Here is a 144,179-nt window from a genome sequence, read left to right as displayed (position 1 = left end):
TGGCACTCTGCCTTCTTCACAGTCCGACTCTCACATCCATACATGACCACAAGAAAAACCATAGCCTTGACCAGGAGCTGACTGTGGCTCAAATCATGAACTCCTTATTACCAAATTCAGACTCAAATTGAAGAAAGTAGGGAAAACCGCTAGACCATTCAGGTATGACCTAAATCAAATCCCTTATGATTATACAGTGGAAGTGAGAAATAAATTTACGGGCCTAGATCTGATAGATAGAGTGCCTGAAGAACTATGGACAGAGATTCGTGACATTGTACAGGAGACAGGGATCAAGACCATCCCCATGGAAAAGAAATGCAAAAAAGCAAAATGGCTGTCTGGGGAGGCCTTACAAATAGCTGTGAAAAGAAGAGAGGCGAAAAGCAAAGGAGAAAAGGAAAGATATAAGCATCTGAATGCAGAGTTCCAGAGAATAGCAAGAAGAGATAAGAAAGCCTTCTTCAGCAATCAATGCAAAGAAATAGAGGAAAACAACAGAATGGGAAAGACTAGAGATCTCTTCAAGAAAATTAGAGACACCAAGGGAACATTTCAGGCAAAGATGGGCTCGATAAAGGACAGAAATGGTATGGACCTAACAGAAGCAGAAGATATTAAGAACAGGTGGCAAGAATACACAGAAGAACTATACAAAAAAGATCTTCACGACCCAGATAATCATGATAATGTGATCACTAATCTAGAGCCAGACATCTTGGAATGTGAAGTCAAGTGGGCCTTAGAAAGCATCACTGTGAACAAAGCTAGTGGAGGTGATGGAATTCCAGTTGAGCTGTTTCAAATCCTGAAAGATGCTGCTGTGAAAGTGTTGCACTCAATATGCCAGCAAATTTGGAAAACTCAGCAGTGGCCACAGGACTGGAAAAGGTCAGTTTTCACTGCAATCCCAAAGAAAGGCAATGCCAAAGAATGCTCAAACTACCGCACGATTGCACTTATCTCACATGCTACTAAAGTAATGCTCAAAATTCTCCAAGCCAGGGTTCAGCAATACATGAACCATGAACTCCCTGATGTTCAAGCTGGTTTTAGAAAAGGCAGAGGAACCAGAGATCAAATTGCCAACATCCACTGCATCATGGAAAAAGTGAGAGAGTTCCAGAAAAACATCTCTTTCTGCTTTATTGACTATGCCAAAGCTTTTGACTGTGTGGATCACAAGAAACTCTGGAAAATTCTGAAAGAGATAGGAATATCAGACCACCTGACCTGCCTCTTGAGAAACCTATATGCAGGTCAGGAAGCAACAGTTAGAACTGGACATGGAACAACAGATTGGTTCCAAATAGGAAAAGGAGTTTGTCAAGGCTGTATATTGTCACCCTGCTTATTTAACTTCTATGCAGAGTACATCATGAGAAACGCTGGGCTGGAAGAAACACAAGCTGGAATCAAGATTGCCAGGAGAAATATCAATAACCTCAGATATGCAGATGACACCACCTTTATGGCAGAAAGTGAAGAGGAACTAAAAAGCCTCTTGATGAAAGTGAAAGAGGAGAGTGAAAAAGTCGGCTTAAAGCTCAACATTCAGAAAACGAAGATCATGGCATCTGGTCCCATCACTTCATGGGAAATAGATGGGGAAACAGTGGAAACAGTGTCAGACTTTATTTTTTTGGGTTCCAAAATCACTGCAGATGGTGACTGCAGCCATGAAGTTAAAAGACGCTTACTCCTTGGAAGAAAAGTTATGACCAACCTAGATAGTATATTCAAAAGCAAAGACATTAAGTTTATGTATCGTTTAATCTCATATTATGTCTAGATCAATGATCTGTTCAGGGCTGGCTGAGCATCTTTTACAAACAGAAGACAAGGTGAAGAGCAGGTGAAGGGGTCCACTTGATTGAACACTGGATTTTGGCTTTCCCACTTACCGACTATGTGACTGGTACTCCTCTCTGTCTTGGTTTCCTATACCACAAGGGTGCTGTTGCTTCAGTTGTGTCTGACTCTGTGTGACTCCATAGACGGCCGCCCACCAGGCTCCCCACATCCCTGGGATTCTCCAGGCAAGAACACTGGAGTGGGTTGCCATTTCCTTCTCCAATGCATGAAAGTAAAAAGTGAAAGTGAAGTCGCTCAGTCGTGTCCGACTCTTAGCGACCCCATGGACGGCAGCCTACCAGGCTCCTCCATCCATGGGATTTTCCAGGCAAGAGTACTGGAGTGGGGTGCCATTGCCTTCTCCACCACAAGGGTGCTAACAACACCTTAATCTCAGACTTATTTTGAGTATGCTAACGGGAGTATGTGTGTACTTATGTAACATATGTAAAGCACTCAGAGCTTGGCACATAGAAATTTCTCAATAAGTGGCAGCCACTGTTGACAGGGGAAAAAAATCACACAATCAAAAAGTTTAGAGTTATCTTTTATTTGGAGACTTTTCTGAGTACTATAGCGTGAGAGACAGCCTGTCAGATAGCTCTGAGGAACTTTTCCAAACAGGTAAGGGAGGAGCCAGGGTACACACACATTTTTGCTGGAAAAAAAGAAACCCAACTAGTTGAACATCAGACCTCTCAGTGGCTGATGGTGGGCAACATTTACTGCTTACTGGAATGAGGCCTGTATGCTCAGTCACGTCCAGCTCTTTGCGACCCATGGACTTAGCCTGTCAGGCTTCTCTGTCCATGGGATTTCCTGGCTGGAATACTGGAGTGGGTTGCCATTCCCTTCTCCAGGGGATATTCCCAAGTCAGGAACTGAGCCTGTGTCTCTTGTGTCTTCTGCATCTGCAGGCGAATTCTTTGCCACTAATACCACCTGCATATAAAATAAGTATATGCCGAGTACATCATGAGAAATGTGGGGCTGGAAGAAACACAAGCTGGAATCAAGATTGCCAGGAGAAATCAAAAACCTCAGATATGCAGATGACACCACCCTTATGGCAGAAAGTGAAGAGGAGCTAAAAAGCCTCTTGATGAAAGTAAAAGAGGAGAGTGAAAAAGTTGGCTTAAAGCTCAACATTCAGAAAACGAAGATCATGGCATCCGGTCCCATCACTCCATGGGAAATAGATGGAGAAACAGTGGAAACAGTGTCAGACTTTATTTTTCTGGGCTCCAAAATCACTGCAGATGGTGACTGCAGCCATGAAATTAAAAGACGCTTACTCCTTGGAAGAAAACTTATGACCAACCTAGATAGCATATTGAAAAGAAGAGACATTATTTTGCCGACTAAGGTCTGTCTAGTCAAGGCTATGGTTTTTCCCGTGGTCATGTATGGATGTGAGAGTTGGACTGTGAAGAAGGCTGTTCAGTTCAGTTCAGTCGCTCAGTCGTGTCCGACGCTTTGCTACCCCATGAGTGGCAGCACACCAGGCCTCCCTGTCCAGCATCATCTCCTGGAGTTCACTCAGACTCATGTCCATCGACTCGGTGATGCCATCCAGCCATCTCATCCTCAGTCGTCCCCTTCTCCTCCTGCCCCCAATCCCTCCCAGCATCAGAGTCTTTTCCAATGAGTCAACTCTTAGCATGAGGTGGCCAAAGTACTGGAGCTTCAGCTTTAGCATCATTCCTTCCAAAGAAATCCCAGGGCTGATCTCCTTCAGAATGGACTGGTTGGATCTCCTTGCAGTCCAAGGGACTCTCAAGAGTCTTCTCCAACACCACAGTTCAAAAGCATCAATTCTTCGGCGCTCAGCCTTCTTCACAGTCCAACTCTCACATCCATACATGACCACAGGAAAAACCATAGCCTTGACTAGACGGACCTTAGTTGGCAAAGTAATGTCTCTGCTTTTGAATATGCTATCTAGGTTGGTCATAACTTTTCTTCCAAAGAGTAAGCATCTTTTAATTTCATGGCTGCAGTCACCATCTGCAGTGATTTTGGAGCCCCCCAAAATAAAGTCTGACACTGTTTCCACTGTTTCCCCATCTATTTCCCATGAAGTGATGGGACCGGATGCCATGATCTTCGTTTTCTGAATGTTGAGCTTTAAGCCGACTTTTTCACTCTCCTCTTTCACTTTCATCAAGAGGCTCTTTAGTTCCTCTTCACTTTCTGCCATAAGGGTGGTGTCATCTGCATATCTGAGGTTATTGATATTTCTCCTGGCAGTCTTGAATCCAGCTTGTGTTTCTTCCAGCCCAGCGTTTCTCATGATGCACTCTGCATAGAAGTTAAATAAGCAGGGTAACAATATACAGCCTTGAGGTACTCCTTTTCCTATTTGGAACCAGTCTGTTGTTCCATGTCCAGTTCTAACTGTTGCTTCCTGACCTGCATATAGGTTTCTCAAGAGGCAGGTCAGGTGGTCTGATATTCCTATCTCTTTCAGAATTTTCCACAGTTTATTGTGATCCACACAGTCAAAGGCTTTGGCATAGTCAATAAAGCAGAAAGAGATGTTTTTCTGGAACTCTCTCACTTTTCCCATGATCCAGCGAATGTTGGCAATTTGATCTCTGGTTCCTCTGCCTTTTCTAAAACCAGCTTGAACATCAGGGAGTTCATGGTTCATGTATTGCTGAACCCTGGCTTGGAGAATTTTGAGCATTACTTTACTAGCATGTGAGATGAGTGCAATTGTGTGGTAGTTTGAGCATTCTTTGGCATTGTCTTTCTTTGGGATTGCAATGAAAACTGACCTTTTCCAGTCCTGTGGGCACAGCTGAGTTTTCCAAATTTGCTGGCATATTGAGTGCAACACTTTCACAGCAGCATCTTTCAGGATTTGAAACGGCTCAACTGGAATTCCACCACCTCCACTAGCTTTGTTCACAGTGATGCTTTCTAAGGCCCACTTGACTTCACATTCCAAGATGTCTGGCTCTAGATTAGTGATCACATTATCATGATTATCTGGGTCGTGAAGATCTTTTTTGTATAGTTCTTCTGTGTATTCTTGCCACCTGTTCTTAATATTTTCTGCTTCTGTTAGGTCCATACCATTTCTGTCCTTTATCGAGCCCATCTTTGCCTGAAATGTTCCCTTGGTGTCTCTAATTTTCTTGAAGAGATCTCTAGTCTTTCCCATTCTGTTGTTTTCCTCTATTTCTTTGCATTGATTGCTGAAGAAGGCTTTCTTATCTCTTCTTGCTATTCTCTGGAACTCTGCATTCAGATGCTTATATATCTTTCCTTTTCTCCTTTGCTTTTCGCCTCTCTTCTTTTCACAGCTGTTTGTAAGGCCTCCCCAGACAGCCATTTTGCTTTTTTGCATTTCTTTTCCATGGGGATGGTCTTGATCCCTGTCTCCTGTACAATGTTATGAACCTCTGTCCATAGTTTATCAGGCACTCTCTCTATCAGATCTAGGTCCTAAGGCTGAGCGCCGAGGAATTGATGCTTTTGAACTGTGGTGTTGGAGAAGACTCTTGAGAGTCCCTTGGGCTGCAGGGAGATCCAACCAGTCCAGTCTGAAGGAGATCAGCCCTTGGATTTCTTTGGAAGGAATGATGCTAAAGCTGAAACTCCAGTACTTTGGCCATCTCATGCGAAGAGTTGACTCATTGGAAAATACTCTGATGCTGCGAGGGATTGGGGTCAGGAGGAAATGGGGACGACAGAGGATGAGATGGCTGGATGGCATCACTGACTTGATGGACGTGAGTCGGAGTGAATTCCGGGAGTTGGTGATGAACAGGGAGGCCTGGCATGCTGTGATTCATGGGGTCGCAAAGAGTCGGACATGACTGAGTGACTGAACTGAACTGAACTGAACTGAACACCACCTGGGAAGCAGGCAATGTTTTTTTTGTTTTGGTCCACATGCTATGATTTGAACCACAATACCCCCTGTCTGGTATACCAACCTCCTTCCCCACTACCTTTTTTTGGGAAAGAAGTTGTGGCACTATCTTTGTATTCAACTTTGTGGGATCTTTGAAAGCACTGATTTCAGCAGCTGCTCTGATCACAGAGGGAACATTAGCTTTTCCCCGGGGAATGTTGGACTTTCATGTACAACTGCAGAGATGACATCTTTGGTTCTGTGTGAGATGCTCACAAGGGTTTTGAATCTTCTCAGCTTTCCCTAGAAGGTACATCCTGGTTGTCAATGTACTGATATCACAGTATATCAGCCCAATACCTGTCCTTATACAATAGACTTTCTGACCCTAGAAAAGGTTTCCCAGTTTCTAGACAGACTACTTGCCAGGGTGCAGCAATTGAAAAAGGGACATGAAATAAATCTACACTTTTACCTTTCATCTTTATAAGTTGTCAGCAGTTTGAGTCGGTTGAGAGACTGACCTACTAATAAACTTCTGGATACTACACCTCTTGTTGAACACGAGGTAATGTGTTAAAAAATGAGAAGTGGGACAGCCTCTCTGTCTATTTCCTAACGCTGCCTGTCCAGGGCTCTGGTTGGCCTGATGCTTTCAGCCTGAGGGGTCTCTCTGAGGCAGCTGAGGGAGAGCGGCATGACAGGTTAGATGGCTCTCTGCCTGCTCTAGGTACAGATGGAGGACCGCTCTCGGCTATTCTTAACTCCAGTGAAATCTGCGAGACTGTGACGGTTGCATAAAGATTTGAGAGCACAGTGAGCCTTTCTGAGAGTGGATTCTTCTCAATGGACATCCCCTCAAATGGCCTTGCAAATCAATGTAGATTTTTGCTTCTTGGTCAAAATTAGAGCCTTAAATAGGAGCATACTCTTCTCCTGTCCAGTCATTATAGTCAGCACTGGCTTCATCAGTTCAGGGGCCCACAGGCCCCTGTTGTTGCTGGGAAAGGCTTTGGAAGTCACCACTGGCTTCATCAGTTCAGGGCCCACAGGCCCCTGTCATTGCTGGGAGAGGCTTTGGAAGTGCCCCCTCCGGTTTGCTCGTCCAGGCTCAGTGTCCATTGCTTTCCAAGGACAATCACTCATAACTCGAAGGCCTTGTTGCAGGCTCACCCTCCTGTCCTCCGCTACGCCTCCCTACCTTGGAATCCTGGAAGCAGCTCTCCTCCGCCCCCAAGAGCTTCAGCTCTCTTTGCAGCAAAGGGTATCCCCCAAATGGGGTCTCCACTGCTGACAGACTTTTCTGTAGCTGCAGTGAGCAGGGCTGCTCTCCAGAAGTGGTGCTCGGGCTTCTTACGGTAGCGGCTTCCCTTGTTTTGGAGGATGGGCTCTAGGATGTGCAGGCTCAGTAGCTGTGGTGCAACTTAGTTGCTTAGTTGCTCCAAGGGGGCATCTTCCAAGATCAGAGGTCGAATCCACGTCTACCGCATTGGCAGGTCGATTCTTATCACTGAGCCACCAGTGAGGCCCTTGAATCTTTACTGAACGTTAGATTCTTCCCTGAGAACAATGATTGCTGACTCACCTGTATCGCATCCCTAAGCAGGCATCAACTGACCTTACTCAAGGAAAAACCAAGTTCTGTTCAAAGGTAACCATTTTTTCCTCCCAGAGAGATGATGCTGGAAATGTCTTTGGATTAAAAATAATAAAAACCAAGCCATACTCTGTTACATAAAAGAGTAACTACTGTTTGTGATATGTTTTATTATGGCCTAAGCATTCGACACATATTTTCTCACCTATCATTGCGATAATATTGGAAAGTTGTAATAGCTACCCCCATTTTATAGATAAGGAAACCGAGGTTTAGAGACGCTAAGTAACTTGCCCTGAGATCACATTGCTGGTAAGCAGCGGCAGAGGTTCGTGCACAGGTGGTCTGGCTTCAAAGCCACTGCTCTTAACCACCATGCATGTCTGCCTCTCAGGTTCTTATGTGGCTGGTGGGGCCTTGAGTTCCTAGAGATGTTTCCCATCAGATTCTGCAGGAGATTCTGTCTCTTGAGACTGATGAGATAGCTCACATCACTGAATGGCCAGGGGATCTGATATAATATTTGCATAGGTGGTGAATAGATTTTTTTTTTAACCTAAAAAAAAAAAAGAGAAAAACCAAAAGAGTTCTAAAAGAAGCTTTGATGTGTCTACGTAAAACAGCTTTCCTGGAAATTCTTGGTTCCTGAAATAATACAGAAGCATTGTTATCAGCCTGTGTAGCTGACATTGCATCTGTGTCTTGGCACTTTGAGGTGAAGAGCAACTCCAGCCCAGCAAGGGCATGTCAGTGGTAAGGGGCCCTCTGCCCATGCTTACGTTCAGTGTGTGGTTTTGGTTTAGTCGAGAAGTCGTGTCTGACTCTTTTCAATCCCATGGACTGTAGCCTGCAGGCTCCTCTGTGCATGGGATTCTCCAAGCAAGAATACTTGAGTGGGTTGCCACTTCCTTCTCCAGGAAATCTTCTGAGACTCAGAGACTGAACCCAAGACTCCTGCATTGGCAGGTGGACTGTCTACCACTGAGTCATCTGGGAAGATCCCACAAGAGATATCCGTCCGGTGCAGTCGCTCAGCTGTGTCCGACTCTTTGCAACCCCATGAATCGCAGCACGCCAGGCCTCCCTGTCCAATTCCAACTCTCGGAGTTCACTCAGATTCACGTCCATCGAGTCAGTGATGCCATCCAGCCATCTCATCCTCTGTCATCCCCTTCTCCTCCTGCCCCCAATCCCTCCCAGCATCAGAGTCTTTTCCAATGAGTCAACTCTTAGCATGAGGTGGCCAAAGTACTGGAGCTTCAGCTTTAGCATCATTGCTTCCAAAGAACACCCAGGGCTGATCTCCTTCAGAATGGACTGGTTGGATCTCCTTGCAGTCCAAGGGATTCTCAAGAGTCTTCCCCAACACCACAGTTCAAAATCATCAATTCTTCAGTGCTCAGCCTTCTTCACAGTCCAACTCTCACATCCATACATGACCACTGGAAAAACCATAGCCTTGACTAGACAGACCTTTGTTGCCAAAGTAATGTCTCTGCTTTTGAATAGGCTATCTAGGTTGGTCATAACTTTTCTTTCAAGGAGTAAGTGTCTTTCAATTTCATGGCTGCAGTCACCATCTGCAGTGATTTTGGAGCCCCCCAAAATAAAGTCTGACACTGTTTCCACTGTTTCCCCATCTATTTCCCATGAAGTGATGGGACCAGATGCCATGATCTTCGTTTTCTGAATGTTGAGCTTTAAGCCAACTTTTTCACTCTCCTCTTTCACTTTCATCAAGAGGCTCTTTAGTTCCTCTTCACTTTCTGCCATAAGGGTGGTGTCATCTGCATATCTGAGGTTATTGAGGTTTCTCCCGGCAATCTTGATTCCAGCTTGTGCTTCTTCCAGCCCAGCGTTTCTCATGATGTACTCTGCATAGAAGTTAAATAAGCAGGGTGACAATATACAGCCTTGACAAACTCCTTTTCCTATTTGGAACCAGCCTGTTGTTCCATGTCCAGTTCTAACTGTTGCTTCCTGATCTGCATATAGGTTTCTCAAGAGGCAGGTCAGGTGGTCTGGTATTCCCACCTCTTTCAGAATTTTCCACAGTTTATTGTGATCCACACAGTCAAAGGCTTTGGCATAGTCAATAAAGCAGAAAGAGATGTTTTTTCTGGAACTCTCTTGCTTTTTCCATGATCCAGCAGATGTTGACCATTTGATCTCTGGTTCCTCTGCCTTTTCTCAAACCAGCTTAAACATCTGGAAGTTCACCGTTCACGTATTGCTGAACCCTGCCTTGGAGAATTTTGAGCATTACTTTACTAGCATGTGAGATGAGTGCAATTGTGCGGTAGTTTGAGCATTCTTTGGCATTGCCTTTCTTAGGAATTGCAATGAAAACTGACCTTTTCCAGTCCTGTGGCCACTGCTGAGTTTTCCAAATTTGCTGGCATATTGAGTGCAGCACTTCCACAGCAGCATCTTTCAGGATTGAAATAGCTCAACTGGAATTCCATCACCTCCACTAGCTTTGTTCATAGTGATGCTTTCTAAGGCCCACTTGACTTCATATTCCAGGATGTCTGGCTCTAGGTGAGTGATCACACCATCGTGATTATCTTGGTCATGAAGATCTTTTTTGTATAGTTCTTCTGTGTATTCTTGCCACCTGTTCTTAATATCTTCTGCTTCTGTTAGGTCCATACTATTTCTGTCTTTTATCGAGCCCATCTTTGCCTGAAATGTTCCCTTGGTGTCTCTAATTTTCTTGAAGAGATCTCTAGTCTTTCCCATTCTGTTGTTTTCCTCTATTTCTCTGCATTGATCGCTGAGGAAGGCTTTCTTATCTCTTCTTGCTATTCTTTGGAACTCTGCATTCAGATGCTTGTATCTTTCCTTTTCTCCTTTGCTCTTCACTTCTTTTCTTTTCACAGCTATTCGTAAGGCCTCCTGAGACAGCCATTTTTGCGTTTTTGCATTTCTGTTCCATGGGGATGGTCTTAATCCCTGTCTCCTGTACAATGTCACGAACCTCTGTCCATAGTTTATCAGGCACTCTATCTATCAGATCTAGGCCCTTAAATCTATTTCTCACTTCCACTGTATAATCATAAGGGATTTGATTTAGGTCATACCTGAATGGTCTAGAGGTTTTCCCTACTTTCTTCAATTTGAGTCTGAATTTGGCAATAAGGAGTTCATGATCTGAGCCACAGTCAGCTCCTGGTCTTGTTTTTGTTGACTGTATAGAGCTTCTCCATCTTTTGCTGTGAAGAATATAATCAATCTGATTTTGGTGTTGACCATCTGGTGATGTCCATGTGTAGAGACTCCTCTTGTGTTGTTGGAAGAGGGTGTTTGCTATGACCAGTGTGTTCTCTTGGCAAAACTCTATTAGTCTTTGCCCTGCTTCATTCCGTATTCCAAGGCCAAATTTGCCTGTTACTCCAGGTGTTTCTTGATTTCCTACTTTTGCATTCCAGTCCCCTATAATGAAAAAGATATCTTTTTGGGGTGTTAGTTCTAAAAGGCCTTATAGGTCTTCATAGAACCGATCAACTTCAGCTTCTTCAGCATTACTGGTTGGGGCATAGACTTGGATTACTCTGATATTGAATGGTTTGCCTTGGAAAGGAACAGAGATCATTCTTTCATTTTTGAGACTGCATCCAAGTACTGCATTTCAGACTCTTTTGTTGACCATGATGGCTACTCCATTTCTTCTAAGGGATTCCTGCCCGCAGTAGTAGATATAATGGTCATCTGAGTTAAATTCACCCATTCCAGTCCATCTTAGTTCACTGATTCACATCATACTCAATGATTAAAGGCTCGATTCTTTTCTCCTAAGATCAAAAATATAACCAGGGTGCCCACTTTCACTTTTATTCAGTGTAGTACTGGAAGTCCTAGCCAGAACAATTAAGCAAGATAAATAAATAAAAGTCATCCAAATTTGAAAGGAAGAAGTAAAATGGTATGTTTGCAGATAATTGGACCTTATCTACACAAAATTCTAGTGACTCTACCAAAAATCTGTTAGAATTAATAAACAAATTCAGTAAAGTGCCAGTATATATAATCAACATACAAAAATCAGTTGCATTTCTAAACACTAATAATGATCCCTCTGAAAAAGAAATAAAGAGAACAATCTCATTTATGATAGCATCAAAAACAATAAAATACTCAGGAATAAATTTAACCCAGGATTGTCGAGGTCCTTTAATGGACCGGAACCTGGTGGTCTGGAGTCAATGATAAGCACATAAAAGAGAGAGAGAAAGAGGATGATATTCCTTGGTTTACGCAAAAAGCCAATAACGTCCTTTGACACAGGGCTTGCATCGCTCATGAAGGCACCTGGCGCCCTCTCGAGGGGGACGAAGGCACAGTGCGCCTTCTCAAGAGGGTCTTAGAAGCCTGGGCAGGAGAGTGAGCATGACGGGTCTCTGCACTCCAGAAAGTCAGCCTTAGAAAGAGAGAGAGAGAAAGAAAGACATGGGGACCCAAGCTCTGATGGAGCAAAGGTGTTTTAATCAACATGGTGTGAGCATATATACTGTCTTACAAGGTAGTTACTCTCAGCAAAGATAAAAATTCCAGACTTACAAAACATAGGCGATCCATATTAAAGAGAGAGAGTTGTAAACAATCACTTTTACTGTATGGTTCATAAGAAGGAACAGGATACTTATCACCGTATTGAAAAACTAATGAAGGAAATGCCTGGATCCCTCAGCCCCGGGAGAGGCTTGCCTCTCCTCTTAATTCCTGAATATTCAGGAATTAATAAGTAACAGAGGATTCCTGACAGATCCAAAACAGCACAGAGGAAGCCTCCTGTTAAATGCTTCCTGACGCAGGATGTGAAAGATCTGGACAGTGAGAACTATAAGATATTGACAGAAATCGAAGAAGATGCAAACAAATGCAAAGATGTCCTTTGTTCATGGACTAAAAGAATCAGTATTATTAAGCTGTCCATACTACATACAACTATCAGTAAAAATCCCTATAAAATTCCAATGGCATTTTTATAGAAATAGAATGGAATAAAATTTGGATGGAACCACAAAAGAACCTGAATAGGCAAAATAATTCTAAGAAAGAAGAACAAAGCTGGAGGCATCTCAAGGTGATCTTTCTTTTGACAGATTCTCCATTTTCAATTGGTTGAATGCATAGGCAGAATATTAGGGTAACTTGTCACAACCTGAGGAGGGATTGGTGCATCTTATTTGGCCCATAATTAAAATTTTCAGGTCAGGCATTCTTTTTAAGAGCTCTTTGGAGCAAAGAACTCCTAGTCGATAATTAGCTGTATGAAGTGAAGTGAAGTCAAGTTGCTCAGTTGTGTCCGACTCTTTGCGACCCCATGGACTTAGCCCACCAGGCTCCTCCATCCATGGAATTTTCTAGGCAAGAGTACTGGAGTGGGTTGCCATTTCCTTCTCCAGGGGATCTTCCTGACCCAGGGATCGAACCCGGGTCTCCCGGGTCTGCTTAAAAGGAACAAAAGAGCAAAAGTTGAACCATATTACATTTTAATATATATTAGAAAATCACATTTCACTTGGCATTTGTATGAAATAGTCCAGTACTTTTGGGTGGGGGTAGTTGCTGCACTTTGTGGCAGGAGGGATCTCAGTTTCCCAGCCAGGGATTGCACCCATGCCCCTGCAGTAGAAGCACAGAGTCTTAACCACTGGACTGTCAGGGAAGTCCCACAACACTTTCAATGGCATTGAAATACAGACATATTTAGTCCAACACTCTTACCACAATTGCATTCAACCTGCAGTTTGGACTGCTAATTCTACCCCCCAAATTATAGCCAATAATATCAGTCAAGGGCTTCCCAAGAGGCTCAGTGGTAAAAAAAAATCTGCCTGCCAATGCAGGAGACTCTGGTTCGATCCCTGGGTTGGGAAGATCTCCTGAAGAAGGAAATGAAACCCCATTTCAGTATTCTTGCCTGGGAATCTGATGGACAGAGGAGCTTGGAAGGCTACAGTCCATGGGATTGCAATGAGTCAGACATGACTGAGCATCTGAGCACAATACCAATCAGTCATGGAACTCTTGTACTGAATTTGGATTGAGTTTCAGAATTCTTTTCAGCATAGTACTCCAGGGAACAATTGGCAAAGTATTAGAACTGACAAGTTAGGATCTCCTAGTCATCCTTCATATTCTTTCGTCTTCCCTTTTCTATTGTAACCAGCTGACCACATTACAGTATGACACCATGTTAGGAAGATGATTTTGAGAACCTATTATCAGGGAATGTGATGTGTGTCACTTACAGTCATGCGTGGGCAACACTGGGTCTGGGTTATTGTTGTGAAGATGGAAATACATGGAGATTCAGGAAATAGCCCTGCATGTGTGGGATGGTGCAGGAAGCAGCGAGGCAGCAAGAAGCAGTTGGCATAGAAATGTAAGATACAGGGAACTAGAAATAGAGAACAATGCCAAGGAGGGTTTGTATAGAATGATTTAACTTTGGGTATTTAAACGGCTTGCTTCAGCCACAAGCTCATTTGTAGTTGACCTTCAAAACAGGCAGAGATAAAAATTTGGGCAGAAGAAGCAACTTGTGGGATGAAGTGCCTCTGGGAAGCCATCCACCAGACAGATGTGAAGTCTCCAGGTAAGCCAGGCTGTGAGTGGGAACAGTAAGCCTGAGAGGGAGAGAATTTGAATGAAGAAAGGAGACACAGATATTGAATCAGGAGAAGTGCCCCCAGGTAAATGATGGGGAGAAGAAGACAGTCAGCTAAGTGAAACACAGAGGAGAGTTTCTGGGAAGTATATGGTGGCTGGAGAAATATAAAATTCAAACATAGAGTTACCTTCTTTACTAAAGAGATTATAGAAGCAGAGTGATTGAAAGTGCCAATAGCAGTAACAAATCACTCATCGCATCTGACCACACTGGGGTTATCAGTGACCACAAGGTAAAAGGCTTGGACTTCTCTCCACCTCCCTTTCAGAAAAGCTTCTTCCAGTTTTCCATTAGGCACCAATAACCCTATGGAAACCAGTCTTGTGATGAACAACAATCACTTCCCTCTGCTAGATGTTCAGAGCTTTTCTCACATAGCCTCTCATCAGCGTTTGACACGGTTGACACTCTCCTTTCCTTAACCATTCTCTTTTTGGGGATTTTGGTGAGCAAGCCACTCTTAGCTTCTTGTTAGGTCCTTGACTGTTCTTCAGGGACCTCTAGCCTCCTCTCCGTGGCTATTACACGTTCAAGTTACTCAAAGATTATGTCCATCTCTCTTTCCTTCAAGCTTCCCAGGTGGCTCAGTGGTAAAGAATCTGCCTGCCAAGGCAGGAGACGAAGGTTCAACCCCTGGGTCAGGAAGATCCATTGGAGAAGGACATGGCAACTCACTCCAGTACCCTTGCCTGGGAAATCCCATAGACAGAGAGGCCTGGCGGGGCTACAGTTCATGGGGCTGCAAAGCATCAGACATAACGTATTGCCTAAACAACAGATCTTTTCTTCACACGTTATTAAAATTTTATTTATTTATTATTTTTGGCTGCACTGGGCCTTCATTGCATTTGCTCAGGCTTTCTCTAGTTGCGGAAACTGGGGGCTACTCTTCCTTGTAGAAGCGGGGGCTTTTCATTGCAGCGGCTTCTCTTGTTTTGGAATACAGGCTCCAGGTGCGTGGGCTTTGGTAGTTGCAACTCATGGGCTCATAGCTGTGGCGCATGGACTTAGCTGCTTGGTGGCATGCGGAATCTTCCTGGACCAGAGATCGAACCCGCGTCCCCTGCAAGGGCAGGTGGATTCTTATCCACTGCACCACAAGGGAAATCCTTTTACACACTTTATATTCTCTCTGACCCCATCTGCATCTATACGTAAGTCACCACTGAAATGACTCCCATGTTTATATAGCTAGCCTCAATTTCCCTCAGCTCTTCACTTGACTTTCATTCGAAAGTCTCAAAGTCTCTTCCACATCAAAACCAAATTCAAGTTACCCTCCTCACAAAGCGAAACAAGCAAGTCCCGGTCCTCTTCCTCTGTCCCATAGCTTAGCACCATCCATGCTGGGGTGCTGCCTGGAAAGCATCAGTTTCCCTCACATCCATTCTATTACCACCTGCTCATTTTTACACCTTCATTACTTTTCTCCACCTCTGCGACTGCCGTCTTCGTTCAAGGCACCCTTATCTATCACCATCTCTACTGAAATAAACTTACTGCATATTTTGCCCACTGAAACATTACTCTCAAGCCCTTTTGTAATTCTCCCATTGAGAAGTGCAGTCCATGTTCTGGGTCCTGGAATCGGGGTGTGCTCTGGGGCAGCGTTGCCCAGTGTTACCCGACCCAGGGACTGAACCTGGATCTCCTGCATTGCAGGTAGATTTTTTACCACCAAGCCGCCGGGGAGGCTTTAAGCTGGTGAGAGTAACCATCAGCCATCAAAACAGCACTGTTTTGCAGCAACAGTAACTGAAACACAGATGGATCCCATTTATTGCCCCTATTTCTAACTTGTTCTTTTTTTTTTTTTTTTTTCTTTTTAGCTTGTTTGTTTTGGCCACACCCTGCAGCATGTGGGATCTCAGTTCCCTGATCAGGGAGAGATACTTTGCCCCCTGCGTGGGGAGCACAGAGTCTTAACCACTGGGCCCCCAGGGAAGTCCCTGTAATTTGTTCTTGACACTGCTGAACCCAAGTAATCTCCCTACTGAAAACTCTTCACCACCATAGGTGGGATATCAGATTTCTTCATCTGCGCTAGAGGACTCTACCAGGTCACTCCACCCTCATCCTGTAGCGCACGACCTCTGCTCTGTTTTCCAGCTGCCCTTTTTCAGTTCTTGTATTTGCTGTGCTTCTTCCTGCCATAGGACTTTGCACTATTTCCTTTGTTTGCAAACTTTCCCCCTCTACTCTTCAGCCTATTAATGGCCACTCATCCTGCAGGTCACAAATCCACCGGCTTCCTCAGAAAGACCTCCCTTGACTGCTCAATTCTAGATCAAATTTCCCTATTGGATGCTTTCAAAGATAAGATCCCTATACCTCTAAGCATGGCAGTGCCACCAGGAATTTTGGACTTTACCCAAAGGTAGTAGTAAGTCACTGAACAATTTCTTAAGAGTAACTGAAATATTGATCTGGCCACAGGATGTAAAGTATATTGAAAATGAGAAGCATAATTTTTTTAGAAGCTTTTTTGGGGGGCTAAATATTTGATTGATGCCTGTTTCCTGCAGCAGGCTGTCAGCTCTGTTGGGGCAGAGACCACGCTTTCAGTTGCGTTCTTGCAGTTTTGCCTGGATCTTTGGTCTTTAATGCACACAACACGGAGAGTATACTCTTTGCTGACAGAACGAAGCTGGAGGGTCTATTTATGAGGCCAGTGTGCTTCCACTGTGGTCTGTTGCATAGCTTTAGGATAGCTAGACTACAGAAATAGTTATAAATCTGTTCTTGAGGAAATTACAGTCCAGGTGGGGAAACGGGGCAGGCATAGTAATACCTCTGATGTTTGAACTTCTGTTAAAATTCAGATGTTATGCTCGGTGCTCTATTTAAGCTATGCTATTTATTTTCACAACTCCTATGAGGTGAGTATTGTTATTATTCTTATTTTGCAGACCAGAGAACAAACCCTCAGGCAGGATTTGAACAAAAGACTCTTGTTCTAATAACCTGCTAAAAATATGAGATTTTTCTTGGGAGAGAATATTTTGATACACATAGAAGTGGGGGATAAAGTAGGTTAGATCAGATTTTCTGGCTAAGAAATTGTGAGTCTCAACACATTAAAAAAAAAATTAAAACATACAGAGTAAGTTATCTGAGCAAGAGAGAATTAAATTAGGATTGAACAACAAAAAGGTATCTGGAATATTCCTGAATTATTTGGATATTAAGTAACACACTTTTATATAGTCAATGCATCAAAGAAAAAGTTACAGGAGAAATTAGGCAACAACACTGGGAATGTTATAAATAAATAAAATGTTTAAAAAGTATTATCAGAGGAAAATATTAATAAAGAAACTAATATGAGTTGAAGGTCTTCTATAATTTAACTCTCACAAGTCCCTGGAAAGGAGGTATTATTCCAGCTCTAAAACTCAGGAAACGGAGGCTTAGGCAGCCTAACAAACCTGAGTGAGATTCCAGTCTCTGGTTTAAACCATAATCACCCTGGGAATTTTAAGCATATGTACCCCTGGGCTTCCTGGTGACCCAGAGCATGAACTTCCCTGCAGGTGGGACCTGCTCACCTGTTCTGTAGACAAACCTACACCAGTCATTCCAGTTACTGCGGCTCAGACTCTTATTCCACTATCCTTCAATTATCGATGTTAGAGTGGAGAAGATGGGAGAATGAGGGACACTACCATTCTTACCTCCGTTTGTCTTTTGCAATTGTGTGAATCTGGCATTTCGCAAACTCAGACACAAGAGGAACTTGACTTACCTGGATTCATTGCTGTATCAGTGTCTAGAACAGTACCTGGCATATAATGGATGCTTAATACATATTTGGAAAGAATGGGTGAATGACTAAGGACACCAATGTAGGAGAAAGGTGATTATAATGTATTTATAGGTGATTATAAATGTATTTATAAAATAAAAACATTTTATTTATTATTTTATTTATTTATTGGGAATGGAGTGTGTGTGTATGCGCATTTATATGCATGTATTTGTAAGACAAAATAGAAGCAGTGCTTACAGGGAAATATATAGCTCTGGTTTATAGCACTGGTGGATTATATTAGAGAGGAAAAAAGGACTGAAATCAGTGGTCTAAACATCTACATTAAGAAGATAGGAAAAGAACTAATTAAATTTAAACTTTATACTTAAAAGTAAAAAGATGAATATATATATTTTTAAGGTCAAGAAAATCAAGATGTCTGCCCTTTCTATTTCTATGCAAGATTAACCTAAGAGCCCTAGCGAGTGTATGAAGACAATAGATAATAAATATTGGAAAGAAAAATTAACATTGCCTCTATTTTCCAAAGAAATTGAGTGTGTATGCAAAAAGCACATTCAAAGGAGTCTAAAACATAAAAGTTTCTAGGGCTGACAAGTGAATTTGCAAAATCATAAGATAAAAGATCAATATATAGAAATCATTGTTTTTCTATACACTGGTTTTTGGAAAAGGGTGTTTGCTATGACCAGTGCGTTCTCTTGGGAAAACTCTATTAGCCTTTGCCCTGCTTCATTCCGTATTCCAAGGCCAAATTTGCCTGTTACTCCAGGTGTTTTTTGACTTCCTACTTTTGCATTCCAGTCCCCTACAATGAGAAGGATATCTTTTTTGGGTGTTAGTTCTAAAAGGTCTTGTAGGTCTTCATAGAACCGTTCAACTTTAGCCTCTTCAGTGTTACTGGTTGGGGCTAGACTTGGATTACTCTGATATTGAATGGTTTGCCTTGGAAACGAACAGAGATCATTCTGTTGTTTTTGAAATTGCATCCAAGTACTGCATTTCAGACTCTTTTGTTGACCATGATGGCTACTCCATTTCTTCTAAGGGATTCCTGCCCGCAGTAGTAGATATAATGGTCATCTGAGTTAAATTCACCCATTCCAGTCCATTTTAGTTCGCTGATTCCTAGACTGTCGACGTTCACTCTTGCCATCTCCTGTTTGACCACTTCCAATTAGTTTGCACTGACTCACTGGAAAAGACTCTGATGCTGGGAGGGATTGGGGCCAGGAGGAGAAGGGGACAACGGAGGATGAGATGGCTGGATGGCATCACCAACTTGATGGATGTGAGTCTGAGTGAGCCCTGGGAGTTGGTGATGGACAGGGATGCCTGGCGTGCTGCGATTCGTGGGGTCACAAAGAGTCGGACACAACTGAGAGACTGAACTGATACACTGGTAGTGAACAATTAGAAAATAAAATTTAAGAGTATTATTTACAATATGCATAAAACCTCTACATTTCTAACTACAAAATGTTGCTGAGAAAAATTATAGTAGGTATAAACAGATGAAGCTATGCAGTATGTTAATGGATTGGAAATTTAAATAATTCTAAAATTTAAATTCCCTTCAAATTGATCTACTAATTCAGTGTAATTTCAGTCAAAATTCCTAAGACTAATTTTGCAGAAATTATCAAGCTGATTTTATAATTTATGTGAACATGTGAAGAACCTAGAAGAGTCAGAATAGTTTTGGAGAAGAAAAAGTTAGAAGAGTTATACTACCTGATTTTATACTTACTATACAGCTACGGTAATCAAGACTATGTTGTCAGAATAAAGACAAACAAATGAATGGTAAGATAGAGAATCCAGAAATAGACTCACACTGATACGGTTTTGACTTAGCACCAGAGTACTGTATTGAGAAAAAGACTCCGTAAAGAGAGGGGAATAAAAGAGCTGAGTATTTATATATAGAAAAAAAAAAAACAGTCAACCTAGAGTCAGGTTTTACATTTTAGTTTAAACTTTTTAGTTTAAGGTGGATTCTATGCAAAAAGTAAAAATGCAATACTTCTATAAGAAAACATAGGAAAAATTCACTTCAAAGCCTTGGGTTGGGCAAAGATTTGCTGAGTTGACCCAGAAAGTACAAACTTAAAAAGAATGTATTAGATTTCACCAAAATTTAAAACTTCTGCACATGAATTTTATATCAGTATTATTTATAATAGTCCAGAGCAGAAATAGCTCAAATGTCCATTAACTTGTGAGTGGATAAACAAAAAGTTGGTCTATCCACACAATGGAATACTATTTGGCAATAAAATAAATGAAGTATAGATACATAGAAATACAGGAAGAACCTCAGAAACACGCCAAGTGAAAGAAGGCAGACGCACATATGTTGTATGCGTCCACTGATATGAAATAGCCACAGTGGGTGGATCCACAGTGGGCGGATTTCCACCTCTACTCCAAATGTAGTTGCCTGGGGTAGGCTTGGAGATGCGGCAAGTGAACTCTAGATGGGCCTGAACAATCTTGTTGGGATGATGGAAATGTTTTAAATCTGAATTAGGTTGATAGCTGTACAACTTGTTAACTTTATTAAAAATCATTTAATTATACACTTTAAATGAGTGAATTTTGTTGAATTAAATTACACCTCAATACAGTTTAAATAATTCAAAAATAATAATATTTTTTTTATAAATAATTCAAAACTTTTGCTCATCAGAGGATAGCATTAGGAAAATGAATAGGCAAACCTCCCTCCCCTCCTCCTCCTTTCGAGAGACCCTGAGCGAGAAACACCCAGCTGAGCCACTTTGGATTCCTGACCCTCAGGAATCATGTGAAAAAGTAAGACAGAATCTTGTTGTTTTAAGTTGCTAAGTTTTGCTGGTAATCTGTTAATCAGTGAGCTATAGCATTCAGGTGAGTACAGAGGAGTGCTCACGGGTAGTGGAAATGTTCTGTATCTCAGTCAAGGCATCTGCCATACAGGTTTATGTGTTTATCAAAAATCATAGTGCTGTGCACTTAAGATGTGTGAATTTACTCAAGACAATATATTCTGTGTATAAAAATATGTAGGTTTAGGACACTTCTTCCATTGAAATAGTGCATGAAGAGGTAAACGCTGGAACCAGCAGAGGTCTGGTTTATTTGCTGAGAAGGAACATTACTATTGGGAAAACACTTTGATTATAAGCTACTATAGCAGTTTTTGTCATCTAGGCAGAGAGAGTGAGACTTGAACTTGTAAGCACTCTCTGGCAGGTTGCACATGATACTGTTGGCCGTCCTCAACACTGCTTAGTCACTCTGTATACAGGGGGTCTTCTGCATCAGTCAGAGAGGAGGAAAAGAGGCCAAGCGTAGACTGGCTCAGACAAGACATCCATTTACTCCTCTCTCACGCAGCAGTGCATGGGTGGCAAGATGCGCTGGGCTGGGTGGCTGGACGGGCTTCCGGAAGCCATTCAGAATCCTCAGATCCTTCCAGTGCACTGCTCCGTCATCCTCCGGGGGTGGTCTGCGTCCTCAGGAGTGGGCCTGGCTCCCTGCTGATTCCACCTTGCAGCCCACCTAGAGCAGAATATACACTGTTTCCCTGATCTTGCCGTATAGATGCTTGTCACATGGAGGTTAGCCTAGAACCTTGGTAGCCCTTTCTTTCTTTCTCTTTTACTACTAAATGTCCTTCTTAATTTTTTCTTTGAAGGCCCTTAAAAAAATTATTTATTTTTTATTTTGGCTGAGCTGGGTCTTCCTTGTAGCACCAGGGCGTCTCTCTAAATTCAGAGATTAGGCTTAGTTGCCCTGCAGCATGTGGGATTTTAGTTCCCCAAGCAGGGCTTGAACCCACATCCCCTTCCTTGGAAGGCAGATTCTTAACCACTGGACCACCAGGGAAGTCCCTGAAGACCCTTTTCATAACATTATTTTTTGCTAAATATATATATATATATATACAGCAACAAGCTCTCCCTCTGTCCATCCATCTATTATGATCTTCCCGAGCGAGGGATCAAACTTGCATCTTCCACACTGCAGGCTGATTCTGTCCCACTGAGCCACCTGGGAACCCAACAACTTGGTACCATCCCTTTTTTATAGATGGGGCACTTGTGACAGAATTTGGATGACTTCCTCCAGATTAGACAGTAAGAAGGTTCCTGTTGGAGCAGTGGTCCTCGGGAGAAGAGGAAGGTTGACACAGTCATCACCTTCTTTGAGTGGAGAGCTATGGCTCAGCAGCGCCATTCAGTCTGTCCTTGAATCTGTCGCATGTCAACTGGTGTTGGACACATCCCGTCACATGACCAGGCTTCACTGTAAAATGAGGGACTCAGGTGTAGATATCCTCTGCATTATCTTTTGTCTGAGATCTGTGTTCAGTTCTCTTGATGTTGACTCCTACTGAGAACTTTGAGCAAGTGCTAATTGACTGTTACTAAGAAGGTTATCTGATGGCGCATCAGCCCAGTTTCTAAAAGTGCCATATCTGAGGTTTTGGCAGGTTGAGTGAAACAGTGTTTGAAAACCTCCTGCTTCATTTTCCCAGTTGGCCTTTCAGCCTCAGCTGTGAGAGGAGTGGCGCTGAGCAATTCAGACACTCTCTTAGCTCCAGTTGCCAGGTTAATTGGGACTTGGGGAAGGAAACGAGGACTTCTTCTCTGATCAGGTTCTCCAACCAACCTGAAAAGTGAACTCTTTGACTCAGAAGCTGAACATTAAAAGTTTTTCTGATCTTTACCAGTGTAATAGTACAGTGTCCTGGGACCAGTCAGAATTTGGCACCCAATTCCAATAAGTGTGTGTGTGTTGGAGGGGAGTGAGGAGTAGAGTGTTTCCCATGCCAGCAAGCATGTCTTAGTGGCTGGGAGTCCTACTCAATTTTGACACTGTATAACCTGGAGATGGGGCTTTCCAGGTGGCTCAGACAGTAAAGAATCTACCTGCAATGCAGGAGATGCAATTTTTAATGTATCTATTTGGTATAACCTAGCCAAATAAATCAGAGAAGGCAATGGCACCCCACTCCAGTACTCTTGCCTGGAAAATCCCATGGACGGAGGAGCCTGGTAGGCTGTGGTCCATGGGGTCGCTAAGAGTCCAATAGGACTGAGTGACTTCACTTTCACTTTTCACTTTCATGCGTTGGAGAAGGAAATGGCAACCCACTCCAGGGTTCTTGCCTGGAGAATCCCAGGGATGGGGAGCCTGGTGGGCTGCTGTCTATGGGGTCGCATAGAGTTGGACATGACTGAAGCGACTTAGCAGCAGCAGCAGCCAAATAAATAAGCTTCCCAGGTGGCTCAGTGATAAAGAATCCACCTGACAATGCAGGAGATGTAGGTTTGATCCTTGGGTTGGGAAGATCCCCTGGGAGGAGGGCATGGCAATCCACTCCAGTATTCTTGCCAGGATAATCCCAGGGACAGAGGAGCCTGGTGGGCTGCAGTCCACGGGGCTGCAAAGAGTCAGACATCACTGAGACACCCGTGCATGCACACAAGCACATAACCTGGAGATGACATCAAATTCCACAGTTTGAGGTCTCAGTTCCGAGACACCACCCCTCCACACACATACACACCCACTTCTAATGACAGGTTATCACCACCTGTGCTTTTGACCAACTGACTAGAGAAGAGAGGTCCTAATCACTTCCTCCTTGGGATCAATTAATTTGCTAGAGCTGCTCACAGAACTCAGAAAAATATTTTGCTTACCAGGTTATGTTTTTCTTCCTCTTTGTGACCCCGTGGACTGTAGCCCGCCAGGCTCCTTTGTCCATGTGGTTCTCCAGGCAAAAATACCAGAATGGGTTGCCATTCCCTTCTCCAGGGGATCTTCCCAACCCAGGGATTGAACCCAAGTCTCCCACATTGCAGGTAGATTCTTTACTGTCTGGGCTACTACTGATTCATACATTATGTCAGAATTTCCTTTTATCGAGGCTTCAAAATAAGGAGATTCTTCGTCTGAATTAGCTTAGTTGCTGTTGTCATTGTTCACTCGCTCAGTTGTTGCAGCCCCATGAACGGCAGCACGCCAGGCTTCCCTGTCCTGCACTGTCTCCTGGAGTTTGCTCAAACTCATGTCCATTGAGTCAGTGATGCCATCCAACCATCTCATCCTCTGTCACTGCCTTCTCCTCCTGGCCTCAATCTTTCCCAGAAACAGGGTCTTTTCCAGTGAGTTGGCTCTTCGCATCAAGCAGCCAAAGTATTGGAGTTTCAGCTTCAGCATTAGTCCTTCCCATGAATATTCAGAGTTGATTTCCATCTTATTCTCTAATATCTAACATATGACTTGGAATACAGAACACACGTAATAAAAGTTTCTCTAGTAAATGGCTAGAAGCTGTATGAGAAATAACTGTTCCTATTTACACATTGTCTCAAGGGTCACTTTAGCACTGATTGAGTAACTAGGATTTCCGTCCATCCCTGGTCTCGGCTAAAGTGGTCTTGGACAACCAGGAATGGAAGTGTCATAACCACTGGCAATAAAGTTAAAGTACATGACGAAACTGGAGAACAGAATGTAAAAATGGTTATGCTTGATTATAGAAGTTACTGGAGGGAGAATTTGTCATGAGAAATGATAGACCACATATGTCATTACTGACTCATACATTATGTCACAATTTTTATCATGTCCTCAAAATAAGGAGATTCTTTGTCTAAATTAGGTTAGTTGTAATTTTGCCTCAGATTACTAGAAGGGTTGAGTCATCTCTGTAATTTACTTGAAGACATGTTCTTCTTGGCATCTTACATATCTCAAGGTCAAAATGCAGAACCTTGCCAACACCCTCCTTGTTGAGAATGTCTTAAAAATGTGTGTGTGTCTGCATGCGTGTGTATGTGTATGTGAAATCCGGAAATATGTAAATAGAGATAGAAGGTTAGCTTTTGCTTTAGAGTATTTTTTCCTGAATCACCTTTTACATTTTTGATATCCTTGACCTAAGGCTATATGCTTGACTTTTATTTTTGGCTGCTTTTTTTTTTAATTGGAGGATAATTGCTTTACAATGTTGTGTTGGATTCTGCCATACAGCAACACAAATCAGCATAAATACACATACATCCCCTCCCTCTTGAGCCTCCCTTCCACACCCCCATCCCACCCCTCTAGGTTGTCACAGAGCACCGGGCTGAGCTCCCCGTGCTATACAGCAGCTTCCCACTAGCTGTCTATTTTACACATGATCGTGTGTATAAGTCAACCCTCCTCTCTCAAGTCGTCCCGCCCTCTCCTTCCCCTCATTGTGTTCAGAAGTTCATTCTCTACGTCTGCATCTCTATTCCTTCCCTGCAAATAGGTTCATCTGTACTGTTTTTCTAGATTCCATATATATGTGTTAATGCACAATAATTGTTTTTCTCTTTCTGATATGTATATTCAGGTTTTTTTTTCTTGCTATTGTCTACAACATTGCCAATGAGAAGCTAAATATTTTTAAACTTCCATGACTTTTTAAAAATATATTAACAGAACACAAGCAACCGAGTTAAAGAGTATTTTGATGTTTCCAAATTATCCTCTAAAAAGTTTGTATTAGTTTATACATCCACCATCTCCACATTCTTTTTGTCAGTATTGTATATCACAATGTTGTAAAGCTTTTACAAATTTGATAAGTGGAAATGGTATTTGAGTTAAATTTCTTAATTACTTCTGATGCATTTTATTTATTGAAAACTTCTAATGAAGCTTCTTGAAACTTCTATACCTCCTTTTTTAAACATTTAAAAAATTAAATTATCTTTCCTGTTAGTGATTTATAACATATATAGAATGCATATATTTGAGTGTGTATATAGGTACATATGCTACATATATAAGCTATACGTAAATTTTCAAATATTTTCCCAGGCTTTTGCTTATTGTCTGTTTATAATATGTTCAGAGGTAATGAAATTGATTTGGTCTATGTTGTTATGGTTTCTGTATTTGCTGCTATGCTCAGAAAACCAATATTACTCCCACCTCATAATCCATTAAATATTTTATTCTATGTTTATAGCTTTAAATTTTTTTTACTGTTTTAATCTCTAATGCATCCTGGAATATAATTTTTTTCATCAATTAAACTGGATTTTTCTATTGTTTGTAATATATTTTACAATGTTGATATTAAAACATTTATAATGCTTAAGCAAATCTAAAATGGTCTTAACACCATTTATTTAAAACCTAGAGGAGCCTGGTGGGCTTCAGTCCATAGGGTCACAAACAGTTGGACATGACTGAAGTGGCTTAGCACACAGCACATATATAACTTGCATAATTATATTCACATACACATTCTTAGATATAGGGCTGGCAGGAAATATGTGAGTGTGATTAAAATGATTATACGGGTAATACTCAGAAGTATTCAAAATTTCTTCACTGAGGATTGCTCATTATAGTCTGAAATACATGATTTTAAAATTAGTCTGGTGTCTCAGTGCTCCGTTGTTTGTGCTTCAGACAAAAATGCAGTGCCTGTTACAGAACTATTGCTATGTATTACCCAAGTATATTTACAAATTCTTTTTAAAAATATGTCCTCAATTACAGAAGTTGCTTTCAGGAGAACTGGACAGGACATTGAAGAGAAACACTTTAAAGCGGATGATTAAAGTGACTTCCTGCAAATGTATGTCTGTGGTTTCTGTGAAATCAGCTTTTTTTTTTTTTTCCCCTCCACAATCCTCTTTCCTTCCTGAGTCTAAATTTTCTTGGAATATTTCTTCAAAATATTTGGACTTGATCTCAGAAGATAATCTGAGAATGAATGTTTACAGGTTTGGAGAATATCAGCAAATGATGACCACGTTTAAATTTTCACCAACCCCAGATGGAAGCTTCTAGATGTTTAGGTTTTAGAAGATGTAGGGCCATGAAGAAAATGTTGACATTTATTTAAACAGGAGGAGTGGATGAGAACAGGACCTGCAGTTGGGCTTTTCCGCTCATGTTCTTATGGAGTTACAAGGCAGGGGTTGTGACCGAGACCGCAGAGAAGAAAGGCCAGCACAGAGAGAGGTATTAAGACCTGCATGTCAGGCTTCCCAGGCGGCTCAGCAGTAAAGAATCTGCCTCCCAATGCAGGAGACGCAGGTTCAGTTCCTGGGTTGGGAAGATCCTCTGGAGAAGGACATGGCAACCCACTCCAGGATTCTTGCCTGGAAGAGGAGCTGGGTGGGCTACAGCCCATGAGGTTGCAGAGAGTCGGACATGACTGAGCAATTAAACAACGACAACCCTACACATGAGATTTTCTCTCTCTCTCACTGTGTGAGGGACTAACGCATTTGCGTGAGACTCTGAGGAGCAGAGGCTGCTGCAGGAAGACACCACATCAGCATGAGAACATTTCAGATCAGGGCAAAGATTGCTGCTCAGAGTCATGCAGCCCCTGCCAGAGGCCCAGACCCAGCTCCTGCCCTCTGCCCCCCGGACCTGGGGCTGCCCCTCTGCCCTGCTCTGCTGTCTGTCTGCTGTGCTTCTGGTACCCACATGCAGGTCAGCTCTCTGTCCGCAGAGACCCATCCCCACGAGTCCTCTGAGATGCCACTGCTGACCAGTATGTCAGGGGCAGGATGTCTGTGATAAAACAGACGTGTTTACTTCTGATACCCGGTCAATGATTTGGTGACTATACAGAATGAGCACGTAGAACAGAAGAAACTTTATCTGATTAGAGGAGCGGAAGGAGTGCTTTTAAGAGTGGAACCATCTCTAAGGTGGGAAGTTGCCTCTGCTAAAGGAACTCTGAAGAGACACGACAGAGCAACTTCCCGACAACACAGATCACAGAAGCCCTAATAAGACTAGAATTGAAATTTTCATTTTAAACTTTTAATTTTGTATTGGGGGTATAACCGATTAAAAACGTTGTGATAGTTTCAGGTGGACAGCAAAGGAACTCAGCCATATGTAAACATGTATCCATTTTCCTCCAAACTCCCCTCCCCCCCAGGCAGCCACATAATACTGAGCAGAGTACAGTCGGTCCTTGCTGATTATCCATCTTAGATAGAGCAGGTATGCATGTCCATCCCAAACTAACAATCCCTGCCCCTCCCCTCCCCTACTAGCAACTGTAAGGATGTTCTCTGAGTCTGTGAGTCTTTTTCTGTTTCCTAAATAAGTTCATTTGTATCATTTCTTTTCAGACGCCACATTTTAGGGATGCCTTCAGATTCTCTGTCTGAATTCACTCAGGAGAAATTGAATTTTTAAATGAAAGTCATTTCATACTAGCAAGGACCCCTGACTTCTACCTCCTTGTTGATAGATTCACAAGGAAAATAATGATTGACACATTATTGTCCACTGTAAGTTACCTGTTTCTGTATAAGAAATGACTCTGAAGTTGGGTAGCCTAAACGATACATATTTCTTGTCTCACGTACCTTTTGCGGGTTAGGGATCCGAGAGTGACTTAGCTGGGTGGTTCTACTTCACAGTCTTCCATAAAGTAGTGGTCAACCTGTTGGCCAGAAGGTTTACTACAACTGGAAGACCTCCCTCCAGGCTCACTCATGTGGGCCATTGGCATGAAGCTCTGGTTTTTCTCTATGTGAAACACTCATGAGGCTTCTCTGAGACACAGTGACTCCAGAGAGAGGACCAAGATGGTAGCCACATGCTCTTCATAATCTTGGAGGTGGCATGTGATGGCTTACCCCATGTTTTATTGGTCACACTGACAGTGTGAGAGAGGACTTTGCAAGGGTGTGCACAACAGGAGGAAGGGGTCATTGGGGGCCCTCCTGGAGCCTGGCTGTCACACTGAGTAAAGGGACTTTTTTATTGGGACCTCACAATTTATAGCTACTCAGCTGCTCATCCTTTAGTTTAAATGTCTCGAGTCTGGCAGGGGACACATGAACACTGAACTTTGTTAAAATGTGGAGGGAGATAAATATCTTTTATAAAAGCCATTGGGTAAATATTTTCTTTTGTTGTTGTTTGGTTTTTGGAGAAGAAGAATGTGACTATATGTGTGTCTGTCTGTGTGTTGGGGGAGGAGGGGAGAGAGACATGGGGAGAGACAGAGAGGAGAGGGAGAGAGAGAATGTAAAAAAATGTAATTTTTCAGATCAAATTTTTCTTCCAGTTGGTGTATGTGCATGCGTGCTGAGTCATTCAGTCATGTGGATGTCAGTACTTGCAGCACGTGGGCTCAGTAGTTTGGCTCAGTAGTTGCGGTGCACAGGCTTCTTTGCTCTGTGGCACGTGGGGTCTTCCCAGACCAGGGATTGTAATGTCAATGTCAATGTCAAAAGCTCTGATTTTTGACATTTAAAAGCTCCTTTTGGTTTGGGTAAAGATGTGGACAAAATCCACATGCAAACATAAATACGCTCTTGCACATGTGCGTGTGTGCACATACACACACACACACACAGACAACAAACAGGTTTTGGCTCTTCCAGCCACACCAGTCTGTCCTCATTTCAAATGAAAAAGCTTGGCCAATTTCCTTTCATGTCATTGAATGGTGAATCATCACAGATGCCGTGTGCCCCCTTAGAGAAGCGTAGCCTTCCATCAGTTCTGGGGCACTTTTGTTTAGGAAACTCACCTCCAGGGGAAGCAGTCATTTTTAGAAGCTATGGCCTGAGATGTCAAGTCAGGTCTTCAGGTCCGGGGGTGGGGGTGAGACCCTCAAGGGAGCAGTCTCTGGCCCCTCCCAGACTCACCCAGTCTCTCCCTGCTAGTTGGGTACATCAGCAAGTATCTCTGGATTCTACATTCTGCAGAGACCTTGCAGATAGAGAAAAAGAATCCTCCTGAAGCTACTCACAGCTGTTGAGGCCCCTCTATCTTCCATCAAACGTTTCCTTTTTTCTTGCAAAACCTGATGGACCCTGATAGATGGTGGCTCCCTGAACTTCACAAAATGTCCTGAGCTGGTAATGGAAACACTGAAGATGCCGTTAATCACCCTGATAGCAGTCAAGTACGTCAGCGCCAGTGCTGAGAAGTTCTTTGAAAGACATTCCACAGCAGAGTTGGCCACTGTTTCTAGGCCCTGTTCTGCTGTCTTAACATTCATACGATGATAAGGAACGTCAAGAGATCTAGATTTAGGGTAAACCATAACTTCACTGTGCCAGAAAGTTTTTTTTAAACTTCACTCAAGAGTTTCTCAATGTACTGCCCTGTGCTTAGTGACTCAGTCCCGTCTGACTCTCTGCGACCCCATGGACTGTAGCCCACCAGGCTCCTCTGTCTATAACCTGCTCTAATGTTTAAAAACATCCAGACTGTTGCAAATTTCTAATTTAAACTCAAATTTTTTCAGGTTTGTAAAATGCTGCCTTCCCCTCAGATGGTGCTAGAGGTAAAGAACCTGCCTGCCAATGCAGGAAACATAAGAGTGTGTTCGATCCCTGGGTCAGGAAGATCCCCTGGAGGTGGCATGGCAACCCACTCCAGTGTTCTTGCCTGGGGAATCCCGTGGACAGAGGAGCCTGGTGGGCTACGGTCCATGGGGTTGCAAAGAGTCAGACACGACTGAAGCGACTTAGCATGCATGCCTGCACCGTCCCCTCATCCTCCTTTCTGGGGTAAAGATTAAGTTCCTCGAGATCAGGAATGAGTTTCATCCTGACCTCAGATCTCTCACAATGCCCCACCCAATGCTGGGCACATCAATAAATACTGCTTAGTTTCTGGCTTAAATGCATTTTCTCTAAATCTCTATCTGTGAAGAAGTGATAAATGACTCTGTGTGAAAGTAGATTTCTCTGTGCCATTCTTCTAAACTCAATATATATACACACACACACACATAGATTAATATGCGGTATTTGTTTCTGTCTCTCTGACTTCCTTCACTCTGTATGACGCAGTCATAGAGAACAAGTGCACGGACACCTGGGGGGATGAACGGGGAGGCTGGGATTGACATAAGTGCACTACTGAGACCATGTATAAAATAGGTAACTCATGAAAATTTGCCGTAGAGCACAGGGAACTCTATTCAGTGCTCAGTGGTAACCTATATGGGAAGGAAATCCAGACAAGAATGGATGTATGCAGAGGTGTGACTGATTCACTTTGTTATACAGTAGAAACTAATGCAAGATTATAAAGCAACCATACTTCAACAATTCTTTTAAAAGTGTGCTCCATATAAAGACTGTGCCGTGAATAGCTGGATTCTGCAGCGGATTTTCATCTTTTATGTATGGTGATCATAGGGAAGAAGATTTGATTCCTTTGGTGAGACTGGGGTCTTGAAGGAAACTTGAAAAAAAATTGAAGTTTTTTAAGCAAAATTCTGGTGGGTTAATTATATGGGAGGGCAGAAAGCCACCAGTGTTCGTTACTATGGCTGATATTCGATTATTCATTTACTATCAACACTAGTCAATCCTAAAGGAAATTAGCCCTGAATATTCATTGCAAGGACTGATGCTGAAGCTGAAGCTCCAATACTTTGGTCACCTGATGTGGAGAGCCAACTCATTGGAAAAGACTGAGGGAAAGATTGAGGGCAGGAAGAGGAGGGGGCTGCAGAGGATGAGATGGTTAGATAGCATCACCGACTGAATAGATATGAATTTGAGCACACTTTGGGAGATAGTGAAGGCCAGGAAAGCCTGAGGGGCGGCAGTCCATGGGGTCAGAAAGAGCCAGAGACAACTTACTGACTAAACAACAATTGATAACAATACCCACTTGCACTGAGACTTAGAGAGGATGGGAAATTTGCCCAAAGTGACACAGTCAGTGAGAGAAAAACCCTCTGGACCTAAAGCTCCTGCTCTTTCTACTGTATTAGAGTCCTTGGCAGATGGTATATCCTGATTATTTGCAAGTCACCAACAGTTTGAATGGAGAGGGGAAAGCCTACCCTATTCCAGTATTCTGGCCTGGAGAATTCCATGGGCTGTAAGAAAAAGAATCACAATGGGCTTCCCTGGTATCTAGTGGTTAGGAGGCCACCTTGCAATGAGGGGGATACTAGTATGACCCCCTGGCCCAGGATGATGCTACGTTCTCTGGAGCAACTGAGCTCCTGTGCCGCAAATATCCAACCTGTGCTCTAGAGTGCAGGAGCTGAAACTTCTGAAGCCCATGTGCCCTGGAGCCCACGCTCCACAAGTAGCAAAGCCACCGCGATGAGAAGCCTGAGCATGAACTAGAGAGCAGTCCCTGCTCACCACAACTAGGGAAATGCCCATTAGCAATAAAGACCCAGCACAGCCAAAAATATAACAATGATAAAATCACATAGATGATTAAAGTCAGTTTATTTGGAATTCTCATGGGAAGAGTCCAGTTACAGAGGCTTTTGATTTTGGCTGTTGCCCTGAGTAAGGTAATTGATCAGCCCCTCTGAGCGTCCACTAAGCCTCTGAGGAGTGCAGGGGTCAGCGTGTGCAGAGATCCCTGCGCACAGGGCCTGGTTCATGCTGAGGCACCCAATCATATCAGAGTTTTCAAAACATAGGCATTGTGGCATCAACAGTAAAACCTCCTGCAGAAATGTACACTGTTGTTCTTAGAGCCATAGTTTCAGCTGCCAACTCACTGTAAAGGCACCGAGTGACCTGCCACCTAGATTAAGTCAGGAGGTTTTGCTGAAAAAGTTACCCACAAGGAAGGTAAAACAGAGCGAAGAGGAAATGTGACCATCTGCAGAGCTACCGTTGCAGTGGAAAGTGCAGCTTCATCAGAGATCTTTCAAATAGAGAACATGGTGCAAACTGAAGTCAGTATTTGTTAACAGAGCCGCTCATCAGCAACTTGGTTCCTGTCTCTTAACTGATAAGGACAATGGAAGGCGTCAAAAGAAGTGTGGCTATCGTATGTGGCACAGAGCTGTCAGAGAACTGGTCTTTCGAGTTAGCAAACTCTGCTGGTAGGAAGCTGGGGAAGAAAGAGCTCACTAGCCGGATGGTAAGTGTCTTTCCTTGGAGTGTTTTTCAAAATGCTTTGATCTCAAAGGGAATTGAATTTGAACACAAAAATTTAGGTTGAAAATAACCATTGCCCTTGATTTTCTGTTTATGAAAAAGGTAGTCTTACCAGTGGGAAAACCAAGGTACAGAGTGATGAAGTCCCTTAAAGTCTTGTTTGTATTACATGGAACTTTGGCCTCATGTGCGTGCTAAGTCGCTTCAGTCATCTCTGACGCTTTGTGATGTGTTATGGACTGTAGCCTGCCAGGCTCCTCTGTCCATGGGATTCTCCAGGAAAGAATACAGGATTGGGTTGCTATGCCCTCCTCCAGGGGATCTTCCTGACCCAGGGATCGAACCGGCATCTCTTATGTTGCCTGCATTGGCGGGCGGGTTCTTTACCGCTGGCACCAAATGGGAAGCCCACTGGCCTGCTGTATTGGAAAAGAAATGGAGGAGGGTGGGTTTGGGAGGGGGTCTTGTGGTGTACGGTACATGCAGAGTGCTCATATTCCAGAATTGTTCTTGCTGGAATCCGCTGAAATTCAGAAATGGAATCTGCTCAGATGGTGGAGAAGGGAAAAAATCTTGGCAAGAAAGGAGCTCCTCGGTAGGGGTAGGGGGTGGGGGGAGAGGAATGTGGTGTGTGGAAGTGGAGAAGGAAATAGGATGGAAAAAGAGTGATGTGTTTCAGGAGGAGAGCTGCTGGGGGCCCGTCTTTTGAGGGGAGTGGTCGGTACCGAGGAATAACTGACTCAAACCCATGTCTGGCATGGGGACCTCTGGTTGATGGCTCCGTTCCTCTCCTCTCTGAAGGCTCTCAACAAAGCGTGCAGGGTCAAATGTGGCAGAGCTGGTCCCTAAAGCTGTAGCCACTGTGTATCAGGTGTGGAGAGGAGGGAGGTATGCATATTCACGTGCCATATTCAATGACATATTCACGTGCCATTGCCCCCAAAGTCTCAATATGGACCTCGTCATGACATTCCTGCTAGTCTGTATACAGTATGTGAGAGAAAGCTCCGACACCCACAGAACCACGTTTAATCCCTGCTCTCACTCTTACTGGTGACTCTAGACTATTCATCCAACCACTTTAATTCTTGTACTGTTCACTTATAAAGCCAGCATATTAGTACTAACATCAGGCTCAGAGGGAGGTGTCTACAGATGAAATGGGTGTAAAGTCACAGGTGGCTCAGGCAGTAAAGAATCTGCCTGCAATGCAGGAGAGCTGGGTTTGACCCCTGGGTCAGAAAGATCCCCTGGAGAAGGAAATGACAACCCACTCCAGTATTCTTGCCCAGGAAATCCCACGGACAGAGGAGCCTGGCAGCCTACAGTCCGTGGGGTCACAAGAGTTAGACATGACTTGGTGACTAAACGACCACCTAGCTAACATCAAATGCTTAATAGTGTCAGCCCTCATCGTCATCATTATTTTTTTACTTTTCCTACTTTGGGAATCTTCACCTCTGTGCTCTACTGGTGGCCCGCTGTGGCTGCTGATTTGAGTCACAGAATCCCCAATAGGAAGGAGAGTTCTCTCCGCTCTTGAACAGGATGTGTAGGTGAGGAGCTTGACCCTTCTCTATTTGGAAGGGTGGACCAGTAGCTCAAAAAGATCCGGGATGTCTTTGGTTTTCAGATTCCTGCTTTTTCAGTAGGAGAACTCTTCATCTACGTCCTTCAAAATATTTGTCCTATGATTATGAGGGTCTATATTTCTCTGCTTGCCCTTCCACACTGTCCAGTTTTTTGCAAGTATGGAGAAAGATGGGGCTTCCCAAGTGGCTCATTGGTAAAGAATCCAACTGCCAATGCAAGAAACTGGGTTCAATCCCAGGGTCAGGAAGATCCCCGGGAGAAGGAAATGGCAAACCACTCCAGTATTCTTGCCTGGAGAAACTCACAGACAGAGGAGCTTAGCGGGCTACGGTCCATGGGGTCTCAAAGAGACAGACACAACTCAGCGACTAACGGCAAGAGCAAAATTCTCAATGCTTCTGCAATGATTTACACATAGAGGTTCAAACTGATCTGTGAAGGAAGGATGAATACCTCTCTCCAGGGAAGTTTTCCGGGGAAGGCGAGCAGCTTTTCTCTTGCATTGCTTCAAGGTCTATCTGCTTGCACTCTGGAAGATCTCCTCCAGTCTGGTGGGTTTAATTTCATCTATACATTCATGTATCCTGAATTTATACATATATGGATATAGGTCTCTAACCTACATGTATCTCCGGAACTTCAGCAGCAAATAGCTCACTGATACCTTGACATCTCCAGCTGAATGTCTGGTTGTATACGTTCCGTACTGAGGGACTTTCACTCCAAACCCTGTCCCATGTCCAGGCTCCATCTTAGTAATTAGGAGAAAAAATTATATGGCCAAATTTTGTGCTAAGTTGCTTCAGTCATGTCTGACTCTTTGTGATACTATGGACCATAGCCCGCCAGACTCCTCAGTCCATGGGATTCTCCAGGCAAGAATACTGGCATGGTTGCCAAACCCTCCTCCAGGGGATCTTCCTGGACCTAGGGATAGAACCCGAGACTCCTGCATTGGCAGGCAGGTTCTTTACCACAAGCATCAGCTGGGAAGCCCCCTATTGCAGGGATCCAGCCCCGGTGGATCCAGGGTGATTCGAAGGTGGGGGGATGGAGGTGGTGTCCTTGGAAAAATACATATTTAATCACAGATATATAGAGAGATTAGAAACGGGTAGTGTAGTAGGAAGATTAGTGGAGAAAAGGGGCTGAATAACTTGGTCTACGTGGAATAGCATCCACGCTCCAGATGGGAATTCAGCCAGAAAAACAGGGAGCAAGAAAGAAACGACATGGGGGAATCAGTCTTTCTGGAAACTGATCCGATTTCTTTATTTTTGGGTTTGCTTATATACCTTTTGTTACATATAGGGATGAATACAGAGTCACGTGGGGGTCAGCAGTCCTGACCTTTATCAAAATCAGGTGCTTTTGATAAAAAGGTCTTAGGGATTTTGTGATCCTTTCTTTCTGATAACCAAAAAACTTATTTCTTCCAAGGGTGTTTTTTCTTAAACCAGGCACCACCCTGCAAATAAAGTTACATTCCTATAGGGTGAGGGTGTAGTGAGTTACAATCAAGAAAGGAATTTATTTAACCCAAGGTTAACATGATTAATCTTAAAGGTTAATACTTATTTCTCCTATATGCTTAAAGGTTAATATTTATTTCTAGTTATATTCATTATAAGGGCAGGGAATATGGAGATTTAGCAGCAAACATCAGCCCAACAAATGAAAATCCTTTCACCAATGCTCCCCTTAAGATCTATTTAGTCTTAAGATAGTGATAAAGTTATGTTTTTTACATAGCAAGGACATAGTGATTTATAACAAAGTACAGTGATCTATTACAGAAGAGAAAATCCATTAACTCAAAAAGTCTAGTATTGCTAACATCAAAAACTACTATATTTCCTTTTCTATAGTCCAAATATATTGATTAATATATTCCCAGGTGCCTAAGGATATGGAGGCCTGGCGGCAATTATTGACTCAACGAGAAGAAAAGGCCCTATGCTAACTAAGACTCTCAAAATACTCCAAAACTCTCTGTGCTGTTTATGGCTGAGAGGTAGTAAACAATCATGTGCATAGTGGCAGGAGTATGGATAATCCTGTCACACAAGCTAGTCTGTCAGCAGAGAGGTTTGACCTGAGACATCCTTGTCCCACTCAGAGCAGGGAATTAGCAGCAATTATTGACACAACAAATGAAAAACCCTTCACCAATATAATTCCTAACCAACCCACTATACTAATAATTTCTAACTCCCCCAAAGAATTTGCCTTTAGTAAGTCTGAAACATCTCGTGCCTCTCAGATTGGGAGGCTGTAAACAATCACATGTGGCCGGACGAACCTATACAGGTGGGCTAGATAACCTTCAGAGGAGTCTGTAAGCTGAAACACTCTTGTCACGCCCAGGAATTTTTATTGACTTGGAGCTGCAAGTTAACTCCTTCTCCAAGAGAAATGGTTATGGGGGAGAGCCCCCCGTAAAGTCAGAGGTGTAGGTGAGAGCATAAAACAGACTCTGGTTTTGGGGTTAGATGCTCGGGAACAGGGGGTTTCCTGAGGCTTGATCACGCCTTTGCGTATGCCAAGCCTTCTTCCTCATGACCTTTGCCATGGGTGGAATTCCTCACACTGGCCCCCGGCACCCTATGGCCAAATCAGTTTAGAGTAATTCTGAAACTGAAGAGTAATTCTGAGAATTCTTTAAAAAAGGGTAATCTGCCCTTGCAGTCAGCAGGCATTGGAAGATTTATTTCTGCTTAACTTGGCAGAATTCATGGCTGCTCAATATCTTGAATTTAGTTATTTATTGGAAGCCCTTGCCTTTCACGTTTTGTCTTGTAGGTTATTATAAACTACTATACTTTTACACTGGATGGTATCATAGTAGTTAGAGGCCAAACTGGCTTAGTTCTCTATAGAAAATGGGCTTAAAGGAAATTAGGGCTATTCATTTTATTTCATCTCTCTGTCTCAATCATAAGAAGGAAAGATCTACCACTGTAATCTCTCTTTTTAGTTAAGATTAGGGGAAAAAAAGATGCGTCTTTGAGGTTCAGCAAGTCTGGTTTCAACCCCAGCCGCAACTGTGTGAGCTTGGTTAAATTATGTAACCAGTCTCATCCTTGGGTTTTTATTTTAATCTGTAAAATTTGAATGTTGCTGATGATAAGTACTATGCAATATTGTACTTTCAATGCAAGGACTTAATTGTTGAATAACTGAATTATTTTATAGTGATAGCTTTTATTTATCACAATAGCTAGACTTTATTAAATGCTTCTGCAAGATATCATGGGTATGCTATTAAAACTCTAACTGAACCCTTACTGAAAACTAGGAAACCAAGACAACCATGGCCTCAGTTCAGTTCAGTCCAGTCGCTCAGTTGTGTCCGATGCTTTGCAACCCCATGAATCACAGCATGCCAGGCCTCCCCGTCCATCACCAACTCCCAGAGTTCACTCAGACTCACGTCCATTGAGTCAGTGATGCCATCCAGCCATGTCATCCTTAGTCATCCCCTTCTCCTCCTGCCCCCAATCCCTCCCAGGATCAGAGTCTTTTCCAATGAGTCAACTCTTTGCATGAGGTGGCCAAAGTACTGGAGTTTCAGCTTTAGCATCATTCCCTCCAAAGAACACCCAGGGCTGATCTCCTTCAGAATGGACTGGTTGGATCTCCTTGCAGTCCAAAGGACTCTCAAAAGTCTTCTCCAAATCACAGTTCAAAACCATCAATTCTTCTGTGCTCAGCTTTCTTTATAGTCCAACTCTCACATCCATACATGACTACTGGAAAAACCATAGCTTTGACTAGACGGACCTTTGTTGGCAAAGTAATGTCTCTGCTTTTGAATATGCTGTCTAGGTTGGTCATAACTTTCCTTCCAAAGAGTAAGCGTCTTTTAATTTCATGGCTGCAGTCACCATCTGCAGTGATTTTGGAGCCCCCCCAAAAATAAAGTCTGACACTGTTTCCACTGTTTCCCCTCTATCTCCCATGAAGTGATGGGACCAGATGCCATGATCTTTGTTTTCCGAATGTTGAGTTTTAAGCCAACTTTTTCACTCTCCACTTTCACTTGGAGACTATGGCCTAGTCTGAATGAATAAATGACTAAACTTAATTAAAAATTTTAAAGATGTTTTAGGATACAAAATGTAAGTTTTTATTCAAATGTAAGCATGTTTAAGGTAGTATTATTTTGTTTGTCAAAATGTTACCTAGAGGTTACAGTGTCCTGGGCGCCGTTCCAAGCCTGCCTGCTCCTGATTCTGTGGAGCAGATTCTCAGTGCCAAAGCCCATATGATCTTAACAACTAAGTCAAGAATAGTGACAAGGAGATCTAATTCCTTGAAGTGATGCCAGCATCTTGTGGTGAATCTCCCAGCAGTGACAAGACTTTTCATCTCTCCCTCTGAGACCACGTGACTGATATTGGTGCAGAAGGAGATGCCGGCCTCAAAAACATTGCCAGCCACAGGGGAGAAGGACGAGAAGTGGTGGTGTTGTCAACTGGCTCCAAAAATCCACTAGAACTTTTCTTGGGCAGCACCTCCTCTTTCAACCTTCATCATATCATAGCAAAATAATATAGTGGTTAGGAATAATAATATAGTGGTTAGGAATCTAGCCTTTGGAGCCAACCTGCTTGGGTTCAAATTCTGGCTCCATCTCTTAGCTTAACATAACTTGTACCATTTGCTTACCCTCTTGGCGTCTCAATGCTGCCCTGAGATCAGAGAGTAAAGAATCCGCCTGCAGTGCTGGAGACCCAGGTTTGATCCCTGGGTTGGGAAGATCCCCTGGATAAGGGAATAGCAACCCACTCCAGTATTCTTGCCTGGGTAATACCATGGACGGAGAAGCCTGGCAGGCTACAGTCTATGAGGTTACAAAGAGTAGGACACGACTGAGCAGCTAACACTCAGTGTCTCAGTGCCCTTGTCTGTAAAACAACTGTAATAATAATAGTGCTTGTTTCACTGGGTGGTTGTGAGAATGAAGGTGCTAACACATGTAAGTCATTGAGAACTGTATGTGACATACAGTGAATTCTAGAGAAGTTTTGGTTATTATATTATTGTGCTGGTCTGGAATCAGTCGCAGAATCCTTCTGGGATGTGGTGAGTTTTGAAAGTTAGTCGAATTTACTCATGACTGAAGTCACACCAGCTATGTGGAGCTAAAGGCAAATTTGGAGCTAACATTTGTTTGACATGGAACCCAAGAGTCGAGGGTTAGGGTTTTCCATGTTATTCCCCATTAGGCAGTCTGATGACTTCCCTCTGTTTCTAGGAACTCCTTAGAAAAACTTGCCTTTCCTGTCTAAGAGCCCTGTAGAGGCTTGAATCTGAGAATCTGGAATCTGTGTTTGGATGAGACTATGTTAGTTCTGGACCTTAAACAGTACATTTGCAAAATCCCTTGGAGTCTGTTTACTTCTCATCTCTTGCCCCCATTTGCTTTTTAAACTCTCAGCACCAAAGCTGCTATAACTGGCTGAGCCTTCCTCGCTAGAGTCTGCCAAATAAACTATCAAGGAGTATCTGGATGGGCAGTCGTGGGGTTCCCGGATTTCCAGATCATTTGGAACTCAAAGTGTAATAATATTGGAGCCACAAACACCAAGCATTAGCTTGAGTAACTGATGCTGAAACGAGATAAGATCTGATTACTTCTTCCAGAGGATTATTCTGTTGTCCTTAAATATTTATATACCAAGGTCAAGTGTTCTTGGTGTACAGTGAACCAGCACTTTTGAACGAGTCATGGATTTTGGCTCAAGATGAAATTTTAGGGTGGGTGGAGCGGGTGTGTGGAAGGATGTCTCTTATCTCCCCTTTAAAATAAAAGAGGGAATTTGTGCGTGTGGGGAGTTTGTAAGGAAGAAGCTGCAAGAACTGGAAAATCTTCACGGCTCAGTCACTGACTTGAAGTTGTTTCCTTCTGTCCCTCACTTTGGGTAAGCATCCTTTACTTAACTGAAGTTCGTAGTGAAAATATTTCCATACATGTAATGAGAAAAGTACCAACAATTCATGTTTAGAGGAAATGTGCTATCCTGAAATATATTAAGGGTTATTGTAGTCATTCTATATTTGTTGGTTTCTTTATTGGTTCCATCTTTCCTCTGACTTTTTAAGAAAAAAATATATAGCTTTTTGTTGAAAGAAAAAAAATGTAATTGTTTTTCATAGACCTTCAACTCGTCTTAGAAAGCCTTTGGTGGATCTTGGGGAGAAACAGGGTGAGAGACATGTTTCTGAGGGTTTGGTATAGTGTCTAGGGCAATAATTTGATGAGCGTTTTACCCATCTCTTTCTTATAATCCTTACGAAATATGGGATGACAGTTTGCCTGTGTTCTTGGGGGAAGAAGGGGATCATGTGAACGCACAGCCAGTTGCCAGCTTATGCAGATGTTTGTGGTTTTATGTCAGCATTGATAATACTGTGTTGTATAAGGTCACTTGAATTTTATGAGTTTCCTTTTTTTTTTTTTTTCAAAAATAGAAACTTATTTTCTTTCCTCTTAATTTAGCTTCAATCATGAGACAGTGAAACATCCTAAGGTCCGCATGGCCCCAAGGTCTAGTATTCAATGATGTGTGTCTGAAGTCAGCTTATATACTAAAGATCTGCTAAGGATGAATCCTCCTTGCAGGGGGCAGGGGTATTAAGCAAGACAAAAATCATGGCTGTAAATATTTTGCTTGTGAATTTTAAAAATTATTTTTAATTGGATAATAATTGGTTTTTTAATTAATTTATTTTTAACTGGAGGATAATTGCTTCCTTGTGATTTCATGTGATTTTTTTTGTAGAGATACTGACAGTTCTTTGCAACTATCTGTCTTAGGGAATATCATCAATCTCCTAGGTGGGAGCTTTGCCACTGGATGTCGCAGACTCGACCTGAATCATCTTGAGAATCGGTTCTCAGCACCTACTCTCGCTTGAGAAACTCAGGATGAGACTCTGGGTCTCGGTAATTCTAACAGCTCTCATACCTTCCACTTCAGCTAGGCTTAGTAAGTATTGCTTTTGAACTGAGATTTAAAACAATTTTAATTAGGTAATTCCAAGAACATGTGCCTTGCTATCCAGTTGCTCCAACTGAATGGCAATGTGGAGACTTCATTTATGTTCTACAGTTACTGTTTTTTAAAAATTCATTTATTATTTATTTTTGCTTGCTCTGGGTCCTTGTTGCTGCAAACAGGCATTTTGTAGTTGCAGTGACCAGGGGCTACTCTTCATTGTGGGTTGCCCTGCGGCCTGTGGGATATTACCAGTCCAGGGATCAAACGTGTGTCCTCTGCATTAGCAGGGGGATTCTTATCCACTGTGCCACCAGGGAAGTCCTTAGAGTTATTCTTCATCAGCAGTTCTTCATTTGTCCCCTTTATGGGGATAAATTTTTTATAACAAATACAGCATCATTTTGATTTAATGCATTCAGATACATCAAAATGTAACATGATGCCTGCACATAGAAGGTATGGTCAGCGTTTGTTGACTGGACAACATGCTTTGTGCAGGTGGACTTGGCTGCTTTTCTTTGGAGCAACGTGGAGGATCAAGGTCCAGGTTAAACCACTAATTTATGTACCCACTGTTAGTCGCTCAGTTGTGTCCAACTCTGCAATTCCACGGACTGTAGCCTGTCAGGTTCCTCTGTCCATGGACTTTTCCAGGCAAGACTACTGGAATGGATTGCCATTTCCTTCTCCAGTGTACCCATTAGAATATTTCATAAAAGAGCTTAGATGATTTACTTATTCTTTCTCAAAGTATCACAAAGTATGACAGCTTTCTCAATTTAATCTTGCTGTTGTTTAATCATCCTGAAGTCATGTCCGACTCTTCGAGACCCCATAGATTGTAGCCTGGCAGGCTCCTCTGTCCAAGAGATTTCCCAGTCAAGAATATTGGAGCAAGTTTCCATTTCCTACTCCAGGGGATCTTCCTGATTCAGGGATCGAACCCGAGTCTCCTGCATTGGCAGGCAGGTTCTTTACCACCGAGCCACTGGGGAAGCTTAGAAGGGGATATTTAGAATACCAAAATTGCAACCTTTTCATATGATCACTTCAAGAAATTTATGTGTTTGTTTGTTTGTTTTTAATTTGCAGGGCCATTTTTGGGCCTGGAAAATGAGGCTTTAATTGTGATATGTCCCAGACAAGGAAACTCTTTATACCCTGTGGACTGGTATTACTCAAAAACCAACAAAAGCATTTCTACCCAGAGAGGAAACCGGATACTTGCCTCAGGGAAGCATCTCAAGTTCCTCCCAGCCAAAGTCAGCGACTCCGGATTTTATACCTGCATTGTCAGAGGGTATTATCCAGGCCTGCTCTTTTGTCCTTAACAACTGATATTCCGAGCCGCCTCACTTCTCTTCCCTTTCTAGACCTTTCTGGAACAGTCAAATTGATGAAGTAATCTGAATAAAAGAGCACTTCTAGGAATGTCTTCATGGTGAAGTTCAGGTGGTGGTGAACTATTTGTTATTATTACTTGGAGGCACTGCAAAGCATGCAGTATTTTAGATCCCCAAACAGGGACTGAGCTCTGCTCAGGATGTGCCCCCTGCAGTGGACTCATAGAGTCTTAACCACTGGACCACCAGGGAAGTCCCTGGTGAGCTATTTGGATGTATACTTGCAGGGCTTAATTTGTAGCCCAATTAGAAAAAGACCAGGTTGTTCTAGCCGCTGAGAAACTGAGAGCACTCACTCACTTTGAGTTCCAAATAAGAACAATCCAGTATAAAAAGCAGGGACCTAGATGCATGACCTCTAGGTTAGGCTTGTGATGAATGTGAAGGGGAGTCACCTGGGCCTTCAACCTGAGGGGCAAGCCCGAGTCCATTACTCTACACGCAGTTGACACAAACGTTGTGTCATAAATGTTGCGTGCCTGTTTGGTAAATATAAGCTATGAGACCGACTATGTCAAAAGGCAACTTGCTCTTCCTCGGTGCCTGGGCTCCAAGGTCAGGTGGTGTCAGTTTTGAATCCTTGGTCCTCACTGCTTGTCTGTGTGTTGTTGTTAAGTTGCTTCTCCTTCTCTGTTCCCTCATCTGTCAAATACACATGATAACAGAACCCACTTCAGAGCCTGTTATGAGCATAAAATGAGATAATGTTACCACCATAAATGGTACATAGAAAACTCTTAATAGATACTAATTATTTTCATTATTAGATTAGGTGTTGGTGTGGCAGCACGTATAGTATGTAGAGAAATGGTGAGGGAGTCATTTTTAAGGCTACAGTAGGGGCTATGTTTTAAGCTTCGCTGGTGGCTCAGTGGTAAAGAATCTGCCTGCCAATACAGGAGACGTGGGTTCGTCCAGGAAGATCTGCTGGAGAAGGAAGTGGTAACCTGTTCCAGGATTCTTGCCTGGAGGACCCCATGGATAGATGAATCTGATGGGCTACAGTCCACGGGATTGCAAAGAGTTGGACACGACTGAGCAACTGAACAGCAGCTACAAGGGGTTATATTTTATTTAAAATGTAACCAAAAAAGCAATTAAAACTTTAGATTTTAATGACTATTTTAAAATAAGAACTACTCTATGTCAATTGTTTTAGGAAGAAAAATTAGAGTTGAATTATTTCATAATGTTAGTATTAAGTAAAAGTTAGAGTCAGAGTAAGTCATTCCATAATGCTAATATTAAGTAAAAATTAGAGTCAGATTAGGCTTCCCTGGAGGCTCAGTGGCAAACAACCTACCAAGGCAAGAGACACAGGTTTGATCCCTGGCTTGGGAAGATCCTCTAGAGAAGAAAATGACAATCCACTCCAGTATTCTTGCTGGATTAAGAGTTGGATTAAGTCATTTCATAATGCTAAATAATATTAAGTAAAAGTTAGAGTTGGATTAAATTATTGCATAAGGCTAAATGACTTTTTAAAAATTGCTTACTTTTTTTTAATAGTCCTGCCTCCAACAAGACTGGATATGTGAATGTCACCATTTTTGAAAAACAACCAGATTGCAATATTCCAGATTATCTGATATATTCAACGACATCTGGATCAGAAAAAAAATCCCAAATATTTTGTCCTACAATTGACCGCTACAATTGGACACAGCCTGTTGAGTGGTTTAAGGTAAAAAGAAAATTCCCGGGAAATAGATGAAAATACACAATCAAAATAGGTAGGAAAGAATTACTAAAAGTGGACTGGAACCTTTCATTTCAGAACTGTGAAGTTCTCCGAGGACCAAGGTACCTGGCACACAAGTCATTTTTGCTGATTGATGATGCAACCAAAAAGGATACTGGTGATTATACATGTAAATTTATGCACAACGAATATGGAGTCGAGTATATCGTAACAGCAACCAGATCATTCACAGTTACTGGTAAGCTACTGAATATAACAAGGGCAATATCGAAAAAAGATAAAGGGAGAGAAATGGTGTCCTTCTTGTTGATTTGCCTGTATTTTATCCTCCTCCTGCGTCACCTTTGAGCGTCCTCCTGCCTCACCTTTTCATACACATCCTCTAATACGACGCAAAGAGATTTTCTAAATTATACACCATCAAGTTTTAAGACATTTGGGGGAGGGGCGAAATTACACTACTAATCCAAAGCCACATCTGCTGTCTCCTGTATGTTTTAATTTTTCAAAGGTAATGCAATCACCTAACGTTTTTTTGAACAGCAACTCAACTATTTGAAAAGCAAGATTAACTCTCTTTCTTCCAATGTCTTGTCAGAGTTTCTGTAAATAGAGCAAGATCTATTTACTCTCTGATGTAACTAACTGGATTAGAAGTATAATGAGAAACTTTATAAAGATATACATAGATATTATTGGGTGGTTTTCAGTCTTGATTTGCAAGGCTTTCATCATCATCTACAACTTTAGGTAGGTCATTTAATTCTAATTTTTATTTCAAGTTCTCTTTACATTCTATAAAAATCCATCAGGGGAAAGGCTTCACAATCAAACCCGACAGATCTACAAAGAGTTGGGGTCTCCTCAGCATAGCTTGATCTATAGGCAGAGATGAAACCTATATGCCTGGCACATTTCTTTGGGCAGAACAATAGTGGACAAGAGTTTGGTCTGGAGTTTTCCAGGGCTCCACCCCTGTAAAATGTGCAGCGCTGGACCACATCTATGCTCGTATCTCTCAGTGTTCAGCATCAAACCCCACAGAGGTCCTTAATCACAGCATTCTGAAATAAGTGAGAATCAACGGGTACAGGAATGCATCCGCGCTGCATTAGAACTACCTTCTAATTCAGTTAGTTATATTAGAGATTAAATAGGCTTCTCTCTTTTTACAGAACCTCTGAGAATATTTTTACCATGTCTAAGCAAGGCTACAGTCCATGGGGTCGCTAAGAGTCGAACACGACTAAGCGACCTCACTTTCACTTTTCACTTTCATGCATTGGAGAAGGAAATGGCAACCCACTCCAGTGTTCTTGCCTGGAGAATCCCAGGGACGGGGGAGCCTGGTGGGCTGCCATCTGTGGGGTCACACAGAGTCAGACATGACTGAAGTGACTTAAAAAAAAAAGCAACAATGCTACACAAGCCACACAGGTGGAAGGTTGTGAGCAGAAATGTAAACTGGTGTGTTTATCACTTTCACGGGTCTTTGGAAATCTTCCCTGTAGTGTTATGCCTATTCTATAGAATCGAGGTTTTCTGGCAATTGCTACATTATGCAGTTCATTTAATGGTTTGCATAGTATTTGTTTTAGCAATAAAAAAAGAGAAGAGAAAATTAAAAAAAAACATAGCTAGTAACAGAAAGGTATTGCTTGGCTGTTTTTGTTTCATTTGTCTGTGTGTGTGGGTGGGGGCGTGTATGTGTATACATGTGTACTTGTTGCCATGGATCACTATCGAAAAATCTGAGAAACGTCACTATGAAATAGGACAGAAATATGAAAATACAACCTTTGTATTGATGACTACTCAATGCTCTCCAAATATTGAAATTCTGTCTTTGTCTTTGATTTCAGAGGAGCGGGGCTTTTCTTTGCCTCCTGAAATTAAAGCGCCTCCACAAAATGAAATAAAGGAAGTGGAAATTGGTAAGAAAACTATAAGAATACTGTAAGATTTTTGCCTGGAAAATCCTTCCACGTGACTCGGGGGTCAGGCTATCTCCATAGTAGGTCTCGAGGATTAAATGAGATATACTTGCAAACACCCACCTTGGGCACTTTCTAAAATTAGGGACATGTGCTCACCACCATATACAGCACTTATAGTTGTACTGTGCTCTGCTTTGCTTTGGAGAAGGCAATGGCACCCCACTCCAGTACTCTTGCCTGGGAAATCCCATGGACGGGGGAGCCTGATGGGCTGCAGTCCATGGGGTCGTTAAGAGTCGGACACTACTGAGCGACTTCACTTTCACTTTTCACTTTCATGCATTGGAGGAGGAAATGGCAACCCACTCCAGTGTTCTTGCCTGGAGAATCCCAGGGACAGAGGAGCCTGGTGGGTTTCTGTCTATGGGGTCGCACAGAGTTGGACACGACTGACGCGACTTAGCAGCAGCAGCTGCTTTGCTTTTTGCTTTCTGGTACTTTCACCTGTGCTGCCTCGTTTCCCTCTTGCTTCTGTCCAGGAGGTAGATATTGTCCCACTTTAAGTTTATGGATGGTCAGGCTTAGACAGATCAATGTGTGCTGTGTGCTAAGTCACGTCAGTCATGTCCCACTCTTTGCGACGTTATGGACTGTAGCCCGCCTGGCTCCTTTGTCCGTGGGATTTTCCAGGCAAGAATATTGGAGTGGGTTGCCATGCCCTCCTCCAGGGAATCTTCCCGACCCAGGGATCCAGCTCGCAACCCACATCTCTTACATCTGCACTGGCAGGCAGGTTCTTTACCACTAGCCACCTGGGAAGCCCCATCTTTCTATTAGAACATTAGAGTACCTTGTGTTCCAATTGTGTATTTATACCGTTGTCATCTCCTGGGAGATTCTAAACACCTTTTCTCTCTTCAGATGCCTCTTGTTTGTTTGTTTTTTTTTTAGTATTTTTGAAGTCTTTCCTGAATTTGTTACAGTATTGCTTCTGGTTTTGGCTTTTTGGCTGTGAGGCATATGGGATCTTTTAGCTTCCCAACCAGGGATTGACCTCACACCGCCTGCACTGGAAGGAGAATTATTAACCACTGGACCACCAGGGAAGTCCCTGGATGTCTAATTCTTGACCCAGGAATTACGAACTCAGTAGGGGACAGCTGAATGCACCGTCCTAAGGCAGGAAACAGCCCTTAAGAAATAGTGGAATAGTTAGAAATCGTGGAATTGTAGCTGAGTCAGGGGAAATGGTTTTACCTACAGAGAGAGCAGGGGTATTTGGTAGGATGAGAAAGGAGTGGAAGACAGCCATCAAAAAGAAATTGCAAATGACCCAATTTCATTCCTTTTTATGGCTGAGTAATATTTCCCATGCCAAGTGAAAAAAGTCAGAAAGAGGAAAACAAATATTGTATATTAATGCATATATGTGGAATCTAGACAAATGGGGCAGATGAACCTATTAGCAGAGCAGGAATAGAGATGCCGATGTATGGAATGGATGTGTGGGAATGGTGGGGGTGGTGGGATGAACCGGGAGGTTGGGACTGACAGACATACACTGCCGTGTGAAACAGATGGCTAGTGGGAACCTGCTGTACAGGGCAGGAAGCTCAGCTTGGTGCTCTGTGATGACCGAAAAGATTGGGATGGAGGTGGGGTGGAGTGGGGTGGGATGGATGTCCAAGAGAGGGGATATGTGCACACATACAGCTGATTCGTGTTGTTGTGCAGCAGGGACTAATGCAACATTGTAAAGCAACTATATGTGCTCAGCTGCTCAGTCGTGTCCCACTCTTTTCAACACCATGAACTGTAGCCCGCCAGGCTCCTCTGTCCATGGGATCTCCTAGGCGAGAATAAGGAGTGGGTTGCCATTCCCTTCTCCAGGGGATCTTTCCAACCCAGGGATCGAACCTGTGTCTCCTGCATTGGCAGGAGGATTCTTCACCACTGAGCCACCTGGGAAACCCCGAACAACTATATCCCATTTTTTTTAAAAAACAGCTATACCCCAATTAAAAAAAAAATGTCAATGCATAGTAAAGGGAAATCTTAGATTATAATGTGGCATTGGTGAAGCCTCTTTAGTTTCTGCTGCAGAGCAGGGGAGAATGGAGAGAGAGGAGGGGGCTGACCTTCACCCTGACCTGTGAGTGAAATGAAGAAGCTGGGAGAGGAGAGGAGGAGGTGAAGGGAGGGCAGAGAAAGAAGAAGGTGCTGCCGATGAGGAAGGGAAACGGGGATCCGTTTACGGCCACGCATCTGCCTGCAGTGCAGGAGACGAGGATTGGCTCCCTGGGTCGGGAAGATCCCTGGAGAAGGGAGTGCAGCCCACTCCAGTATTCTTGCCTGGAAAGTTCCATGGACAGAGCAGCCTGGCAGGCTGCAGTCCATGGGGTCAAAAAGAGTCAGACGTGACTGAGGAACACTTTCACTTTTCTTTCATGGCACACAGAGGGGGTTCAGTGAATTTTTTTCACGTTAAATTAAATCCCATTTGAACAAAATTTTATGGATGAGTTTCTTTCCTTCTTATCTAGGAAAACCAACAAACCTAACATGCTTGGCCTGCTTTGGGAAAGGCCCTCAGGTCATGGCTGAGGCCTTCTGGCGGGTGAACAGAAGTGAGGTTAAGAACTTTGGTGAAAGGAGAATACAAGCGACGCAGAAGCTAACACAAAGGTATTTTTAAATGGCAGTTAAAGCAGCCCCCCGCCTTCCCACGTGGTTTGCAACTGCACAGTAAACACTGACGGTAACAGAGTGCTTTTTAATCCTAGCGGTGAGCTGACGTGCCGACACACTGTTTTAAAAATAGAGGCTGTAACGGAAGAGGATTTGACATCGAAGTATGACTGTCTGGCCATGAATTTCCATGGCTTCATCACGCACGCTGTAACACTAAGGAAGAAAAATCCAAGTAAGGCGTGTTTCTGAGACTCCGGTCACTTGAGTTTGCTGTATCAACTGTAAGCTGAAATCATATTCTTAGAGAACAGTGTGTTGGAGTGTGGTTGCAGGAAAATCCATCAAGACAACAGAATGCTCCATCTCACAAATTGAAGAAGCCAGGAGAAAAGATTTGTCTTGGGTGTGGGCATTACACATATATACATTGTATATAGAGACAAGGTATATATTGTGTAGAGAGACAGAATTCAAGACAGAAAGGAAGCGACTGAACTGTCACTGTGCTTTTTATGATCAGCACACTCAGACACCGTTAAACAAGTCAGTAAGGACATACTCCTTCTCCCTGGGAGTGAGTGCATCTTTCTTCCACTCCTTCCATGTACGACTGTGCACAATGATGGCAGCAAAAAATAGTTTCACCAACACTTCCTTCCTGAGCACCTGTTGATTCTCTCACTTGTTTGCACATCCAAGTAAAGACACTCCCTTGGTTAGATGAAGCATTTAGTCCAGTGTAACAAAGGGTGCAGGGAAATTTTTGACATCTTTTCTTGTCACTCCATGTGTGATGATGTAGAAATTATTTAATGTGTTTGTCATATAGTCACAGGGAGAGTTCAACTCCCAGTTTATACCCCTAAGTGGGGTACTGTGCTGTGCTAGGCGCTCAGTTGACTTGGACTTTCTGTGACCCCATGGACTGTAGCTCCGCCAGGCTCCTCTGTCGATGGGGATTCTCCAGGCAAGAACACTAGAGTGGGTTGCCATGCCCTCCTCCAGGGGATCTTCCCAGCTCAGGGACCGAACCCAGGTCTCCCGCATTGCAGGTGGATTCTTTACCATCTGAGACACCAGGGAAGTCCAAGCGGGGTACAGTGCAGATTAATTTGGATAAACCCACAGAGGCACAACTTGATTGGGAGAGATGGGAAAATTTAACTAATTTGATAGAGTTCGTCTTTCCCTGAGGTGGTCCTTGGGATTTTTCTTGTTTGAATTCAACACGAACCACTGATTTGTAAGGTTTTATAAAACAATGGGGCCACGACTACTCCAGATGATTTTAAATGCTATCATGCTCCATGGGTCATCAGGATTCTGCTAGTTACACACACATATATACATGCATGTCATCTCGGGATGTGTTGACCCTGATGAGATGTCATCTTATGCTGACATTTGTGGTGTTGGTGGGCACGGAAGACCCCACAGGAGCAGGGAAACCACCGACCCCAACTGTGCCATGGCGTCCTTATCCCACTGCTGTCTGTGCTCATGTTGTTTTATGAATGTTCTCTAGGTTCCTATGTATTGGAATTGTTTTCTCTTTTTTTATTGGAATGTAATTGCTTTTGTTGCGTTCGTTTCTGCCGTTCAGCTGAGTGAATCAGCTATGTGTATACATATATCTCCCACCTTGGATCTCTCTCCCATCCCTGCCCCCATCCCACCCCTCTAGGTCATCACAGAGCTCCCAGCTGGAATTGTTCTCATGTTACGCATACATGTGATTTTGTTCCTTCTAATACATCTTTATATGCTAACTTTCACCTGCTTTTCTTCAAATCAACACGATTATACTCTGTCTCAACAACTGTGTAAATTAAACAAAAATTGTTGCAACTGCTTTTAATGGTCATAATAAATTCCTTTGTTTCTAATCATACAGTAAAAGAAATTACACACTGTCCTGAATTTTAAAAATGAAAACTTAAAAAGCCTATGTCCCCCTATGATTAAATATTCAGCATTTGATACCACTACTATTAATAATAACACTGTGTACATTCAGTCATGTCCGACTCTTTGCGACCCCATGGGCTGTAGCCCGCCAGGCTCCTTTGTCCATAGGATTCTCCAGGCAAGAATACTGGAGTGGGTTGCTGTTCCCTTCTCCAGGGGATCTTCCCAATCCAGGAATCGATCCAGGTTCCTACATTGCAAGCAGATATTTTACTGTCTGAGCCATCAGGGAATATTATAATAATAATAAACATTTATTTATTGTTCTCTAAATATGAGGACCAGTCATTATTTTTCATACAATTTTTCATCTGTTTTATCAAAAATCCATAATGAAGTTACTATTAATATTGTCTACTTTCATAGATGAGGAAACTGAAACAAAGAGAGGTTAACTAATTGTGCAGTTTTACGAGCCAGGATTCAGATGCAGCTTTTCCTGTTTATAAACACTTACAGAAAATATTCAGTGTTAGGCATCACATATAAGGGTTATTTATGCATTTGTAAAGTAACATTTAGGAAGATACTGAACTTCAACTTCTCTTAATGTCTTCAATTAACTTCTTTCTGCTTGTAAACCAGTCACATGCATAAACATTGTGCAAGAAATTGGGATTCCCAGCGCTTGTCCGGGTATTATTTTTAGAAAAAGTGACCTGGAGAGGAATCGTGCTGAAATAATTTACTTAGGGAATAGTTATCATTTAAACTGATGACAACACAGACACTAGGCCCCCTGCCAATTTTCAGTTTTGAATCAGCTCACTTTGGTCATTCTTTTTACATTTTTTTTATTAAAAAGAATTTTTTTTTTCCGTCGTACCATTAGGCACATGGGATCTTAATTCCGTGACAAGGAATCAAACCTGGGTCCCCTGCAGAGGAAGTGCAGAGGCCTACCCCCTGGACTGTCAGGGAGTTCCCCGCCTTGGGAATTCTCGATTTCATAGTGGTAGATAGTCAGGGAGCTGATGAAAAAATGAAGGAATTTGCAAGTCTGGACCAGCGATTTTCTTTGCAAAACTGGGGGCCTATGTTTTGAGATCAGATGCAAATGAATAGGGAATTATACAGCCAAATCTCATTTGAGTCTCCTCAAATTTATCTGTAAGTGGGACTATTTGTAAGATAGGATGGTTAATGATTTTAAAGAGGGAAGTAAACCTACAACAGCCAAAATCACTGTTGATGAGCACAGTCCTTACATTCAGTTTGTATATATCTGATACAGTCCAGACGGGGACCATCTTGCATATATATGTCGTGAAGCAATGAGTGAGGGTAAAAGTGTCGCAGTGGCTAAAACATGTTCAACAGAAGGGAAATAATGGTGTATTTAGGACCTAAAGCCCAGCAATCTGACTTTATCAAACACTCATTAGGGAGTTACAAAGTTCTCGTTTCTCCCTTTGCTTTCCTGGGTCACCAACCCCAGATGTGGTAAGTCTCTAAGACCTGCTGATTATTTCTCCCTAATGCCACCAATGCCAAGCTTGTCCACTCCTTTCTCCTTATTACATGGATCTGGCCCCTCCCATACTGCAGAAACTTCCCCCTCATTCTACCCGGAGGATCTATTGGCCACGGAAACAAAACTTCCATACCATATGACTAATCTTGCTTGAAAAACACCTTTATTGTTAAGGAACCACTCAACACTCTTCAGTGGACCCCACAACCAGGATATAGACAAAATGCTTTAGCTGGACCCTACAGTCTGATCAGAACCTAGGTCTGGATCCAGCTTTCCAATCATGTATTCCAGCAATTCCCCGAATTAGATTATCTGTCTTCCTCAGAAAACACACCCCCACGTCTGCCCTTGGAATCACAGCATCCTTGCCTGCCAGGAGTGCGTTTCTTCCTTCGAAACTCTCCGAGTCTTACTCAGAGACCTCCAGGGACCTCATTCTGCAGGAAGTCTCCAACTGCTAGTCCAGCACACAGTGGGCACACCTTCCTAAAACCTCTGTTAGCTAAAACTGATGCTTTCACTTCTTATCTTAGCTAAGTTTACATGTGTCTCCATATGTTTTATATTGAAAAGACCCTGATGCTGGGGAAGACTGAAGGCAGGAGGAGAAGGGGACGACAGAGGATGAGATGGCTAGGCGGGATCACTGATTCAATGGACATGAATTTGAGCAAACTCCAGGAGATGGTGGACAGATAAGCCTGGCGTGCTGCAGTCCATGGGGGCATAAAGAGTCAGACATGACTGAGCAAGAACAACAACTGTATCTCTTATGCTTTGAAAAATCCCCTACAATGCCTAGCCTGGTGCCTTGCACAGAGCAGAGGCTCAATAACCATTAATTTACTGATTCTTGAAACAGCCATGAGAATTCCACATAGGCAGTCCTTGTGTGAATCTCTTGCCCTCCCAATGGATGCCAGTACCCACGTGTTTTTATTTTCTCTTGTTTTAAAAATAATAATAATCATGTTTCTCCTCCTCTGTCTTTTGAATAGTGGATCAACAAAGTACCTACTACATGCTTGCAGGATTTAGCCTATTATTATTACTAATCAATGCCTTGGTGATAATTCTAAAAGTGTTCTGGATTGAGGTTATTCTGTTCTGGAGAGACATAGCTAGACCTTCTAAAATTAGGAATGGTAAGTGGCAAGTTTCAAATTTTCTTTAATAGAAAAGGTTCTATAATGGCTGTTGTTTGCTTATCTAATAATCTCTTAATAGTTATGCTACTAAACCGAGATTTTCTTTTGCTTATTATTAGCGTATTATCAATAAATCTTTTTGGGTACTCAAAGGACACTCTTCATCCTGTCTGGTTCTGAAATTCACCTAAACAGCTCCAATTTTCTCCCCAGTAGAACTGCTGTTGTTACTAATTCCTCAATAACAGAGTCTGTTCGCAGCCCAGAAAGGGCATTTGGGGAAATATGTACTGGTAAAACTTTATGGAAGTCAAACATTTACAAAATTGTTCCTCTTTTCCAGAGGTGAACATGTTAGAAAGGTCCATCAGATTGTAGGTGTATTTTTACCAGAAATCCTGTTCCATAAAGCGTCTTACCTCCCTATGTATGTATACACATGAAAGGAAGCAGTTATACCTGCTAAATATGAACACCATTCGTTCATTCGGAGGCAAATAAAATTAGGTTTTCCATAGTGTTACTCAACTAGAGCTAATTGTTTGATTTGTGAGAAATTCAGACCCTTTAAACAATTTCTCCTCCCTTGCCACCATGAACTACCTTTTAGCATCTTCACTTCCCCATGGGGAAAAGAAAAACTAAAACTTAGATCTGCCTGGCACAGCAAAAAATCCCTTATCTGTGACTATAAATACTTATTAATATATTATTAATCAAAAAGGACATTATGGTTTGAAATAAACTGGTCAGGCACTTGTCTGTGTTCAGTCTGAACAGACTGAACTCTGTTCAAGTTCAGCTTGAACTCTGTTCAAGTCTGAGACAGTAAAAAGGAGAGTGTGCGACTAAGACTGGTTTCCTGATGACTGTACTGTGTGTGTGTAGTCGTGTCTGACTCTTTGTGACCCCATGGACTGTAGCCCGCCAGGCTCCACTGTCCATGGGATTTCCCAGGGAAAAATACTGGAGTGAATTGTCACTTCCTGCTCCAGGGGGTCTTCCCAACCCAGGGACGAACCCGAGTCTCTTGCATCTCCGCTATTGGTAGGTTTATCCTTTACCACTGCGCCACCTGGGAAGTCACTTCCTGATGACATTTTGGGGATGGTAGATTGTTGTCATCCTCTCCAGATTCTAGAATATTTGAGGGGCTGTGGTATATTCACCAATAATCCTAAAACTCCCCTAGAAATGTCTATCAAGAGTAAAATGAGAATTTTTTAAGGACCAGTTAATAATGTTGTGTTCCTGCTCTCATGTTCAGACGGGAAGATCTATGATGCTTATGTGATCTATCCACGAAGCTGCAAAAACAGTCCAGCGGGGGCCAGCTCTGTGGAGTACTTTGTTTACCAGATTCTGCCCGACGTTCTTGAAAATAAATGTGGTTACAATTTATGCATCTTTGGGAGAGACCTGCTTCCTGGACAAGGTAAACTTATCCACAACCATCAGGGACAGAAACTCTCATTCCTCAGAAAGCTAAGTGATGAGCTCTGGGATCAGGAGGTGCAATCATTATTCCAGGTCTTAGGACCAGAACTTTTAAATATTTCTCCAGAAGAAGGAAGTATTTCTTTTCTTCTCCTCTCCCCATCACCACTCTGATCCTGAGGTCTTCACAGGAGTGGCAGTGACATGAAGACAGGGTAAGTCATCCTTGTTTGTGGATTTGGCAGGGCCCAGCCCCTACTTTGGGCTTCCCTGGTGGCACAGTGGTAAAGAGGCCACCTGCCAATGCAGAGATACAGGAGACACAAGTTCAATCTGAGTGGGGAAGATCCCCTGAAAAAGGGAAGGGCAGCCCACTCCAGTATTCTTGCCTGGGAAATCCCATGGACAGAGCAGCCTGGTGGGCTACGGTTCTTGGGGTCACAAAGAGGTGGACATGACTGAGCAACTGAGCACATCCACCAGCCCATGTCCGTCACTAGGAGAACTGACATCTCTGAAGTCTGTCTAGATCTGAAAGAAGAAGACTTACCATCCAAAGAATGACATTCTCCTATCCAGAGGCACTGGCTAACATGTTTGAAAGGACTCAAAGTTTTTTATAATTTTCCTGACACTGAAGAAACATTTGCAAATTTATGTCCTCACAAGAACAGATAGAATTGTGTCTTCTGTTTCTTAATACTCCTAGTCAATTTCACGTGCTTTTGATAGCTGGGTCACAATTCTAGCATTTCAGTAGTGTTTCTTCTTTCCCTCCATATTCATGTCAAGTACTACCTTAGGGACCCTCTTTTTTATTTTTTTTTTCTTTTTTGAGGCAAGGAACACCGCTTTATGTAGAAACTAATGTCTGAAAATAATCAACTTGTTGGGGGTCTGGATGCCAGGTTCTTTTATAGAACAGAGATGGGTGGAGGAGGTGAGAAAACCAAGTAAAAAGTCCGTTAATCTTTCAAACATCTCCTAGAATGGCCAGCCTCAGGGAGGGGATATGTTAATTTCCTCCTTCCTGTAGCTACTCCCAGGTGGACAGGGTCCTGAACAAAGGAACTTTGGAAACCCTCTTTCTAATGCTTCTCGAATTCCTCACGGACCAGGAAGCATGTGGGACATGAAGCAGGCAGGGTACGTTTCATAGACTGTGAGTTTAAACTGGCATTCCTACCACAAAGAGGGATTCAAATGCCTATACGCAAGACAGCAAAAGAGACACAGATCTAAAGAACAGACTTTTGGACTCTGTGGGAGAAGGCGAGGGTGGGATGATTTGAGAGAAGAGCACTGAAACATGTATATTACCACATGTGAACTAGATCACCAGTCCAGGTTTTATGCATGAGACGCACCCAAAGCCGGTGCGCTGGGACAACCCAGAGGGAAGGGACGGGGAGGGAGGTGGGAGTGGGGCTCGGAATGGGGGACGCATGGTGGATACAACCATGGCTGACCCATGTCAATGTATGGCAAAACCCACCACAATATGGTAATTAGCCTCCAACTGAAATAAATAAATAAATTTTTTAAAAAAGAAATGAACACATCACAGGTGAATCTGACTTATCCTGAAATATTTAGGTGCTGTTAATGGCTAGTACCAGCTTGGGAGAGCTGTAGAGTGTGCAGTTCAGGAAGACGTAACCCACATCTCTCCCGAGGTGCCCTTCTTCCTCCAGCTCTCCACACTGGCTGTTTGTGGGCCCCGTGGACTGTAGCCCTCCAGGCTCCTCTGTCCATGGAATTCTCCAGGCAAGAATACTAGAGTGGGTTGCCATTCCCTTCTCCAGGGGATCTTCCTGACCAGGGATGGACCCCGCATCTTTGTTTCCTGCATTGGCAGGCAGATTCTTTACCACTAGCGCCACCTGGGAAGCCCATGTCCTCTGATCTCATTTCAACCAAAATAAATTAAAAACCAACACCAAAATTCACTTTTCCCTTAGAAACATTTCATAACTGGCCCATGCAGTGCATCTCTTCTCACGACAGTTACCTGCCATCAGCTCTTTCAAGCCCACTCTGCACCCCCCGCTCCATTCAGTGGCCTGGTGACTGATCTTTATGGGAGGCATCATCTGCTCCACACCAGGCTTGGCCAACAGGAGGCACAGGCAGGGGCTCGGAGGGCAGGGTGTACCCCTGGGCCCCTCCAGGTGGGGCAGCCTTGGTGGCCGTGCCTCTCCCTGCTGAGCACTGGCTCCTGTTGGCTCGGGCTCCATAACCATTCCCACCCTTCACACCTAGAGGGTGACTGTCACTCTCTGAGGTCACCAGGTGTGGAGGTCTGCGCATCTCGCGCTGATTTCCCTTGGCTCCGCTCACATCTTTTATAAGCTGTCCTTTCATTAAACCCTCTCCACTCCGTGCTTCCAAGTATTCCGAGATTTCTGTTAGCATTCACTGACACAAGGTCTCTGGCTGGCACCGTTCGACACTGATTTCCTGCTTCCAACCCTGTGGACTGGCAGTCTCTGGCCCCTGCTCTCTAAGAATGTCTGGACTTTTTTTATTATCATTATTATTCATGGTTGTGCTTCCTTCATCACTCTCTTCCCTTCTTGCTTTGACAGCTGCGTGTTTCACATGTTTTCAGTCCACCCAGGAGTTATGGGAAATCACCGTAGAGGTGATGGTCCATAAACAGTGACTTGACAAACGGATCTCATCTTGCTTAAGATTTTCCTAGTTTGAATCAAATTACCGTCTAAAAAAGAGACTATTGGGGGTTGGGGGAGGGGGGAGCAAAGTGGATCCAAGACTTCCTGGAGACTTGAGTCAGTTCAGAGAAGCAAAGGTTTCTGAGTTTGCGCTCTTCAACAAGAGAGTTAAAATTCTAAGTCAGAGTGAGAGTGGCATGGAAGTATACACATTACAACGTATCAAATAGGCAGCTGGTGGGAAGCTGCTGTACAGTACAGGGGACTCAGCTGGGTGCCCTCTGATGACCTAGAGGATGGGATGAAGCACGGGTAGGCAGGAGGCTCAAGATGGACGAAGTAAGTGAAGTAAAGTCGCTCAGCCGTGTCCGACGCTTAGTGACCCCATGGACTGTAGCCTACCAGGCTCCTCTCATGGGATTTTCCAGGCAACAGTACTGGAGTGGGGTGCCATTTCCTTCCCCAGAGGATCTTCCCCACCCAGGGATCGAACCCGGGTCTCAGTATTGTAGGCAGACGCTTTACGTCTAAGCCATCAGGGAAGTCAAGACGGATGGGATATGTGTATACTTGTGGCTCAGACATGCAGATGACACCACCCTTATGGCAGAGAGTGAAGGGGAGCTAAAAACCCTCTTGATGAAAGTGGAAGAGAAGAGTGAAAATGTTGGCTTAAAGCTCAACATTCAGAAAATGAAGATCATGGCATCCAGTCCCATCACTTCATGGGAAATAGATGGGGAAACAGTGGAAACAGTGTCAGACTTGATTTTGGGGAGGCTCCAAAATCACTGCAGATGGTGACTACAGCCATGAAATTAAAAGATGCTTACTCCTTGGAAGAAAAGTAATGACCAACCTAGATAGTATATTGAAAAGCAGAGACATTACTTTGCCAACAAAGGTCTGTCTAGTCAAGGCTATGGTTTTTCCAGTGGTCATGTATGGATGTGAGAGTTGGACTGTGAAGAAGGCTGAGAGCCAAAGAATTGATGCTTTTGAACTGTGGTGTTGGAGACGACTCTTGAGAGTCCCTTGAACTGCAAGGAGATCCAACCAGTCCATTCTGAAGGAGATCAACCCTGGGATTTCTTTGGAAGGAATGATGCTAAAGCTGAAACTCCAGTACTTTGGCCACCTCATGCGAAGAGTTGACTCATTGGAAAAGACTCTGATGCTGGGAGGGATTGGGGGCAGGAGGAGAAGGGGACGACAGAGGATGAGATGGCTGGATGGCATCATTGACTGGATGGACGTGAGTTTGAGTGAACCCCAGGAGCTGGTGTTGGACAGGGAGGCCTGGCGTGCTGCGATTTATGGGGTTGCAAAGAGTCCGACACCACTGAGCGACTGAGCTGAACTGAACTGATGGCTGATTCATGTTGTTGTACAGCAGAAACTAACACAACATTATAAAGCAATTATCCTCCAATTAAAAATTTTAACTATTCTAAGTTCTTTTGCAATATGTAGACTAATATTCTAGGAATATAATGTGTAGATAATTCCTCTGTCCATGGAATTCTCCAGGCAAGAATCCTGGAGTGGGTAGTTGTTCCCTTCTCCAGGGGATCTTCCCGAATCAGGGACTGAACTGGGGTCTCCCGAATTGCAGACGGGTTCTTCACCAGTTGGGCTACCAGGCAAGCCACAACGTGTAGACAGTGAACCTGAATTCCAAGTCTCCTGCTATGTAACTGTAGGTTCCCCCTGAGCTGAAGAACTCTGGACTGCTCTGCCTAGGAGAGGAGAGGGCTTGACATTCGCGCGGTGACAGCGGTGTGCGGGTTCTTACCTCTTCCGCCATGTCTTTTATCCCCAGATGTAGCCAGCACAGTGGAGACCAGCATCCGGATGAGCAGGCGGCATCTCTTCATCCTCACTCCCGAGATCGTGCACAGCAAGGAGTTCGCCTACGAGCGGGAGATCGCCTTGCACAGCGCCCTCATTCAGCAGGACTCCAAGGCCATCCTCATTGAAATGGAGGCTCTGTGCCCGCCTGGCGGCCTGCAGTTTGAGGAGCTTCAGGACTCCCTTAAGCATCTCATCAAAGTGCAGGGGACCATTAAATGGAGGGAGGACCACGTGGCCAACAAGCGGTCCCTGAATTCCAAGTTCTGGAAACATGTAAGGTACCACATGCCACCGGTACCAAGTCGACTCCCCAGGAGAACTCCAAGCTTGGCATCCTTGAGTGCCCAGGGGTAGTAGTGCTTGCTTTGACGGCGAATGCATCCCGTGTTGTGGATCCGAATTTGTCCTAACTGGGTCACGCTGCTGTACCAGACACTGAGCTCCAGAAATAGGACTATAGCGGAGGGCTTTCAGACCTCAGGCTTCGTGCTCTAACTTTACTTCCGCTTCCCTGATTCCGGGTGCACGCAAAATGCCCAGGGATTTTCAGCCTCAAGCTCCCTGACTCCTAACCTCACATTCCGTCGCCCTTGGCTAGTCCTTCTCCATTGTGGTTTAGCATCTTCTAACTACGCTTCCTCTCTCTCACTCTCTCATTCTCTCTCTCTCTGTATTCCTTGTCTATGTTACATATTCTGAACATATTTTGAAAGTTTTAGAATTAAATTTTCATGTAATCTTAAAGAACACTCAGATCATCTCTAGCGGAACACTGGTATTAAATCTTCCTCACTCTGCCAGAACGTGTTCGAGTTTATTTAACCAGATGCTTAATTTTTATCATCTCAATACTGCCGATTCTGTTGGTGTACCTTACTCAATTATCCAATGGTCATTATATTGGTTAGTTTTGATTCTAAAATTTATTTCCTATGAGAGAAGTGGGAATAATCGTACCAAACTCCTTGTATTTCTGTGCTAATCAAATGAGAAATAAAAGTATTTAGACCAGAGTAAGAATTCACTAAATAGTGACAACTTGTTATGACATTTTCTTATAATGTGGATTCCATTCTATGTCCTCTTAAGCAGAGGTCCTCAGTCTCTGGGATCTAATGCCTGATGCTCTGTGGTGGAGCCGATGTAATAATAGTAGAAATAAAGTGCACAAGAAATGTAATGTGCTTGAATCATTCTAAACCTTCCCCCTCCCGGCCCCCCGTCCACGGAAAAATTGTTTTTCATGAAACCGGACCTTGGTGCCAACAAAGTTGGGGACCACTGCTGTAAAGAGTAAATTCTCTCCAGATTCACTACCACCTAGAATGACAGAGGCTTTTCTGATTCATGAACACAGGATATTTTGGAACTGATTTTGTTTCCTTCTTTGCATTAACTACTTGAAAGCATAAAGCCAAATCTGGAAACTTTCTATAGCAAATACATGGGATATCATAACAGGGAATTCAAAATAATCTCTTCCCTAGCTCCATAATAAAAGAAACTGAAAAACTGGATGTAATAAAATTTCAAATGTCTGCTGATAATTCTCACCTTACTAGTCTCTTTGGGAGAGGCAGTTCCTTTTCAGAGAGAAGTAAAGTAAGAATTTTTCCAGGTTTACCTATTCATTTTTTAAATCACCAGTTGATTAGCAGACATTTAAAATTTTGATTATGCCCAACTTATCCATTTTTGTTACATGAATAGTGTTTTCTGTGTCCTAAAAAAATTTTTTTCTTTTTTTTTTTTTTGCTTATCCCAAGGTCATGGAGAATTTGTCTTATGTACTGTTATGAACTGTGTATGATTCCAGCTTTTATGTTTAAGTCTATGGTCTATTGTAAATTAATATTTGTATGTAGAAATATCCCCCCATAGGGATACCCAGTTACTTCAGCAGCATTTGTAAAATACTTTTCATTCCCTACTGAACTGACATGGTATCTTGGTTAAACAGCTATAGACTATATATGTGAAAGTGAAATTTGCTCAGTCATGTCTGACTCTTTGTGACCCCATGGACTATACAAGTCCATGGAATTCTCCAGGCCAGAATACTGGGGTGGGTAGCTTTTCCCTTCTCCAGGGGATCTTCCCAACCCAGGGATCAAACCCAGGTCTCCCGCATTGCAGGCAGATTCTTTACCAGCTGGACCACAAGGGAAGCCCAGACTATATATGTATGGATCTGTTCTTTTATTTTCCACGTGTATGCTCATGCTAATATCACACTACCAAGATTACTATTGCCTTGTTGTAAACCTTCAAGTTGGTTTGATTCCTCTCTTTTCTTTAAGATTGTTCTGCCTTTTTTAGATGGTTTACATTTTCACATGATTTTTAGAATGTGTTTCAGTTTTTTTGAAAACTCCTCCTATGACTGAATATACAGACTCTATAAATTCTGTAGTTTGTGGAGAGTAGATATCTTAACAATGAGTCTCCCATTCATAGACATGGTCTAGCCCCCCATTCACTGAGGTATTTCCTGTTGCCTAGCAGTATTTTGTAGATTTCATAGTAGACATCTTGCATATCTTTGAAAAATAATATCCTTTGGTATTTGATTTTTTTGTTTTCGTAAGTGGTATCTTTCTAGCAAAGTTCATTTTCCAAATTTCCATTTTTAGTATATAGAATTGCAATCTGTTGCACTAATGGTCTGGTAGCAAGTGATGAGAATGAAGACAGAACACGAAATCTGGTGCAATGGGTCAGCGGATCTGCAGCCTCTATTGGACTGAGGTACAGAGTCCACTCTGAGTCCAGCTTTTATTCCTAATTGCAGACTACAAGATTTTCTCAGATCTTATCTTTCTCAAGACACATGCTGTATTAATAATGGACTCCTAAATGTCATGGACCCACTGACAAAGTCCAGATCTCCTTGTGTTTACCCCAGGCCTTTCCCTTTTGAGCTAGTCTTGGGAACAATTAGCAAGTGCGTAGGCAGTGTTAGTGCCTGACATTGACTAGCATTCCAAAATCCATGCTTTTACAATCCCAGTCATACTCCCTTCTAGGTCTGGCCTTGGGGCTTGTAACAAGGAGATTATTCTTAAGGAAAACATGAAAGATAATCATTAACATAGTTTCTTAATATATGCTATTTTTCCAGGTGCTATTTCTGTGAAATTTCTCAAAGCTGTGAAAGTACATTATTAGAAATTCCCACTACACAATCGATTTCTATATATTCACCTTGTATTTTGTAATCTTGATAAATTCATTAATTTTTTTCCAACAGGCTTTTCTTGTAGATTTCAAAGGGTGATCAACATAAAATTATGCCCTCTGCCCAAACCAGTAGTTTTATTGCTTCCTTTCCAATCTTTATGCCTTTTATTTTTATTTCTTTACTAATTACAAAATGATTGTCTTAGGTGAGAGCTGACATCTTTATCTTATTCCCCATCTTAGGAAAGTGCCAAGCGTTTCACTATTAATTATGTAGTTACACATAGCTTTCTTATAGGTGTTCTTCATCAGAGTAAGAATGGTCCCTTCTGTTCCCAATTTTCCTAGTGTTATTAATCAAGAAACAGTATTGAATATCGCCAGTTGCTTTTTGGTTGCATTTTTGAGAAATCCTATGGTTTTTCTCTTTTATTAGATGAATGACTTTGATTGGATAAAAAGAATGAAAATCACTCTCTTTAAACCCTTTACCTGTCTGCCATGGGTTTCATTTCTCATTTTTGTTTGAAAGATACAGTCACAGGCCAGTCTAAAAATACATCCTGAGTTCCATCTGCTGATTTTTTAAAAAAATGCACAATGTGGGAGTTGAGAGTTCAAGTTGTACTGGGGGCAAATGAGGACTGCACTCCGGAGATAGCATTTCAGATAGTTCTGAGAAACTGCTGTGAGGAAGTGAGGGGAGGAGTGAGGATATTTAGGAGTTTTGCAACCAAGGACGGGTAGTTGGGAACCTCAAACAATTACTGTTAATTAAAGAAACAGATACTTCAGGTTAAGGAATTCAGCTCTTTTCTTTGTGTGGGAAGATGCAAGAGTCTGGGCTCACTGAAATCATTCCTTTGATGTGCATCTCATCTGTCTGGGGGTCATATCCTGCGTGTGCACGTCCTGAAGTGCCTCAAGGTTCACCTTAGGGAGCGGCTACATTCTGCTGACAGCTGCTGCTGCTGCTAAGTCGCTTCAGTCCTGTCCGACTCTGTGCAACCCCAGAGACGGCAGCCCACCAGGCTCCCCCATCCCTGGGATTCTCCAGGCAAGAACACTGGAGAGGGTTGCCATTTCCTTCTCCAATGCATGAAAGTGAAAAGTGAAAGTGAAGTTGCTCAGTCGTGTCCGACTTAGCGACCCCATGGACTGCAGCCCACCAGGTTCCTCCGAATGGCACTCATTTCCTTTCAGAGTGACCTTAGGGCTCACATTGGAGGGCTGAAATAGTGGATGTCTGTGACATCCTTATTTACTGATATGGCAGGAAATGTTCCATTTCTCACACCACACCATAAAAACTTAAACACACCTTCTCCTTTAGCCTCCTTTTCTTCTAACCATTTTAAAAATTTCAATTTAACACCTCTGTGCTTCTCTTTTACTTCCCAAGAGGGAACGCCCATCCATCAGGCTTAGCAAAAAGCCTTAGGACCCAGCCAGGACCCCAGAGCTTGAAACACCAAATCCTCCGCACCTTTGGTTAGCCTCGGGGAAGCCTGGCCCTCAGGGTTAGGACTCCTCTTCTGCCTCCATGGGGTCGCCTGCCGGCCGAGCCCTTTCCCCTAAAGCGCAAATGTTCTCAGTCCAAAGACTGACTCCGGGGCTCTGGTGCCAGCTGCCCGCTGCGCCCAGGGTGCGTAGGAGCTGCCCCGGCGCGCCCCCTCCTGGCCCCGGGGGCCGCTCGCCAGCCTCGGGGACCTAGGCGCGCCGCCCCTCGCCGCAGCCTCCTCGGCTCCCTCGGCTCCCGGCTCCAGCGAGCCGCTCCCCGGAACCCAAGGGCGGGGCGCCCAGAGACTGGAGCCTGTACCCCGAGCGCGGCGAGGAGCGCGCACTCCGCTCCCGGTGCGCCGCGGACCGGGACACCCAGGACCCAGAACGCGCAGAACCTGGGACACCCGGGACTCTAAGCCCCCTCATCCGAGGAGCATCCCCAAACTGGGAGAACCCCGGACCCGGAGCGCCCCCACGGAGAAGCGAGACTCGAAGAATCCTGACCGGTGCAAACCCGGACGGGGAGCGTCCCAGACCCGGGACACGTCCCCCGGCCGCGGAACAGGAGCAGCGAGCACCCCACTCACAGCTGAGTTCTGCCAGACTCTCTCTGTCTTCATACTTTCCGTTCCTTTCCTTTCTTTTGTTTTTCAGCCTTTTCTGTTTAATTGCACTTGCGGCGCCTTTCTTCTTTCACGGTGGGAGAAAGGCAGCAGGTATTTTCTCGCCTGCCTCCGCCATCCGAACGGTGTGGAGGAAGCCCCCGCCCTAGCCTCGGGACCCCTTCTGACGGTAAGAAAGACCTGTCTTTTTCACCTTCACCTTCTTCCACTGTCCTCTGCTGCCAAGGGGGCGGCCAGCCTCTGGGGCAGCGTTTCTGAAAGATCAGTTAAATATGACGATGTATGAAAGTGTTAGTCGCTCAGTCGTGTCTGACTGTTTGCGACCCTACGGACTGTAGCCCCGCCAGGCTCTTCTGTCCGTGGAATTCTCCAGGCAAGAACAGATCGAACGGAGTCGCCTGTGTGTCTCCTGCATTGCAGGTGGATTCTTTACCGCTGAGCCACCAGGGAACCCCATTATATATGTTATGCATATAATTTTAAATATTAAGCATATGTGCATACTTGCATGAATAATTGGTGATTCACCATCAACTTTCCCTGATAGTATAATTTTAGAGTCTAAAACCGTCCCAATTTTTTTTTTCTAGAAAGGTGAGAATAGGGAAAGGAAGTGAGAGTTTTCATTTATCAAGCAGTTACTTGTGTCTGACACTGTGTAGAAAACGTTTAGATGCCTCCTTTTCGAGTCAGCCTCCTACAGGCCAAATGAAGTATGCCTCCTATTCTTTTTTTGGGCGGGGTGGGTATAATTGCTTTACGATGTTGTGTTGGTTTTGCTGTACAGTAAAGTGAGTCAGCTGTATGTATACATATACCCCCTCCCTCTAGGGGGCTGGCCGCCCCCTTGGCAGCTGTATGTATACATATACCCCCCTCTAGGTCATCACAGAGCACTGAGCTGAGCTCCCTGCACTGTGCAGCAGGCTCCCACTAGTTATCTATTTAATACATGATAGTATGTATATGTCAACCCTTATCTCAGTTCGTCCCATCCTCCCTTCCCTCCCTCTGTGTCCACATGCCAGTTCTCTATGTCTATGTCTGTAGTCCTGCCTTGGAAACAGGTTCATCAGAACCGTTTTTCAAGATTCCACATATATACGGTAATACATGATACTTGCTTTTCTCTTCCTGACTTACTTCATTCTATATGACAGACTCTAGGCCCATCCACATCTCGACAAATGACCCTATTGCATTCCTTTAAGTGGCTGAGTACTATTCCATGTAACCCACTCCAGTACTCTTGCTTGGAATATCCCATGGACGGAGGAGCCTGGTAGGCTACAGCCCATGGGGTCGCAAGTAGTCGGACACGACCGAGCGACTTCACTTCGCTTCAGTATTCTGTGTAGCACCACATCTTCTTTATCCGTTCATCCGTCACTGGACAGGTTTAGGTTGTTTCCACATCCTGGCTATTGTAAACAGTGGTGAAGCATGCTTCTTAAAAGGAGGGGGACCTAGCTTCGGTAGTTTACCCAAGGGCATCCAGCTACTAAGTAATAGATTCCCAGATTCACTCCTACATTTTCCTAATTTCAAAACCTTTGCCTTGATCTGAGGTGCCTCCCAGGGTTTTAGAGCCCCAGCGGCTGTACAGTTCAGTTCAGTCACTCAGTTGTGTCTGACTCTTTGCGACCCCATGAATTGCAGCATGCCAGGCCTCCCTGTCCATCACCAACTCCCGGAGTTCACTCAGACTCATGTCCATTGAGTCAGTGATGCCATCCAGCCATCTCATCCTCTGTCGTCCCCTTCTCCTCCTGCCCCCAATCCCTCCCAGCATCAAAGTCTTTTCCAATCAGTCAGCTCTTTGCATGAGGTGGCCAAAGTACTGGAGTTTCAGCTTTAGCATCATTCCTTCCAAAGAAATCCCAGGGTTGATCTCCTTCAGAATGGACTGGTTGGATCTCCTTGTAGTCCAAGGGACTCTCAAGAGTCTTCTCCAACACCACAGTTCAAAAGCATCAATTCTTCAGTGCTCAGCCTTCTTCACAGTCCAACTCTCACATCCATACATGACCACTGGAAAAACCATAGCCTTGACTACACAGACCTTAGTCGGCAAAGTAATGTCTCTGCTTTTGAATATGCTATCTAGGTTGGTCATAACTTTTCTTCCAAGGAATAAGTGTCTATATAGCAGTTAGCAAATAGATGCCTGGGCTGTTCTTCAGATGCAGGTACCTGAGCTCAGTGTATTATTGATACATCACACCCATTTGGTGCTGCTGTCCTGGGATCTGGAACCCGATTTTCCAATGCCTTGGATGGGCTGGAAGGGAGCACTGGTTTGATCCCTGGCCAGGGAACTATTGATAAGATCCCATGTGCCACATAGCTCAACCAAAAAAAAAAAAAAATTACAAAGCAAAAGAATGATAGATTTGAATGCATACATATAAAATTGTCCATACGTTAAGACATCAAAACAGGGATTGAAAGGGAAAACTATGCCACAAATTGAAAATTTGCAACAAATTTCTTAAAAATTTAAGAACTGGATAAAAGAAGCATGAAGACATGGATATAAAACAGCTGAAAATACATGATTGGTATTTTGCCTCATTTATATCAATAGAAATGCAGGATAATAAGCCATGAGATACTATTTTATCAATTTAACTGTCCAATCAGAGGTAAAGAAGGGGAGAGCTCAGTGCTAATGTCGGTAGAGTACAGGAATATTGTTTTGTGCTGGTGTGTTAGCCTCTCAGTCATGTCTGACTCATTTGTGGCCCCGTGGACTGTAGCCCACCAGGCTCATCTGTTTTTCCAGGCGAGAATACTGGAGTGGATTGCCATTCCCTTCTCCAAGGGATCTTCCTGACCAAGGGTCTCCTGCATTGCAGGCAGATTCTTTACCACCTGAGCCACCAGGGAGGCCCAGGTCTTGTGCTGGTGAGGGGTATGAATTATTACATTTCTGGGTACAGTTGGTGGTATGCATTTATCACGTTTAGAATATAGTCTTTGACTCATAGCTATATTGCCATATAGTAGCACCAAGGAAAAAATAAGAAATATAGAAAAATATTTGATTGGCCGAAAAGTTCCTTCTAGTTTTTCCATACACTGTTACAGGAAACCCTGAATGAACTTTTTGGCCAACCGGTAATAATAGCTTCAGTGGTATTTATCACTCACCAGCCACTTTGCAGCAGTAGCTCGTGGAACCTTCACAACATTTCTGGGAGGTAGTATTGTTATTCCCTTTTATGGATAAAGTGATTGAGGAACAGAGATGGTAAGTGACCAGCCCAGTGTTATTCAGCTGCTAAAGAGTAGAAGGAGTTATCTATTTTATACATGGTATCAGTAGTGTATATGGGTCAATCCCAATCTCCTCATTCATCCCACACACCGCTTTTTCCTGTTGGTACCCATATGTTTGTTCTCCACGTCTGTCTCTTTCTGCTTTGTAAATAAGATAATCTGTACCAGTTTTTTTCAGGATCCACATATATGGATTCATATTTGACATTTGTTTTTCTCTTTCTGACTTACTTTGCTCTGTATGACTGTCTGTATAAAAATAGATAACTAATGAGAACCTACTGTAGACCACAGGGAACTCTACTCAGTGCCCTGTCAGGACCTAAATGGGAAGGAAATTAAAAAAAAAAAGCGGGGATAGGTGTCTGCGTAGAGCTGATTCCCTCTGCTGTGCGGTGGAAACAGACACAGTGTGAAGCAACTGTGTGTCGGCTGTCGCTTCTGTCAGGCCCTACTCTTTGTGACCGTATGGACCACAGCCTCCCAGGCTCTTCAGTCCATGGAATTTTCCGGGCTAGAATACCAGAGTGGGTTGCCGTTTCTTACTCCAGGGGAAGCAACTATGCTCCAATAAAACTTAGTTGTTTAAAATGTACAGTTTGTGGCTGTACCCCCAAAACTGGCCTATGCTGCCATACACAAGAAGATGGCCACAGAGTCATTTTATAGTAAAATATATCTTGTGGATTATAAAATATCCATAAAAGGAATATCACGTGGTAGTTAAATTCATAACAAAGAGTCTTTTTTGACACAGGAAAAGGATATTTCATTAAGTAGTCACTGCAGGATGTGAGATGATTTTAAATCTTAATTATTTGAAAATATACAGAAAGAAGTTTAAACCAATGCTAAAGTATGGTGCACATTGAAATTATTTTCTTCTTTTCAATCTTTATTTTATAAGTGTTTCATAATTGGAATACATTACTTTAGAAATCAGAAAATTTTTTTCAAAGAAAGAAATAAAAAGAAAAAATTTTAAATTATGAAAAGGCAAAAAAAAATTGGTATCAACATCAAACATAACACTAAAAATACCCACCAAACTCCCTCTATGTAAGAAATGTAATACTTATATCCTCCTAAATATATCTTATTGATAAGTGGCAGGGTGTCTATGACATTTATCAGAATAGCTTTTCTTTTGGAAATGACTTTCATAATTTAATATCTTAATGTTTTAAATCCATAATAAGCACATTAAAATTTTTATATATACATATACAGAGAGCAGTGCAAATACCGGCTAATCTGTGTACTGGGTTCTTCACATGTTGCATATTGAAACTCAGAGTTAAATCATCAGAATGCTAAATAATCTCATAATAACTTCATCTCTTAGCAGACCTTGAAAATTTTAAAAATAAAACAAACAAACAAAAAACCCAGCAGTGTCCTTTACAAGACTGTGTTGACCTCAACCAGAGGAAATGAAGCTTTTCATTCTACCTGAGATAAGAGGATAGTGTTAATAATAAAATCGCGTCTGTGTGTGGTCGACGGATTGATTTCAAACCATAGGTGTATTCTAATTTGGTTATGATCAGTTGGTACTTTCCACTCATACTATATTCCTTTGTCTTTACATGATTGAGTATTCTCTCTCAGAAATTACATCAAAGCCTTGATGATGTTATTCCTAAGACTTAATGTGAATTGTTTGGCAGGTTAGCCATTAAACTTCATTGAGAATTCAGGCATTAACAGTATTCTAAGAGCCTCTTGATGAAAGTGAAAGAGGAGAGTGAAAAAGTTGGCTTAAAACTCAACATTCAGAAAACGAAGATCATGGCATCTGGTCCCATCACTTCATGGGAAATAGATGGGGAAACAGTGACAGACTTTATTTTGGGGGGCTCCAAAATCACTGTGGATGGTGACTGTAGCCACGAAATTAAAAGATGCTTACTCCTTAGAAGAAAAGTTGTGACCAACCAAGAAAGCATATTAAAAAGCAGAGATATTACTTTGCCAACAAAGGTCTGTCTAGTCAAGGCTCTGGTTTTTCCAGTAGTCATGTATGGATGTGAGAGTTGGACTACAGAGAAAGCTGAGCGCAGAAGAATTGATGCTTTTGAATTGTGATGTTGGAGAAGACTCTTGAGACTCCCTTGGATAGCTAGGAGATCCAACCAGTCTATCCTAAAGGAAGTCAGTCCTGAATATTCATTGGAAGGACTGATGCTGAAGCTGAAACTCCAATACTTTGGCCACCTGATGTGAAGAACTGACTCATTGGAAAAGACCCTGATGCTGGGAAAGATTGAAGGTGGAAGGAGAAGAGGATGAGATGGTTGGATGGCATCACCGACTCGATAGACATGGGTTTGGGTAGACATGACTCCGGGAGTTGGTGATGGACAGGGAGGCCTGGCGTGCTGCGATTCATGGCGTCGCAAAGAGTCGCTCACGACTGAGCGACTGAAATGAACTGAACTGAACTGAGTGGCGATTAGTGAAAGAATTATTTGGGGTACAGAGACTACCACACCTTTAGGAATCCTTCATAAAGATTTGCTCATTTAATCGCTCAGTACTTTTTGGAGATAGGCCTTCTTATCGACACTATTTTGGTAATGAGCAAATAAGCCTTGTGACTTCTAAGTAACTTGCTCAAGGTTGCACAGCCTGTGAAGACTCAGCAGGAATGCCAGCCCAGTTTTGTATGTCCCAAACTCCAAACTCTTTCCACTGTGTTTCACTTCCTTTACAGGTGTGCAATATATAAGGAACATGGGTTTTGTTTATGAGATATTCAGTCTTGATCTATGAACCCCAGTGCACCTATGTTTGTATTCTCTCTCAATTTGTATTATAATCAGTCAAACAAAAGATGGGTTGGATTAGCATCAAAATTCAACACAGATTTGAGTTCATTGAGTCCATTTTGCTTAGGCATCTGGATTGTATAAAACTTTGAAATTTGGGAGTTTTTCTATGGTTATGTGAGTATAGACACACCTCTTCCTTTTTAACAAGTATGCTTACTGTGTGGGAGCCATTGACTTTAGTGATACAGTGATGAGCAAGATAAACGTAGCTCCTAATTTGTGAAAAACTTAGTTCTGAAAAGAAAAAGGTCAATATTTAAAAATTCAACCCATATGAAGTTTGTGATGAATATTTTGGTATAGTGGGAGGGAAAAAAAAAAGAAGCTTCAATGGACATACACACACACTTCCACACATGCAAACTTCTCATTCACAGGATAGTGGATTTTCTGGAAATACTGTTGTACTCACTTTTGACCTTTGAGGTCAGATTTAGTGGACCAGACCTAAAATACAGCAGGCCGTCTTAGAAATTTGCATTTTTAGGTATTCCTCCTGAATTGCCTTGAAATTTAATTAATTCTACATAGCTGAAAGTTCTAAGGAACACTGATGACTGTATAAGGGATGTGAACATTTTTTGAGCTAAATTTTTAGCCTGTATGCCAGAAGACTTTGAAAACCTCCTTCATGAAACAGGTATGCTTTTGTTTGAAAGTCTTGGCTGAATCTGTTTTATTCTGTTTTCCAGAGAAGCCGTTTGAAGCAGAATCCTAAACATGCATTGTAGAGGAATACACCTGACAGTTTGGGTACTTATGTTTATAAGCACCTCAGGTTAGTAATTATAATCAATCACAAGCTTGCTTCATTGGTGTTCTAGAGGGAATATCAGCATTTTACTTATTTATGTGGAGGTGGTTACTAAAGATGTTGAACTTATTAAAAATTGTGATTTAAAATTTTACTTTAGAAAATTACCAACCCTTTGGTATCCCTGACATAGAAAATGAGAGATTCATAGGAATGGAATCAAGTAAAAACTCATGTGAGGTTACTGATAAAGGAAAGATTCAACCCTGGGAGTTTAAGCAGACAGCAGGAAGCGAAAACTTTTATTCTGAAATACGTTTGTCTGAGATTAAAATTGGCTTTGTGTTATTTGAAACCAAAGAGATCACAACCATCCTTGTCACTGATTTTTACAAAGTTTTTCACATGTGATTTCCATCTCAAAGGGAGGTTATATCATGGCTCCCTGGGGTTTCCCTGGTAGCTCAACAGTAAAGAATCTGCCTGCCAAGCAGAAGACCTGGGTTTAATCCCTGGGTGGGGAAGATCCCCTGGAGGAGGGAATGGCTGCCCACTCCAGAATTCTTGCCTGGGAAATCCCATGGACACTGGAGTCTGACGGGCCACATTTCATAGGGTCACAAAGAGGCAGACACGGCTGAAGCTACTTAGCAAGCATGCATATGTAGGTTATATCTCTTAAACTGGAAAATATATCAAGCTTTTACTGACCCATCATCCTCTGAGGTGTCAGTTAAAACTAACACCCTCATTTACACGGTATCACACCTTCTAAGTTGAGGTCCTGAGCTGTAAGGTAAAGATTTCGCAACAACCACCAGAAGCAAGATTGATGTTCATTGAGTGCTGTGCTTCGAGGTGGTTTTGACAGCCATGTTTTCAAAGAATGCTTCTGCCATTGGAGCCACTTCCTGTCTACCACGTGGTTAACAACACTGAATTAAAACCAGGCAGTTGCTTTGAAAAATAAACCCTGGCTATAGAGAAAGCACATACTTTGTATCCCCCCCAGAGAACTGCTTGGTTCAACGTACGGGTTCTCATGTTCAAAATGCAGTCAAAGGGAGCTTCCAGAAGACAGGATAGGGAAAAAGTCCATTCCTGCCTACTTTGAACTATTGGAAGTGAGGAAGGAGGGGAGAGGTGACTCAGGATGACCCAAAGGATCCGATAAATCCCTAAAGCCGAAGTGTCTGGATTAGTTGAGAAAGAGGGAAGGAGAGAGAGATCTCAGAAAGGAGAAGTGACCCAGATTTGAGTAAGTCAATATGAATTAATCATCAATATGAATTATATGCGTCAATTATTGATTATCCACATGATAACCTAGAGAAGTAATGGATTTACGCACACATAAGCGTACTTTTAACCATCCTCTCCCTTGCCTGGGGACTGGTTAGGTAGACAGGTTGAAAACAGGACCCGTGAGACTTCTGATGATTTAGGTGGGAAACTCTGAGGTTTCTAGGTTTCTTTTTTTTTTTCCCATGGTGATGCCTCAACTGGGATGTTTCAGGGTAAGTGTGGCAACACTGTGACCTTGGTGACTGTCACGAGTAACATTTTCTTTCAAGAGACAACATGCATTTATTTGTCTTCCAGCTTCTGTAGGTTAAGTTCCAGTATCTTCCTCTTTGGGAGATGCTGTTGGAAATTTTGTCTTCATTTACCTTCTGCAAGTGCCTTACTGTTAGAGAGATTGACCTCCTGTTTCTTAGTGTTGGAAAGGTTGACCCTAAAATAAGAACCCACAGAAACGAGATATCGAGTTTTCCCAGGATGTTCTTACCAATCCAGCTTCTTCATCTGAAGAAAACTTAACGTTTGTCATTCTGTTCTGTTTTTTTCTTTTACTTTGCTAATCTTTAGAAGAAACTTGTACCTCACGTCTTCACATTACTGCAGTCGAAGGGGAACCTTTCTATCTGAAATATTGCTCGTCTTCACCCAAGCATGAGAAAAAAACAACCACCATAAAATGGTATAAAAATGAATCGCATGGGCCTGTTGACCTGAGCTTGCGCAGTTCACCCAGAATTCTTTTGCGTGATTATGTTTTGGAGTTTTGGCCAGTGGAGTTGCGTGACAATGGGTCTTACTCCTTCCAAATGGGGTGAGTACACCTTCTCTTTGTGGTAGTATATTTCACAGAACTCTTGGACTTGGTGTGGCAAGTCAAATAAACAATAACTGGAGAAGTCTGATTATCCATATGTTTTCTTCTTCCTGTTCTTCCTACAACTTGAAGTAATACGTCATTGTTGAAAAACTGAATTAAATACTGCCCTATGTTTATTTTCTTAATAATGTTAATGAAAGGGGATTGCTTCACTGTGACTTACTTTTAGGTGACCCTTGCCAAAGATAAGTGAGGCTTCAATGAAATTCATTTTTTAATGCAGCTGCTCCTGTTGCCCAAAGTCACTGGTCAAAAGAATCAAGTGGTGCAGTCGTCATGATGTTTCTAAGCATGAAGGGAAGCAGAGCAGATTCCAGGGTGATGACCTCAGACGGGGGAGATGGGCTGGAATTGGTGTAGATACTCTCTGGTCCTGGTGGCCATAATTCTTTGGTGGCTTGGTGGTAAAGGAAACGTCTGCCAGTGCGGGAGACACGGATTTGATCCCTGGGTTGGGAAGATCCCCTGGAGAAGGGTATGGCAAGCCAATCTAGTATTCTTGCCTGGGAAACACCATGGACAGAAGAGCCTGGTGGGCTACAGTCCCTGGGGTTGCACAGAGTCAGACGTGACTGAGCGACGAACACACACCCCCCAGTCCAGTTTTCAGGAGTTGATTGAGAGCCACATGGCAGTGCTGGTGAGAGATGTGTGTGTCAGATGGTCACAAACCTCCCTCTCAGGGCAGTGAGAGTGGAGCCTCCAATGGACTTTGCACAGCCTTCTCTGGACTAAGCCTAGATAGAGCCTTCCAGGATACCTGTAGTCAAGAATCCTGAATTCGATGAAATGACAGCCGCTCACTGAACATGTCAGTGATTATTACTGAGCTTAGTTCTCTTTATACTTTATTTGGTGAGATGGGGAAGGAGTAACTGGGACAAGAAATATTCTAAGTGATGAACCGTTAGTGAGAACACAGATGATATAGTGTTAATCTGGTATCTCTGTGATGTTGTGTATGTACTTATGTGTACGTGATATATGTGTGATTTTCTTTTAAATTAGTTTATTTTTGTTTTTGGTTGCCCGGGGTCCTCACTTCCTCTAGTTGCAGTGATCAGGCTTCTCATTGCACTGGCTTCTCTTGTCGCAGAGAACGGGCTCCAGGGCACGAGGGCTTCAGCAGTTGTGGCACGTGGGGCTTAGGTGCCCCATGGCATGTGGAATCTTCCCAGACTGGGGGTTGAACCCATGTCCCCTGCATTGCAATGTGAATTTGTAACTACTTGGCCATCAGGGAAGCTCCATGTGTGGATTTTTGTACAGATTTGAGACTGACCTGTAGAAATCAGCTCAGGGCCAGGTGCATGGTGATGGACCGCTGCTGCACACAGTAGGTTCTTTCACGAGCACCTCTGGAGTGAGTCCCGATTTATCATCAGAGCCCTTGAGAGCAGAGTGAGACATCGCAGTGAAACCTTAATTGCACTCCTGTGGTTTTGCACAGAGTGAGGTCATTGGGGTTTGTTTTTACATATAGGAACTCCCAGGAGTCAGAAAGAAATTCAGAATCTCTTATTAACCTGTGAATGTTATGTGACCTTTTAACAGGGGTGATTCCAGAAGTGGGTTACAGCTGGGCCTTTCCACACTAAGGCAGACTATATAACTCACAGTTGGAGTGGAAGAACAGAACTTGGGCATCCATGAATGAGTCTCTTTTTACAAAAATAAGGAAACATTTTTTCACTGGATTGGTTACTGAAAAGTGGTATTTGAAAAATCTCTGTCCTAATGATAAAATATCTCTAAACCTTTATTTTCTAGAAATGATACTCATGACTGGAAATTAAATGTCATCCCAAGAACAAAACACAGCTGTTTTACTGAGAACCTGGTAACGAGTAAAGCTGTGGAAGTTAAGAAATCTTTACAGATAGCCTGTGAACACAATTACTATCAACAACTGGTCAATAGAACGGTATTGTATAAGGTAGTGCATTTAAAATATTTTAACTGAAGACAATAGAAAAAACCAAAATTCCAAAAGGAGGGTCTGATGGCTGTGCAGCATTCTGGTCTCATAACATGTAACATACAAGCTCTGGGTCTGCACAGCTCAGCTGACTTGTCGGAGATCCTACTTCCACGTAGGATGCTCCGGGTTAGGCGTTCAGTACCCACGTTGAACCTGCACTGGTAGTCAGATTCTTAACCACTGGATCACCAATGAAGCCCTTTTTATGCCTTTCTAATCAGTTCACTGTCTTCTGGGGAGGGACTTCAGCGGGGCTGGCTGGTGTGCTAGGAACACGATTCTCAGAGTAATTCTGCTCCCCACTCCACTACCAACCCCTAGGTTGGGTAGTCCTGAATACATGGAACTAGGCTAAAAGCATTGAGAAATAGTTGTGTGGAAAGTTTTGACCCAAACGGGGATATTTTTGTGGTAGTGGTTTTTTTCCCTCTCTCTCTCCCCTTCCTCCACTTCCTCCCTCTCTTTGTGTAAATAAGAGAGAGATTAAAAGGAAATGATGAAAGCATTTACAATATCCCCATACTCTATTTCCCAGAGAATATTAATAATGCTAATGATAATACCAGAAATAGGATTGTATTTCTTTTTTTTCTTTTTTTATTGTTCACATATACTGTTTATTCATCTTATCCTTGTTAACAATATACATACATAACCATATAATACAACAGTCATAAGCAGGAAATTAGCACTGATACAATATGCTTTTGACCTGCGGTGTTGGAGAAGACTCTTGAGAGTCCCTTGGACTGCAAGGAGATCCAACCAGTCCATCCTAAAGGAGATCAGTCCTGGGTGTTTATTGGAAGGACTGATGTTGAAGCTGAAACTCCAATACTTTGGCCACCTGATGCGAAGAGCTGGCTCATTTGAAAAGACCCTGATGCTGGGAAAGATTGAGGGCAGGAGGAGAAGGGGACAACAGAGGATGAGATGGTTGGATGGCATCACCGACTCAATGGACATGGGTTTGGGTGGACTCCGGGAGTTGGTGATGGACAGGGAGGCCTGGCGTGCTGCGGTTCATGGGGTTGCAAAGAGTCGGACATGACTGAGCAACTGAACTGAACTGAACAATATTATTAACTAAACTACAGACCTCATTCTAATTCCACTAGTTTATCTTTTTGTTTCAGGGTCCAATTCACTAACGGGAGTATATTTCATTGTTCCAGTAGAGGCAGTACCAAATCACTGAGACGTTTGTTCAGAAATTGCTAGTTTTCATTCTCTTTCCTTCTGTCTCTAAAAATCTTTAACGTAACATTTTAAATTCTTGTCATAGGATACCATTTTTACTCAAGGTATTTTAACTTGCTTTTTCTAAAACAGAACTGTGAAAAGATCGAGAACAATAAAACCCCATTTTTAAAGAATGCAGAGTATAAAGATCAGGGATATTATACCTGTGTGTTTTTCCTACGTCATAATGGAAAACTATTCAACATCACCAAAACCTTCAATATTACAATAGTTGGAGGTAAGATAAATTTTAGAATCAGGAAGAAACAAATATGTCTTAGTAAAATTGACTGTTTTCTTTCTTCTAAAGTCATACAGGAAGGCAAAGGCAACTTAGCTGGACTTGTGACCACATCACTAGTTCACATATAAGGGTCAAAATCATTTTGGCCTCATCTTCCACTCTGAATAATTTTGCAGTGATGGAGTGAGGGTGGGTAATGAAAGCTGATATAAGTGAACCTTGGATGTTCTTCCATTTGGTATTTCAGTACATGGTAGAATCTTTTCTTAAGCATCTGCTTTCACTCAATATTGCTTATTGAACATCTCTATTCAATAAACGGAGTATTGGGAGGTAAGAAAAGCAGGGAAATATGAAATTAAGTGAATAATGCACTGTTTTCAGGAATTTAATTATATATAGTCAGAAGTTAAAGCCAAATCTGAACTCTGGACCCTGACACTAAATTAAATCTTGGAGACAGAATTTTAGGTGAAGTAGAAAGAAATAGCTTTATTACTTTGCCAGACAAAGGGGGCCACAGTGGGCTAATGCCCTCAAGATTGTATTTCAAAGAAGGCGTGGTCAGCTTGAGGACATTCTTCTGATTGGTTGGTGGTGAAGTAAGTGAGCATCAGCACGATAAGCCCAGTGGTAACCAGTCTGGGGTCTACATTCTTGTGGGCAGCATACCATTCATCGTCAGCTTAAAAAATATTCACAACCTAAAAGTTGAGAGTTATGAAGCCCAGAAGGCAGCATCTCAAGTAACCCTGAGAGAACTGTTCCAAGGAGGTGAATGAGGAGCCAGGTTAGAAGTTTTGCAACACAGGGCAGGTAATCTGGACCTCAAGAGTATTGTTAATTAAAGAACACCAGATATCACAAGGTAAGGAATTTAGCGCTTTTCTGTGTATGGGAAGATACAAGAGTCTGGGCTCCCTGAAGTCCTTCCTCTGCTCTGCACCTTTGCTTCCATGATGGCTCAGCTGGTAAAGAATCTGCGATGCAGGAGACCTGGGTCTGATCCCTGGGTTGGGAAGATCCCTTGGAGAAGGGAAAGGCTACCCACTCCAGTATTCTGGCCTGGAGAATTCCATGGACTGTATTGTCCATGGGATCGCAAAGAGTGGGACACAACTGAGCAACTTTCACTTCACTTCACTTCAGCTATCTGGGGCCAGTATCCTGGGTTTTCACATCTGGAGTTTCCTAAGGGCTCACCCTGGGCAGTGGCTGTAGCCTGACCACTGCGAGGTGGCAGGTATGCTGCTTCCCGAGTTCCCTCAGGGCTCAGAAGCTCACATTGGTGCTGTGCTCATTTGCTTAGTTGTGTCTGACTCTGTGCAACCCCATGGACTGTAGCCTGCCAAGCTCTTCAGTTCATGGGATCTCCCAGGCAAGAATATGGGAGTGGATTGCTGTTTCCTAATGCAGGGGTTCTTCTCAACCCAGGGATTGAACCTGGAATGGGTTGCCATTTCTTCCTCCAGGAAATCTTCTTGACCCAGGGATTGAATCTGTGTCTTCTGTGACTCCTGCATTAGTAGGTGGATTCTTTATCACTAACACCATCTGGAAAGCCCTAGCTCACATTGGAGGGCTGCAATCTTTGATGAGGATAAGATGGTTGGATAGCATGGCAGACTCAATGGTCATGAGTTTGAGCAAACTCCAGGAGATAATGAAGGACAGGGAAGCCTGACACACTGCAATCCATGGGGTTGCAAAGAGTTCGACGTGCCTGAGCAGCGGAACAACAGCAGCAGTCTCTGATGACTGTGACATCCTTTGTTAACTGGTGTGGCAGAAAGTATTCCATTTATCACTGCTAACTTCTCCCACCTGGTGGGGGTTTCAGTATTTGCAAAACAGCTCAAAGATACTGTTCTGTGTATCCCTTGAGGGGGAACCAGGACGCTGCCCCAAGGCTGCACTATTCTTTCTTGACTGTTCCTCCCTTGTCACTGCATCCTGGGAACTCAAGGTCCTGGAGGCTGAATGAAGCCAATTTCCTTTATTCAATAAACGGGGGACACAGAAAGTCTTTTGTGCCCAGGAGCCCCCCTGGATCCTGCTCTGTATCTAGATAATAAGCCGCATAGAAGCACCATGGAATATGAAATTGAAGTCATCTGTGAGTTTCTAAGGGTTCAGGAAGAGTCCAGAGGTAGAAGAGATGCTGGAGGCTGTTTGAGCTGGTTCCTAGGGGCAGAGCATGAAGGACAGATAGCAGGACACGCTAGGGACAGTCCACTCAGGCGAGAGCATGTAAGGAGCACAAGTGTGGAAGAAGCTTTACATTTGGGGATGACGGCTTTTATGCTGGTTTACCATGAACCCAGACCCTATGTAATGGAAACACTGAAGCCTGGACTTGTAGGGTATTGGAGACCTTGCTTGCTTGCTTGGAAAGTCTCTTCAGTCATGTCTGACTCTTTGTGATCACATGGACTGTAGCCCACCAGGCTCCTCTGTCCATGGGGACTCTCCAGGCTAGAATACTGGGTGGGTAGCCATTTCCTTCTCCAAGGCATCTTCCCAACCCAGGGATCTAACCCAGGTCTCCTGCATTGCAGGCAGATTCTTTACCATCTAAGCCACCAGAGCTAGAGACCTTAGAAGTAATTATTTAATTAAATCCCACCCAGTGAAGATATCCTTCATATGGCTCAGCCAATAATAGATCATTCAGTCTCTTCTTGGGAACTGCCTTGGAAATGACCAAATCACTCAGCAGCTGGGTCCAGATTTTAACACTTGATTGTCAACGAGTCTTTTTTTTTTCCATTGAGTCCACTTATGCCTTCACAATGAACTGTGGAAAATTCTTAAAGAGATTGGAATACCAGATCACCTGACCTGCCTCCTGAGAAAACTGTATGTAGGTCAAGAAACAACAGTTAGAACTGGACGTGGAACAACACACTGGTTCCAAATCGGGAAAAGAGTATGTCAAGGCTGTATATTGTCACCCTGCTTATTATATAACTTATATATCATGAGAAATGCTGGGCTAGATGAAACACAAGCTGGAATCAAGAATGCTGGGAGAAATGTCAGTAACCTCAGATATGCAGATGACACCACACTGATGGCAGAAAGCAAAGAAGAACTAAAGAACCTCTTGATGAAACTGAAAGAGGAGAATAAAGAAGTTGGCTTAAAACTCAACATTCAGACAACTAAGCATATGGCATCTGGTCCTATCATTTCATGACAAATAGATGGGGAAACAATGGAAACAGTGAGAGACTTTATTTTCTTGGGCTCCAAAATCACTGCAGATGGTGACTGCAGTCATGAAATTAAAAGACACTTACTCCTTGAAATAGAGAAGGCAATGGCAACCCACTCCAGTGTTCTTGCCTAGAGAATCCCAGGGACAGGGGAGCCTGGTGGGCTGCCATCTATGGGGTCACACAGAGTCAAACCTGACTAAAGCAACTTAGCAGCAGCAGAAGCAGTACTTGAAAGGAAAGTTATGACCAGCCTAGGCAGCATATTTAAAAGCAGATATTACTTTGCCAGAAAGGTCCATCTAGTCAAAGCTATGGTTTTTCCAGTAGTCACGTATGGATGTGAGAGTTGGACTGTAAAGAAAGCTGAGCACTGAAGAATTGATGGTTTTGAACTGTGCTGTTGGATAAGACGCTTGAGAGTCCTTTGGACAGCTAGGAGATCCAACCAGTCCATCCTAAAGGAAATCAGTCCTGAGTGTTCATTGGAAGGACTGATGCTGAAGCTGAAACTCCAATACTTTGGCCACCTAATGTGAAGAACTGACTCATTTGAAAAGACCCTGATGCTGGGAAAGATTGAAGGCGGGAGGAGAAGGGGATGACAGAGGATGAGATGGCTGGATGGCATCACCAGCTCAATGGACATGAGTCTGAGTAAATTCCAGGAGTTGGTGATGGACAGGGAGGCTGGGCGTGCTGCAGTCCACGGGGTCACAAACAGTCAGATGCGACTGAATGACTAAACTGAACTGACGCCTTCCTGTAGTTTCCACTCGTGTCTGTGGTTGCCTTCAGTAGCGCCACAAATTAAATCTGGTCCCTTCTGCAAATGACAGCTCCTTCAGGTGTCTGAAAACAGGTGGCTTATCCACCCTTCTTGTTCTTTCCCAGGAAGCTGTAAACTCCTAGGTTGACTCATCCAACAAGGTGGTGGGCTCACAGTTTCTAGAGCTCATTTACTTTAGCAGCATTTTCCCCTTTCTCTCCAACCGTCCACGTATATAGCTTTATTCCATGCATGCATTGTGAATGTACAAATTACCACAAGCTTCCTGTCTTCAAACAACATAAATGTATTGTACAGTTTTAGAGGTCAAAAGTCTAAGATGGTTTCCCTGGGCTAAGTTCCAGGTTTCGGTAGGATTGTGTTCATTCTAGAGGCTCTGCAGGAGAATCAGCACCTTGCCTTCCCCAGCTTCTAGAGGCGCCTTCATCCTTGGCACATGCCCCTTGACAGAGCCCTGCACCCAGTAAATCTATTTGGAGGCATTGAGGGCAGAGAGAAGGGAGAACATAAAGACAATTCCCAGTGAGTCTGCGTCTTCTAAGCCTGGAGGTTTCATTGTCTTCCTGCATTTTCTGGCTTTTAGCTGTGCTGGGCAGAAGTCATAGGTGGAATTGAGGGGAGACCAAGTTCAGTAAGCTCTCTCCAGCTAGGTGAGCTTTCAGTTGATGGAAAGTGAAAGGGCAACCAGTATTCCCTGCCTCCCTTATCTAACGAAAATACAATAAAGTAAATGTAAAGTGATGATTGTCACAATGTTTGTTACCTGCAGTAATAAGTATATTACAACAGATATTGCAATACATCTGCCTTAGCAAAGCTCCCTGCAACACTAATGCATTTTTCTTTTCTTTATTCACTTTCAGACCACAGTAAGATAATTCCAGCTCTTCTTGGACCAAAGATCAATGAAGTTAAAGTGGAACTAGGTATATTTTGACCAATATATATTTTGGGTTTATGAACGGGGGGCATAATTGAGTCTTTCAAGGCTGAATCTGGTTTTTTATTGATCAACATTGTGTTTATAACACATATCATGTTTACTGAACAATATTACAGAAGCAGGAAAGCCTTGTCATTGTTTGAATATTGCCCTTTTTAGTGATAGTTAAAATTAGCAATGTGTTCAAATGATTATGGAAGTGCCTATGGTTTGCAGACCCATGGTTTTAGTCACTTTCTAAGTGGCTTTTCTATAACAGTAACTGTTGTTTAGTCACTAAGTCATGTCTGACTCTTTGTGACCCCCTGGACTGTAGACCTCTAGGCTCCTCTGTCCATGGGATTTTCCAGGCCAGAATACTAGAGTGGGTTGCCATTTCCTTCTCCAAATAGTAACTGTGGTCCTTTTTAAATATGAAAACTCAGTGGGAATTCTCTAGAGAAATTATTCAAACTTACTGTATGGTTTGAATATTTGATTAAGGGATTCACTTTGAATCAGTGGACTGACTTGACTGTTGTTTTTGCTATTCAGTTGCTGAGTTGTGTTGGGTTCTTTTGTGACCCTGCGGACTGTAGCCTGCCAGGCGCCCCTGTCCATGTACTTCTCCAGGCAAGAAGACTGGAGTGTGTAGCCATTCGCTCACCAGGGGATCTCCTGAGCCAGGGATTGAACTTGTATCTCCTGCATGGGCAGGGAGATTCTTTATGCCTAAGCCAGCAGGGAAGCCCCAGTTCACCCTGGAAGAACTTTATTCCTCACTGTACTTTCTGTCCAGCTGTTTCTCTTGGTTTCCCCTGCACTTTGACAACTTTAATTTTTAGCTAATTTAATTTTTTGTCTTTTATCCATTTTGTTTTTCTAGACATTACAGTGGGTGTTTTGGCCTGACACTACTTATTAGACTGTTGGTTGAAAAGAAAGTCCACTGGCCTTCCTAAGTTTTAATAGTTGATTTCAACATAAATATTTGAATAGAGGCCAATTCATAGTTTGGTGATGACTTGTAATCACAACCTAATTTCTCTGCTTTATAAGTTTTTTTTTTTTTAATGAAAACAAGGCATATTTTTCCTAGATGCAGCACTATATTAGCATTATATGTTACATTAATATACATTGGCTTTATTAATTTTAGCCTTTGGGAAACTTGAGTTTCTAAAATCAGAACGTTGGTTGTCAACTTTTACCTAGGAAAAGATATACAGCTCAACTGCTCTGCTTTGCTGAATGAAAAGGATGTAATTTACTGGCACACCCGGAGAAACAATGAAAGTGATCCTAATGTACATGAAGGGAATATGACAAGAATTAGGTATGGATCTGTGATACATTGTTGTTGTTCAGCTACTAAGTCGTGTCTGAGTGTTTTGCGACTCCATGGGCTGTAGCGTGCCAGACTCCTCTGTCCATGGGATTTCCCAGGCAAGACTGCTGGAGTGAGATGCCATTTCCTAATTTAGGAGATCTTCCCAGACCAAGAATCAAACCCACATCTCCTGCACTGGTAGGCGGGATCTTTACCACCGAGCCACCAGGAAAGCTCCTGTATCATATATATATAAGATCAAAACACCAGACTCCTGAAAGACTGATAAGATGCTTGAGATGAATTAACTTATAATTATAACTGACATAGTTTATAATCATAATTCTCATATCCAAGCTGATGAATGACGCAGAAATTTATTGCTGAGATCTAAATTAGAAAGAGAAGGTCGGGACTTCCCTGGCAGTCCAGAGGTCAAGTCTGCGTGCTTCCAGTGTAGGAGGTGCGGGTTCGTTCCCTGATCAGGGAGCTAAGATCCTGCATGACATGTGGTGGAGTCAAAAGTGAAACAGAAGGTCAGTGAGGCTTACTAGCACTGCCTTACAGAAGTAGCTTTTGGTGAGTCAGGATCTGATGGGGGTGAAAACTTTACCTTAAGCATCTTATGAAAGACTGATTAACTAGGCCACCGTCATATGAACTTTGAACATCGTGTTAGATGCTTTGATTTTACGAATGTGCCAGAGAAAAGACCAGGTCAGGAGACTGGGACATGTCAAGTCACTCTGGGCCCCTTGAGCGCGCTCCGGACCCTTCGTGCATGCCTGGCTGTGTCACCTACGTGTCACCGTGGGGCCAGCTGGGTGTCCGTAGGTGACACAGCCCGTCATCAGCACCTCTCTCTGAAAATCCTGGGACGCCCCTGGCCACAGGCAGGCCATCTATTAATACCACTTCCTCTCCAGATCTGCCCCCGTACTTTCCCCCGTGCACACTTTTCTTTGCTCTCTTGTTGGAAATTATGGAAACGAGAACTAAAAATTGTGAAGATGGAGAGAGCCATTTGAAGACAGTTTTTTGGAGATATCTTCACCGGGTGTGAGGAATGCTGACATAGACACTGCCTCCTGCTCTTTGGGGATAGTTCAGAGCTGCCATTCCTTATAGTGATTATCTTTTTTTTTTAGGGTAGTCCAACTAATCAATTATATTTGCTTTTTAAAAATTTTTATTGGAGTGTAGTTGCTTTACAATGCTGTGTTAGTTTCTACTGTACAACAAGCCGAATCAGCCATATATATATATATGTATATGATTATCTTTCTTAAAGGTGAGAATTAAGGAAGTTTCTTAAGTCCAGGAGGTCTCCAAAGATCGTCGGGTGTAAATGATGACTCGAGAAAACACTGATTTAAATGACTCATCACCTACCCCACGACATTTGCTGTTGGTCGATTGACATTGACCATGGTAATTGTGGCAGCCTTTTCCTGTCAGTGTCCATTAATGGAAATTAGAAGCGCAATAGGAGCAGGTAGAATAAAACCCAACAGGGTGGTTAGGTATAAATTCCTAGGAGGCAGCGTTAGTGCAAAAAGCTCCAAATGGCATATAGTTCAATACTTAAATATCCTGTATTAAAGAACATGAGCTGGAGTAAACTCTGGGAGATGGTGGAGGAGAGGGAAGCCTGGTGGGCTGCGGGCCTGCTGTCCATGGGGTTGCAAAAGAGTTGGACCTGACTGAGTGACTGGACAGCAGCAACAAAGGAATGGTTATACTTTATGGAAACAAAGCACACGGAACCTATGACCATGTATTCATTTTTGCCTGCACCTGCCTTTGTGGGATCTTAGTTCTCTGACCTAGAATCAAACCAGCACCTCCTAAAGTGCAAGTGCTAAATCTTAACTGCTGGACCACGTGGGAAGTCCCTCTGTGGCCATTTAATGCTTCTGAACGGTTTGGAGTCATTACTGTCATTATTAAGTAATTGTACACTCAGGTTTTAGTGAGTCATGGTCCTGAGGTGTCTGTCACCTTAGCTGCATTTTTTAGCTTTTCCTGCTTTTTTTTATACACACACACACACACACACACACACACATATATATATATATGTTGTATATATATTCTCTATCGTCTTGCTGGCAGCCCTCAATTCTTGCTGACACGTGTGTGCAAGCTTCTTACAGTGCAAGGCCCATGCCCTCACCCAGAATCAGGTGTGCGCTTGGTGCTCATGCAGCGCTGGCTCAGCTGGACTATGTGGCCTTCCGGCTGCTGTGTCTTGTCCTCAGCATCCTTTCCCCCACTGGATTCCTGCATTTCCCTCTTCTCATGGTCTATCGCTCATCTCTGGAGGCACAGAAAACCAACTCACCAAACTTACAGAAATGAGGCTTAAACTCAGCTAAGCGCTTAAGTGCCGCTGAATCTTTCCTTATAGTGGCTGCATGAACTTATGTCTGCTATTTTGGCTTCTTGGTAGCTTTTCTGTGTCTTGTTCGTGGATTTCACACTGATGTTGAAAGAAAGATGAAAGTGTTAGTCGCTCAGTTGTGTTTGACTCTTTGTGACCCCGTGGACTCTTTACACCAGGCTCCTCTGTCCATGGAATTCTCCCGGCAAGAATACTGAAGTGGGGTGCCATTTCCTTCTCCAGGGGATCTCCGCAACCCAGGGGGCAAACTGAGGTCCTCCCACATTGCAGGCAAATTCTTTACCATATGAGCCACCAGGGAAGCTATTTCTGGTTTGGTGACTTCAGTGCTTTGGTTCTAAAATGAAACTGAGAGAGTTGGAGGCTGCAGTGGGTCCCCCGTCCAGCTGCTGGAGGCCTGGCAGGTGAATGACTATACCTGGGAGTGCTGGTTGACCCCAAGCCTATAGAGTCTGCCGCTGGCAAGAGGCAGATATCAAGAGCATTTGCCCTGTATCAAAGACAGGACATCTTGAGTCCTTTCATAAGAGAAAGACAGCTGACTGCACTGGTGGTCTCTGGTCCTTTTCTGACACTCTCTGAGCAGCTTGACTGGTATTTCTCATGTGCTTGGAGGATGTCTGAAAATAGTATTGTGTTTTAACTTACATGCGGAACAAAATAAGCGTTATTATTAGGGTTGTGAGGACAAGGCTGACAAGCATCTCTATCTGTACCAAGGATTCGCAGCCCGTCACTGCTGGCAGAGACTTCACGGTGGGAGGGACACTGAATAGTCAGGACGGGAGGAGTGGATGAAACACAGGCACGCCTTGGAGCTACTGCGGGTTTGGTTCCAGACCACCGCCATAAAGCAAACACTGCAATAAAGCAAGTCCCATGAGTTTTTTGGTTTCCCAATGCACGTGAAATTATTTACACTATACTGTGCGCATCCCCAGTGACTCAGTGGTAAAGAATCTAGGAGATGCGGGGACGCAGGTTTGATTCCTGGATTGGGAAGATCCCCTGGAGAAGGAAACGGCAACCCACTCCAATATTCTTACCTGGGAAACTGCGTGGACAGAGGAACCTGGCAGACTACCGTCCATGGGGTCGCAAAAGAGTCAGACACAATTGAGTGACTGGGCATGTACTGTACTCTATTAAGTGTGTGATGGCATTAAATGTAAAAAACAATGTCCCTACCTCATTTAAAAGTACTTGATGGCTAAAATAAATGCCCAAACCATTATGATAGTAGCACCAAAGATCCCTGATCACAGATTCCCTAACAAATATAATGATAATGAAAAAATGTGAATTTATGAGAATTACCAAAATGCGACATAGAGACAGAAAGGGAGCAAATGCTGTTGGGAAAACGGCACCCAGAGACTTGCTTGATACACCTTTAATTTATAAAAAGTGCAATATCTGCAAAGTGCAATAAAGGAAAGTTCAGTAAAATGAAGTATCCCTGTAACTGAGAGAGAAAATATTTTCTTGTATTTTCAACTGTCATCTTCCAGGCATTTTAGTTCTAGGCAGCACCTGCCCCAGATGGTCTCAGGAGGACTGACATTCCCAGGGAGCAGGCAGCTCACACTTGAACAGAACTCACCAGAAAGTGAAGATCACTGAAGTCCACAGAGCATTGCTTTTTACAGATGTATTTGTGCAAACAGATTCCTCTCTCATGGGTCATGTTGCTGGTAACGACACATAGCCTATTCTAAACCATGTTCCTCTCTTACAGGACTTCAGAAGGCAAATGGCTTGCTTCCAGAATACTGAGGATTGAGAACATAAACACAAGAAATCTAAACTTTTCATACAATTGCACTGCATCCAGTGAGGGAGGCACCGACACCAAAATCTTCCTCTTGCTGCTAAAAGGTGTGAGAAATTTTATTTTTGGAAGTTGATGCAAACCTAGAATGCTGCAGCTGAGAGGCCTGTCATAGCCCATCACTTCCTCACCTTACATACCAGGAACCAAGCTCCTGAGAGGTGAAAGGTTTGACTTTTCACAGGTGTTCGGTGGCAGCACTGGTGCTCAGCCCCACTGCTGTCCCTCATAATGTTAAGCAATAAAGAGTGATCACCACGTGGGTCCAATTAAGTAACTGTTTTCAGGGAAAAAATATGCAAAAATTCTCAGAGCTGAGTGCCAGGTAATGTGTTCACTACTTATTTGTAATATTTAACCCACCTTCAAAACAGCAGCCCTGTATGTGAAGGAGAAAATATTACTAGCTTCACCACTGTCCTGTGCGTACAGATAACACACGGAGCTTAGGGTATCAGTGACTTTCTCTAGGACACAGAATGGGTGATGGATCCAGGCTGAAGCCCACATGCCCTCACCTGGGCATGCAATCTCTCAAGGTTACCAGGGAGTAAGGGGCGGGGGAGGGGCAAATCGGAAGTTGGGGATGGACATGCGCGCACCGCTGTGTATAAAACAGATAACAAATAAAGACCTACTGTATAAGTCAGGGACCTCTACTCAGTATTCTGTAATGGCCTATGTAAGAATAGAATCTGAAGAAGAGTGAATTTATGCATACATATAACAGATTCACTTTGCTGTGCGCCTGAGACTCGCGTAACAGTATAAATCAACCGCACTTCAATTAAAATAAAGTGTCCTTTGCAGAGACATGGGTGGGCCTAGAGAGTGTCATACAGAGTGAAGTCAGAAAGAGAAAAACGAATACCGTCTATGCATGGATATGTGCAATGTAGAAAAATGGCGTGGATGCTCCTACGTGCAGAGCGGAAATAGAGACGCAAACGTAGAGAACGAATGTATGGGCACCAAGAGGGAAATGGGGGGTTGAGTTTGACACATATAGACTAATGAGGTAGATAACTGATGAGTAGAGCACGGAGAACTCTGCTGAATGCTTTGTGGCGAGCTGAATCGGAAGGAAGCCCATACGGGAGGGGGTACATGTATATGTGTGGCCGATTCATTTGGCTGTACAGTAGAAACTAGCACCACATTGTAAATCAGCAAAAATTAATTAAAAATAAATAAAAATTAAAAGATTCCACGCCTTCACAATGTGTTCCCAGCCCACGAACTGAGCTTTATGTGTGGGTCCTTCTGCGTTTCGCTTGGTGTCTCGGCATCCTAGAAATCTGACTTCCTCGGGTAGGAACAGACTCTCAGTCCACATCTCTGAATAATACCCTTGTATACATTTCTATGGAGCAGAAAGATCACCGCAGGAGACTAAGGGCAGGAGTTCAGAGTAACTGGATAGACAAGTCGATTTGTGTAAAAGGTAAAGAACTGACCACGGCAGCGTGACCGTCAAAAGACTCTGATGAAATTTCCCTGACTGATTTTTCCCATTTTCTGTTTCTTTCTAGAAGACACAGTTGACATCCCAGGCCACGTCTTCACTAGAGGAATGATCGTAGCTGTCGTGATCTCAGTGATGGTTGTCTGCCTGGTGACCGTGGGTGTCATTTATAGAGTTGACTTGGTTCTATTTTATAGACATTTCATGGGAAGAGACGAAACCTTAACAGGTAACGAATGTTATAATGCTGGGATCTCTTATCTTACAGTTTCATTAAGAAGCTATGAACTAATCTTCACCTTACGTTGATTATATTGTTGAGTTAATGGCAGTAGAGGAGAAGGCAATGGCACCCCACTCCAGTACTCTTGCCTGGAGAATCCCGGGGACGGAGGAGCCTGGTCTGCAGTCCATGGGGTCTCAAGAAGTCGGACATGACTGAGCGACTTCACTTTCACTTTTCACTTTCATGCACTGGAGAAGGAAATGGCAACCCACTCCAGTGTTCTTGCCTGGAGAATCCCAGGGACGGGAGCCTGGTGGGTGGCCATCTATGGGGTCGCACAGAGTCGGACACGACTGCCATGACTTAGCAGCAGCAGCAATGGCAGCAGAGGCTTTCCATGAGAAAAGCTATCTGGCGGATCATCTGCTGTGGATGCTGTCGGCGCCGCTTTCTCTTGTGCTCACTTACCTGCTGCCGAAAATCATTCCCTGATCCTTTCATCCATGTGTACTGTGTTCTTCTAAATGTCCTGTGACGTGTTCTTGCCCAAGGACGGTGTGTCTAAATGTCATTGCTCACACACCATCTGGTGCCTTACGCAAAGTGCACACTCAATTAAAGTCATTTAAATTGAATTGTATCATGGTTCATTATTTAAACCCGGCAAAGGAGGCTGCATGATGGACTTGCAAGAACCTTGAACTCCATACCACATGACCTGAGTTCCAGTCCCCTAGATCTGCTATTTTTTTAATCTGCTCCTCCTTCTATCTGGGGACTGTGGTTTCTCAGTTTTCCTAATTTTGAAGGTGATTAGAAGTCCTCAAGATTCAAAATAGAGGGGCTTCCCTGGTGATCCTGTGGCTAAAACTCCACGTTCCCAGTGCAGGGGCCCCGGGTTTGATCCCGGGTCTGGGAACTAGATTCCACATGCTGCAGCTGAAAAAAGACATTCTGAATGTCTACTAAAAAAAAATCCCACCTGCCACAGTGAAGATTCCGAGGGCTGCAAATAAGGCCCAGGGCAGCCAAATAAAGAGATAAATATTTTTTTTTAATTCAAAATAGTTACCAAATTAGAAAGATATGTGTATAATGCATCGCACTTGCTTTTGTATCTGTGTGTGTATGTGTGTGTATAGCACATATGTAGCTCAAAACACCAAAACTCTTAGAAATGATACATATATGTTCGTTCAACGCCTGTTTCCCACCTCATCTCCTGTTGGTAGTATATTCAAATGAATATTAATAATAGAGAATCGTATTTCACTCCTATTTGAAAGTCAGATCTTGCCATGCTCTACACCCTGTTCTGAACTTTGCTTTACTGTACCTTGGATACCCTTCCATCTTAATTTATAAAGCCTCTCGTTTTTTGGGGTTGCACAATGTTTTATTTCTGTAGATGCACCTTTGTTTATTGAGTCACCACTTGAGGGACACTCGGGTTTCTTACAGCCTTCCGTTATTGCAGAAGTGATGCAGTGGAGAACTTTGTATAGCCATCATTTCATTTGTGTGCAGTGTAACTGAAGGGAAACTCCCTGAAGTACAATGAAATATAGATGTGGATACAGTTGGTTTGATGTACATTTGTGCGCTTAGTCGCTCAGTTGTGTCCAACTCTGTAGCCCCATGGACTGTAGCCCACCAGGCTCCTCTGTCCATGGAATTTTCCAGGCAAGAATACTGGAGCCAGTTGCCATTTCCTACGCCAGGGGATCTTCCCAGGCCAGGAATCAAACCTACGTCTCTTGCATCTCCTGCATTGGCAGGTGGATTCGTTTACCACTAAGTCACCTGGGAAGCCCAATGGAATCACTGGCTCTTACTTATACTGATAGAAGGCTGTATTTCACAACAACCTAAGAGTTATTCAAGGGACCCACTTACTGATGAAATTCAGAAGTAGTTCTGTTTCTGCCAACTTTTCTTGCCTTTGATATGAATGTGAATTCTGCAACTTTTACCAAATGTTCAGTCTTTCATACATGCTCTATCCTGCAAAGCAGTTGCTCTAAACCAACGATAAGTTCTGATTTGAATCGCTGAACCAGGGTGCAAGAGGCAGAACTGGAGAATCTTTTCCCACAGACAGAAAGGGTTGTTTTGTGAGCCTGGACGCTGCTGAAGATATTGGGCTGGGTCGTTGAGCATAAGTGATAACTCAACATAAAGAACATGGACCAAGAATGCTTTTACCCTATTCTTTTGATATAAAGAAACCAATAATATTTAGCCTTCAACTCAGTAGCAAATTCATTCACCCCAGTAATGTGCTCAAGCATAAATCTAATTCCTCTAGCATCGAACCAAATGTCATGGGATAAGGTAGACCTTTTTATAGTTACTCCCCCTTCTTCCTCTACTGACCCCAACTAACATCATATCCATGGAGATCTCTGCTTACTCTTTGACCAGGTTTTTTTGTTTATTTGTTTGTTGTCTTGTTTTCATTGTCTTGTAGCTGCTAATATTATTTGTCAGCTTTTTCAAGTTGTTGCATGTGTCCGCTCTGTCTTCTCCAATAGATTGGATGATAGCAGAAGAGAGAGATGTGTATTATTTTTCAGTCACCCAGTTAGTAGAACAGTCTATTGTTTGCTGACACAGTCCCCTTGAACACTGCTTTCCTATCCAGAATTAAATAGGAGCAGATGTTATCAATGAAAACCTGTAACAGACCAAAGCTTTTGTATTGCCGTCTAGAGCATCATAGACCATGAGGCGTGTGTTCCTGTAGCATATGATTTCAATCATCTCCCATCACTTCTTTCCATTCTCCAGGCTAAATACGCAGCTTTCTTTTTTTTAATTAATGAATTAATGTATTTTTATTTTACTTTACAATACTGTATTGGTTTTGCCTTACATCAACATGAGTCTGCCACAGGTGTACATGTGTTCCCAATCCTGAAACCCCCTCCCTCCTCCCTCCCCATACCATCTCTCTGGGTCATCCCCGTGCGCCAGCCGCAAGCATCCTATATCCTGCATCAAACCTAGACTGGCGATTCATTTCTTATATGATATTACACATGTTTCAATGCCATTCTCCCAAATCATCCCACCCTCTCCCACTCCCGCAGAGTCCAAGAGACTGTTCTATACATCTGTGTCTCTTTTGTTGTCTCGCATACAGGGTTATCGTTACCATCTTTCTAAATTCCATATACATGTGTTAGTATACTGTACTGGTGTTTTTCTTTCTGGCTTACTTCACTCTGTATAATCGGCTCCAGTTTCATCCACCTCATTAGAACTGATTCAAATGTATTCTTTTTAATGGCTGAGTAATACTCCCTTGTGTATATGTACCACAGCTTTCTTATCCATTCATCTGCTGATGGACATCTAGGTTGCTGGTGTACCCCAATGTTGATCGCAGCACTGTTTATAATAGTCAGCTTCCTTTTTATTCTCACTTTCAGGGGGTGGCTTTGAGGGTAGATTCAGATGGTGGTAGGATTAAATGATTTTAATAGCAGTAGAATAAGCCAAGGTAGGATTTGCTTCCCGATCCTGGAAAGAGAGCATATTTGGGCTCCTTGACCTTCTGTTTTCCTTAAGCTCCTTTAGTGCCCTAACCTAAAGTCTGCACTCCTTTCAGTTATGGCTTTTGGGGGCCTGGTCTAGGACTTGAACTCTTCATCTGTCTTCACAGGTCTCTGTGTTAAGAGACCTTTTTGGTGTCAAGCAGTGGGACTCTTAATGTACATGCTTAGGAAACATTTGCCGGTTGACTACTTGATTCCCATACAAGGTCTGAGTATGTTAATTTTTTGTTGGCCTGTAATAATAACTGAGTGTATTCCTTGTTGTTGACCACTTCAAAAGTCAGAGATAAAGAAGGATGCGTGAAAAACATGGAACCAAAGGATATTTGAGGGACCTTAGGCATTTCCTAGTTTAAACATTCTTGTTTTATTTTATGATTTGTTTTCTATCAAAAACACTTTATTCTTTTATTTAATAGCTTCATCGAGGTATAATCAATATATGAAGAACTGCACAGACGTTTTGATTGGAGTATAATTGCTTAACAGTGCGTTAGTTTCTGCTGTACCACAAAGTGAATCAGCTATGTGTAAACATATGCCCCTTCCCTCTTGGGCCACCCTGCACCAGCGCGCCCCCCGCCCCGACACCCCACCTCTCTAGGTCATCACAGAGCACCGAGCTGGGCTCCCTGTGCGCTTCAGCAGCCTCCCACTAGCCATCTGTTTCACACACAGCGGTGTATGTGATTTAATGTCTACACTGTGTTGGACTGATGTGCTTGAATGTGAGGATGCCATACTTAACTTTTCTGTTTCAATGATTCCATTCCCACCTTCCAGGACTTTCACTCAAGTCTTTAGTTAAATAAAGCCTTGTTTTCACACTAATGAAAAGGGTCAACCTTATCTCCTAGATGGAAAAACATATGACGCTTTCGTGTCCTACCTGAAAGAGTGTCAGCCCGAGCATGGAGAGGAGCACGCGTTTGCTGTGGAGACTTTGCCCAGGGTGTTGGAGAAACATTTTGGGTATAAGTTATGCATATTTGAAAGAGATGTGGTTCCTGGAGGAGGTAAGAAAGGGAATACCAGACAGAAAACTAGTGGAAGGGGACTTCCCTGGCGATCCGGTGCTTAAAACTCCTAGCTTCCAATACAGGAGGTGTGAGTTCAATCCCTGGTCGGGGAACTAAGATCCCACATGCTGTGAGGTGTGGCCAAATAGGTAAATACACATTAATAATAAATAAACATGGTACATCCAATTTTAAAAGAAGGCACTAAAAAAATAAGGAAAATTAGTGAAGATGGTTTTTAAAAGATGAAGAGCTTACCTTATAAAAGGCTCTCCTGTTTACTTAAAAATGAAAGAGAAGTGAAAGTGAAAGTCACTCAGTCATGTCCGACTCTTTGTGTCCCCATGGACACTCCAGTACATGGAATTCTCCAGGCCAAAATACTGGAGTGGGTAGCCGTTCCCCTGTAACCAGAAATTGTGAGCAACCTGCACTCCTTCCAAGCGTGGCTTCTGGGGAGCCGGGTCCAGGACTTGAACTCTTCCTCTTGCTTCAGAGGTCTCTGACTCTGGAGAAAGGGAGCAAGTGCTCCGTTTTCAGAACCAGGGCCAGAATTGCTATCACAAAGCAACTGATAGACCAGAGTGAGGACTTCCCTGGTGGCTCAGCGGTAATCTGCCGCCTGCCTGTCAGAAGATGCGGACTCTATCCCTGGGTGGGGAAGATTCCCTGGAGGCAAAAATGGCAATCCACTCCAATATTCTTGCCTGGAGAATCCCATGGACAGAGGAGCCTGGTGGGTTATAGTCTATGGAGTCACAAATCATCAAACATGACTGAGCACAGGATGAGTCCCTCTTTTGATGGTATTTTGTATAGCAAAACCTAATAAAACTAATTTAACATGTGATTCTTTGGACTATAAATGCAGGTTAATTCTTACCAGAAAACGTTTCTTCTTTATCGTGTTGACATTGTGAGAAAATTAAAGTAGAAATTAGGAGTAATGGTAAAGGTTAAGTAAAATGAGATTGATGGTTCATAGCATATTTTGATTGCAAAATTCAAGTTTTAAATTAATATATGAATACAAATGGCTGTAACATGATACTGAAGTATATTATAGCTAAATTCCAAATTATTCTAGATGCTAGTGCCTCACAAATGATGCAACACAAATGTCTTGATAGTTGCCATCCCTCATTCATTCATTCAGCATTCGCTGAGCACCATTCTTGTGCCAAATTCTAAGTTGGGCATTTAGGATAAGGCAGTAAATAAGAAACAGTTGTGGGGACTTCCCTGGTGGTCCAGTGGTTAAGACCTCACCTTCCAAAGCAGGGAGTGCAGATTCCATCCCTGGTTTGGGAGCTAATGTCCCATGCAGCCAAAATGCAAAGCATAAAACAGAACAATCTTGTAACAAATTCGACGAAGACTTTTAAAAATGGTCCGCATCAAAAAAAAAAAAAGGCTTCAAAAAAGTGTTTTTTCCCTCCTAGGTTACAAATTAAGAAGGGAAAATGTTACAAATTAGAAAGAGAAAATATTTTTAAATAATAAATAACCTGTCTAAGGAATAATATACCAAATTGTCAGATGTGCTCAACACTGTGATACTTTTGTGTGTCACTTCTTTGCATCCAAGAAGACACGCTGTCACAAAGTATTTCTTCTTGACTTTGCATCCATTTTATTATTAATATATTTCCATTATTTTCTGGGAATCATTTAAAGAACAGGTTTCTTCTTCATTCTTAAATAAAAATAAAGAATGTTTGTATTGTTATTCAGTTACTTAGTCATGTCCATCTCTTTGGGACCCCATGAGCTGCAGCACAGCAGGCTTCTCTGTCTTCCTTCACTGTCTCCCAGAGTTTGCTCAAACTCATGTCCAAACTCATGCCATCCAACCATCTCATCCTCTGTTGCACCCTTTTCCTCTTGCCCTCAATCCTTCCCAGCATTAGGGTCTTTTCCAATGAGTTGACTGAGTGGCCGAAGTATTTGGAGCTTCAGCTTTAGCGTCAGTCCTTCCAGTGAATATTCAGGGTTGATTTCCTTTAGAATTGACTGGTTTGATCTCCTTGCTGTCCAGGGGACTCTCAAGAGTCTTCTCCAGCACCACAGTGTGAAAGCATCAATTCATAACTAGTTTGGATCAGAACCTCAGTCTCGGAAGGGCTAGATCTAGAACAGAGGTTGGCAGTCAGTCAACCCCAGGGCAGCTCCAGTCTTTGAAGCAGCCTCATGCATTTGCTCCTGTGTTGTCTGTGGCTGCTTTTGAGCTACATCAGCAGAGCTGAATAGCTGTGACAAAGACAGTATGACCTGCCAAGGCTAAAATATTTACCATTTGGCCCTTTACAGAAAAGGTTTATCAACCTGTGGTCTAGAATAATGGCAATGTTGGGGTTTTTTTTTAATATTTCAATTAGAAGTTTAGCATATTCTTCCATGCGTGTAAAGAGGCAAGATGGTGTCATGATTAGGAATAGACACTCTGGAACCAGACCACTTGGGGTCAGATTCCAGTTCTGCCATTTACCAGCTGTGTGACTCTGGGCAAATTACTTAACCACTCTGTGCTTTGGTTTCCTCCTCTGTAAAATGAGGGTAATTACAGTACTTTCTTCATAGGATCATTGTGCTGATTAAAGGAGTTCATATACGCAACATGTTTAGAAGACGGTATGGCACAGAGTTGGAAAAAGAAATAACAACCCACTCCACTATTCTTGCCTGGGAAGCCCCATGGATAGAGGAGCCTGGTGGGCTACACCCATGGGGTCTCAGAGTCGGATGTTACCGAGCACACACACCAAGCACAGAGTTAGGCTAAGGAGGTATTCATTATCATCTTTGTGCAGTTGATTGCTTCTTTTAATAGGCACGTGGGCTTCCCTGGCAGTGGTTAAGATTCCTAGCTTCCAATGCAGGGCGTGTGAGTTCTATCCCTGGGCAGGGAACTAAGATCCCACATGCCGCACAGCCAGAAAAAAAAATAGTTAAAAAAAATAGGCATATAAAACTATGACTTACTTCAAACTTTATTAGTGAAGCTGAGTTAAATAATACAAAATAGACTGTGCAACATGATTTTTATCTCATGTCCACCCTTTTGGTTTTCTTAAATTAACCTGCCACCTCTTGTATTTTCAGCTGTTGTTGATGAAATCCATTCATTGATAGAGAAAAGCCGAAGGCTGATCATTGTTCTCAGTAAAAGTTATATGTCTAGCGAAGTCAGGTATGAACTTGAAAGTGGACTCCATGAAGCACTGGTGGAAAGGAAAATTAAAATCATCTTAATTGAATTTACACCTGTCGGAGACTTCAGCTTTTTGCCTCAATCACTGAAGCTTTTGAAATCCCACAGAGTTCTGAAGTGGAAGGCAGATAAGTCTCTGTCTTATAACTCGAGGTTCTGGAAGAATCTTCTTTACCTGATGCCTGCAAAAGCAGTCAAACCCTGCAGAGATGAGTCAGAAGTCTTGCCTATTCTTTTGAAGACCTAATCTTCAGAAAAGCCGAGCGGAAGAAAGAACTCTTGACAGTCTGATGACTGAGTGTCTGAGCCTGTGGATAACAGAGGGCATTATTCAAATATTTAACTCTACTCTGTGAACATCTTACTCACAGACTGAAGATGAACTTGGCATTTAGGTTGCCGGGGATAAGACTAAACATTCACCTATGGCCGTGGACTTCCACTGTGTGTGTACCTAGTTGCTCAGTCACATCTGACTCTTTGTTACCCCATGGACTGTAACCCCACCAGGCTCCTCTGTCCATGGGGATTCTCTAGGCAAGAATATGGAGTGGGGTGCCATGCCCTCCTCCAGGGGGTATTCCCAACTCAGGGATCGAACCCAGGTCTCCCACATTGCTTGCATATTGTTTACCATCTGAACCACCAGTGAAGCCCAAGAATACTGGAGTGGGTATCCTATCCCTTCTCCAAGGGGACTTCCCAACCCAGGAATCAAACCAAATCTATTATAGGTGGATTCTTTACCAACTGAGCTACCAGGGAAGTCCCTGAGCTCCCAGAAGTTCCTCCCAGAGGAACTCAACAGAAATGTGTCTCCTATCTCTCCTTCTATAACTGGATGCAAGCAGTCTGCTCAGTCACGTAGTCAGCAACTGTGAGGTTGGATGTTTTTCAGTCGCTCATTTGTGTCTGGTTCTTTGTGACCCCATGGACTGTAGCCCACTAAGCCTCCCTGTCCTTCACTATCTCCTGGAGTTTGCTCAGACTCATGTCCATTGGATCAATGATGCTATCCAACCATCTCATCCTCTGATGTGAGGCTGGACACAGCACAAATAACTTAAGGGCAGGCTTTAAGAGCTTTTTAATGCTAAAGGTTGAGCTAAAGGATTTTAAGTTTACCTTGCAGTATTGTCTATGCCGTGGGTGACACAGGAACTGGAATGGTGTCTCCAAGCTCTCGCGAGAGCTGCCTCCCTCCACACACCTCAGTGCCTGGGACTGGCTGGGGATGGGGCTGCAGGGCTGTGTGCAGGGCGGGGTGTGAGGTTTGAGCTATTGTATCAACCTCAGGGCATCTTTAATTATCCTTGCTACAGTTGCAGGCCTACTGTTCTTGAAATCCCACTAAGATGCTACAGAGGGCTTGCTTAATTGGACCTATTTGTGGAAACTTCTTAAAAGGAACTGCAAACAACCTTTTATCTTTCATGCCAGACACAAATCATTTTCTGGTTTTTTTTTTTTTAAAAAAAACAGTCTCAGACATTTATTGATTTTGAATGTTTAGACATGGGATAGAGACCAGATCAAATTAGTTATTCAGCAGCCAAATAATTGATGGTTACTTTGTCGATTTTTTTTTTTTGAACCTTTTATATTGGGGTATAGCTGGTTAACAATGTTGTGATAGATTCAGGTGGACAGCAAAAGGACTCAGCCATATATACACACATATCTATTCTCCCCTAAACTCACCTCCCATCCAGGCTAACATAACACATAATGGTACATAACATTGAGCAGAGTTTGCTGTGCTGTCCAGGAGGACCTTGTTGGTTATGCATTTTAAATATACTTGCTCGATTTTTAAAAGGTTACAAATTTCAAATACCCCTCAGCTCAGCAGTAAAATAAATCAGCCTACCAATTTATTTGATCGGAGAAGGCAATGGCAACCCACTCCAGTACTCTTGCCTGGGAAATCTCATGGATGGAGGAGCTTGGTAGGCTACAGTCCATGGGGTCGCCAAGAGTAGGACACAACTGAGCAACTTCACTTTCACTTTTCATTTTCCTGCACTGGAGAAGGGAATGGCAACCCACTCCAGTATGCTTGCCTGGAAAATCCCAGGGACGGGAGCCTGGTGGGCCGCCATCTATGTCCATCTTCGGACACGACTGAAGTGACTTGGCAGCAGCAGCAGCAGGATCAAACCTGCCAAGGGAGACGCAGTTTCCTTCCCTGGGTCGGGAAGATCCCCTGAAGAAAGAAATGGCAACCCACTCCAGTATTCTTGCTGGGAAATCCCGTGAACAGAGGAGCCCAGTAAGCTACATTCCGTGGGGTCTCAAAGGGACAAGACTGAGAACAGAGGTGCAGGCATCAGATGGAGGGACAAGACACGGGGGTGTGCAGCCAAGACTCCTGAACTGGACCCTGGGCTTTCTATTACCATGACCTCTGGTGTCTCCTCTGACTCACCTGTGATAAGTTTTCCTCATCAGTAAAATTAGAATTTATAAGAATTGTACAGGGGGACTAAATGAATAAATATCAATGAAGCACTTACATCAGTTATTGGCACAGAATTAACCCTCTGTAAGTGTTGGCTCTGCCACTTTTGTTATTATTAATTGTTGCTTTTCAGTTGCTAAGTTGTGTCTGACTCTCTGTAACCCCATGGACTGCAGCTTGCCAGGCTTCCCTGTTCCTCACTGTCTCCCCAAGTTTGCTCAGATTCAGATACAATGAGTCGGTGACTTGATATTCATTTATTCAGAGAAGCATAGACGAGAAGTATATCTATAGGATAAGCTTCATTGGAAAGGATATTTCTTCACTGGACTTGTGCAACTTTCAGTGTCTAAATACATATATCTGCCTCCTTAAAGTGAACCCAGTACTCTGGGCCTTCCTGACGGCCTTAGTGGTAATGGCTGGACCTGAAAATCAGTGAGAGAGTGAGAGCTACCAGCCTTACAGAGAAAGGAAAGAGCTGGGTAAGCTTGGAAGCCTAGTTGGATATATGGGTACAGTGTGACAATTCCCCCAAAATTTAAAGCAGATACTGTTTAAAACAGCTGTGGTACTACTGTATATAAAATAGATAATCAGCTAAGACCTACAGTACAGTCTGGGAAACTGTTCAATATCCTGAATGACCTATGTGGGAGAAGAATCTGAATGGATATATGGACGTGGATACATGAATCACTTTGCTGTACACTGAAACTAACACAACATTGTAAATCAATGATACTCCAACAGAAAAGAAAAAATTAAAAAAATTAAAGGCGACTTAAAAAATTAAATAGAACAGCTGTGGTAGATACTACTGAAAATCAAAAATAAGATTTTCAGTATAAGAAAGTGATCTAACTGTTCTAGCACTTACAACTTTGTATGCCAGTTGTATGGTTAAAAAAGTAAAAGGATTTAATTACTAAGAAGATTTATATGTGAAAATATACAGTCATGAGAAATTTTATTCCTATCATCGTCTCTAACAGAATGATTTGCTTTCTCATTATGTTTCTTTAAATACATTAAATGAATTTTGTAGTAAATGTATTAAATGTATATATTAAATATGTGCTTTAAAACACATTAACGGATCGTTGATGTTGTGCTTTTATTTTTGAAAAATCTCAACATCTTTTTCACTTATTTTAAAATTTCAGGGACTTTTCTGGTGGTCCAGCAGTTAGGACTTGGGCTTGCAACGTAGGGAGTTCGAGTTTAATTCCTGATCAGGGAGTTAAGATCCCGTATATCTCTCAGCCAAGAAGTCAAACATAAAACAGAAACAATATTGTACCAAATTCAATAGACTTTTAAAAAATGCCAACCCCTCATTCTCAATGTGGATTCCCACCTCTCTGATAAGATACAGGTCATTCACAATGAACGCTTACATCTGTCTTTTTTTATGTCAAATTACTTTGTACCTACCTTCTTAGTTTCACCTTCCATCCAGGAGCCAAAACTGAGCTTACTGTCACAAGGCCACCCAATGCCCAGCAGGAATATCAGGTTTTGCACATGCCAGTTAATTCATGTGCATATTTTAAAATGTAAGTGCATGGTGCACTGGGATAACCCAGAGGGATGGTATGGGGAGGGAGGTGGGAGGGGGGTTCAGGAGTGGGAACTTACGTACACCCGTGGAGGATTCATGTTGATGTATGTATGGCAAAACCAACACAGTATTGTAAAATAAAAATATAAAATAAAATAATAAAAATAAATAAATAAAATGTAAGTGCAAACATTTCCAACCAGGACCAATAAGTAGGTCTGAAAAAATAATGTCATTCTCTTTTATGACTTCATATGTCCTTACATATGGAGTCCATCTCAGAAAATGAGAGATGAGTCAGCCACCTAAGATGTACAAAGAAACACTCCATGTGTGTCCATTATGTGCTGGAAGTATTTACTAAATTATTCTGACACTGTCTCAGAGCAGGTGGTGGTTTAGTCACTAAGTCGTGCCCAACTCTTTGTGACCCCCTGTTAGCCCACCAGGCTCCTCTGCCCACGGGATTCTCCAGGCAAGAATACTGGAGTGGGTTGACATTTCTTTCTCCGCTTTGCCATTTCCTTCTCCACTCTAAGAGCAGAGAGCGACCTTATTACCCACTATTCTAAAGCCTGGAACATGAGACACGACCAATCCAGGGACCAGTCCTGCGCATACAGGTGGCTAGTGTCACAGGCTGGAGCAGAGACGGTACCGAACCTTCTCTTTGGAATCACCTGTTGCATAGCGAGACTTGAGGGAGGCTGTGGGCACTTCTCGGGGAGATATGTTGTACCAGAGGGTCTAGACAGTCTTGCAGAGAGGAAGCAGGGCTGCTTAGGACTGGCTCATGCCACACAAGCGAAGTCGCTTCAGTCGTGTCTGACTCTGTGCGACCACAGGGCCTGCAGCCCGTCAGGCTTCTCCGTCCATGGGATTCTCCAGGCAAGAGCACTGGAGTGGGTTGCCATTTCCTCTTCCCAAGGTATGGCTCAGAGGGGGACAGAAGAGTACAAGGGTTCTTCTAGGCTACTCGGGTAGGGATGGAGGGCAATAGCACCCAAGTTCTCCACGGGATGGGAATGTGCACTCAACCATGGTAGCTGCTAAGATACAGGGAGTCAGACCCCTGACAGGTACTAGGAGCGCATCCAATATGGATGCTAGTGGTTGACCAGCTGGCTCCAGAGGACTGTCAGCCAGGCATAGAGGGGGTGAGTTCCCTGCAGCCATCATCAGCATGCTTGTCTGAACGAGACACCAGCACAGTCGAGTTGAATTGCAGCTCTAAATGCTCAGGGGAAATAGCTCATCGCATCACCCCGGCAAGAGTGCAGCTCTGAGGGAGGAGACCTGGGCTTTAGGGGGAGCCAGCTTCCTGAGCAGAAGCTACTCTGAGAGATGGGCTTGGGAGCCTTGCGGGGCTCTTCAGAGAGTGGCCAAACCACAGCTCTGGCAGGAAACGGGCTGTGTGCGCTGTAGGCAGGACACAGGGTCCCTGCAGACCTGCCTCCAGACCACACTGATAGTGATCACAAGCCAGGTGGGGAGGGCTGAGACCAACACTGTGTCTCTGCGAGAGGCTTGTAAAAATCAGCTTTCTTCTCTTTGTAGCCTACCTTGTGGTTGCACATACCATCCGGGGAACACACGATGCCCTATTTACACACTAGCCACAACTCGATGTGCAAGTTTAATAATGGTGAGACCCTAGAGAAGCTGTCTTACAGAGTGAAGTAGGTCAGAAAGAGAAAAACAAATACTGTATATTTACACATATATGTGGATTTAGAAAAATGATACAGACGAACCTATATGCAAAGCAGAAACAGAGATACAGACATGGAGAACAAGTGTATGCTTCCAAGGGGAAGAGATGGGATGGGCTGGGAGACTGGGGTTAACACATGTACACTATTGATACTATGTATACAGTAGATAACTAATTACTGTATAGCACAGGGAACCCCATTCAGTGCTCTGCAGTGACCCAACTAGGGAAGAAATCCCAAAAGATGGGATATACCTGTATATAATAGCAATTCACTTTGTTGTACAGTAGAAAGTAATGGCATTGTAAAGTAAGAATACACCAATAAATAATAATAATACTTAATGGTTAACATATTAAAATCAACTTTCAAATTGGGTTTTGGGAATCCCAGGGCTCATGAGAGGTGTCTTAGTGCATATCCAGGCAGTGGGATGGAGTGAGGTGGGCATATAGGTGTGCTGGACCCCAGACCGCTCCCCACCTCCCACTCCCTCCAACCTGTCAACCAGACCAGCACTGCTTTTACCCATTTTTATTTTGAGATTTCATGTGACAATTTTATTTGGCAAAATCCAACATGTCTGAATAGGCCATGTTTTAGATGTAATGAATGCAAGCAATCCTTTCTAACTAAACAGAAATGATTATAGAATTGTTTAGAAAGGGAAATAGACTCCAGGCACCACCTTTATGGCAGAAAGTGAAGAGGAACTAAAAAGCCTCTTGATGGAAGTGAAAGAGGAAAGTGAAAAAGTTGGCTTAAAGCTCAACATTCAGAAAACGAAGGTCATGGCATCTGGTCCCATCACTTCATGGGAAATAGATGGGGAAACAGTGGAAACAGTGCCAGACTTTATTTTGGGGGGCTCCAAAATCACTGCAGATGGTGATTGCAGCCATGAAATTAAAAGACACTACTCCTTGGAAGGAAAGTTGTGACCAACCTGGAAAGCATATTGAAAAGCAGAGATATTACTTTGTCAACAGGGGTCCATGTAGTTAAGGCTTTGGTTTTTCCAGTGGTCATGTATGGTTGTGAGAATTGGACTGTGAAGAAAGCTGAGCACTGAAGAATTGATGCTTTTGAACTGTGGTGTTGGAGAAGACTTTTGAGAGTTCCTTGGACTGCAAGGAGATCCAACCAGTCCATTCTAAAGGAGATCAGTCCTGGGTGTTCTTTGGAAGGACAGATGCTGAAGCTGAAACTCCAATTCTTTGGCCAACTTATGCAAAGAGTTGACTCATTGGAAAAGACTTTGATGCTGGGAGGTATTGGGGGCAGGAGGAGAAGGGGACGACAGAGGATGAGATGGCTGGATGGCATCACCGAGTTGATGGACATGAGTTTGAGTAAGCTCTGGGAGTTGGTGATGGGCAGGGAAGCCTGGCATGCTGTGACTCATGGGGTCGCAAAGAGTTGGACATGACTGAGTGACTGAACTGAACTGAAGGCTAATCTTCCAAGGCTATCTTCCAGAGTGTTAAGTGTTAGTCACTAAGTTGTGTCTGACTCTTTTTGACCCCAAGGACTGCAGCACATCAACCTCCCCTATCCTTCACTATCTCCCAGAGTTTGCTCAAATTCGTGTCCACTGAGTCAGTGATGCTATCTAACCATCTCATCCTCTGCTGCCCCTTCTTATGTCTTCAGTCTTTCCCAGTATCAGGGTCTTTTTCAATGAAAAACATTATATAGCATTATATGGCTCAGCCACACAATGCTCACGATGTTGTGAATATTCAACATTTAACTAAAATTAAGGTATATTATTTGGAGGCAGAAAGGGAGGGAAAATGTGTTTGTGGTAGGGTTAGGGTTTGGGGGTTAAACACAACTTTCATTGTTAGGAAGCCATCAGATTATATCTACAACTTTGTCCAAAGTCAAAGTTCTTAGAAAGGCAGGCTATGTCAGCTTACTCATTAATCCCCGATCTGTTTGCTGCAGTGTTTATCACACTCTGCAGGTTCTGGATCCCCGACTCTAATGGGAACTCTTCAATCCCTCTTGACTTCTCTGCTACAGCCCGCAGCAGCTACCTCTCTTTTCTTCTGAAACTTCAGTTGGTTTTGTGAGATTCCCTCCTCATTTTCATGTGTGAATGTGTGCACACTCAGTCCCTCAGTCATGTCCAACTCTTTGTGACCCCATGGACTGTAGCCTGCCAAGGTCCTCTGTCCGTAGGATTTCCCAGGCAGGAATACTGGGCTGCCATTTCCTCCTCCAGAGGATCTTTCCTACCCAGGAATTGAACCTGTGTCTTCTGAATCTCCTGCATTGGTGATTATAGTCTCCCTTATCTTACTGAGACCAGTCAGCACGCCTGTGTCTTTTCTCCAGCCATATTCGGTGGTATATGTTTAACTAGGGGATAGAGTTAGTATTTTTTCAAGCTAAAATAGAGTGTCAAGTGAATAAGGGTATAGGCAAGTGACTGATAATGCTGAATGATGATAAAATTTAAGTTGGAAAATGCAGAAATGATGGGTATCATATTGGTAAGATCAACAAAGGTTCATCTGTGACCACATGATGTCACAGATGAATCCAAATTGAAGTGTTTCAGGGAATAAGCTGATAGGAGGAGACTGTCAGGGTGGAGGGTGCTTGAGATGGAAATTACAGAGGCATGTCAATTACTAGTAATGGCAGGTGTAGGAATAAATGCCTGAGGTAGGTGTGAGGACAAGACTTTTAGAAGAAAGGAAGTTGAAGAACTGAGAGATCAGGGTGTTCTTTGGATCATCTAAGTGAATATGAAAATTCAGTTCAGTTCAGTCACTCAGTCGTATCCGACTCTTTGCGACCCGATGAATCACAACACACCAGGTGTCCCTGTCCATCACCAACTCCAGGAGTCCACCCAAACTCCTGTCCATCAAGTCGGTGATGCCATCTAGCCATCTCATCCTCTGTCATCCCCTTCTCCTCCTGCCCCCAATGCCTCCCAGGATCAGAGTCTTTTCCAATGAGTCAACCCTTCCCATGAGGTCACCAAAGTATTGGACTTTCAGCTTTAGCATCGGTCCTTCCAAAGAATGCCCAGGACTGATCTCCTTTAGGATGGAGTGGTTGGATCTCCTTGCAGTCCAAGGGACTCTCAAGAGGCTTCCCCAAACACCACAGTTCAAAAGCATCAATTCTTCAGTGCTCAGCTTTCTTCACAGTCAAACTTTCACATCCATACATGACCACTGGAAAAAACCATAGCCTTGACTATATGGACTTTTGTTGGCAAAGTAATGTCTCTGCTTTTGAATATGCTATCTAGGTTGGTCACAACTTTCCTTCCAAGGAGTAAACTTCTTTTAATTTCATGGCTGCAATCACCATCTGCAGTGATTTTGGAGCCCAAAAAAATAAAGCCTGACACTGTTTCCACTGTTTCCCCATCTATTTCCCATGAAGTGATGGGACCAGATGCCATGATCTTCGTTTTCTGAATGTTGAGCTTTAAGCCATCTTTTTCACTCTCCTCTTTCACTTTCATCAAGAGGCTTTTTAGTTCCTCTTCACTTTCTTCCATAACGGTGGTGTCGTCTGCATATCTGGGGTTATTGATATTTCTCCTGGCAATCTTGATTCCAGCTTGTGCTTCTTCCAGTCCAGCGTTTCTCATGATGTACTCTGCATAGAAGTTAAATAAGCAGGATGACCATATACAGCCTTGACAAACTCCTTTTCCTATTTGGAACCAGTCTGTTGTTCCATGTCCAGTTCTAACTGTTGCTTCCTGACCTGCATACAGATTTCTCAAGAGGCAGGTCAGGTGGTCTGGTATTCCCATCTCTCTCAGAATTTTCCACAGTTTATTGTGATCCACACAGTCAAAGGCTTTGGCATAGTCAATAAAGCAGAAATAGATGTTTTTCTGGAACTCTCTTGCTTTTTCCATGATCCAGAGGATGTTGGCAATTTGATCTCTGGTTCCTTTGCCTTTTCTAAGACCAGCTTGAACATCTGCAAGTTCACAGTTCACGTATTTCTGAAGCCTGGCTTGGAGAATTTTGAGTGTTACTTTACTAGCGTGTGAGATGAGTGTGATTGTGTGATCGTTTGACCATTCTTTGGCATTGCCTTTCTTTGGGATTGGGATGAAAAGTGACCTTTTCCAGTCTTGTGGCCACTGCTGAGTTTTCCAAATTTGCTGGCATATTGAGTGCAGCACTTTCACAGCATCATCTCCCAGAATTTGAATTAGCCCAACTGGAATTCCATCACCTCCACTAGCTTTGTTCGTAGTGATACTTTCTAAGGTCCACTTGACTTCACATTCCAGGATGTCTGGCTCTAGGTGAGTGATCACACCATCATGACTATCTTGGTTGTGAAGCTCTTTTTTGTACAGTTCTTCTGTGTATTCTTGCCACCTGTTCTTAATATCTTCTGTTTCTGTTAGGTCCATACCATTTCTGTCCTTTATCGAGCCCATCTTTGCATGAAATGTTCTCTTGGTATCTCTAATTTTCTTGAAGAGATCTCTAGTCTTTCCCATTCTGTTGTTTTCCTCTATTTCTTTGCATTGATCACTGAGGAAGGCTTTTTTATCTCTTCTTGCTATTCTTTGGAACTCTGCATTCAAATGCTTCCATCTTTCCTTTTCTCCTTTGCTTTTCACTTCTCTTCTTTTCACAGCTATTTGTAAGGCCTTTTTTGCATTGTTCTGGTGAGCATAACGGACTGAACTCTTCAGGGAATGTGAAACTGAGAGGACCCCTGAAGGGCATTCCCAGGGACAGAACCCCAAGTCCCCCACCTCTTGTCTGTAGGAGAGCTTTAGCTGCCTAGGCTTTCCTTGAGTTCCAAAGAGCAAATTTAATCAAAGTGAGAAAATGCAAAATAAAGGATAGCAATAAAGCAAGATGCAATGCTAAGAGTTCAGCCATAAAACTAAGTCAAGGACGTTCAGCTCCTCCTCAAGGGCTGAAGATAAGATTACCTCTCCTGTCAAGCCCTCTTCATTCTCAATCTGAGCTCCCAAACAACTCACTTTAGGAATCGCCTCCCTGAGTCACTTTAGACTCACCTCCAAGGTCTGCATCAGGATCTCTGAAGCTTCACAAAGACAGCTCCCACATCCCAACTCACTTGAATCTAGTTCAACTCAACAGGTATGAATACAGGCCATAGGCAACCCTTATGTTTGGCCTTTCCCTTCCAATCTAGACATGTCTCTTCCCAGGTCTTCATTCTTATTGTGGTGTTGCTGCCTCACGACACTGTGAGCCTGGAGCTTCATGTGCCTGCAAGATCGTTCATCTGCTCCCTGTGACCTGTCTGGAGACAGGCCTGGAAGAAACCCCATTTTCTCTTGGAATTCTAGGCAGATTTGTGACCTGGGACGGACAAGTTTTGGGGTTCATTCCTAGTTGGAATAACTCACTCCCTTTTTTCCCCTCCATCTCAGGTAAACACTTATTTCGCCTTCATCCCAAAGTGAACATAGTCTTCTTTTGCATTTTACATCATCCTCTAGATAAATGTAGAAACAGCCCTGGAGCGCTCTGATGCTCAATGAATCAGCCTTATCCTGAGGAAGGATGGTTTCTAGGCTTAACCAAGAAGCTTAATCAAAACTCTTTCTGACCAGGGTGCTCTCAGAGAGTCCTCAGTTTCTTATTAAGTGATTTTATTTGTTCTATGAAAGGAACAGTAGTATTCTTCATTGGGATTTCCCAGATGGCTTAGTGGTTAAATAATCCGCCTACCAATGTAAGAGACGAAGGAGACGCAGATTTGATCCCTGGGTCGGGAAGATCCCCTGGAGTAGGAAACCACTCCAGTATCCTTGCTTGGGAAACCCCATGGGCAGAAGAGACTGGTGGGCCATAGACCATGGGATCACAAAGAGTCAGACACAACTGAGCAACTGAGCACACACCACATGGGGTGTTCTTAATTATATGTTATATTTTGAATCTTTCCTTTAATAAAAGTAGGCACCAAAAAACATTGATGATTTTAGAGTTTAAATTTATTTTGATGTCTATATAAATAAATTATTGTTTCAAATAAATGTTGATAGAGTTTTTCTTTTTTTTCTTTTGCAGAATTAAAAAAGTTAATCACAAGAAAAGCTTTAGGTTATATCATAAAGGTTACATTTTGGGGAGTTAGTTTTACCAAACAAAACAGAAAAACCCAAAACCCACAGCTGAGAAGTTGAGTTGAATGCTAATAATCTGTACAGGAAATTCCTGTAAAGGAAGTAGGCTTACTCACTCTTTCAACTAAACCTAACCGCAAACCTTATCTAGTCAAGGAGGTTGGCCTGGAGAAAATTTTAGATGCTTCATCTTTAGGTCATTTCCTTCTACTGATAGAGGCAGTTAACTTGATTTTTCTCTTTATGATCACAAATTTGACAATGTCAATGGTCATTTTCCTTTAGTAAAAGGTTTTCCTTTTTTTTCTCTCCAGTTTTAGCTTATTATTTCTAAACTTGTGTGAGTTACATGTATCTCTCTGGGCAGGATGACATACTGTATTCCTCTTTCAAAATGGATATGCTCACATTTCTTCATCAGATAGAAAAGCCGGCAGTCACTGAACTAAAGCCTTGAAGTTCCTTCCTCCTTTTCAGTGTCTTAAGGACAGGAAGTGCAGGTAAGACATGAGTACATTTTTTTCACGAGATTTCCTAACCAACACATGTAAGTTGAGAAAAGAACTTGAAACATTCTCAGAATGGGTTGCTAACGCAGTTCCTTTTCATAAACTGTTTTATACTGATAGGTGTGGTATTGAACTAGCAAATTTTGTATCTCCATATATATGGAGGCTTCGCGTTATTAAAAAGCTCGTGGTTACCAAATAAGCCTTTCTATAATGCTGCGGGAAAGCTGGAGAGTAGAGGGATTTAAGGTGGTTGCTGAATTTCAACGCTTGTCTTGACTTGACCACGTTAAGATCTCTGAGAGTGTGAGCTACACTCTTTAAAAAAATTAGTTGTTTGGCTGCACCAGGTTCTAGTTGCAGCACATGAGTGAGATCTTCAGCGGCAGCAAGCGGGATCCAGTTCCCTAGCCGAGGATTGAACCCCGGCCCCCTGCTGTGGGAGCTCAGAGTCTTGGGCGCCGGATCAAGCTACACTCTTGATCTTCGGTAATTCCTAGACAATGATATATAAAGCTACCATGGATTATGCGAAAACCATAATAATATTAGTTGAATTAAACGGTTGCTATTACAGCAGATCAGATGTCTGCACGTACATGTGTTCTCTGTGTATAGTCACCAATGATCCCAGGGGAAATTGTCTTTGACAGTGGGATTCCCCTACTTGAGTCTCAGATTCTTTGTTGATACCTGCCTACTCCGCCTGCCTTTCTTGCCTGGAGAATCCCAGGGACGGGGGAGCCTGGTGGGCTGCCGTCTATGGGGTTGCACAGAGTCGGACACGACTGAAGTGACTTAGCACTGGCAGCATTCTCCCATCAAAAGCCTGGATAAGCAAAAAAATAGTTCATCATCAACCAAAGATATTGAAAGCGTAGTCTTGACCAACTGATTGGGAGGCGGGGTTGGGGGGAGGCGGGGGGATCATAAACCTCTGACAAAGGAAATATGGAAAGCAGATATGGAAGCTGTTTTGGAGAAGAGACCCTTCAGATACTTGAAGTCACCCTGTGACTCTCATTTCCATTTAAAAAATGTATTAATTTGGCCATGCCATTTCTTAGCTGTAGCTTGCAGGATTCCTAGTGTGGCATACAGACTCTTACTTAGTTGAGGCATGTGGGATCTGGTTCCCTGAGTAGGGATGGAATCCAGGCCTTCTGAATTGGGAGCACAGAGTCTTAGCCACTGGACCACCAGGGAAACCCCCTCTCATCTGCTCCTCTGAGGTGGTGACATATGGCGATAGGAAAATTAGAATCTCTGAGACCCTCTTCACACGGACACAAATTCCTCTGCTAATATTTCTAAGATGTGCAATTATCATTAATAGTGGGATCCGCTCTTCAAGCAATGTGAGGCCTTTCTTGTCCATCAGTAAAACCAGAAAGACAACAGCCACCTTCCCAAGTGTGAGCAGAAAGTATATAAAAGAGGAGGACCCGGTTAGATTCAGAGCTCCCTGGCTATTGTTTTACTCCTATGAACAGACTTGCAGCCTGGTTTGGTTGAGTTGCTCAGTGCATGATAAATGTTTGATAAACGTACCTTGGGTAATTCCTTATGATTCCTGGAAGTGTTTTTTTTGGTGATGGTGGAATGGAAGGCATCTCATAGACACTAAAAGATCTCAAAGAGGTAGATGTTGACAAACAAAACCCATTGAGTTATCCCACATGGATGGGGTTTACAGAATGGACCAGCTCTCACGTTCAGCTGACGGCAGTGCTGGCAATAACTGCCCTGCCTAGCACAGACCCACCTCCCCAGGCTCTGTTCTTGCCCTGGAGCAGGACTGCGCCGGGACGCTCTCTGGGTCACGGTGACTTCCCTGACACTTGTCTGTTTCTTTCATGTGTTTATTTTTGGCTGCACTGGGTCTTCACTGTTTCACGCAGGCTTTTCTCTAGTTGCGATGGGCAGCGGCTCCTCTTCGTCGCGGCACACAGGATCTCATTATGGTGGCTCCTCTTGTTGCCAGCACAGGCTCTAGGGTCGTGGGCCCAGTAATTGCAGCACACAAGCTTAGCTGCTCCACAGCATGTAGGATCTTCCCAGACCAGGGATAGAACCCCTGTCCCCCGCAGTGACAGGTGGACTCCCATCCCCTTCACCACCAGGGAAGTCCCCGGACACTTGTTTATAATATAGAGCCCAATGTTCTTCTCTTTGAGAATCTGATTTAATATGGTTTGGAGAGCTCAGACATGTGAATTTATAACAAGCATTCTGAGTGATTCTTGTCAAGGAGATCATTTGAGAAACACAATCCCAGAGACAAAGGCATAGCCTAGGGACAGTCCTAGGCAGCCTGAGGTCCTATGCCAGCAAGTAAGCTTGTCATGGATAGAACATCTGTCCACTCAAGATGTGGTTGGGAATTTCTGAGGGCTGGAGACTGGTAGCTGATTTTCTATGATTGTCATTCAATCATGGAACCATGGAATGTTAGAGCTGAGATAATCTTAGAAATCATAGAGTCTCATGATTTCCCCCATCAGGGAGCTTTAAAAAAAAAAAAAAAGCAGATTTCTCAGTCAAATCCCCAGAAGTTTGAGCCCCCTAGCTCTAAGGTGGAAGAACGACTATTACAGTCCAAATAATTTATTTTGCAAATAAAAAATCCTGAAGTGCAGAGGGAGGCTATGTATCTTAGCTAGAATCACACAGCAAGTTAATTGTCAATATTGGTTTGTTTTGACTCCTGAATTCTTCTTCATTTATTTGGACAATAGAATCGATTATGATTTATGCACGAAGATTTGTCCTAGGCTTTGGAGATAAGATTTCTGAAACAGGATCTCTGCCCTTAAGGAGCTCCCAACCTGGTGGGAGAACACAGTATATGAGACGACAGTTACACAGTGGCGTGGATAAATTCTGAAAGAGGACTCACGGAGCTCTGTGTGAGCCACACCCTATTCCTGGAGACAGTGTGCAGCCTGCGAGACAGGCTCAGTTCCTGCCAGCATGGAGCTTTGATTCTAGTTAGGGGAAAAGTCTCTAAAACAAGATGTTTTTCAGACACTAATGAGTGCTGAGACGAAGCAATCCAACACGTGCGGGATAAGAGAGATGGCTGCTGGCTGGTGCAGCGGGGAATAGGGAGGGAGGCAGACCACTTGATCACGCTGCAAGTGGTCAGTGGAGGTCTCTCTGGGAATGAAGCACAAGGTAAGGCCCAAGGGAGCCATATCCGGTCGTGCAGGGTTTGGCGTCTGATGCTTTGGAACGGACTCTTTATCTCGTGGGTGGAGGGCTGGTGAGGTTATCAGCACAGAAATGACATGCTCAGGCTTGCTGTCTAGGCAGATGCGTCTAGGCGGTGACTGGAGACGGAGCTATTGTCCCTTCAGGGGCTTTGTGGGCCAAGGAAAGGCAAGCAGAGGTGGAAGGCAGACCGCATCTTGAAAGGCAGTTACTTATCCTGCTCTATTCCTCGACTACAATCTTGGTAAGAAGATAAGAAGAGCCCCCTCCTCAGCCCTGCGTTGTTACCACTGGGGAAAAGCGATGCGGTGACTCCGGTCCCCGTCCCTGGCACCCTAGGTCTTCCACCGTCTTGGGAAGCCCTTTCTTCACTGAACACGCCCTCCGCTCAGTGGATCAGCCGCCAGGTGGAAACATCTTGACTTCGGGTCCCACCTGGGCAAACGGATCTGGAGGGACCTCCCACTGTAGGTGACTCTGTTCGCCTCCATCCAAGATAATGTCTCTGTGGTTTTCTGGGTTTGTCCCTTCCTGCCTCCTCAGAGGAGTTGGTACATGCTGTCTCTCCTTACCCTCACTTGCATTTGGCCTGCTCCCCCTCCCACCCCTCCTCCAAGGTGGAATGAAGTCAGCACAGGAGGAGACACCTCCCTGTCCTGTCTCCTGTGTGCAGGGTAGCCTGGGGAGGGCGTGGCTCGCCCCACTCCCCACCTTCCTTTCGGACTCCCTCGTCCCCATCACCCTAAACCCGCCACACTTGCGGATCTGATCGGCCGTGGCCAAGCCTCACAGAAGCTGTCCAGTCCTGCTTGTGCCCAACTGCTCTGTGGCTTTTACCATCGATACCGAGTCTTTCCTCCAAACTTCCTCTGTGCTTCAGGTCAGGGTGGTCTCCGTGTTGTTTCTCTCATACGGGTAGCCCCTTCTGCCATATGAGGACTCAGTGAGAAGGTGTGACTTATGAACCAGGAAAAGAGGCCTCACAGAAGGTGACCCGGCTGGTGCCTCGATCTTGGACTTTCCAGACCCCAGAATTTTGAGAAAGATGTTTCTCTTGGGTATATCACTCAGTCTTTGGTTTTCTGTTATGGCAATCTGAATGGCAAGAATACACGGAAGACCTGTACCAAATAGGTCTTAATGACCAGTATAACCACGATAGTGTGATCACTCACTTAGAGCCAGACATCCTGGAGTGTGAAGTCAAGTGGTCCTTAGGAAGCATCACTACAAACAAAGCTAGTGGAATGATGGAATTTCAGCTGAGCTATGTCAAATCCTAAAAGATGATGCTGTTAGGGTGCTGCACTTTACATGCCAGCAAATTTGGAAAACTCAGCAGTGGCCACACACGACTGAAAAACATCAGTTTTCATTCCAATCTCAAAGAAGGGCAATGTCTTCGAAAAATGTTCAAACTATCACACAAACCATGGGGTCCCAAAGAGTTGGACACAGCTGAGCAACTGAACAATAACAACAATAAGCTGAATGGACCCGGGTACGCACCCAGCAGCCTCGTCTCTCCTCTCTTCCAAATGGTCTGAAGGGTCCAGCAGCCCAAGGTGGACAAAACCACCGTGAGCACAGCCCAGGGTCTGACATTCCACCCTGGGGTGACCTTCTTTCCCTTTCAGACTTCAGAGAATCCTTAGAAACGCCACCCAGCAACAATACTCCCTGTCTTACTTGGGGCACAACAAGTCAAACATCCTCTGTTCTCTAACATCTATTACAAACCCGCAAAGGACAGACATTCTCATTCATACACATGAGCTACAGGACTAGCTTCCCTAACAAGAATCTGACATTTTCCCTCAACTTGGGTCATCTTTTCAGCAAAACTTTCTCTGAACTCTTTCTAAACTGCTCATGAAAATATACGCGATTAGAAGTGAAGTGAAAGTCGCTCAGTCTTGTCTGACTCTGCAGTTCCACGGACTGTAACCCGTGAGGCTCCACTGTCCATGGGATTCTCCAGGCAAGAATACTGGAGTGGGTTGCCATGCCCTCCTCCAGGGGATCTTCCCAACCCGGGGATGGAACCCAGGGCTCCTGCATCGCAGGTGGGTTCTTTAACTGGCTGAGCCACCAGGGGAGCCTGAAAATATACATACTTGGTGAGAAACTTAAGAAAAGGAAAAAAAAAAAAGTATTCCAGGAAGAAACAGCATCAAAAGAACACACTGTACAGAGTGCAATTTCAAGCAGGACCCAGAGTCGGAGATGCCCTTCCTCCTTCAGTGGAGTAAGAAGTGACGTGTGCAGGGACTGCCACACACCGCTGAAAATACCACTAGAGTGTGGGCATGAGAGGGCTCTTTGGGCAGGACCTGCCCTTTCAAAGCTTCCTGTGTGACTTGTGTTTTGATCACTGGTTCCAATTTCTTCATTTCCCATTTCTTGATTTACAGAAACGAAGAAGATTCTCAGGGTGGAGCTCTGAGGGGCAATGTCCTCTACTGTGGCCACAGAACCAACGTCCTGAAGCGATGACAGGGACCCAGGGAGAATGATGCTTTATTTGGGCTGGATATTTCTTTGGCTTGTCGCACAAGGGAGAATTAGAGGATTGAATACTCCAGGTAGGGTTTTTTTCACTTTTCCTGCTAACCCTGTGAGTCTTATGTTCCAAGTTGAAAGAGACAGATATTCTGTAATACAGGAGAAAATTATATAATTATACAGAGCGCTTCCTCTCTGCTGTTAAAATGGGGGTGACATTTTTGGGGAGACACGATTGGGCTGAACAGCTTTGAGTTAATCCCAAGCATTGATGGGGAGCCCAGTTACCCTCTCGGAGTGTTCAGTGGCTGCAACTGAAGAGGAATTACAGGCGGGTTGGCCATCTCTAACAGGAAACCTCCATTACTATTAGTGATGCTGAAGACCAGTGGAAGGGAATTAGACCTGAACTTCTTTTCCTCACAAAATCGGAAATAATAATAAGAAAGACACCCATGGGAGCTTAATTCTTTGTGAAACCATATACTCTTTGGAAATAAAAGTTAGAGTGTCTTCTTTTTTAAAAATTACAACTTTCATTATTTTTTTAACAGAATAGGCAATTTTCCAGTCACTGTTTGAAGATAAACAGTTACTTTTATTTTTTTATTGGAATATAATTGCTTTACAATATTGTGTGAGTTTCTGCTATACAACACTGTGAATCAGCCATATGTATACACGTATCCCCTCCCTCTTGGACTTCCCTCCTACCTCCCACCCCTCCCCTCTAGGTCATCACAGAGCACCGAGCTGAGCTTCCTGGGCTCTGCAACTGTTTCCCACTAGATATCTATTTTATTCTTTATAGTGTATATGCACTGATGCTATAGAGTTTCATCTTCTAATGTGTTTCTGGGTTGTTTTGCTTATTGTGGTTTTCAGATTGCTTCACTGAAAAGCCGCTTAGAACATACTCTGCAAGGTGTGGAGAGGAGTTTGTCTTGTTTTGTGATTTGCCAGAGCCACAGAAATCCCACTTCTACCACGGAAGTCAACTCTCACCCACCCAAGGTTCTGAATACCTGCCCTGTAGTGGCAGTGAGAACCTATCCGATGTCCAGTGGTACCTACAGCCTCAGAATGGAGACCCAGCAGTAGAAATCACTCGGAATGCTCCTCAGGTCATCCAGGAGAAGAGCACCCTTCATTTTCTGATCACAGGGATAAATCATGCCGGGTTATATATTTGTAGACCTAGGATGAGGTAATGTCTCAAGTGCATTTCTCTCTGCAAACATCTCCACGTCCTTTACTATCTGAATATAGCAGCTGTGTTCACGTTGTTGTTGTTCAGTTGCTAAGTCATGTCCGACTCTTTGTGACCCCAAGGACTACAGCACGCCAGGCTTCCCTGTCCTTCACCATCTCCCAGAGTTTCCTCAAATTTATGTCCTTGAGTTGGTGATGCCATCTAACCATCTCATCCTCTGTCGCCCCCCTTCTCCTCCTGTCTTTAATCTTTCCCAGCATCAGAGTCTTTTTTCAGTGAGTCAGCTCTTCCCATCAGGTGGTCACAGTATTGAAGCTTCAGCTTCAGCATCAGTCCTCCCAATGAATATTCAGGGTTGATTTCCCTTAAGACTGGCTGGATTGATCTCCTGTGTTTACGGGACTTTATTAATTTCCCTAGGAGCCCCCAAGAGAATGCCTGCTGTGTCCGGATGATCTTAGAAGTTAAGCCCCAAACAAATATGTCCTGCGAGAGTGCCATCTCACATGAGCAACACCTTCTTCTTGGTAGCATGAGTGCCATTTACTGCCCAGGTCTCAGCCACCAAAGTGATGCACAGAGTCCAGAGGTGACCTGGTACCAGGTAAGAATGACTTCTCTGAATCTGATGCCAGAGTTAGTTTTTTATGGTAACAGCTCCTTACATACATCAGAGAAGCATGGGTTTGAATCTGAGGTCTGGAGCAGGGGTCCCCAACCTCCAGAATCTAACACCTGATGATCTGAGGGGGAGCTGACGTAATAATGATAAAGTGCGCAATAAATGTAATGTGCTTGAATCATCTCAAAAGCACCCCCTACCCCCACCCTGGTCCATGGAAAAACTGTCTTCCTTGCAACCTGCCCCTGGTGCCAAAAATGTTGGCGGCCACTGCTCCAGAACTTCCCAAAGCGTGACCTCATGTCTACGGAAAAGACCTGACATCCTAAAGCAGTCTATCCCCCAGCAGCCACAGAGTCTGATGTCCCAATCGTTAGAACCACCCTCTTGATCAGTGTCAGAAACTCTTCTAAAACACAAGTACATGTTGTGGGAGGCTAAGACATAAACTTATGACCACTCACTCATGCAGAAAACCTGATTTGTTTAACTTTACTGCCTTTGGAAAGTAAAGGGTATGGTTAAGGTGAAAGGGACACCCAATAAGTGTGTCTTGAAGGGTTTCTAAAGAAGCAGGAGACGAGAATACTTTCTGAAGAGGGCACATCTGGGCAGACCAGATGGCAAACACAAGGCCTCCCAGGCGACAGGTGTCTCGCGTTGGTGAGTAGTGGGTGGGGGGAGGGCAGTGTTAAGCCACAAAGGGAACAGGAGCTAGGGAAAGACAAGTTCCCAAACGATTCCGAGTTAGGAACGACGTGCGAGTAAACTTCATGACAAAAACGTTTCACGTTTCCACTGAGCTTTATGGTTTTTCTAAGTTCTGTCAGACACACAAATGCTGCATGAGCATCTCTTCTCAAGTCCTCTGAGGTCAGTTGAGCCCTGGGTGGAAGAATTTGGGAAGAGAGTTTAAATTGCCTCTGGTCCCATCACTTCATGGGAAATAGATGGGGAACCAGTGGAAACAGTGTCAGACTTTATTTTTGGGGGCTCCAAAATCACTGCAGATGGTGACTGCAGCCATGAAATTAAAAGACGCTTACTCCTTGGAAGAAAAGTTATGACCAACCTAGATAGCATATTCAAAAGCAGAGACATTACTTTGCCAACTAAAGTCTGTCTAGTCAAGGCTATGGTTTTTCCTATGGTCATGTATGGATGTGAGAGTTGGACTGTGAAGAAGGCTGAGTGCCAAACAATTGATGCTTTTGAACTATGGTGTTGGAGAAGACTCTTGAGAGTCCCTTGGACTGCAGGGAGATCCAACCAGTCCATTCTGAAGGAGATCAGCCCTGGGATTTCTTTGGAAGAAATGATGCTAAAGCTGAAGCTCCAGTACTTTGGCCACCTCATGCTAAGAGTTGACTCATTGGAAAAGACTCTGATGCTGGGAGGGATTGGGGGCAGGAGGAGAAGGGGACGACAGAGGATGAGATGGCTGGATGGCATCACCGAGTCGATGGACATGAGTCTGAGTGAACTCCGGGAGATGGTGCTGGACAGGGAGACCTGGCGTGCTGTGATTCATGGGGTCACAAAGAGTCGGACACAACTGAGCGACTGAACTGAACTGAACACTTGTAATGCTTGTTTGAAGTTCAATACTTTGCTTTAAGAGAGCATGCAAAAGTTTAAATTCGACTTCCAAATATATCTGTTTATTAATGTAACATCATTATTTTAAATCTCCACTGATCAAATAGTTTTTATGATTTCTTTTAAAAAGTGTACTTATTTATTTGACAGTACCAGGGCTTAGTTGCAGCCTATGGGATCTAGTTCCCTGACCAGTGATCAAACCTGGGCCTTCTGCATTGGGAGCACAGAGTTTTAGCCACTGAACCACCAGGGAAGTCTCTATCTGTTGGCTTTCTGTATTCCCAGACTCAGCATCAGATACCCCTGGAGGGAAAATTATTGCGGGGTGAGATGCTATATCCTCACTTGATTCTCTTGAGATTCAATGACAACTGGTGTTATGGCTATTGTAGATGTAAGTGAACAGGGAGGGTGAGTGTGTGCTTAAGGTCTCAATTTTACATCTTAAAGTGACACTGAAAACATACTGCCCCAGGGAAATCCTAATTTAAGAAACACCTTACTACAATGAGGTATCATTTCACACTGGTCAGAATGGCCTTTATTAAAACGTCTACAAATAAAAACTGCTGAAGAGAGGGTGGAGAAAGGAAACCCTCCGACACTGCGGATGGGAAGGTGAAATTGGTGCAGCCCTATGAGCAGCGCATGGAGGTTCCTCAGAAAGAAAGACAGAGGCGCCGTTCAATCTAGCAGCTGCACTCCTGAGCACACATGCAGATGAAACGCTCATTTGGAAAGATACATGGACCCCAGTGTTCACTGAAGCACTGTTTACTATAGCCAAGATATGGAAGTAGCCTAAGTGTCCATCCAGTGAACGTAAAAAGAAGATGCGGTGTACACACACACACACACACACACAATACAATATTACTCAGGTGTAAAAAGCAATGAAACACTGCCATTTGCAGGAACATGGATGGACCTAGAGATTGTTACGCTAAGTGAAGTAAATCAGACAGAGACAAGTATCCTATGATATCACATATCTGTGGAATCTAAAATATGACAAAAACGAACTTATTGATGAAAAGGAAACAGATTCACAGAGAGAGAAAACAAACTTATGACTACCAAAGGAGAAAGGAGGGGGAGGGATAAATCAGGAGTGTGGGATCAGCAGATACAAATGACTATACACAAAATTGATAAACAACAAGTTTCTACGGTGTAGCACAGGGTCCTATAGGCAATATCCTGTAAAAAGCCATAATGGAAAAGAATTCGAAAAAGAGTGTGTATATGTATATGCTGCTGCAAAGTCGCTTCAGTCGTGTCCAACTCTGTGCGACCCCATAGACGGCAGTCCACCAGGCTCCGCCGTCCCTGGGATTCTCCAGGCAAGAACACTGGAGTGGGTTGCCATTTCCTTCTCCAGTGCATGAAAGTGAAAAGTGAAAGGGAAGTCAGTCGTGCCCGACCCTCAGCGACCCCATGGACTGCAGCCCACCAGGCTCCTCCATCCATGGGATTTTCCAGGCCAGAGCACTGGAGTGGGGTGCCATCGCCTTCTCCGTATATGTATGTACATATGTATAGATATATATACATATATATGTGTGTACAGATGACACCAGCCTTATGGCAGAAAGTGAAGAACTTAAGAGCCTCTTGATGAAAGTGAAGGAGGAGACTGAAAATGTTGGCTTAGAGCTCAACATTCAGAAAACTAAGATCATGGCATCTGATCTCATCACTTCATGGGAAACAGATGCAGAACTGTTTCCATTGGGAGATTTTATCAGTTCAGTTCAGTCGCTCAGTTGTGTCTGACTCTCTGTGACCCCATGAACCACAGCATGCCAGGCCTCCCTGTCCATCACCAACTACCGGAGCTTACTCAAATTCATGTCCATTGAGTCGATGATGCCACCCAACCATCTCATCCTCTGTCATCCCCTACTCCTCCCACCTTCAATCTTTCCCAGCAACACAGTCTTTTCAAATGCGTCAGTTCTTCGCATCAGGTGGCCAAAGCATTGGAGTTTCAGCTTCAGCATTGGTCCTTCCAATGAATATTCAGGACTGATTTCCTTCATGATTGACTGGTTTGATCTCCTTGCTATCCAAGGGACTCCCAAGAGTCTTCTCCAACACCACAGTTCAAAAACATCAATTCTTCAGCACTCAGCTTTCTTTATAGTCCAACTCTCACATCCATACATGTATAGTGTGTGTGTGTGTGTGTGTGTGTATAACTGTTTGCTATACACCAGAAACTAACACAACATTATAAGCGAACATCCTTGAATTTTTTAAAAAAACACATTAATTTCATAGCCTCTAAATTGTAGTAAGAAAAGTCAGTGGTTCTGTTCATTATTTTCAGTTCTCTCGTAAGAATAAAGCTTCCCATGGTTCAAATGAATCTGTCATCTGGGGTGATCAACATCTTACTATGTCAAGGTGGCTGTTCCCAGTCCCGGAAAGTAAGCTTGTCCCCAGTTATCTAAGTTGAAAACACATTTGAAGTTTCAATGTTCGTGTCCCTAAAATGAAAGCTATTGTTGCTTTCTGGTAAGCACAATCCACAGGGTAGTTGACAGCTTTCTGTATAAACCACTCTTACAAATGAAACCCTAACACCGTGAGGCATGCACAAAAAGAAGTTTTATTTCTTCTCTGGCTTGGCTGCAAAGGTCAGGATGTGTTCAGTGGTGATGACGCATCTGTCTTAAAAGCAGGCAAACAATGACTGACTGTTGTTAACATTGTATCTTTTTTGAAAGTTTTTATTTTGTATTGAAGTATACCCGATTAACAATGTTGTGATGGTTTCAGGTGGACAGCAAATATATACATGTATCCATTCTGATAGAGATTTGGACAGGTCGTCACACAGTATCATGGAAAGTCACAGACCTCCTGGAAGCGACATATCACTAAAAGTGATGACATTGGACAAATGGGGCTTCCCAGGTGCTAGTGGTAGAGAAACAGCCTGCCAGGGCAAGAGACATCAGAGATGTAGCTTAATAATTTAATAATAAATAAATTATTAATAAATTAATCATACATTTAAAATTAATGATAAATTAATCGATGAACTCAAATGGACTGGACTGTAGCTCACCAGGCTCCTCTGTCTATGGGATTCTCCAAGCAAGAATACTGGAATGGGTTGCCATACCTTTCTCCAGAGAATCTTCCTAACCCAGGGATCGAACCCAGGTCTCCCGCATTGCAGGCAGATTCTTTACCATCTGAGCCACCGGGAAAGCCCTAAATAAAAATGTAAGGACAAAAAACTGGAATAAACAGAATTCGTCTAGAGATGATGTTATGTTGCGCTGGTCCAAAAGTTCCTTTGGGTCTTTCTTTGAGATGTCGTGGAAAAACCCAAATGAAGTTTTTTGCCAAGTCAGTATCACTGGGAGAGCTTCCCTGATGGTGCAGACGGTAAAGAATCTGCCTCAATATGGGATACCCGGGTTCAATCCCTAGGTTGGGAAGATTCCCTGGAGAAGGGAATGGTAACCCACTCTAGTATTCTTGCCTGGAGAATCCCATGGACAGAGGCCACAGTCCATGGGGTCACAAAAGGTCAACACGACTGAGAGATTCACTCTTTCTAATATTAAGGGGAGCATGTTTTTTGTTCAATCTTTAGTGAATCTTTGACCCAAGGCAGAGTTTGAGCAGTGGGAGAGGCTCCTCTGGAAGGGCTTGGGACACTGAGCCTTGGGTGCCCATGACACGGCCGTGACCTCCTGCCAGTAAGACTGTGCCCAAATGACTTTTCCACTGGTGGTTTAAGACGGCCTCACTGACACACCACCGCACTGACGTGGCTGCTGCGTCCTCTCTGACCCTGAGCTCCATGGAATTTTCACACATAGACCGCCACTTCTTTTCATTTCCCCTGGCCTCATTCTTCTTGTCCCTGGTGCCCAGTGGCATCCTGTGAGCCCAGGGTCATGGGGAGCTGGGGAGCAGGTGAGGCTCGCCAGACCAAAGGCTGATGTGATGCCAGGGAGGGAGGGGGTTTTGGAAATTATTTCCAAGGTCCATACATTGGCCCATTCAATGGTTCTCACTGTGAAACTTCTGAACCCTGGGCAACTTCCTGCCCTCTGTGCAACACTACAATCCACAGGGTGTCAGAGGTGTCAGTTCTCTGTAGGACTCACTGGTGTTCTTTATACACTCACGCTGATCCACTCTCCTCCTTCCCTGTTTTGTTCATGACCGTTTCTTGTCTGAGCAAAACAAAGAATTTCTCATGAGGCCCCAGCAGCACCTCTTTCCTACTTGGATCATTTACGATTGTCTTATTAGAAGGGCTACCCATCCCTCTTGAGACAAATGGTTTATCTCTTTTCTTTGATGTTTCTCTTGAGTTCTGTCTCATAAACTCTTGTTTTTAAATTTTTAGTTATTTTTGGCTATGCTGGGTCTTCGGTGCTGTGCAGGTTTAGCCACCAAGGAAGCCTCCATCTCATAAAATCTTAATGATACATACTCAGCCATACTTACTCTTCATTAAAATAAATCAGGCTCACTTTGTAATTACTCATCTTCCCCATGGCCCAGCTACAGGCTGGTTCCACCTCTGCGTCCTCTTCTCTGTGTGCTACTTTCTCATATAATTTAAAACCCACCTTCACCAATTTCTGTTCTGCAGGTATATACCGTTTTCTCTAGAGGTTTCATCTCTGAGTTTTACCCCATGCTCTGAAGCTTCCGTTTAAAAGCTTCTTGATCCTTGAGATCCACTAAACACTGTCTAACCTCATCTGTCCCCCTTCTTGGTCTTGTTTGACTTCCTACCTGCAGCTGCCCAGCTCTGACCAGCTCTGATCTTCTTCTCAGCCCCTGGCCAACCTACTGGAAATTCTTTCTGGGGCCACAGGAAACACACCAGAGACTTGAGGAGGGGAATTCCTGCTTCTGAGAGTCAGCAGGCAAAGTGGAAGGGAAATTCCTTAATCAGAACATGAAACTCAGAATCAGAAAAATGCAGATGGATTCTCAGGTCTCTCGTGAGCTGTACAATATGGAGTAAAACACAGACTTCGGAACCTCAGTTTTTCATCTGTAAAATGGAAGCATAGAGTCTGTGCAAACCCAGAGAACCCTTAGAATAATCATATGAAATACACAGAGAAAAAACTTTGCAGCCTACATGCATTGTTGTTTAGTGGCTGAGTCACGTCCAACTCTGTTATGAGCCCATGGACTGTAGCCCGCCAGGCTCCTCTGTCCATGGATTTTCTAGGCACGAACACTGGAGTGGGTTGCCATTGCCTTCCCCAGGGGATCTTCCTGACCCAGAGATCGAACCCACATCTACTGCATTAGTAGGCTGATTCTTTACCACTCAGCTACCAGGAAGTCTCTACATGGGTAGTAGGTTATCATTATTTCATTACTTTTGTTTTTTTTTTTTAATCTCTTTTCTTTTGACTGCAGTGGTGAGAAATTCACCATTGGAGTACTTGTTGGTACACTCTTAGTGGGAAGTTGGAAGGCCGGGTGCTATGTGAAGGTTAGAGAATTAAGGATTACAAGACTAATGATATACTGATCACCCATCATTCCGTAAATATTACAGCGCCCCGAAAGATACAAATACAGAATTTCTTCACAATTTGAGGGTATGAATTTCTGCAATATCCTTATATCTGACTGACCTTCTCTGGTTCAAATTTGTGAAGTTTGGCTATAGCTGAGCTTAATATGAATAGTAATTCTCTGGTTAAGTTATTTAATTTTCTTCTCTCTTGGATTAGAACGGAAAACTTCTTTGTGAAGAGAGGAGCAACCCAATTGAAGTGGATGAAGTTTATGACTATCATCAGGGCACGTACGTGTGTGATTACACTCAGACAGATAATTCAAGTTCATGGACAGTAAGAGCTGTTGTTCAAGTGAAAACCATTGGTAAGTGAGATTTTTCGGTTTCAGTATTTGATATTCCAAGTCCAGTTACCCAATTAAAGTTATCTTCTTTGGCTTAGTGATGTTTTTCCTTTTGGGGGGTAGGGGGAAGAAGATAGTCATAGACTACAGTCATGAAAAGCCTGGAATATTGGTAAACATCAACTTTCCATTAACCCAGCTTCCATCCTCTGAGGAAGGCCATGTTGTGGATCATATTCAGTTGTCACAATTTGGGTTTTCTACGCACTGATTCTTTGTTTTGTGATGCTATGTATATATATATATATAGGACTTTCCTGGCAGTTCACTGGTTAAGATTTTGCCTTCCAATGCAGGGGTGTGAGTTCAGTCCCTGGTCAGAGAGTCAAGATCCCACATGCCTGCTGGCCCCAAAACCAAAACATAAAACAGAGGCAATATTGTGACAAGTTCAATAAAGGCTTTTAAAATGATCCACGTCAAAAAAAAAAAATCCTAATTAAAAAGTGAAAGATTCATGCACAGAAATAAAAAAGCTTAAATATTTCCCACATGAGAGATAATACATTTAAAAACAATACTAAATGTTTCACACCCAGAGGTAAGTGACACTCCTGTGCCTGTCACCAGCTTCAATAGAGGCTTTTCCATCCCACTGTTTCTTTCCTGAAACAAAACACTATAGATAGAGCTTGAGGTCTAGGTCCCCAGCCCTTCCCACTTCCTCTCTTTGCAGATGTAGCCCACTCTTTCCATTTATGTGTTTATGCTTTTGCTACGTATGTATATTTCCATTAATAAAGTAGGATATTGTTTTAAGTTATAAAATGAGATTTGTGTTACAAACACATGGGATTGTTCTTAGGCATTATTTTGCTAAATTACACCCCCATGAGCAATGTACAGATTCCTATTTGTCCAAAATATTTATAATATTTGGTGGTTTCAGGCTTTCTATCTATTTTATTTTTTGAATTATGAAAATGTGATAATACATTTAAAAGAAACTTAGAAAATACAGAACAAAGTTACATATAGTCCTACTATATATTACAATTACTTTTTTAAGTAGATAGATTGAGATTTTTCGTTGGAGTTTGAATATCAAACTCTCAAAAATTAATAGAATGAATATACAGAGAAGCAGAAGGATATGGTAGACCTGAAAAGCACGTGAACCAGCTCAACATAATTAAGATTTATACAATTCTCAGACAACAGCAGAATATACATTCTATGCACATTTCCACAGACCGTAAGCCAGGAGGCACTGGGACATATCCAAGGACATAAAACAAGGTGCAAAAATTTCATGGTCTAAAGGTATTGAGATCATATAGAGTGTGCTCTCTTATCACTGTGGAATCATGTTAGCAGTCAATATCAAAAGATATTTGAAAATACCCCACGTAGTTTCAAGGGCAATGTGACACCTAGCAAGAGAGACCTTTGACTTAGCCATTGAAAGCCTCAATAAAGTTAGAAGAGGTTTCAGACTTTCTGATTTGTCTCAACTGGACTCTTTTTTTCCATTCCAATTTACATTTCTCTGACGACTATCAAAGTTGCATATCCTGTCATTCGTTTCTTGGTCCATTGAGCTTATTCTTCTGTTGACTTGTCTATTTTTACCCCAGGCTTTCCCTTGGGTCATTCTCATTAGATTTACCAACATCAGCATGGATAAACTATATGATATAAGTTAAATATGGCTGATCTCAAAACATAACCATACAGAATGGTTGACTGAGCTCTTAGTAAATCTATTAATTACTTTTACTTCCTTTTCTTTCATTACAAGATACAAACCACATGGGGCACCCTAAGACCCGTCTACTTCCTGGCCCTCGCTCTCGCCACCACTTTGGACGTCAGCGACTTACATTCATATGAGATTGTTCCTTGGGTGAGGGGTTAGAAGGCATATAGCCCGCACGGAGGGAGCACTAGCTGCTCTTCCGCTCAGGCAGGATGACTCACCCCATCAAACTTTCAGTGGCATGATTTGCTTCTCTCTCTCCCAGAGGACACCTTGAAACATCCACTTCATCTTTGCATGCCTTCCCCGTCATCATTTCTGTCTCCCTCACTTACTCGTTCATCCTCTCATGTATTCATTCTCACACGAGTATTTGTAGAACATCTAATACATTTCAGGCACTGGGCTTGATGCTAAAGATGTAAGAGTGAGCATCTGGACATTTCTCTGACCTCCCAGAACTTTCTATCTTGTGGGACAAACCAGAAGGATTCAGGCTACAGTTCAGTAGGATGAATAGAGAGAAGGGGAAGCCGTGAAGCACGTAGGAGGCCCATCAAACCCACACCTGGGTACCCGAGGCCAGCTGAGAAGTGAGGGGCAAAGACAAATCAGTCCACTGAAGATGGGCAAGATGCTGTTCCAGCCATAGTGAGCAGCACAGCTAATGTGCGGGAGATGAGAGAGAGCATGGTGCATTCAGGGAGAAGAAGAAAGTGAGTTGAGGGTATCTGGAAGCAGAACTGACTCCACACTGTTTTCGTAAGTCTGGACTTTGTTCAAGGAACAACCGGGAGCCATTGAGGGTTCTATGGAGGAGTGTGTCATGAATAGATCTGGGTTGGACATAGATCTCTCTGCTTATTGTGCAGAAAATGGGTTTGGGGGAGCAACAGTGGAGGCAGGAAGAAGAATTAGGAGGCTTTTTTGAGGCCGACAGGCAGCTGCTGACGGTGGCCTGAACTAGGAGGGACAGAGGGATAGAGAGAAGTGAATGAACTCCAGAAATATTTAGGGAGCTACACCTAAAGGGGTTTGGGAATCAGGAGTGAGGAAGAGGGAAAAAGAGGAGTCCAGGATGAGAGCCAGGTTTTACGCTGGGCAAGGAGGTGGACTTTCCTGTAATACACTGCGAGATGAGATAGAAAGGGGAGGAGCGGGGTGAGCTGGGATGGGGTGGAGCGGAAGTGGAAGGGGAGGATGTGGGATGCGGGGCTGGTAGAGGGAACAGGCGGGAGGCTCGATTGTGCTCCTGAAAGATGCCTCTTGCCGCTTCTGCGGGAGGGGCTGTGCTGGGCCCTCCTTTCGGTGTGTGGCTCCCCTAGTTCCGGAGCGTGGCCTTCTCTAGATGCGGCTCGGGCTCGGGTGCCCCATGGCACGTGGGGTCTCAGTTCCCCAGCTCGGGCTGGAACCTTGTCCCCTGCGTCGGAAGGTGGATTCTTGACCACTGCACCACCAGGGAAGTCCTCTCCGGTCACTGTTTGAGCAGACCTAGCAAAGGTGATTAGAAATGGCTTTATATGTATGTAAAAAACATGTGGATGGAGTTTAAGTGCAAGATGAAAGAGGGAAATCAAAGACAGTTTACTTTTCTGGCACGCTGAGTTGGTAAACCGTGGCACCGTGTCATGAGACAGACGAACAAGCAATGAGTATGAGGAAGAAATTCAGTGTTAGCCTTGAAAGGACTTTCAGCCACCAAGTCACCGTGACAAGTGGGTGTTTGGATAAACCAGACTGGGATGTAAGAGCTGGGGCTATGAATGTGAGAATGGTTGGCATACAGTCGAGGGAGACGGGGTCAGGCTGGGAGTGAGGACAGAGAGGAGAGATGCAGAGCATCCAGCGCTGGGGGGTGTGGGGGACGAGGAGCATCCTCACAGGAGCTGCAGAGGCGTGTGAGGACAGAGGAAAACTGCCCCAGAACTCGGAGATAACGTGTTGCAAGAAGGAAGGAGGGAGGCTTGGCCTCATGTGGTGAGACCCAGGAATAGATCGCTGGCTCTGGGAAGAGAAGGGTCATTACTTGCATCAGCAAGTGGGTATCAGTGGAAGGGCAGGGAGGGAACGTAAAGGAAGTGAAACCGATGACGCAGGAGAGAGAACCTTTCAAGGGCAGAGACCTCTCACGGGGAAGGTACCTGGAGCTGCCCCACGTGGAGAGCAGGTGGAATGAAGACCACCGGGACAGAACTGAGAAGTGATATTCACCAGAGGCAGAGCAGGAGGAGGAGCCCAGAGCAGGAGCAGAGCAGAGACTGGGAGGACAGGCCAGCATCGGGGCCCGGAAATGTGCAACCCAAGGAGAGGAGAGCATGCCCGCAGCAGCCAAGGCTGCTTGCTGTTGTTTAGTCGCTCAGTCGTGTCTGACTCTTGTGACCCCACGGAGGGTCCCACCAGGCTCCTCTGTCCGTGGGATTTCCCAGGCAAGAACACTGGAGTGGGTTGCCATTTGCTTCTCTAGGGAATCATCCTGATCTAGCTACTAAGAGGGAAAGCAGGTTAAAAACTCAGCGGACTTTTGTGCAAGGAGGTCACAGAGGTCACTGGCAACTTTGGCCTAAGGGGTTTCAGTGGAGAGACAGGAGCAGAAATGAGACGTGTGGGAGGGGAGGGGAGGGAGGAAATGAACACACAGTGCTCCTTGCAGAACTCAGTGAGAAGGAAGGAGAAGGGGTGGGGATGTGAGTTGAAGGGCGTTTTTTCCTCTGTTTTAAGATAGAGAGACTGGGGAATTCCCTGGAGGTCCAATGGTTAGGGCTCTGAGCTCTCAGTGCCTGCCGAGGTTGCAGGTTCAATCCCTGGTCAGGGAACTAAGATTCCTACAAGCCACTGCAGGGAGTGGCAAAAAAAAAAAGATGGAAAGACAGCAAGGATAAATGCTGATGGGAACAGAGCGAGAGAGAGAAAGTCAAAGATACAGGAAGGTGGTGTAATTCAAGGAAGGAGGTCCCTGAGAAGTAGGAGAGGAGTAGCAAGTGCCCGGAGTAGAAGAGGTGAATTTTCCTATCTTAGGAGATGAGGCATCTTCAGGAGGGAGTTTGACAGTGGAGGAACATTTGAAAGTTTGTGACAGGCAGTTGAGGGATAAATGATTCATGAAGGGCTGAACTCACCTTTATTTTGAAATAAATCGTAAATTTGAGGATGGAGGAAGAGGTGGTCTCCAATCTGGCTGACCCGTACATTTCCTCAGGTGGGTTCTCCTTCCTGTTGCATTTCTCCAGATGGACCACAAACCAACCTTGGAGGGAAAAGATGAGGGTTCAAGTCTGTGGGCGGCAAGCAGGCTGGCCTAGAAGAAAATGTACCCGGGCGGTTATGAACTTATCAAGGACTCGTGTTTTGCTAAAACCTGCAATCTGATGTCACAGTCATTTCTGGAAGCATGATTTTCACATGCAAACTTGAATTTCTAGTCTTATGGATTATGGGTAAACTCTGGAAAAGTTCCCCCAAATTAGATCAAAATGTGACCGTGCAGACCAGGCCTTCGCATTTCCAATGCAAATAATGATTTCTATTTTTATCTTTTAGTGAAAAACACTAATCTCAAGCCAGATATTCTGGATCCCATCAAGGACACCTTGGAAGTAGAACTTGGTAAGATGGGTGGGGTCATCACCCTTGAATGACTTTGTACTTCTGGGAGCAGGTCTAAGAGTGATTTAAGGAACAGCATCAGGATCTCAAGTCAAACAGAACTGGGGGTGAATCTAGACTGGGCCACTGATGAGTTCTGTGACCTTATACAGTGGCTAAATCTCTCGAAGCCATGGTTTGTAAAACTGTAACTGGACAAGCCAAAGTGACCTCACAAAATTGCATTGAGAAATAAGGGTGACTTGAAAGTCAACCACGGTTAATAGATTTTTTAAAAAGATTCTTCCTTACTCCACATAAATTGGAACATAGATTGGTTAGGTCCATTGATTATAAATTTAACCAATTTACCAACGTGCTGCTGCTGCTAAGTTGTTTCAGTCGTGTCTGACTCTGTGCAACCCCATAGACAGCAGCCCACCAGGCTGCCCCGTCCCTGGGATTCTCCAGGCAAGAACACTGGAGTGGGTTGCCATTTCCTTCTCCAATGCATGAAGGTGAAAAGTGAAAGAGAAGTCCCTCAGTCGTGTTTGACTCTTAGCGACCCCATGGACTGCAGCCCACCAGGCTCCTCCATCCATGGGATTTTCCAGGCAAGAGTACTGGAGTGGGGTGCCATTGCCTTCTCCTAATTTACCAACGTAGGCAGCACTAAATATGTATGAACATAGTGTGTTTGGTTTGGCCTTTAAAATAATCACAGGAGCATACTACAATCCCTGTTTAAATGAGTTGTATTCCAAAGTAGTGTCTTCTTCGGGCTGGAGGGGGAAGCGACGTCTAGTGGTTCCCTTGGATTTTGTCAGCTTCAACAATATCTGCATCTTCCCACATAGTCACGTAAGATCTGCTGTCTTCAAAACCAAGTGCTGATTGCGCCTGTAAAATACGTGCCATTTTAAGTGCTAATAAAGTATTTATCCTTGCAGAAAGAAAGGAAAAAGTAATATTATTGTAAAAGACCACCGCATAGCAATTTCTTTTAGATGCTAATTACCGCTGCCCTGATGGCTCAGGGATAAAGAACCCAGGAACCAAAGCAGGAGACACTGGTTTGATCCCTGAGTCAGAAAGAGATCTTTCTGGATCTTTTTTACCCCTGGAGGGGGAAATGGCAACTCACTCCAGTATTCTTGCCTGGGAAATCCCACAGAGGAGCTTGGTGGGCTACAGACAAGACTTAGTGACTAAACAAGAAGATAATATATCTCATTATAGAAAAAAAATGTCAAGATAGATACGGTAAATGACCACTAGGTGGCGGTAGCGGTATACCTGATAGTGAACTAGAGCCATTGGGCTGGCTAAAAGGCTCACTGGGTTTTCCCTGTAAGACCTTATGGAAAAACCCAGATGAAGTTTTTGGCCAACCCAATAGTACAGGCAACATCACAAGAATGAAAGGAAGGAGGAAAGAAGGAGGGAAAGCATTAACTAATATAAAAATAGCCACGTTACCTATGTGCTGTGCTGAGTAGCCTCAGCTGTGTCCGGCTCTTTGCGACCCTGTGGACGGTAGCCCACCAGGCTCCTCTATCCATGGGGTCCTCCAGGCAAGAAGACTGGAGTGGGTTGCCATGCCCTCCTCCAGGGCATCTTCCCGACCCAGGGCTTGGACCTGAGTGTCTCACGTCTCCTGCACTGGCAGGCGGGTTGCTTACCACTAGTGCCACGTGGGAGCCCTAGTTACGTATGGTACCAGTGAATGTTGATGTTATTACTGTCGGAAAAGCATTATCAAGGTGGAAAGGTGAGTTTTCAAATGAAGTCCCTAAACTTTATATGGTTAAAATACTGAATTTCTGGATAACCCTTCCCCAGAAAATGGGTAGAAAGAGGGCAGTGTAGTTACATGCACACCCATCCACAGAGCACAATTCAAAATAGAGCTGAATATCCAGATAATCACCAAAACCTCAGGATTTTCCTTTAACATGCAAATGCTTTTGGCCACCTAATACGAAGAGCCGACTCATTGGAAAAGACCCTGATGCTGGAAAAGATTGAGGGCAGGAGGAGAAGGTGACAGAGGATGAGAGGGCTGGATGGCGTCACCAACTCAATGGACATGAGTTTGAGCAAACTCTGGGAGATGGTGAAGGACAGGGAAGACTGGTAGGCTGCAGTCCATGGGGTCGCAAAGAGTCGGACACGACTGAGTGCCTGAACAACAAGAAATGCAAATACTGCCTATAAAATATTCTTCAGCAACAGCCTTGTAACTACTTTAGCAGCAGCGTTGCAAGACGGGGCTAGTCACTGAAGCTGCTCATTTTCCTGGTGTTTATCCTGAAACCACATCAGAACTCGTAGTGTATGACCATGCCAGTCTTCATTCGGGTAAATATAGCCACAGGTTTGAGATCTAAGTGTTGCGCAGTAGAGACAAACATTGCTGGTTTTACATGTTTCTCAATGAGAGACGGGTAGACGGTTGGCAATGTCCGCGGCGCCTGCCCTACCTGTGCACCTGACCGCCTCGGGGGACAGTTTCCAGGTGGTGTCTTCCTCCTTCAGGGCACATCATTCTCACCAGCGGCCTTCCTGATTTCTGTGGCCTCTTCCTTTTCAGGAAAGCCTTTAACTCTTAACTGCACGGCACGATTTGGCTTCGAAATAAACTTTAATCCTGTGATAAAATGGTACATCAGAGATTCTGACCAGGAGTGGGAAATCGAAACACCCAAGGGACGAAGGTAAGAAGGAAATGAGCCAACTTATTCTTTGCAATTCACATGAAAGGCTTTCACCTTTAGAAAACCCCTCAAATGTACACCCAGAGCTGCACACACACACCCACAGTTGATGGTGTGGCCACTAGCGCCAGCTAGTGGAGCAAGCAAAAGCGTAGATGTGCAAAGTGTGAGTTAATTTTAAACCTGGGGGCCAAAGGCAGTTTTCTATGGGCTTCCCTGGTGGCTCAGAAGTAAAGAATCTGCCCGCCAAGACAAGAGACGGGGGTTCCCTCCCTGAGTTGGGAAGGAGTAGGAAATGGCACTTTCCTTCAGTACGGTTGCCTGGGAAATCCCATGCACAGAGGATCCTGGCGGGGTACAGTCAAGAGGGTCATAGAACTAAATATTTCAGTTGTTTTATTACTTTTTAAATTTATTTTTATTTTTGGCCTCGTGACTTGTGGGATCTGCCCCCTCTGACCAAGGATTGAACCCAGGACCCTGGCAGTGAAAGCCTGGAATCTTAACCACTAGACTATCAGAAATTCTCCCCTATCTCCCTTTTTTTTGGCCCTGTGATTTTTTTTTTTTTTTTTTTAGCTTCACTGTGCAGCATGTGGGATCTTAGTTCCCTGACCAGGGATCAAACCTGCATTCCTTGCATTAGAAATGCAGTCTTAACCACTGGACTACCAGGGAAGTCCCTGAAGTCCCTTTTTAAAAATTACTTAAAAAATTTTTTTTTTAAATTTTATCAGCTGTTTCAAAGTTCTGTTTGTAGAACAGTTTGCTGTGGCTGCTTTGCCCACCACACTAACGAGGAGGCACACTGACCCAGGCTACTTGAATAGACTCGGTGTGTCTAACAGACTGGAGAAGACTCTGCACCGGTGCCAGACACTCCCATCCCCCTGTGCGGTCCTCCTTTCACAGCGGGGTGAGTCAGGGTCTGAACTCTGTAGTCCTTAATGGTCTGAGTGTATCCAGAGGCAAAGGCACAGCAATAAGCAATTATGAGACATGAGGAACAGCTGACACAATCCGACCTGGGAAATGAGAGCCAGAGATGGGATAGCTATTTTTTTCTTATTTTTTAAGGCATGTCCACAGCAGCTTTATTTACAACGCTGTTGTTATTGTTTAGTTGCTCAGTCGTGTTGGACTCTTTATGACCCCATGGACAGTAGCCCATCAGGCTCCTCTGTCCATGGGATTCCCCAGACAAGAATATTGGGGTGGGTTGCCATTTCCTTCTCCATGGGATCATCCTAACCCATGGACGGAACTTGCGGCTCCTGCCTCTGCAGGCAGATTCTTTACTGCTGAGCCACCAGGAAGTCTTTCAGGAGAAGTTAGACGTTTATAAATTGTCGTATGTCTTCTCAAGGGGAATTTGTCATGAAAGAAAGATCAGATGAGGCCCACAAGCAATTATCAGTTCAGTTCAGTTCAGTTGCTCAGTAGTGTCTGACTCTTAGCGATCCCATGGACTGCAGCACGCCAGGCTTCCCTGTCCATCACCAACTCCCGGAGCTTGCTCAAACTCAACTCATCAAGTTGGTGATGCCATCCAACCATCTCATCTTCTGTTGTCCCCTTTTCCTCCTGCCTTCAATCTTTCCCAGCATCAGGGTCTTTTCCAATCAGTCACTTCTTCGCATCAGGTGGCCAAAGTGGTGGAGCTTCAGCTTCAGCATCAGTTCTTCCAAAGAAAATTCAGGACTGATTTCCTTTAGGATTGACTGATTTGATCTCCTTGCAGTCCAAGGGGCTCTAAAGTCTTCTCCAACAGCCAATTATATTCTAGGATAAATGCTTAGTATGATGCTTAGCCAACTCCATCATTTTTAAAAAGTGGGTCATCTCTGAGTATCCTCCATCCTTCCAGCATCTCCGTGTACTATCTGACAGCTCTTCTGAAAGCCAAACAGTTTGTCTGCTTATACAAGTTCCAAAAACTGTTTAATGCATGTCAATCTGTGTTACCCAAGCAGTGTGGTATCTTCCCTCTTTTCCTAGTGTTAAATCCACCTTAAAGGATGAAGTCATAGAACGTGTTGTCCTCTTGGAAAAAGTTACTGAGAGTGATCTTCACAAGAAGTTCATTTGCTTTGCCCAGAACTCCATTGGGAACACTACTCAGTCCATCCAGCTAAAAAAGAAGACAGGAGGTGAGCCTGAAGGGGGGTGCAGAATGCACCCAACTGCTTTTACCTAGGAGGAGAGGAACTTTCCTAAACAGTAGTCATGGTGATGATGGCCACAAACTTGCACCAGATGCCAAAGTTCTAAGTGTGCACTTTGCTTGTGTTGAGTCATTCAATACCTTCACCAAGGCCACACAGCTGTAAGTTTCACATCGGTGATCGAGAGCTGGTCCTCTTACTGATATTCTGCATACAGGGGCTGTGCTGGAGAAACCTATCATTTGTTCGTTCACTCATTCATTTTTCTGTAAAGACCTACAGAACATGCCCTACATGACAGGCATCACGCTAGGACCTAGCCCTCTTTCTTATTTTCCTCCCCTGGCTTCCAAATCCAGAGCATGTGATGGTCTGGACTTGGAGAGTGGAGGAGAGAAAGAAGGGAGATGGAGAAAATGCTTAGTTTAGGAGTTACACGTATATATCACAGATTGTGGCTGGAGAGGAAATTCCTGATAAGGAATGGCTTTCAAATTTCTTTAAGAAGTTCAGAGTTGAAGGTGATATCATTCATTCACTGATGAATAGAGACGAGAGAACAAGCTCGTTTGGAATGCTTGTGAGGCTTAACCAGGACACACTTCATGCCTGGTGCCTGGTGGATGCTCTGTAGAGGTGTAGGTTGAAGGTGCCAGGTGTTAGGTACTTTAGAGGTGAGAAACCAAGCTGGAAGTAGCTCTGGGCTTCAGGAAGTTTAGATTTTAGTAGATTTGATAACACATGAAAGTAGATTATAGTAGGCAATGAGAGGGAAGCTTATCAGGGAAAAGTAAATAAAAGCTGTTTTTGTCAGTTTTCCCAGTCACCCCCCAGTCAGGAACTGGCCATTATCCTGGGTTCTCTTGAGTTCATGTTATGACAGTTCCTTCAAGATGTGATTTAAGACATGTCCGGAATTGAGAGAAATGTTTTCAGTGGCAGTGATTCTGGTAAATCACCTCTGGCAGAGGTGCCGGGCAGGTGCTGTGTGAGTGGGTGTGCTGGGAGGGTGCTCTGGGTCTGTGACCACTCGCCTCACAGCCGCACGTCCCTGTCCCCAGTGGTGTTCCTCTACGTCCTCCTGGGCACAGTCACGGGCCTGGCAGGCATGCTGACCACGGGCGCGCTGTTCTACATGTACTGGATTGAAATAGTGCTGCTGTACCGAACCTACCAGAGCAAGGACGAGACGCTCGGGGGTAAGACGGCCCACCTCGCCTCTGCTGTTTCCCCTCTGAGTGGACCTAGAGGGAGAGAGCTTGGGACATGCACGTTCCCTGAGGGACAAAGTCGTGACCCCCAGCCTCTGAGATCCTTCTGCTGGTCTGGTGGCTTTACACCTGGGAGGGTTGGGCCCCTGGGGGAGAAATGGTCTCTTCTCTTTCCAGTTACTAGGAATCTTGCCAATGATGCTACTGTAGGACATATTGGACTCAAAAATGACTTTCCACTCAGCATCCTAAAGCGAGAGGGTGGATGACTTCACATCTCCATGCCTGCTGCGTTTTCTCTTCTGTAAAGTAGAGTTGTAATCACAATGAATGCCATGCGGACTCGTTGAATGGACACACTGAGGGTTCGAATAGCATGTAGCACAATGTGAGCACACAGGACATGTCCGTCCCCGGCTTCCCAGGTGGCACCATTGGGAAAGAATCTGCCTGCCAATGGGGAGTGGCAGAATCCAACCCCCTGGGAAGGGAAGATCCCCTGGAGAAGGGAATGGCAGCCCACTGCAGTATTCTTGCCTGGGAAATCCCATGGACAGAGGAGCCTGGTGGGCTCCAGTCCACGGGGTCGCAACAGTTAGACACGGCTGAGTGATTCAGCGTGCACGCATAGCTGCTTTACAACATTGTGTTAGTTGCTGCTGTACAACAGAGTGAATCAGCTATGTGTATACCTATATCCCCTCTGCCCAATAATACTATTTGAGAGGCATCATGCAAAGGGCTGGGAAATGGGCCAGCTGTGTCCAGTTTCAGAGCCCAGAGGCTAACTATTGAGATTTTCTAAAGTTTCCATTTAGTTCTTCAGCACACCTTAGAATCTATGTGTATTTATAATAGTTGAGTCAACAACGGCATTTGTTGTTATTGTTGTTTGGTCGCTAAGTGCTGTCTGACTCTGTGTCCCCACGGACTGCAGCCCACCAGGCTCCTCTGTCCACAGAATTCTCCAAGCAAGAATACTGGCGTGGGTTGCCATTCCCTTCTCCAGGGGATCTTCCCCATCCAGAGATCGAATCCACCTCTCTTGAGTTGGCAGGCAAATTCTTTGCTGCTGGGAAGCCCCAACAGAATCTTATGGGACCTTAAAAATATCCTAAACAAGTTCCAAAATATATTTGTCTATCTAAAAGGGAAAGGAACAAGCCTGCTGTAAGTCAGACACTAAACTCTTCGTCTACATTATCCCAGGAAACTCTGACAGCAGCCTGCCAGGGGTCCCTGATTTTACACTTGGGTGTTCAAACCCAGGTATGTGTGCCGTCAGCTCGCTAGCGTGCTGGGCCCTCACAGTGCTTTGCTCTCTGGATATTATCATGCTTTGATGGAGCAGACTGTGCTTTGATGTGTAACTAATGAGCCAGCAGGGCTGCAGCTACACAGAAAGCTTGGAGGAACTCCGGAGTGTGTGTGGTTTAATCAGAGAAAAAGCTCTGGCTGTTTGATCTGACCTCAGGGAAGGCGCAGGAGTGCCTCATTGATTAGAAGCTGATTCTGGGTGCACAGTCGATGCCTCTCAGCAGTGTGGTTCTGAAAAAGTGAATGCAGATGCTGCTTTTGAGTTTCAGAATCAGTTCAGGGCTTCCCCAGTGATTCAGTGGTAAAGAATCTGCCTGCCAATCTTGGAGACGTGGGTTTGACCCCCGGGTCAGGAAGATCCCCTTGGAGGAGGAAATGGCAACCCACTCCAATATCCTTGCCTGGAGAATCCATGGACAGAGGAGCCTGGTGGGTTACAGTCCATGGGGTCACAAAGGGTCTGATCCAACTGAGTAACTAAACAAGGATCCCAAGTCTTAATTCTTCCCCACTTACCATAAGGCTTGAGCTTAGGTAGGTATTTACATTTTTTCTTGTTCCTCTTTCTCAGACCAAAAGGAGTTCGACGCCTTTGTATCCTATGCGAAATGGAGCCCCTTTGAGAGCGAGGCCTCTTCATCTCTGAGTGAGGAAACCTTGGCCCTGAATCTTCTCCCTGATGTTTTGGAAAACAAATATGGATATACCCTGTGCCTGCTTGAAAGGGACGTGGCCCCCGGGGGAGGTAAGTCTGCAGCCGGCAGGAAGCGCAGAACAGAAGGAGAGCTGCAGGCATGCACTCTCTGTGTTGCCCTCCGTTCTCTCTCCTGGGCTATGTATCCTCTGGAAGGATTCATGAGCTTAGAACGTCTTGGGCAACAACGACATGGAAAGCCGTGTGTTGCAGAGACATGCTCCATCGTGAAAAAAAATCCGTCTTCAGAATGCCCAGAGAGACTTCCAGAACAAAGCTATCTTTTCTGGCTCCTCAACCGGAAGTTAGTTCTGTCCTCCCAAATGAGTGGTCCCTTTCCTTCCTGGGACTCTGCCAGCCACAGACTCAGCACTGGGCCCAGCAGGCTCCTGGGCCAGGCACCCATCAGATGTGCAGACCTCATTCGTCCCACCATCCTCTGCCTCAGAGGCCCCCACCCAGGAGCCATGCCCCTCCCTCATTCCAGTCAACCTTGTTCCAGTGAGTCTTGATCCTGGAGGGACTCAGAAGTGGAGGGGAGAGAACACAGGGAAGGAAGCTGACACTGACGGTCACTAGACAGGGAGTATAATCCAACTGTCTGTACAGTTAGTTGATGTAGTAGAAGTGATCAAGAAAACCAGACTTCTCCTTTCCTTTGCCATCGCAAAGAACCCCGCTGGGTGGATCTGGGAGATTCAGGGTTATGGTGACTCAAGGTTTAACAACAACAACTGCAAATAATTAAATTCTTTCTCTCCAGTGTACACAGAGGACATTGTCAGCGTTATTAAGAAAAGCAGGAGGGGAATCTTCATCTTGAGCCCCAACTATGTCAGTGGACCCAGCATCTTTGAACTACAAGCAGCAGTGAATCTGGCTTTGGAGGATCAAACACTCAAACTGATTTTAATTAAGTTCTCTTCCTTCCAAGAGCCAGAGTCCCTACCTCATCTAGTGAGAAGAGCTCTCAGGGTTTTGCCTACCGTCACCTGGAAAGGCTTAAAATCAGTTCCTCCTAACTCTAGATTCTGGACCCAAATACGCTACCACATGCCTGTGAAAAGCTCCAGGGGAGTCACGTGGAACCATCTGAGAATTATGCCATGGATTTTTTCTCTGGAAAAGACGCAGTAAGACAGAACCCACTGGGAGGAGCTCCCAGCCTGGAGGACGGTAAAATGCAAGTGAACCGCTTCCCCTGCCTCCCATCCTGCCCCTGGTGACCAGAGACCTTGACGGACGGAACACGCAGCACACTCCAGGCTGATATCACCGGGAGGGGCCCTGCCAGCCCCGAGCAAGCTTGGCCGGCACTGGAATGAACGCAAGCTGTGGTGCAAGGCTCTTGATTCCCTGGACAGGACAGAGAGAGGGCGAATTCTCCAGACTCCTGCACACATTCAGCCCACTAAGTCCCTAAGATTTTCCTAGTGGTCTGAGCAGAAGCAGCAGATACAGCCACCTGGTTTTGTGGCTGTGGACTGTTGTGTCTGTTCTGTATCGTACACATCGCTTTATGTATCTTTGCAATCAAATAAATATTACTTTATTAGAAACAAGTGATTAAAACTTTGCCTAAAGCATCTCTGTGAAGAAGACAATTCTTATTCTGTGTTCACCATTCACTGGAGCCCAGTATGCAAGGAGGAAAAAAGAAAACAGGGGTCAAGGACCAGACAGAACCTTGGTTCAGCTCTACGACGTCCTTGTGGGAGCTAGAAGGAAGATCCCCTTCTTCTGGGCTGACACAGCCCTGAGTCAGGACACAGGCCTTAGGGAGCAGAGTGGGGTTAGTGTCAGCTCCTCCTTGTCGCCTGACCTTTGTGCAGAGCCTGAAGTTCATGCTTTACTCTGGACCACAAGAAGTGGGGACCAATTAAGCCAACATGATTTGGCCAATGAGGAGACAAGGGATGGACCAGTGGTTTTGCATGCATGAGTGTGTGTGTGTGTGTGTGTGTGTGTGTGAGTATGTGTGTTAAGTCACTTCAATCATGTCTGACTCTTTGCAATGCTATGGACTGTAGCCTGCCAGGTTCCTCTGTCGATGGGATTCTCCAGGCAAGAATACTGGAATGGGTAGACATTTCCTTCTCCAGGAGATCCTCCTGACCCAGGGATCTTATGTGCCAAATATTGTGTTGGCCTGAAAGTTCGTTCAGGCTTTTCTGTAAGATGTTATGGAGTTTTTGGCCAACCCAACAGAAAGACAGTGGCAAGAGGCAGCAGTCACGACAACAGTCTGGGAAATAACTGTCTACACTGGTTAACAGACAGCAGTATTAGGGCGTGAACAGTGCTTAAGTCTGAACCACTGGCCAATTGAGACTGGTGGTCCCCATGTGCTTCCTGGCCCACTGGTCTCATTGAGTTCCTCATAAGTGATGGACCGTCAGCTGGGGGACCAAGTACCTGCTTCTCCCAGACAAGGCTCATTTCATTCTCACCAGTGTGTTTTCCTGATGAGAGTTCAGCCTGCAGTTATAACAGTGTTCTAGTCACAGACGGATGTCCGAATGCCATGCGCTGTCTTACCCATTTGTTGTTACTGTTCAGTTGCTAAGTCGTGTCCAACTCTTTGCAAACCATGGACTGCAGTGCACCAGGCTTCCCTGTCCTTCACTGTCTCCTGGAGTTTGCTCAAACTCAGGTCCATTGAGTCAGTGATGCCATCCCATCATCTCATCCTCTGTCGTCCCCGTCTCCTCCTGCCCTCAGTCTTTCCCGGAATCAGGGTCTTTTCCAATGAGTCAGCTTTTTACATTAGGTGGCCAAAGTATTGGAGCTTCCCCAATAGAAGGGAACGATTCATTTGTGCAGCAAAGCAAAGCACCTTTTGGGCTGACTCACACATTCTGTGTCCCATTCACTGGTATGAGCGTGATCCAGGTTTAAAGTCATTGTCATCTGGCCACTGCTTAGTGCCTGTGGGAAAGGCTCTGAGGTATCTTTGCACAGAGGCACCCACATCACTAAAACCACAGTGGCTTGGCATCAGGCAGCATCCTTGTTGGGAATTTCAGTGATAAAGTTAAAGATGAGCTCAAGGGTACAAATTATTCCTGGACGGAGTTTCTTGTGGGAAGCCTTATTGCAGGGTCTCAGAAGGGAAGGAGGCACGCTGTCGTTGTGCCGTGGTGTCATGGCGATGACCTGAGTCCTTGGTTTTCCGGTCGGTCACTCTCAGAGACCTAAGCCTCAGAAATCTCTTTCGGCCAGTCTATCCAGGTTTCTTTTATTCTAGAACAAGTATGGCCATAACTGATATTTCCAGAGGTCCAGAGTTCTGTTCTTTTTAAAATATTTATTTATTTATTTGGCTGTGCTGGGTCTTAGCTGTAGCACGTAGGATCTTCAGCCTTCGATTTGGCGTGTGAGATCTTTAGTTGAGGCATGTGGAATCTATTTCCTTGACCAGGGATCAAACTCAGGCCCCCTGTATTGGGAATGCTGAATCTTAGCTTCTGGATCACCAGGAGGTCCTTGGAGTTTTGTTCTTAGATTGCTTCAGTCAATGCTCTTAGGTTGCTTAAGTCGCTTCACTCGTGTCTGACTCTGTTTGACTCCATAGACGGCAGCCCACCAGGCTCCGCGTCCCTGGGATTCTCCAGGCAAAAACACTGGAGTGGGTTGCTATTTCCTTCTCCAATGCATGAAAGTGAAGAGTGAAAATGAAGTCGCTCAGTCGTGTCTGACCCTCAGTGACCCCATGGACTGCAGCCCACCAGGCTCCTCCGTCCATGGGATTTTCCAGGCAAGAGTACTGGAGTGGGGTGCCATTGCCTTCTCTGTCCAAAGCTTATTTCTGCATATACACAAAAAAGAGACTAGGTCTACCATTTACAGAATACACTCTTTCAGGCAAATAGGTGCACTGAGGATAACAAATAAACATTTAGGATGAAGCTTTATTTATATTTCTTACAGGTAATTCAATCAAATAAGGTGGACAGCCAAAACAAGTTTGTATATACAGGAGACTGATGGTAATTAAACAACTGATCTTGGTAAATTACAATGTGAAGGAATAATTTTTTTCCCCCCACCGCACCTTCTAAATAAGGTGCCCATATGCTCTGGTTCTGTTTTACACCTGTTGTCCAAGTGCAATTTCATAGCGAGAGTATAATTTCTGATTCTAAAAATGTGTCCCATTTCAGGTGACGATCATCTCACCTCTAGGGCATGTTGTAGAATGGTCTTTACTGACCCTGGGTGATATCTCAGGCAGATCTGACAATGTCCCTGGTCTCACCTGGGTTTTAATACCCACATTTACTATCTATATTATTACCTTTCCAGACTGCAGTGCCAGATAAGACGGAGTAAGCATTCAACCACCTTTCCTCCACTCTTTGTAGCTATGAAGCTTGGATTAGAGGCATATAGAAATCTGTTTGGTTTTTCAAATATGACACGAACGAACCCATCTATGAAACAGAAACAGAGTCACAGACATGGAGAACAGACTGGTGGTTGCCAAGGGAGCTGGGCTGGAGGAAGGATGAAGTGGGAAGCTGGGATTAGCAGATGTAAGCCTCCACGTACAGGACGGATAAACAAGGCCACAGAACTGCGTTCAATATCCTATGATAAATCATCATGGGAAAGAATATTGTCAAAGGTACATATGGACACACACACGCATAACTTACACTACTGGGTACCTGCTTGGTTTCGAGAGCCGCCGTCTCTGTGGTTGGGGGCGGGGGGAAATGTCCGTGTTGATTCCTGGAGCTGTGGTCTCAAGAGGGAGCGGCCATCTGTTGATGCTTCTCTCTTTCCTCTTACCACCTGGTGGGGGCGCTGGAAGCCGCGGCGGGAAACGCACTGCGGGGTGGGGCGCTCTCGCAGGGGGAGCAAGACGTGTGTAGAACCTGAGAGCTTGCTGAGTGTAGCCAGGAAGGCACTCAGGAAAGCGGGCTCACCTCCAAGCTCCAGAGGCGTGAATCTGACCCTAAATAGAACCCCGTCAGCTCTGAGAACTGAACTATAGGATAGACTGCTTCCTGAGTTCCAGGGACAAGCCCAAACCGAAGGACAGTGAAATAAAACTGACAGTCAAACCGCAAGGCTGGTTAGAATTTTGGGCTTGAGTCCAAGTAGGTCAGTTGCCTGCTTAAACAAAGTAGCATCCTACATAGGATTTCATAAGATCCGGAGTTGCATGACATAATATTTCAAATATCCAGGATACAGTCCATTGAGAGCAAAAACTGACATTTTCTGATGGAATTTTCAATGCAGGTAGACGTAATATCAACGTACAAGGGACAAGGTAAGGGCCTTTGTGTGGTGGTAAGGCACACAGCCTGAAGTAGTAAAATATTATTTCCAAGTAGAAAGTGAAAGCGTAAATATATTTTTATCCCTTCCGTTAGGCTGTGCTTAAGCCGTACTCTCTGCGACCCCATGAACTGTAGCCCTCCAGGCTCCTCTGGTTCACGGACGTAACGTTTTCAGGCAAGAGTACGAGTGGGTTGCCATACCCTCCTCCAGAGGGATCCTCCCCACCCAGGGGTCGAACCCATGTCTCTGGTACTGGTAGGCGGGTTCTTTACCACTAGCACCATCTGGGAAGCCAGTGTGCAGGTGAGTCAGAGCAACGTGGGTGTGCACAGGGGCATGGGTGGGGTAGGAGGGTATCCATCGTGGGCCAGAGGCTTAAACTGCATGGCGTCCAGGACAGATGAGAGACGGTTTACTCTGTGTGTACAGCCTGGGAGGGGCACCGGCAGACATCACACACCCATGCTGCTGATTGATGGAGCAGCAAGAGGAAGAAAAACACGGAACACAGCAGCGGGAAACAGGAAGGCTCTCCTGCACGGTCCCTCCAGCTCCCTCTGCTGACGGAGCTCCACGGTGCTCAGCATAAGGGATAAGGATAAATGCTTCAGAAACCAAGTCCATTCCGTGGAGTGGATACTAAATGGTGAATTTGGGGCCAAGAGGTAATGGAGTGATTCCTCGCATAGCGTGCACCAATCCAT

General features: G+C 43.8%; 3 protein-coding genes across 6 annotated transcripts; all 3 read left to right on the top strand.

Annotated features, from left to right (window-relative positions):
- Positions 1-40,084: 40,084 nt before the first annotated feature.
- Positions 40,085-50,768, top strand: IL1RL1 (interleukin 1 receptor like 1). Its single transcript, XM_068974987.1, has 8 exons — positions 40,085-40,190; positions 41,087-41,258; positions 42,363-42,570; positions 44,183-44,357; positions 44,451-44,613; positions 46,238-46,309; positions 48,856-48,997; positions 49,096-50,768. Exons 2-8 carry the CDS (start codon positions 41,198-41,200, stop codon positions 49,250-49,252), a joined length of 978 nt encoding a protein of 325 aa, XP_068831088.1. The 5' UTR covers positions 40,085-40,190; positions 41,087-41,197; the 3' UTR covers positions 49,253-50,768.
- Positions 50,769-71,675: 20,907 nt separating this feature from the next.
- On the top strand, positions 71,676-97,607 carry IL18R1 (interleukin 18 receptor 1). Of its 3 annotated transcripts, none has more exons than XM_068977787.1 (10): positions 71,676-71,762; positions 73,608-73,851; positions 75,688-75,853; positions 77,231-77,378; positions 82,256-82,318; positions 83,530-83,650; positions 87,787-87,926; positions 89,412-89,573; positions 93,988-94,146; positions 97,252-97,607. In XM_068977787.1, the coding sequence occupies exons 1-10, from the start codon at positions 71,705-71,707 to the stop codon at positions 97,605-97,607; spliced, it is 1,617 nt and encodes a 538-aa protein (XP_068833888.1). In that variant the 5' UTR covers positions 71,676-71,704. The 3 variants fall into 3 exon arrangements, with proteins under 3 accessions (XP_068833888.1, XP_068833904.1, XP_068833896.1); XM_068977803.1 differs by having other exon boundaries at positions 71,705-71,762; positions 73,611-73,851; positions 89,415-89,573; XM_068977795.1 differs by having other exon boundaries at positions 71,705-71,762; positions 73,611-73,851.
- Positions 97,608-115,446: 17,839 nt separating this feature from the next.
- On the top strand, positions 115,447-139,320 carry IL18RAP (interleukin 18 receptor accessory protein). 2 transcript variants are annotated; one of them, XM_068982278.1, is made up of 10 exons: positions 115,447-115,516; positions 116,400-116,643; positions 117,070-117,253; positions 124,609-124,759; positions 130,035-130,100; positions 132,673-132,796; positions 134,795-134,946; positions 136,023-136,160; positions 138,061-138,234; positions 138,947-139,320. In XM_068982278.1, the coding sequence occupies exons 1-10, from the start codon at positions 115,447-115,449 to the stop codon at positions 139,318-139,320; spliced, it is 1,677 nt and encodes a 558-aa protein (XP_068838379.1). The 2 variants fall into 2 exon arrangements, with proteins under 2 accessions (XP_068838379.1, XP_068838371.1); XM_068982270.1 differs by having other exon boundaries at positions 116,322-116,643.
- The last annotated feature ends 4,859 nt before the right edge of the window (positions 139,321-144,179 follow it).

The sequence above is a fragment of the Capricornis sumatraensis genome, chromosome 1 (genome assembly GCF_032405125.1).
Source record: "Capricornis sumatraensis isolate serow.1 chromosome 1, serow.2, whole genome shotgun sequence".
NCBI lineage: Eukaryota > Metazoa > Chordata > Mammalia > Artiodactyla > Bovidae > Capricornis > Capricornis sumatraensis.
The sequence above is the reverse complement of the archived record's forward strand: the minus strand, read 5'-3'. Positions and strand labels throughout refer to the sequence as shown.

Bases quoted from the DNA above. Each gene is read 5' to 3' on its own strand.
- IL18RAP (XM_068982270.1), top strand. From the start codon at position 115,447: ATGCTTTATTTGGGCTGGATATTTCTTTGGCTTGTCGCACAAGGGAGA. The intron at 115,517-116,321 runs GTAGGGTTTTTT...TGTGGTTTTCAG, and splicing joins TAGAGGATTGAATACTCCAG to ATTGCTTCACTGAAAAGCCG. The intron at 116,644-117,069 runs GTAATGTCTCAA...TAATTTCCCTAG, and splicing joins ATTTGTAGACCTAGGATGAG to GAGCCCCCAAGAGAATGCCT.
- IL18R1 (XM_068977787.1), top strand. From the start codon at position 71,705: ATGCATTGTAGAGGAATACACCTGACAGTTTGGGTACTTATGTTTATA. The intron at 75,854-77,230 runs GTAGTGCATTTA...TTTCTAAAACAG, and splicing joins ATAGAACGGTATTGTATAAG to AACTGTGAAAAGATCGAGAA. The intron at 83,651-87,786 runs GTATGGATCTGT...CCTCTCTTACAG, and splicing joins GGGAATATGACAAGAATTAG to GACTTCAGAAGGCAAATGGC.
- IL1RL1 (XM_068974987.1), top strand. From the start codon at position 41,198: ATGAGACTCTGGGTCTCGGTAATTCTAACAGCTCTCATACCTTCCACT. The intron at 44,614-46,237 runs GTAAGCTACTGA...CTTTGATTTCAG, and splicing joins CAGATCATTCACAGTTACTG to AGGAGCGGGGCTTTTCTTTG. The intron at 46,310-48,855 runs GTAAGAAAACTA...CTTCTTATCTAG, and splicing joins AATAAAGGAAGTGGAAATTG to GAAAACCAACAAACCTAACA.